Genomic DNA, 144,179 nt, shown 5'->3' with positions numbered 1-144,179 from the left:
TTTTTTGAAACAGAGATCCTGAACAATGTTGCCAAAAGAAACAGCTTTTGTGCTTTCAGACAGCCAACATCTTATAAAACCAGGCAGATGAATGATGTTATGTGTAAGAGATGAATAAAAATATCAAAGACTGACGTTCCAAACAGGCTTTGCGGCCAAGAAAACGGTATTAAAATTCATTCCATCAAAAATAAAAGCAAATAACATTGGGACCAACCTGGGCATTTAGTTCTGCTCCAGAAACTAAAGGCTTGTGAATATTCCTGAGGCAGATCGATCACTCTTTTTGCAGTGAAATTTCCTAAGGATTTAGACTCATTACTACATTGGCTCTGTTCATTGATAATAAAGGTGTGAGCCTATGGTTTATGAAAGTTTTTTGGTAAGTGGGTATCCTTATTGCTCTTTGATAGTATTCAGAGTCATGCTCTTGTATTCTGGCTTTTGAATTTCGGGGGAACCTTTTGCCATCAATGTTAGAAGACTGGGATTTCATTCTGACTAAAATCAGAAGGAAGATTTTGATAAGTCAGGCTGACAGCCTTCACAATTTAATTCATAGAAATGCATTAAAAAAACCCCAATTCAAGCTTGAGTTAGCACCTAATAATTCAACAGCATGAATATATTCCTCTGTGATCTCCAGAGTTATATATCAGTGTGCAATTTAAATAATAAAAAAACCCCCCTGATTTACGTAAATGAAAGAATTGAACCCAACATTAATCAACAACGGCACACACTGCTTTTAAACTTTCTCATGCCAGTAAAATATGCAGGTGAAAATTTCCTCTCTGTTCTTCAAAGCAATTGCCAGTTCAATCTGCTTTCATTGATTTATAAGTAAAACATAAATATTGGTACCGTAACTGAAGACTTCAGAAAGAGTTAGATCTATTTATCAGATATTATACAAATGCACAGGAAAATCCATTCTTTTCCTAGGCTACACCAGATTTTAATCAGAAACTAGCAACTGACCATCAAAGACAATAAGAAGAATGGCACTATACAGACAAACATCCCCTGTGGGTTAGTTATGAGTGAGAGTCACCTCCCCTGACTTGACATATCTGCAGATTAAAGTTCAGACAATGAACTAGTCACCATGCACTGCCTTTGGGGGGCTTCTCCAAAGAAGAAGTCATCTGACCTTTCTAGAGCAGGATCACATATTCTTTGGAGGTGCCTGTTTCCCTTCTTGGACTAATTAGGAGTCTCAGGTGACTGGATCATAATTAATGTCTTACTTTTGGCTTGTACTTGCATGGTTGATCTTTCTGCATGACCAAAGAGTATCCCAAAGAGAGGAACAGAAGAGGTCACAAGCTGAGAAATAGGCAGTGAGGAAACAAAAGTGTACTTTCACCAGTATTTTTAAAAATGCCTTATTTAATGAGAATATTCCTCCTTTATCTTATTTTTGGTCTTCTCTAGAAGAGGGCTGCTGTAACACAGAGGGATTTTGGCAGCACTCCTCAGTGTTACAAGATACATCTTGGAAGAATGTAGGAAGCTGGATCAGCCTCTGTCCCTCGGTCACATAAGCTACAGCTCAGTTATATATCTGAGCTTTTTATGGTCTTGCAGATGCTTCTATTGTGACCAGTCACTTCATTTGTCTCAGTCATTCTATTTCATTTGTGTTTTATTATTTTCTATTGAAATACATTTTTAATCATGGGGGTATTTTTTATTTCTCAACCAAGAGCTTCACAAATAGAACAGTGTGATTCTTTGATCCCTTTTGACATCCAAATATAGAATAGATGTAAGTATTCCCATGTAATTACTCCCAGGTAAACTCTAAAATTATCAGGTATTTTTAGCCTGTTTAGACATAACCCAGAAATCTCTAACATACATCTGGATCTGCTCTGCTTTTCAGTTTTGCCAACAATACATTTATGTCTAGTAAATAGTCTATTGGGTCTCATGTATTCAGAGACCTTCATGTGCCAAAATAATTTGCTGTTGTACCTTTGCCTTCCAAAAATTAGGATGATGAAACATACTGCTACAATGGGATTTGCTCTAACACTACCTAAAATTCAGTTGTCTTGATAATGATCATGGTTGTTAGCTATTGGAATGATTTCTCCAGGGATTTATCTTCTTTCTGGTTACTTGGCTATTTCTCTTCTTCCCAGTTACCTAGCTCAGGACTGGCACTTTTTCTTATGTATCTGTACTAGCTCAGCCCAAGGTTGAAGGTAGAACTCAGAGATCACCCACTAAAATTCCTGAGTCAAGTCAGAGATAAGTGATCAAATCACAGTTTTGGCCTTAAAGTACTTCCCTACATAAATGAAGTCTTCTCATCTAACTGACATTAATGTGTAGCTGCCAAGTAGCTGAGACTGGAATAATTAAAAAATAATAACATATTATGTAAATATTTCTAGTGGTACCAACTAAATATATATAAGTTATTAGCTTAATTTCCCTTTTTTTCTACTTCCAATATAATAAATATGTAACTAGGAAAACATTAATCTGATAATATTTTCCTGTGCTGAACAAAACTGTTGAAAAGTACCAAATTTGTAGAAATTGCATCTTCCTTTTTAATATAAATCTCTGGTTTACTTAAGTTTCTTAGTGACCTGAAAGCACCTGGAGCTTTGCATTGACTTGGTAGATGCAGCACCTTTCCGTATGTAAATACCCTTGGTGTAAATGTCTGTTTTCAAAAGCATTTTGTGAGTGCAGCGACTGCAGGGCCGCTTCTCTTCTATGGCCTCAGGTTCTGCTCTCACTGCAATCAATGTCCCAAGTCTTCATTTACTGAAAGAAGAAAATTTGAAAGAGAAAATGTTAAAATCCAGCACATCAAACCAATGTATGTTCCACATTGCACTTCGTATCTGCAGCTTGCTAGGACAGAAGTTATCTCCCCAAACCAAAGTATCAAATGCTGGCTCTTGAATGCACTGGGATCCTTCCCATTTCGGGTCAAGTTACAATCTTCTCAGCTGATAGAGCCACTGAATATATCAGCATTTTATATAAATGCACATGGTTTCAATGATGCTAAACTTTTTAGATTGTTTTTTTTGTTGTTGTTGTTTTTAAATTTTTTAAGCCCTAGTCCTGAAGACTGAATGGCAGCCAGGCATAGTCACATCTACAAATGTTGCTGATGTGAACTGAATAAAATCTAGTACAAAGCCAAATAAATTATTTAAACTGAAAGTAGAAATATAGAAAATCAATTAACAATCTGCTGGTTTAGTTTGAATAAAATAACTTTCCATCAGACTCTGAAGGTAATTTTGTTCAATGAGGAACACCAACATGTGGCAGCTCTGTTTCCAGGTTGCAGTGCTGAGATGAATAGCACCTTTCATAACAGGGTCCTCAATAACCTCTGGACTTGATCCTGAAAACACTTTGTATGTAATTATGTTGGCTTCAGCTGTACTACTTCAGGGTGGGTTTCACTCATTTAACATTAGACATTTTGAAGCAGACATGGAGACTCCCTCTGCAGTCAAGGGAGAGATATAGAAAACACTAAGGAGCAAGTTGTGTTCCTTGTCTGAAGTATTTTTAATTTTTTCTTTTTAAATGTCAGGGTACCTCATCACAGAGAGAGATTGGCACTGATCTCTGTTGACTGCATAAGGAGCAGCTACAATTCGAAACCTCGGTTTTATGCAATAAGCTTATTTGGAAATTTGAGTGCATTTGTTTTTGTCGAGCAAAGTCTGGGATCCTTACAGCAGTCAGATGAGCTCCTTGTGGAGAGACCAAGTCACTGCAACATTCATCACTTCATTTAGTGCAAAGCATGTATTAGTAATGACTGATGTCTGCTGTGGCTGGAAAGTGGTAGTTTACAGGCCAGGGATGCTGCAGGACAATCAGACCTGGATGCAGTTGTGATGCAAAGGGGAGCAGTGTGCAAGGACTCACTTCATCAAATGAACCAGAACCACATTGATGGGGTGAGGGGCTCATCTACTATAAATCTACATCTGGCCATGTGGGAAGAATGAGTTGTGCTCCTGTAAAAAGTTCTATTGAATTGTAAATAAATTAAAAATAAAAGAGGAAAAAGAAATAGTATTGGTGTTTTCTCAACAGCTCCCCACAAAACATTCATTTAATTCAAAATGTAGCTCGCTGTGGATTGTTGAGATACTCAAAATACGATGATGCAGGGATTTTGCTAAGCTTTTGGGATTTGGCTTCCATTCACTGGGATTCAGATGCCTCCCTAACCTCTTTTGGCTAGGCTAGATTTCTTCTACAGAGAAATGCAAACCTTTGAAGTTCTCTTCTAGAGCTCTCAAAATCCACAACTTGTATAAATATATGCCTGTCTACATTAGAAGGGGTGATCTTCAAGTTAAGAGCTCTTTTCCTTCAAAACTGTTGCACGTATTCAACAGGTAATCAAATCATGAAGAGTTTTAAACAGAATACCAACACAGAACAGAGGAAGCACATAAACAAACCTGCTGTACCAACTTGGTGTTTTCATCCTGCTGAGAGTGCTGAAAACTGCCATCTTCCAGACAAATTTCCTATTGATGTGGCCAGCAGCATACTGTCTTAAGCTACTGACAACAATCTGTTCTCACTGAGGAAGCTACAACAAATTTAAGAGTTTAAGGGAGGTGATCTTATAATACAATCAAAATAGTTATTTATTGAGGACAGTGAACGTGAGCCCACGTAATGTATGCTGTAAATCACTGAGGCATGTGGTTCCATTTAACACTATTTTGCTTGAAAAGTGATCACTTAGAGGTAAGGTTTGCCCTAAGTTGGGTAGGAAACAAAAACATGCAAGAATAAATAATAAATAGGGTGTGTTTTGGACAAAGCTATCTTGTAGAGGCATTTAGAGGAAAGAACATTTCTATCTATAGAATGATTCCTTGGATGTTTGTCTTCTGTTAACCACAAGTACATATTTTCACTGGAAAAATGTGACTTTCAGGCATTCACAAAGATTTGTTCATGCTAAGGATAAACAGAACTAGATATCCTGTGTTCTGAGATAAGAAAATACATGGTATCATTTCATGTAATAGCACTCATGTTTTATTAAAATGAGGGGGTTTTTATTATTTCTACAGCCACCACTGAGGGGAACTGGAGTTCTCTGGACACAGCTCAGAGTTGATTTTATTCTTACCCACCCCTGCTTGGTGCTGAAGCCCATAAATCAATACAGCAGTCATTGCCATTTAGGGAGAGCAGGATGCCTTAAACCAATTAGTTCAATGGTTGATTTAACTGGAAGTAGAAATATAGAAATTTAATTTATACAAAATAGAAAAGTGAGCTTCAGTTAATTTTTCATGGAAATTAATTTCTACTCTGATTCATAAAATACATAGAACTGTGGGCTCTCAGAAGCTGATTTGCTTTCCTATCCCAGACATAAGTGGAAATAAAACAAACTTTTTTTCTTGAGATACTATTTATTTTAAAGAGATTGAATAATATCCCAGATGTGATCTGTAGACAAAATTTTTATTCTTTTCACCATATTTGGGCCAGATCCCACATTCACTGTATGCCTGTCCTGGTCCTGGCCAGGACAGGGTTAATTTTTGCAGCAGCCAGGAGGGACATGGCCAGGACCCTGGGGTTACAGCTGTGCTCAGGGATAGGTGGGGTTTTTTTCCAGTTTTTTTTTTCCAGGGACATAAAATCAGTGTGCACTACTGTGCAGGTGCTGCATTATGATTACCAACACTGGAGTAAAACAGATTCTCCTCTTCCCAAAGTGGTGGGGAGTGTCTTGCTTTGGAGACCCCCAAGGGTCAGCCTAGCTGCATCAGCACAGGGCAATGGACAAACTCTGGCTATTCCCATGCATAAAGAGTGCAAAAAAAGAGTCTTTTTCCTGATGGACTGCAAGGTGGAAATTCCATACCTTACTACTACTATTCTGTTTCTTACTCATCCTCTTTAAAACACCTGACTTCTACTAACTGTCCAATGTGTGTGACTATATATATATACATACATAGAGAAGTATCTTCTCTATACAGTCCTTTAACCACTGTAGGTGCCATTATTGGAAGTGGAAATACGACTTATGTCTTCAGAGAATTTTGACCCAGATTCTTGGACAGTGTTTGATCTGAATTTGACTTCACTGCAAGTGTGGAACTCAGTCTGCCAATGTGCTTGCACAGTAACTGTAGGAATTTAGTGGCCCGAGGAAGCAAATTTGGTGGCTGAGTCACAAACACAGGCACTTGAGGCTGACTGGATGAGGTGGTTTCTGTGCCCAGCTGATTGCTCTCTCCTCATCCTTACAAAGGATTACCTACTTGTGGATCCTTCACTGCTCCAGCTGGCTTTCCAGTACATGACAGTAAATCAGTTCTGGTTTCAGTGGCTTCATTTATCATGTTTAACATTTTCTTGTCTGTTGCTGGAAGCAAACAGGAAGAGATGGCTGGGAACAATCAGTGTAAATCGACACCTTATTTCTTGGGCTTGTCAATAAGGAGTGGGAAGTTCCTTTGAAAATTTTCAGGGTTGGACATGAATCACAGGACCTTCTGATGAAGGACCTCAGAGTCACTAAATGCATAGTAGTTCAACTGGAATCGAATCACTAGGCACAACTTAGCCCAACATCTGGAAGACAATCCCTCTCCTTAAAAGACTTAAGCAACACCATTGCATTGCATCATGCTGCAGGCATTTCTGTCACTGCTTACAGAAGGAATAATAGTGCTCAGCATAAAGATAAACACTTACAGTGTGGCAGCAGGCTGTGTCTCATGTTTCTCCCGAAGTCTTTACTAAAGGACGGTCTATTTTACCATGACAATTAATTTCACATGAAGATAGTTTTGCCTGAAATATGCCACTTTGGCATTACAGTGTCTGCACAGTGTTCAGACTTATGATAAAGCACAAAAGGAAGGGAATGGGAAGTAACAAAAACAGCTGACCTCTCTTCTTCATTTTAGTTATTTGTGAAAGATCTACTTGGTCATTTAATTCATGCTTGTGTTACTGCCCAATGAGAAAAGGAAAATGCACATATCTGATGTTCAACTTCTGCTCTTTCATGAGCCACTCAATTTTACAGGAAATTTGAACAGTTGCTCTGGGCACTGGGTGTGGAATTTGGCCTTAGGGAAGCCTCAAATGAGCTACTAAAGAAAAAAAAAAAAAAGGAGCCCCCCACCCCCTTTTCAAATTCGTGTTTAAAAGGACATGTTGAATACTTCTCCCATCCAATAGTCAGTGACCTTTCAGCATGAAAAATGACGGTATCATCCTCACCATCATTATAATCATCACATCTCTAAAACATGGGAAGGAACCTTTCTCTTCCTCTGAAAACTTTAGACCATTTCTATAAATTTGGCAGAAATTCCTATTTTGGGGGGCATTTCCAACCCCCTGTTAAGAGCAAATGCAGTCCCCACCACAAACGTCACTCAAAAAGGTGGCATTAATGCAGACACTGAGAAAGGTGAACTTCCTTCTGATGTCTCCCTGCAAAGCCGTACTTATCTGCTCTGGGAATTTCTGAACAGTGGTTTAAAATACAGTGCCAAGGAATGCATCCAGTGATCATTTACAACGATACTGTGCAGATAGCGAATGCCTGCTCAGTCTGTGTCCATGGCATGACCTCGTGTAACCTTTTCTGAGATCCAGGCACACAAAAGCGCGTTCGTTCCCTGCTGTCTGCAGAGAAATGTTATTTTACCAGCTTTCCTTTAGCCAACAGCCACAAGAGGGCGGATTTTTTCCTGCTTTCTTCCACTTCATGAAGAGCTTAACTATTTCACAAATTCGGTTTTATAACTCTCGAAAGATAAATATTCTGCTATTTATTCCACCCCCCCCCCCCAAAAAAAAAAAGTGTTGTCATGATTTTCAAGAAGATAAGTACCTGCTAAAATAAAACTATTTCCAAAACTGCCCCCCCCCCCCCCCCATTTCACAGACTCTGTAGGCTTGTTCCACAAATGAGAAAAAGAGACATTCATGCTGATTTCTTTTTCACAGGAGTCTGGAACATCTCCAGAACGTGAAACAAACAGAACTTTCCAGCACATTTTATCAGGATTCATGTTCACAGAGTACCTCAACCCCCTGTTCTGTAGTTCTAATAAATCCTTAAAAAAAACCCACAAGGATTTTTCTGCCATCAACCTGCTCCTCATTTTCTATTTGTTGAGCTTCCTCAGTTGCAGAATGTGGTTAGCAGCAGAGTGCCTGTGATCTTCAGTGACTGGGAACAAAGTAAAATGCAAGAATTATTCTACAGAAATTCAAAACACAAACTGGGCTCACATCTGCATCATACTCATCCCAATTATATTTGTGTTAAGCAGTGCCATGCAGGGATTAAAACAATGGAAAGTTTTATCAGTGATAATAAAGTGAATGTGGAAACTCAGGTATAAAATATCCTTTCTTTTTTTTTGAAGGCCTTAAACAGCAGAAGTCAACAGTCAACCTGTCTCCAAACTCCTCCCTTTGTCTTGTGAGAATATAAAACACATGCAGCTAAGTATAGTCTGTATCTGTGTGTGTAGAATTTATGAAAATGTCAGTTTGGTACTGCAGTAACAAACTGTTAAAAAACCTTAGGTTAAAAAGGTGCAAAGTTGACTTTTGGTGAACTTTAAAAACTTCTCTTATTTAGCTCCTGTCCTGTATACCCAGACCACCCATCTGACTTGTGTGTGAATGGTAGGTGAGGATGAAGTTCTGCTGAGGTGAGTTACATGGTGGAAACTCCAATATATTTCTCTGGACTTCCTTGGTTCTGCTGTTATTTCATGGGAGCAACAGTCGGGGTCTGTTCCACAACTGAGCTGCCAGCTGAAGGCTTTCAATCTGAGCCCTTCACTGAGGGAAACACAGCTCTTGAAAGAACCCCAGTGTGTCTTGTCTGGAAGTGTCTGATACTGTCTGTGCCATGTGTGCAGTGGCTCTCAGCCTGTGGGCAGGAAGGCTCTTCCTCGGGCAGCCACAGAAGGAAATATGTTGGAGAGAATGGTTTGGTGTGGGAGTGGGTTGGTCTAGGAGCGAAATTCTCTCTTAGGAAGTGGTCTGCAGCATGCGAAAGCCGGAGAACCACCAATGCAGCACATTCCGGGGGCAAAACCAAATAAATGCAAAGGCAGATGCGTCCCTGGCATCTATAGTTCCGTACACGGGAAAACTCTAAAATGCGCACCAGCCCCGAGCTCCGGGCTACTTATCAGTGAGTGTGGCCAGCTGGCTTTTTTGTTCTCACTCAGTCTACAAGCCGGTGTCCCGCAGTTCTGTCCCAGTGGGAATGTGTCATGGGAACACCGAGAGCGGACCTGAGGCTGCCTTAGCCATGTGGATGAGGAGCAGCAGCGGCGCACGGCGATCCCAGCGTTAGGTCGGGATGCTCCTGTGAGAGCTCGCAGGTGCGCGATCTGGCAGTGCAGGAGGGGGCTGTGGTCCAGGGAAAGCACACTCAGGATTCCAGGGTGGGCACATCGCTGCCACGGTCGGTGTTGGTGTGCGCACTCCGACACGTCTCAGGAGCCGCCGGGTGCCGTGCCGGGTGCCGGACCTGCGGCGGAGCCCTGGGGGTGTGCCCGCGCCGGCTGACAGACACCCGGACACACAGGCGCACTCTCAGGCGGCAGCCCATTTGCTGGAGGGGTGTGCATGTGCGTGCGAGGGAGTGGAAAGGGGTGGCGGGATGGAGGGAGGGCGGCCGAGGAAAAGTCTGACAGTCGGCGCAGAAGGAGCGAGACCCTCCGCTGCCGCCGCCGCCGCCGGGGAGGAGCCGCCGCGCTCCGCTCGCAGCGCCTCCGACAGCCCGGCCCCGGCCCCGGCCCCGGCCCCGCAGCGCTCCGGCCGCTCTCCAGCCCCGGCAGGTACCGGCCGGCCCCGCGGCTCCGGGCCGCTGGGGCGCTTTCCGCCGCCGTGGAGAAGGGGTGGAGGGCGGTGTGGGAGGGTGCGGGGGTTCCCTCTGCCTGTCCCGGACCCTCCGCTCGCATCTGCCCCGGGCGCCTCCGGGGCTGCCCCGGCAGGAGCGGAGCGGTGCCGGCACCTGGCGGCCCCCGGGCCACCTGCCTCGCTGTCAGCGGGGAGATGGGGCTGGCTTAGGAAAGGATTAGGCTCTACCAGGGGTGGGCTTGGGGGTGAACGGAGAGAAGGAGGCAGTTTTGGGGAGCGGGGATTAAAGGCTGTGAGATGGGAGAGGAGTTCGTGCGCTCAGCCCGGCACCCCTGCGCCTGTTTCTGCTCCGCAGAGGTGGCTCCGGGCTCTGGGAAGGCAGCAGGGCGTGATCTGCCCATGTCCCTCAGCAGAACTGTTGCTTGCTGGACCGGTGGCAGAATTCCTTCCTTTCCATACAGTCCTCCAGCATCGCCGTGAGCGCGACTGCTGAGCGCGTCCATCCCCGGCAGCACAGAGCACCTGGCTGGCCCGGGGCGCTCGCTGAAAGGAGATCATTCGCCTGCTCACAGGGACACCTCCACTTCACTTTGTGAAGGAACTCCCAGGGTGGGAAAGCTCCTTGTTTTGCAGCGAATATTGCAAAATGAAAGTTGTTGCTTGTTGAAGGGAAACATTCCTGAGCGCGTTAGGTAATCGGTGACTGTGCTGCAGAAGCACAAAGCAGCCACCTATGTTTCCTCAGAAAGAGCTTCACTTCTGTTTGAATTGGGACAACTTGTCCAAGAATAATAGAGATAAATGGGACCAGAAGCTGAAAAAGCAGCAGCTCACACTGTGTCTGTGGCTCTGACAGAGGCCGGGAAGATGCAGGCAAGAACTTGAAGAATTGTAGCATGTCACTTCTTTTACTTGCAAATCTGGGGGACAAGTAAAGAGACTTGATTTCGCTGTTCACCATTTGGAGGTGTTTAGTGCTAATGGCACATCACTTCAATACTGTTTTTCAAGTCCTCATTAGTATAATTGATGTGATTTTTCCTTTTTCCTTTTTTGTTAGTTGATTTAGGTTATTATGAGTTTGATCCAGAAAAGTACATAATCTCCTGCAAAGCGTGTAAGGGCCAAGGTCTTTGGTGAAAATTTTGTGTCTAAATAGCTTTCTAAAGAGGAATTGGGGTATTTTAATCCATAATTTTAAACCTACTGTCAAACAGAGATATCCAAATTCTGCAGGTGCCACACCTCTTTTTCTTAAAATTTCCAAGACAAGTCCTGCTCTGAGATATCTCACAAATTGAACCATTGTAGTCTTGATCAGGCTGAGCAGCTTGGCTTCACTTTTAGTTGAACTTTATTTTGGCTTAGATATCCAGACTAGCCTGAGATCCAGGAACTAAATTTGCTTTCCTTCTTCTTACGACTGGATCAATCCAGCAGGGATTCTCAGGGTGTGGGCAACAGAACAGGCTCGCATTAGGTGCAGTGCTGAAGCACTGAGAGTTGTGAATCAAAGTCTCCTACAGTCATTATGTGGGCTCTGCCCAAGGAGTGCTTTAACCAGAAATGGAAATAGCAGCTTCACCAGTCTTTGCTGTGTCTCAAAATACAAGTATGACTTCTATTGCAAGAGCTGGTAGGTGCTTTCAGGATAATAATCCCAAGAAAGGAGAAGTGTCTTTCAGTAGTACTGAGTAAGGTGACTAATATCAGAAAGATATAATTTTGAGTTGTATTCCTGCCTTCATCTTTGTCTTGGTGAGTAGCTACTGTCAGCTCCCCAGAAGATTGATACCTCGTTTGGATCCCAGTCCCAAGTACTGGCATCTGCCTGCTTCTCTCCCAGCTGCAGGTTGTGCCATCACCCAGCCTTCCAAAACACTGTAATTGCTCTGATCTTACTCTGCTTCCCAATTTTTTATGTTTTGTTTGGGTTTTTTTTTTTTGTTGTTTTTTTTTTTTGTTTTCTGAGAGGTGATGTTTTCAGTGCAGACACCACTGTGTTCATTACGCAAATTATGCTGCAGCCTGGACATTCTACTGGGATTTTGCAATTGAATCAAATGAAAAAAGGCCCTGGGGGGGGAGGGGGGAAGTTTTAATTAAGCTAGAATGTTAAGTGGAAATAGATGTTGTTCACTGGGAAAGAGCCCTTTAAAGTGTTTGAGGATAATGCATCTTTATTACTCAGAGATCAAGTAATGATAATTAAGCAGCTAACCATGTAAACAGCAAGGTATTCAAAAGCAAAGGCAGAGGCTGAAACGCTCCCAATAGCACCTGTCCTGATTTTGATCCTCGCAGAAGGGGTATGCTCAGCCTCTCCTCCATGTCACAAAACAAGCAGAGGAGCAAATGTCCCACACAGGCAGGATCTTTACAGTTTAACTGGCAGAAGGCCATAATCACTGGAGTCACCCTGTGAGCCTGCTGTTAGCTCAGGGTGGCCAAAATAATGATGTCTTTCTGGATTCTTTCTTAATCCCTGTTTTGTTTTTCCTCTCATCCTTTTTGCTGTTAAAAACCCAGCAGCTGTAATCTCAGATGTCTCTTCACCATGTGCCACTGCAATGTAGACATGCCAGTCACCTGCGGATCCACAGAGGCTGATTCATCAGCTGGGAATCAGCTGAATTCCCAGCACATGCCAGGATTTCTTTGGCTAAAACCCCTGGTGCTGGAATTGGCCACTGAGCCACCTCTGTGCTCTTTGAGGTTTCCTCCATGAGGGAATCCTTTGGGGCTGGTTAAGCAGGCTTTCCCACCACGCTCTCCTGGCACGGCAGCCTGCGGGATTGCCGGAGCTATATTTGGCCCTTTGTCTTTTTAACCCCTGGAAAGAGCCAAAGGTGTGTGCTAAACGTCATTAAATCAGATAGACGCAGAGAACGTGGGATGTGTTTGTTTTCCTTGCTTTCTGGATTTTCTCCAGCTGCAAACAAGCAACAGAGAAGCTCACAGTAAAGCCATGTGCATGAGATGTGAAGCTGTATTTATGTGTGAAGGAAATTCTGCTCCATGGGTGTGCTATTTTTAACTTCTTCATAATGCTGCACCTCTGTCGCACTTCTTAACACAGTTTCCCCCTGCCCCAACATTTGTCTGGGTTTTATATATTTTATAAACTTAGCAATGGCAGTGAGTCATTATTTAAATAATCCCTGTATAAATCTTTGGCCCTTTTATCTTCTCCTTTCTGTCCTTGTGTATTCAGAAAGGCCCCTCTCTGGTATTGTTGGTTTTTTTCCATGTTCTAGAGACATGCTGCGAGAACACGCACGTGTTATCTGACAGTGGGTGATAGAAAAAGAGAAAAAAGCAAAAAGAAAAAAAATACAGCCCTTCTATTCTGCTCTCTCCAGCTTAGATGGATCCAACGTCACATGGAGGGGATCCAGGATGAGTCAGGAAGCAGCACTGTGGTCCAAAATTCCACTTTGCATTACAGCTGGGAAGCAGCATTTAGCATCATGTGGATTTATTTTCTCTTAACGGGAACTGCAAAATAATTTATGGAAGTCACATAACCTAATGGGCAGAAGAGATAACAGTAAGCCAAGACGAACCTGGATTCCCATCTGTGTTGAATCATTGACTCAATTGACTATCAGTCTGATGGGTGTGGTAGTATAAGCCTGGGACATTAAACTGGCCTTAACTAAGCCATTGCACTTCCCCACAACGTAACTGGAAAATGTGATTAATGTTCAGAGCTCTGCTGGTACCTGAGAGTTTACCTAATAGTTTCCCTGGTCAGACTAAGCACAGGACATTAGAGGCATTTATTTTCAAACTTAATTTTCAGAACAAATCCTAAAGGGCTCAGAATATATATGGCTAAAGACAAATTCATGCTTTAGAGCTTATGGGTACATGGAGACCTGTAACTCGTGAGGACTTTCTGCACTGCATGAATTTCACACTGTGCATATTACTCAGCTTTCAGTAACACTTATCCTTTTTTGTACATCTTTGCATATTTTTCTTCCTGTGCTACTATAAACAGAAGAGTTGTGTGAGCTTTTTCTTATAATGTGGTCAGTTTAAAAGCAAAATAAATAACCATAATTAAACTGTTTCCAATTTAGTTGGTCAGGGAATCAGGAGACTTGCAGGAAGCAGATGTCATGCAGCAGAAGAGAGGCTAAAACCTCTGTAACATCTAAACATACTCCAATGATGTGCTGGGTTGTTGTTGCTTTCTTATTTTCTTTCTCCAAGGGGGTGGGCAGAAGAGAAGTTACCAATTTTCCTGGAACATCCTCTTCCAAAATTCCTGAAGACACTGCAGCACCAAGTCTGATCTCATCTTGTGTCAGCATAACTCACAACTAAATGCACTGGGAACAGAAAGCCTAGGATTAACTAAAATTATACAAAACTAAGGCTGTCATAAAATGAAAGACTTGGGCCTGTTCTCAGTCTGTCTGTCCTTAGTGACTTCAAGAGACTTAAGCACTTGTTTAGAGATAGGCTGCTGTGTAAAATGTTCTCTTGAAAGAGTTACTTTCCTCAAGTCTAAGCCTAGAGTGAGATCAAGCCTTTTAAAAGTTAAGTGCAGTCCTGAGGGCTGATGTAGCCAAATGTTCCAGCTTAATCTTGGCTAGAATGTTAAGATTTTGAACAGCTAGATCTAATGGTATGTGCCTACCTAGCTTGTTGTATTCCCCTGGAATTTATCAATGACACACTCCATATAATTGTGGTTACTTTTTGTCTGTCTAAAATCCTTTTTTGGTTTGCAAGGGAAAGACTGCAAAGAGGGAGTATGTGAAAAATTCTTTCTTAACCAAAAGCAAAAAGTTGATTTTTTTTCCCCTTCCACAATGAAGAAGTAAAACAATGTCTGTTGCTCTCATGCTTAATGTCAGAATCTCTGCTAAAAAATAGTAAGGAGAAATATGATGAATTTTTCATATGAAACTTATTCCCTGTAATTTTATAATGCATATGTGTGAAGTTTTATGAAGGCTTATGCTAAAAGGCTTTAGAACAGTGTAGTAAAGGAAAAATGTTCATAACATCCTTGGGTATCTAGAGAGCTCCACTTGGAGAGAGGGAAATAAAGAGCAATGGCAAGTAGTTATAGGCTGTTGCAAATGCAGTTCATTTTCTCCAAGAGAGCTCTGACTGTAAAGTTCTCTGCACTATCATAATCTGTAGCTTTGCAGGATGTAGCATTCCCATGTCCATTCTCTTGACTTGTGAAAGAAAGGTTCCCCCTGCATATAAATGACCTTTAAATAAATCCTTTACTTAATTTCATGTCTTACTTCACTTTCTTAAGCAGGTGCTTGTAAAACCTTTATTAAGAACATAAATAAATCTTCAAAGCTGTTACTATACTATGTCCTACTAATAGAGCAATTGCATGTTATATCTCTCTGAAGATCCATTTTTGTTCAATAGAAATCAGAGAAGACAGAGGTACAAATTTGCCATTTGTGTTTATATAGTCAGTAGTTACAAGCAGTGAACCTCTTCTCATTAAAAGAAGCTTTCATTAATTTATTAGCTGTGTTTCAGTAACATTGGGAGGGGCCTGTCAGACATCACGGAATCATAAAATGGTTTGGGTTGGAAGGCACCTGGAAGATCATCAAGTTCCAAAGCCCCCTTCCATGGGACTCATTTGGGGAGCCATGAGCTCTCCCAGCACACAGATATGAGTAGAATCAGTAGGTCTGTCCATGACTATGTAGGGTCAGTCTTTTACTTCTGCCAATAATTAAAATAAAAACTAAAATGTAAAAGGAATCTCAAGCGCATATTTCAGTGGCTCAGGTGCTGAGGTGACCTGGAAGGGCAGTTTTCCAGATGTAGGTTGCAGAGCAGTGGTGTTGCTGGTGTTCTGGAGTGTGGCTTTCCCAGCCACCTCAGTTCCACTCTTTTGCAAGTGTTGTGTTGGCAGGCCCAACAGAAAGAGACTGGCATAGTTGCTGCACCATCTGCCAGGGAGAAAACTTCTTTACTGGATCTGCCCCAATTAAGGTTTTGATATCAGTGTTGGTACTTCCTACTTGATACTGAGCTATGCCATTGAATTAATCATGAGGAGACAAATCCTACCTGTTCCTGAAGGAGCGTGCTAACCCTGGGGCAGCTGGATGAAAGGTCTTGGGAGAGGTGGATCTTCTCCTTTCAGTCTGTGGGAGAACTGGGCACACGTGGAGCCCACCCCAGCTTTGCAGGTGAGGTGGGCAGAGCAGTGCCTGGTTCTGAGCACCACGGGCACTGAGCAGGCACAGCTCTCTTGTGGCCCAGGTGCTGTTGGCAGGTTTGGCTACCTGTAAAGCATGGTAAAAGCAGAAGACAGGTTTTATCCTGGTCTTTAAGGCTGAACTTGGCTGACTGAAGAGTCAGTTAATATCATAAATCTCTGTTATTAATCTGATTTTTTCCTAAGACTATTTTAATAGGCAAGGATGCTTTACATAACTACAGCCTGAATCATTGTGGTCAGTTGATCTGATGTCTTATACAATCTGTAATCTTGTCAGAAGTGAGGTTTTCTCAGACCTCATGAAATCCAAGGTGTTTATATTAAGACTCAATTTATTGTTTTGCAAATTGAACTCAAAGCTTTAAAGGCTTTAAGGAAAAGCTGACTTGATGTAATTTTTGGAATGTCACCCCCACCTAACTGAGGAAAAAGTAAGAGAATTGGTGCATCTAAGGGAGTTACTAACACTGTTCAGGTCCAAGGGTCTTTAGGTGCTCTTTCTAGGAAAAAAAAGGTGCATTTAGCTGTGCTGCTCTATGCTGTCTATCTTTTTAAGATGAATGTCCTGGGTAATACTATTTGCAGTGTACTGGTTTGTTTTGGAGTTACGATTCGGTGTTTAGAGTCCTCTAGTGACATCTACAAAAAGCAGATATATTTCATCTCATAAAGCTGCCTTGAAAAAAAGTAAAAAATGGATTTATGCCAAAGAAATATCCTCCCCAGTGTAACATCCCAACAACCTGTGCATCTTTCAGTGAAGTTAAGGGAGTTTACACATGGAAAGATTTTCTGTCCTTAGATAAAATAAACTGAAGGCTGAAGATGGATTAAACTCACATAATAAAATTTATATGAAGGGGGAAATGGGCTGATTTTCTTAAGGTATCTGACTGCAAATTCACATGTCTGTGATTTGGATTTTAGGTGTTTTTTTTTTTCTTTCCCTAAAGAGTTTTACACTCCTAAGTACAGATAAATTACTATGCTGTCCTCAGGAGACCAAAGCTCCTGTGTCCTTTGCTTCTTGTGACTTTGCTACAGCTCATTACTTTCCTAAATGGCAACACAAGCACCATTATGAAACTCGAAACACAGACAGTTATCTCCTCAATGGTACTTAAAATCGAATCCTTCCTACATGGTGAAAGATGAGTTACTGTGCTTTGGCTCTTAAAGTGACGGAATGATGGAAGGATTGGGTTTTTTCTCAATTTGTTGCTGTTGTACATGGATGTGTAAGGATGAAGAATGGATAGTGAGGCACAATACACTACTGAAAGCTGCAATGCCAATTTCTCTAGCTTTTCACAGCCTGACAGACAAGCAGAAGGTGTGTGCAGCAAACAGTGCAGGGAGTTTGTCTCAATCCCAAACATCTGCTTTCAAAGCAAGGGGAAAAAAACCAAAAAGCAGAATGCAGTTGTTGCATTGAGTTTAAAAGCTGAGGCGAGATTCTGCGTGGTTTATCCTTGTTTTTTCCATTGTGCTGGGTCTGTGCTACTGCCAGCATGTCCTGTGGCACAAGGGCTTGGTCTTTCCTAACAGGAATTGACCATCCTCACCTTTTTTCTGCAGCAGTTCTCCATGTGGTTTCAACCTCCTGCTTCCAAACTCCTCTCTGAAATTTCATCTCATACAGTTAAACTCTCTCTTGTGCTTTCGTAAAAGCTTCAGGCATGGTTTTCCTGTATCCTCTCAATTCCCAGAAATGGTCCTGACATGAGAAAAATCTCTCACTCCCCAGGGGTACTCTACTGTAGCAGTCTGACATGTGGAGTGTTAAACTGTTAAAGGGAGAGAATTCAGACAGATTTCAGGTCTTGTGCCAGGTTTTCACAACAATGGTAGAAATGCCTTTGTGATAACATTGATATCACAGGCACAGCTGTTCTGCAGTTGGTCAGTGGTGAAATATGGATAGTTATTTTCTTAGTGAAGACAGGCTTTATTTCTATTTTTATCCTAGGTTACCACCATTATTTATGGGTAATAAAATCTCCTCTAGTAAATGGTGTTAAAAAAAGGTACTTTCCATCCTTCCTGTGCTTTCCTTCCTTCCTTTCCCTACAAACAAGGTAAATGCCACTGGAGTGATGTGAGAAAAGCATTTTGGAATGTGTGTGAATTCATTGTGTTTTATTTTCCATCCAGGAATTCAACATGACACAATGGAAAGTAGGATTTGACATCTCCAAGATAAACTATTAGACAGTGTATAAAGTGCTGCACTCATCTTTATAAGAGAAATAGTGTGTAAGACCAGAATAACTGGGACACAGTGGCTTTGATAACGAGCAGCATTGTTATCTTTGCAAGTATCAGCAGAGATTACAGTGGTCTGTTGTAGTGGCCCTGGGGGAATCTCACAAGGCCTTGCAGTAGGCCGTGTACGATTTGTTTTCATTCTTTTCTCAGCAAAATACTGGTTTGATGCTTGGAAAGCATGACCCTGTTTAAACTGTGCTGACTCTCTTCATTCTGCTTTGAGCCACATGGGAGAAGATGTGTGAGCACAAGCAGTTAGAAAAGTTGAAAAGGTGCTGATGGAGGATGGAGAAATTAGTGATTGACAATGAGGAAACATTTTGTTCTGAAGAGCCACCAAGACTCTGTGGGCATTGTGTTCAGGACTCAGGATCTTCTGTCAGTGGCTCCAGTGTTTTCTCCTAGAAGATCAGTAGCTTTTTTCCAACTTGTTTTACCAAATCTCACCGATGGGGTCTGGTCTGAGCTGCCAGTATATTATGGAAATCTTCCTAGGCTTAGCCTGTGTGTGCCACCACTCAGAAGGAAAACCCAGCTATGCTGTGGAGGCTGCAGCAATTGCTTAGAGCTCTTTCTGGACATCTCCAGTTGAAGGTGTGACCTCAGTCCCATGGGTATCTTTTCTTGTGTAGCTGTCATTTCCACCTCCTGCTTTTCTGTTAGGCTGAGAGAAAGTCCCAAAATAGGCATTTGAGTTTTTGGCAGTGTTTGCTGCCAAAGCACTTATTCTCCATTCCCCTACAGAGATAGGGTGGTGTGTGGGTTTCTCTGGTGTGTGTAAAACTCTGAAGTAATTTGTTCCTCTGGTGGTTTGAAAGACACAAGTTGGAAACCCTGACACAGAACAAACACGTTTCCTTGTTCTGAAGCTGGGTGATTGGGCAGAACTTTCTCATATTGGTGTAAGAGTTTTAACTCTTTCTGTTTCAGAAGATGGGCAAGGCAGTTCCATACAAAGGATGTTGCAGAATCTTGTTTTCTTGATATCCCCAGAAACGGAATTGTATTTGGACAATAAAAGCTAGGCCATAAACAAGCTACTGCATTTAGTATAAGAGTAACAGTGTAAGGTTTTGGTGGTCTAGTTAATACAGGAGATGATCAAATATCCCTCTAATAACCTGAAACTGGAAAAGCTTTTACAATTATTCAACTATCTTTCTTGAAAGATGCATGATACTTTACCTGTATGTTTCCCACAAGCTGTCCATACTCTGTGCTTATTGTTTCTGAAAACAAAACATAGTTAGGCTTTGATGGTAATTCAGGGTTGATACAGGATAGTTTTGATTAGTTAGGGACCAAGGCAGCTATTCTAGAAGGAGAGAACTGCACTTATGTAGTACCAGAAATAATGTTTTTATCTTGTAGTTAGTTTGAGTAGTATGGGGCTGACACCTCTCTCTCTACAGAAACTTGCTTTTCTGTTTCACTTTAATGAGATAATTTCCAAAAAAAAATCTTCCCAGATGAAAGGAACAGAGCCTGTTTTATAAATTGACCCATATTGCAACCCGGATGCAAGTTCCAGGCAAGTCAGAGGACATGCTCAGCATTCAGCAGTTCTCCCCAAGATTATTCTAACAAGCACGTATCATCCAGTGCTGAAGCCTGCTCTGGACTGATAAAGTCTGTCTGCATGTGGGAGTCACCTGCTGTTCAACTGGAATAACAGTGAGCAGAGTGGTATCTTCCTCACACTGACTCTGCATTTGCCTGTCACAGGGTGTCTGCCCTAAGGCTGTTGTTCAAATTAAGTAAGTTGCTTCCAAATTAAGTAAGTTGCTTCCTTCTAATATACACACTTCTGTGTGATGTGATTGCAGAGCAGCCATTGTGCTGCTAATTCACATCTTACTGTGTCTGGACTCTTGTATTGACATGCTCTAAGTATTTAAATTTTAAGGTCTCGGTCAATTACTTGTCTGAGTGCAAGAGACATGATGCCAGTGCACTGTGCTCTGATGCAGAGTGCTCAGATGCTGCATACCAGAGTAGAACTCTGAAGCAAATGTAGTATTTTCACTGATTTTAGTGCAAAATCCAACTTGGTGCTGGTGTTCCTGTGTTTAGTTGTATCACAGTAACACCTGAAAAATTCTGGAATTTTGGCCTCACTGTGCTCTTACTGCTAATTTAAGATCTAAGGATAGCTTAGAGAAGACCAATAAAAGTGAGAAGGGAGGCTTGGAGTCAGGTTTGATTTATGAGGAAGAATGAAAGGCTTGGAGTGTGCATAGCTTGTTAGAGTTTGACAGAGAAGAAGACGTAACTGTAAATACTTCACAAGTTTTATTCAAAAAACAGCAGAGAATTTGCTTGATGTTAAGGACACTCCAAAGGTTAGGGCAGCAGCTCAGGAGACCTGGGGTTAATTCTATGACACACATCCATAGGCAAGTCATTTCTGCTGAGATCCTAGCAAATTCCTAAGGGTACCCAACTGCCACTTCTTTGTCTACATCACTGAGTATTTGTCAGCTGCCTGAAAAATTACTAATTTAGACAATTAACTTGCTAAATGCCTTTGCAGGTCCAGAACTTGGCCTCTACCTCCCTTAGCTGTATGTGTCTGTAAATGAGTAAAAATTAGCATTTATCATAGAAAGAGTGTGAGAATTACAGGTTTGGAAAGTACGGATGTTCAGATATTGTAGCAATGCAAGTACAGTGAGTGGAAAAGCTAATTAAGATGAGATTTATTTCACTTGTCTGAAGTGTAAGATGGTCCCCTAATCTTCCTCTGTTTTCTGTACAGGGATGAGGTGCTCCCAGGGGCAACGCAGTATCTGAGCCAGGGGATGAATTCACCCTGGCAGTGCCTGTCTCCACCCTTTCTGGAGGGAGCCAAGACAATGCCTGAACTTCAGATGGTTGAAATTAGGCAAGATGAATGTTATCTTAAGAATAAAAGGATCAAATAAAATCAACTAAGCTTGATTTTAAGGGGGGGAAAAATGTCTTTTTCAAGAAAGAATTTCAGTATTTGCTGAAATGTTCTTTTAAAAGAATTACAGAAACCACCTCAAAGAACTTGTGTTTTCTTCCTGTTTTTTCTTGTAAAACATTCAGGAAACCTTTTATTAAAATCTAGCTACTTGATAGAGCTCCCACTTCTCCTGTGTGCTTGAAGCAGTCCTTACACAGACTAGCAACATCCCAAGAAGTGCTACTGTCCGATGTATTACTAACAAATTTTGTATCAGGTACAGCATACATGTCCCACGTTACCTGACACTGCACTTGAAAATCCAGACCTTAATAATTAAGTGGGAGCTGAGCTCTTTTGGCAACCTACTTGTGATGTCTCTTGCTTTCATACAACAGCCTAAGTAGTTGGAAATACCGTGTTAGCTCTAGGTGGTAGCTGTCTCCTTAGAAAGGACTGATCCTCAGAGGAAATGCAGTTATGGACATTGTGAATTTAAAGAAAAAAATTGGGAAAATTAAAGTTACTCAGAGAAGAGTTACAAAAATTTTGAGAGTTTCTGTGGATGCTGCTGGAGGTCCACGTGTAAAGCAGCTGTTGGATGCTGGGGATCTGAGGGAAAGTTAAGCAATACAGATCCATGAGGAAGACCAGGATGACTTATCTGAGGTCTCTGCTGACCCATGCAGTGGCACAAGTTTTCACTTCAAAAAAAGAGGAGCTTAATTAGTTTATCCTGTTGTTGGGTGATTCAGTGTCAGAGTCCTTCCCTCCTTGTACCATTACATTCATTACCCTGCAGTGACTTTGTGAGTAGTTTACTCTGTGGTTTGCACTCTTGAAAGAAGAGGGCTGCTTTCAGGCTTGTTTTGATAGCTTCCACTTCCAGCCTCTCCAGAGCTCACCTCCACACGGCTGGAATCTGACTTCCCTCACAATTTCTTGTCACTTGCCTACTTCACTGGCTCTGCAGGGAAGGGGAGAGTCCCTTTGCTTTTCCAGCCCTTGTCTTCTGGCTCATCTAGTGATGAAGAGACAGGGATGTGTGAGCAATCAGTCTCATCAGGGACAGGGACCTGGTGTCAGAGGGTCTGGATTTCCAGTATGATACTGGACTAGACTTGTGCTTGGGAATGTCTAAAATATGCTCAATTCGGAAGTGTTTGCAGAAATTTATTGTTTTTACTTGACCTTGTGGACCCAACACTATTGCTTTGGAAATCAGAGCTGAACAGTCCTGAGAACTCGGAGAATTAGAGTTTGCACAGAGGACCTAAACACAGTGGGGATTTTATCTGTGTGTAAAGCAGTCCTTACTCTGATCAGGATGTGAAATAAGTACTCCCTAATTTAAGACATGTATTTGGGTCACAAGGCAGTGAGCTTAAAAGCCCATCTTCAACCAAAGTGAGACTTAGTGAGTTAGGTGGGAGGTGCACCCATTGCTGGCTCCTGAGAGAGCCTGGGGTTGAATTAAGGCTTGTGTTCCTGGACACCATAAGGACTCTTGGCTGTTCCTGCTGCAGGCAATATTCTGCACTGCCAATGTGTAAGGGAATAAAGACAGAGATGATGTGAATGGCACTGAGATCAGCTGCATTCTGGGCTCCCTTGACACCCCAAAGTCATAATCCTCCCATGGGTCACTGCGAACCAGTGATTTCACATCACCCACTTTGTGCCCTAATTCAGTGGGCAGTGAAAGATGTTTACAAGTGCCTAGAGCTTCAGACTTGCAGAGGACAACTCAGTGTATGAGTGTTTGTCCACAGGTCACTGCAGGTTGTACAACACGATACCGAGGACAGAGACAAAACACAACAGTGACAGGAGCTGTACATTGCCTATATATTGCCAAGTAGCTGTTGTGCTCTGCCTGTTACTAACAGTTGTCTCACTTTTTCCTCCCTCTGACTGTTTTCTCCATCTGCTCTCATTCAGTATGTATTTAGACTACAAGCTGCAAAGAGGAGAGGCCCTTGTATCCTCCTTGATAGTATGTGCAGCACTGTGGGGTCCTGCCCTGGCTAGGGCCTCTAGGCACTGTCCCAGTGTAAATAATACATAAAAATAGATAGCAGTGTAACATCGATCAAGAAAACCATGCAGAGACCTAACGGTGCTTTAGTATTGAATTGCTCTACTGTCTACCATAGGATTCCTGCACTAGCTTGCTATAGTTTTCTGAATTAAATGACAGATCATACAAAGCCTTGTATCTATGGGCAGCATGCATGGAGCTTGGGGGAAAGCTGCAATTGCTAAAATCAGGAAGTGTGCCAAAGATGATCTACAAGTATGTGGAAGAATGCATCTTTTGTGATGTTCAGGATTTTATCATTTTTATTTTGGAGGCTTTCCAAGATTTAATAGCAAAAAAGCAACCAAAAATTTGGAAGTGAAGCAATCAGAGCAAACTTCAGCTGCAGCAATAACTGCAATAGCCTGGGCATTTGCAGAAGTTTCTTCTCTCGTGTCACAGCACTGACTGGTCATGTTGCACCAGGTAGGATTACATTAAGCAAAACAACTAGCTAAGTGATGCAAACAGCTTTTGAGGAGTGCAAGTGCAATACACAACAAAAATAGGTATTGTTATTGCCTGCACCACTAAAGTTCATCTTCACTCAGAGCCTCACTAGAGTACATGCTATGTACAAAGAGCATGAGTTGAAACTTATGAAAGAAATTAGCAAGTATGTTGGAGATGAAAGATAAACCTTGGAAATGAGGTATGACCATTTTCATTCAGCTTGGAGTTATGAAGGTGCAATGATTTGCTCTTGCACAGTTACAGGTAATTAATAGTTCCTTGCAATCAGTTTGATGGGATTGCTGAGGGGGGTTTGGAAGGTGAAAACGGACAAATCCATGCCACTGAGGATACATTTCTTGTGAGAGCAAAGCACTGGACCTGTAGCACCAATTCTCAGATGCTTTTCAAGAGAAATTGAGAGCATTTTCAAACCGTTGATCCACTTCAGTTTTAAAGACCATTCTGTATAAGTCCTTTTCTATTTAAAGCATCCCTGGAGGTGCAAGTACCAAGAACTGTGCAAGTGAGACTCTCTTATTCATTCTGTATCAGACAAACTGGTGGCTCCTGATTTCAGTTTCTTCATGTTAAACAAAGTCTTCCTGTTCTGCAGAAGACTTTATAAATACATGTAGGGACACTGAGTCTTTGGTTTCCACAGACCCAAATAAACCCATGAGAAAGTTTCTACCATTGCTCTCAGGTAGAGTTAGGCAAATAGCAACCAGCAGGAGAAGAGGTAAGCAGTTGTGCAATCTCCATTCATATCATTCACACTCACATGTAGAGGAGAGAATTCCCAGCTCATGAGTGGGCTCAAAATTAGAAGAGAAACATCCCCAAGGCTTCTGGAATGGAAAAAAGAAAAGAAGCTGAAGAAGCTCAACTCTGACAAATTTTTAAAAAAAATCCAACAGCTGATTGGCAGAAGGGCTGTTCTTTGACATAAAATACTTCCTGAAATTCTTTCTTCCAAGATCGATGCTGATTATTTTTTTGTTTTAGTTTTCCTTACACATGAATTAATTAGAAAAAAAATTAGGCACCTCATCTGAATATGATGACGATGCTAGCAATAATTTTGCTGGTTTCTTAACTCATTATTTATTAATCCCTTCTTCTGAGCATGTGGTGGAAGACAACGAGAGACTCATCACTTATCTCCCTTTATCTGTAACCCTGACATCTTAAAAGGTTATTTCCCATTTCCATTCTCATTTCATCATGAGCCTTCTGTCCTCAGTCCTGCAGATCCATTTCAACCAAGCACAGCAGCGCTGAATGTCAGGTGTTTATAATAATTCAGCCAGTGCTGTCTGCAGCTGTGACAGATTCCTTGAATGGGTCCTCTGGCAGAAGGGAAGAGGTGGTGACATGTGGCATGAGGGCTGTGACAAGCACTGGAGATCAGTAGTGTCCTCCTGTCACAGTGCTGTCTGCATGGCTTTTATCCCCTGTCTTTTGTGGTTGGTATCTCGTGGAAGGTGAAATAAGCATGTCTGTGAAGAAGTCTGTGAACTTCTCTAAAACAGCAGTGCCTTGTAGGAGGACACTTGTGTGCACTGCAGTGGATATCATCTCTCTGCTGTTTCATTCCAATTTTGTCAAAGCTTTTCTGAAAATGGCTTCAGTGATCATAAAAAAACAGCTGATATTTTAGCCTAGCACTGCCTTTAAAAAAAAAAAAAACAAACCTGAGTTAAATTCCAAAAGAGTTCACCTATAATTTGTCTGTCCACACACTAATAAAACCTAGAATCCCCTTCCTATTTTGATTTCTACCTGATGGCTGTGTTAGTTTGATTCTGATGTGTATTAACACTATTGGACTATTTTGCAAGGTTTTGCCACGTCTTGTATTTTCCACAGGAATTGCACAATGAAAGGCAGTATTTTTTAAGTGCCAAAACCTGATGGGATGTTTCGCTGGCTCTTTTCACTGGCTGATGGCTTTAGTGGCACATTTCCCTTGTGGGTGCAGGGACTGAAGCCGATCACAGGGGAGACAGATGAGTCACATCTGTATTTGCAAGTTAAACAAGGTCAGAAGACTGTGTTGCCCTGCATGGGCCTGTGATGTTTGTTAGCGTGTTCACTGGACTGGTTTTTGCTCTTGTCAACGAGCACGTTTCCAAACTGCCTGACTGGAAGCTGGGGGGATGCGAGGGCTCCCAGGAGACAATATGGATGAAACCACTTGGTTTTGAAGGGAATGAGTGTTTAGCTGTATAGACAGAAGCTGTTCCAGGCTGCTTTGTCTCAGAGTCTGCAAATAGTGTCTGGCACATTTTATTTATTGCTCCAAACTTAGACTTGGGGTCTGGAAGCTGAAGTCTGAGCAGCTCTAGGGGTGACTGTACCGTATTCCTGTCATTATACAGACTTTTCCTCCACCCATCCTCTGTTTATCTTCCTAGATGTAACCTCATCAGGGAAGGTATTGATACTTGCTCTTTATTTGTAGACTATTTAGTACCATGTGGTCCTGACCTGCCTAGATTTCAGTTCAGATACAGGCGGTTGAATCTGCTCTTGCCTGTTTGCTTTCAGCTTGCAAAGTTTTCCCTGGCTATAATGTACTGTTAAGGAAGGAACAAAGGATAGCCTCTTAAGAACTGTAAAACCTGCTTCACTTCAGTCCTGGCTATTTAATTTTGTAGGCTTATGTCAGACCCGTAAGGTTAAAAATGTTTCTTTTCTTGTCTTGGCTTGAACAGCAAATGGAATGTTTCAAAGGAAAAAAAAAAAACGAGTCCATACGAGGCAGGCCAGAGTGATGCAGCCTTGCCTGTTTTTCTTGATCTGAAACACTGTATTAGCTGGAGCACAAAATGGTCTGGCCACCTCTGTTTCCATCCCATTTTTGGATGGAAAGCTGCTCACCAAACAAGAGCAGAAGCAATCATTTACTTCTGAACGGGCAGATTTTTGCTCGTTTTCTTTGCAGCATTACATTTTCTTGGTTAGACTTCCTTGTTTCTTAGACTCTTCCTCCTCCGTGAACACCCCCAAAGCAGCAGAGTAAATAATTTTGGCTTACAATGAACAAGTCCCTGAGTGAGAAGTGGTGAATAAACTTTCTGTGTCTTACATGGGGCAGACTTGAACTCTGCTGAAGGGGCCGCATGCAGCAAGGTCAGGAGTGTGATGAAGTATAAGTTTGGAAGGGGAATCTGCTGGAAAGATAGTATAACCCACTGAGTGATAAGTGCTGACAGACTGGCACCCTGGTGTTTGAAGTGCTTTTCCTTGCGGGAGAAGTATGTCTCTGATCCTGTTGTGTTATGGCCAGGCTCAGTCTGTTTTGAAAGCCTATACTGTCTTCACATGGAGACTCAAAAAGATTCATGCTGAATGTGTTTAACAGAACCCTGAATTTTGGGCCATGGTTAAAGCTAAATTTTATAAATTCGATATGGCTTTCCCAAAAGGTATTTATAACAATAATCACAAGCATATGTCAGTACATTTACATTATTATTATATGTTTACAGTAATGTTTTTCTAATACTTCACCATTAAGCAACTGTGTTTAGTGTACTAGTTCACAGAGAATAAAAGTATTAAGTTATGATTTCAAAGGAATGATAAAACAATAACACTGGGGAAGTTCAGTCATCTTAACAAATTGGGAGCATTATTCAATCTGTCCAGGCAGGCTCTTGCACAGTTCCTGTTCTTCTCTGTTTCTTTCCTGTGGGTTTATCTTGAGAATGCTCCCAGTATGGCCACACAGGGAGACAAACTGAAATATGTGAGTGAGACCCAGGGTGGGAGGCAGAAGATAAAGTGAAATGTCCTGGGACCTTCCAGGAGAAAGCTGCTCTGCTCTTTACCCAAACCTCAGTGACAGAAGTAGTATCACAAGCTGGTCAGATGGTTTGACTAATATGAGCTTTTAAAAAAACAGTAGTGATATGTTTTCAGTTCCTTGAATCAGTTTATTTCAGTTACATTTGCAAATTTATATATATAAAAAGAACAGAATGACAAATTCTGTAAATGAAAAAGCTTGAGAGAGAAAAAAAAAAGAGAGACCTTTTTTACGTTCAGTTTCTAATCTAGGACTGGGACATGCTCCATTTCCTATATATCAGGACAGCAGTATTCTGCCACTTTTTCAGAAGACTTCTGGTACTTGATGTGGCAATTCTGTTGTCTGGTCTGGTTCTTTGACAACCGCTGCTCAGAACACTTTGATGCTTTGGAAGACGAGTAGGCAGGGGTAGAACCCCCAATAGCACACAGGACGAATCCAGCCTCTTAACTACTTGAATACAGAGGGTATATCTGCATAGACATTTGAATAAAACTGTTTTTATTTTCAATAGTAATTATAAATCACTAGACATATATATCTATCAGGTTTCAGTGATTTGCAGCCATGTTCCCCTCCATTGGAAACAATGATAAATAACTTACAAGTGCTTTCATTATCAGCATCCCAAAAGAACACTGTCTGTACTTCCATCCCTCCACACTCTTTAATGTATATGCACTAGGATGCATTTTTTGATCATGCAGTCATGCAAACCAGAAAGCATGTCTTCCCTCAGGACTCCTGTGTCATTCCTTCAGAGGGTGGACACTGAGAAAGACACCAAGGAAGAAGAAACATTGTCTTGTTATTTTTAAATGAGCTGAGTGAAACATTGCCTTTACTTTTTCTTTGCTTCACAGTTTTACTGTAAGGGGCAGGATCACAGTGTTTTCCATCACATTCATTCCAGCTGTAATTTCTGCAGCTTTTCAGTTCTTGGCCATCTAAAGTTCTCAGTTCATTTGTGATGAAATCCCTGTTGTGCAGACTGACATTTTCATTCATTTCCTCTCAAGTGAGAATACTAGTACAGTAAAGACATGTACACCTAACATCACTGATACACTTTTCTGTCTAAGTAGCAGGAGGATAAGAACCTATTACACAATTTTTGGAGGGATTCTTTACCTGCTACTGGAGAGGACCGTGCTCAGATATGTCAGGGGTGTTCGTGATTGTTCAGCAAAACGCATTACGTAGGGAGTAACTACCTGTAGATTTGGAACTGGAGAAACAAAATAAATTGTTCTGCTAATGTTTTTGCTGGCTTTGGGAGCATTTATTTGGCCTGAGTATAGGGAAATAACATAAACAAGTGTCAGCCTAGACCTACATTTTTCCTCCCGTATAGAATCTGAGCCTTAAGTAGAGTAATGAGAAGGCACTGAGCAGGTCAGGTTGGTAGTTTCACTTCCCGGTGGTTACTGTTCCTCTCTGTTGGTTATGTGTGTATCTTCAAGTGACCAGGCTGCCACCTTCTATTTTTCAGGTACCTGAATTGAATGGAGGTGAGTCTGAGCCTTTGTGATATTATCAAATATTTTTACACTAAAGTAGTTAAAGACAAGCTCTACTTCCATTCCAACTATTGGAATGATTGTGCTCACTAATTGTTCTGTCAAAGGAATTTACAACTGAAACTAAGACAAGAAATCGAGTATTTGTGTACTAGTGACTACAAATGTCACCAATATTATAGGGTCATCATGGTCATGAGCCTTTTCTACCTAATTAGTGCAACTTCAGTACCAGCACACACCATATTGATTCCTCTGTGCATTACTCAGATACAGCTCCATAGGGGAGACTTCATTATCAGTCTTTATTATTAATCACTTCTACTTTCATTAAAAAATATGAAAATATTCACAAGGAAGTTAATTGCTGGGAAAAGAAAGAAGGAAGAAAATGAGAATGAGTAATCAGATAATTGTTATTTGCAGCTGTAAGCTTTTCTAAAGTATTGGACATCATTATTGAGGCAAAATAATTGCATTTTCATTTTACCATGTTTAGAAATTGCATGATATCAAGAGGCTTGAAAACCTTCAAAGATACTGAACACGGAAAATATTATTACCATGGGTAATAGTATTTGTACCAGTTTATATATATATATATGTTCTAAGTAGACATCTGTCGTCTTAGAGAAGACAAATCAGTCTTCATTTTTAGCGTCATGTGTGGGTCTTCAGAAATTTTTTATCTAAATTAGATTCAATACAAAGCTTTCGTGTTTACTTTTGCAACTCTTTTGCTCAGGAGAATCAGTTTACCTGATGCGCACCTCTCGTGTGCTGCCCCAGCTCTGTGCCTTTCTAGAGATCCAGTTCATCTTTGTGAAAACAGAGTGAGGCTGTCAGTGTGCAGTTGTTTGAAATAAGCTCCACACTTCACCGATGTGGTGGGTCAGATCATAGTTTACAGATCTACACAGGATTTTAGAAGGAATTCATAGGGATTCCTGTGGGGCTTGACCTTGGTGACAGTGTTATTGACATAACTCATTTTCTTTGTTGCACAATGGAAATCTAAAATGCAGCCTTATTAAGCAGTCTCACTGAGTTATACAACGGTTACAACTACTTTCAATTTTTTTTTTTTTTAATTTAAAAGTCATTTATTTACAAAATTCCTATTACGGTAATATTCTGTGGAAAGAAATGAACCAACTATCCTGTGCAATTAAGAAGTATTTTTAACTGGAGATTCTGGAATAAATTCCCTACTTTTGCTTGATGAGGAAGATGAAAAGGGAGAAAGTAGTGTGGGGGTAATTCTGTTTTTCATTCAGACACTTCTGCTTTCACGATTGATACAAAAAATTATAAAAAGCTCTACAGAAACTGGAAACTACAATGTGGTTTTGCATTGTGAGTCTATACTTTATATTTTCTCAGTATTAGCACAAATTTAGGCACCACTTAAACAACAAATAGATTGCCAGTTAGTTACACTGCTTTTGTTTTTCTGTTCTTTTGATTCTGAAGAATCACTAACTGTATTATGAAGATTATTTTGCAACAAACTTTGCAGGTCTCTAGTTGATCACTATTTTTCTGATTTCTTCCTTTTATACTGAAAAAAGAACCATGGTCTTGCATTAAAAAAAGAAAAAAATTGCATATCAGATTATACTGGCTTATTGTATTGAATGTGTTCCCAGAGATATGTCCAATAATCTATCTTGTTGTACAGTGATAGTTTGTAATTAAACTTCTTGTTCCCTGGAGGGCCCTAGTTTTGGCTTCCTAGGAGAGAAAATGCAATGTGATAGATGTATCACTTTTTTTCACTTCAGATGAATGGAACAAATGTCCAGATTTGCCTGAATTACTGCCAACATGTAATCTTTAAAAATTCAAAACAAAACAAAACAAAAAACCTAGCAGTTTGTTTATTTGAAGGAATTCTGCCAGTATTTGGAAGCAACATAGATGCAAGAACAAATGGTTATTTAATTTTTTTAAAGCACTAGTATTGTATTTATTGGCCTATTGTTTGTCCTAAATTCAGCTGTTTTCATGATGTTTAGTCTTCTTAATACAAAATATAAATTCACAGTTAATATCCTGAGGATTTTTAAAATAGATGTTGCCTTGTCAGATGTCTTTCAGAAATGACTTTGTTGTGACAGTTGTGTCAGACTTGTCTTTTGTTTGTGTATTGTTCCTTAGTCAGTTCACACAGGGTAATCACCTCAGCCACTTCCAACTCTATTAAACCTACTTTACCAAGCCCAAAGTGTTCCTCCCTTCCTCTCCTTTTGCAGGTGCTTCTCGTGGGGATACTCTGCAAAGTCCAGCCCAGCAGGGCTGAACAGGGCTGTCAGGTGGGTAAATCAAAATCCACAGCTTGGCTGATGGGGTCTCAGAGTGTTTTTGGAGACACATTAGCTCAGTACCTCAGTCATGCAGGAGTTCCCAGCCTTGGCTGTGGCTGATGGCACGTCTCTGTCAGAAAGGCAGCACTGCCTTTTGGTCACCCTTGGAAAGCTCTGCTTTTATTTTGAATGCTCTAATTAGTGGAATTAGTGCATAAGCATTTTACAGGCAACATCCTGCCTGGAACCATATGTTGGACAGCACTGAACTAGAAGATACACTCTGGGTCGGGGTTAGTCTGACACACAGGAAAGAAGAGAAGGGTTCTTGCAGAGTTGCGAAATTTTCTGTCCTCCAACTTGGAGATGAGGCTGGGCCAGATCCCAGTGCATGTACCCATCAGTTCATTACTTGCTTCTAGAACAGGCTTTTCGAGAGTTCAGTTAATTTTTTGTTGTTGTGGGTTTCTTTGTTTGTTTGTTTTCTGTTTTTTGGTTTTTTTTCTCTCTCTCTTTGGATATACCAGGGAGTCATAGCTAGCTATCTAGCATTCTAAATTCAACATCACTTTAGAATTAGGTGCTTAACATGAGCACAGAGGTTTTGGGTCTCCTGTGACTGAGTTTATAGTGTCTTTGGATAAGGCAGTCTGCCCTCTGCAGGTATGCCTATTCCCATTCAATTTCTGCTGTTTAGATACTGAATAATTCCAGTGTAATCTCAGTGTGCCTCCAGTTTTTAAGAAGACTGCCACGGGGGCAATAACCCCTCCCATCCCAATCTCCATGGTGTCCCTGGCATAGTCTTGTGCCAGCTGGGCTGGACACAGCTGAACACAGGTGCAGTGGTGGTTTGGGCCATCACTTGCAGGAACAGGTGCTGGCCTTGGTTGCTAGTTTGGCTCCATCATCCTTCCTTGGTGTCACCTACCCTTCCTCTCCCTGTTCTCAGCCCCAGCCATCCCCCAGACCAGGGCTCATCCTTGCAATGGCTTGTTGCAGCTTCCCAGGCAGTGTCACCTGGTCCCTGTCCTTGCTGCCTTCTTCGCCCTGTCAGGCGTGTCCGTGACAGATAACAGCATTGTTTCCTAGCCTGATTTCTGGGATTTCTGGCCATACTTCCTGCCCCAGAGTTTGGCAATTGCCCTTGCACAGCGTGCTGAACTCTCCATGACCAGCTTGAGGGATTTCTCAACTGCAGCGTGCTGTGGCATGGTACAAGGATCTGCCTCCAGTTAGCTCAGGAGCACAGCTCCAGACACGTGTTTGGTTCAGCAAATGCTATTTGTGTGCTGGGTGATGATGTTTTTCTAAACTTATGCTTTATTCATAGCATGGCTGACATTTCTGCAAGAGGTGATGATGTGTCTTTGGGTCTTAGTTCTTTTCTGGTTTTGGAAATACACTTCAAGCAGCTATAACAGTGCACATTTGATAACCTACGTATGAGTAAAATTACAGTGATAACCGGGGGCTTATGAATTAAATTAAATAAATAAAGTCACTAGGTTTTAAAAACAATATGACTTTACTGTGATGAAAGGAATAATTTTGATTCAAGGATGGAATAGATCTTGCTTTTAAATTTAATTATATGGTACAATTTTGTGATTATCATCATGGGATTACTCATGGGATTAAAATGCACATCTCTTAAAATGAAAAGTAGAAATACAGATTTTTAAACATTTCATTTCAAGATCACTAGGTACATTATTACCTCAGCTACAAGATAATTTCATATTTGGTCTGATCCTCTTTGATCTCTTAACAGATAGGAAACAGCTTTCAGTAGTCTCCCTTCATAATGTTTCTTTTTCAATATTCCCATGTCTTGGACTAAATGCCTTCTATTGAAGATGTGCAATGGCCCAAGTGACCGTATTCGAGCTCTGAATTTGTTGTATCTCTCTTCCTGTTTCTTGGTTTGGCCTCTTTTCAGATTAATAATGTGAGACTAGATAAGCTTCAGGAAAAAAAAAAAGGAAAAAAGCAAGTCTATTTCATCATATTAACCCAATGATAATACTATGCAGCATCAGAATAATAAAGCTGTATGTTTCTCCAGAGCCCTGAGATGAATACTGATTTTTAAACCTGGAGATTTATATTCCTGTAGGAATGTAAGTCATATCAAGGGCAGCAGATTATAAGGGCAGCTGTAGTTATCATTAACAGGCATAAGTATTTGAAGGAATTTTGATATTTCAACCATGGTTTAATATCAAAGGTCTCCTGTGTGAAATATGCCAATCAAAACATAGATGACAATTGACTGCTACTTTTGGCTTCATTAAAAAAAAAAAAACAAGAAAACAAAACCAAACAAACAAACATAAAAAAACCCAACCAAAAAACAACAACCAAAAAAACTTCTTGGGTGTGTTATATTTTTAATATTTAAGAAGTAAGATCATAATAACCTGGAAACTCATATTCAGGAAAACTTCTTGGGTGTGTTATATTTTTAATATTTAAGAAGTAAGATCATAATAACCTGGAAACTCATACTCAGGTGCTGTGAACCACAAGAGTTTCTTGTGGAATAAAGAATACCTATCCATACTGTGTATGTCTGTATCTGAGTGTGGATGGGTTGCTTTTCTGTGAATCTTGCACCTTTTATATCCTTAGATTGTTATGAATAGAAGAACATTAAAACCACTTTAAAATTCCTTTTACACTGACAGAATTTTGGATCAAATACATTGAAAGAAATAGAGAAGTGTGGGCATTTCTGAGATTCTAGAGTTCACATATTACCAAGCAGTAGAGTTCGCAATTGCTGTATTGAACTTTCCTTGTCCAGTAATATGGAATAGAAAAATAAGATTTTGATATAGTGTCTAAAAGCCTAGAAAATTAATAGTTTGAAGTACTGCCTTCAGCTTTCACAAATTTCATGGAGAAGTGAAGACTCACCACAATAAAGGAAGTGTTCAATAGCTATGTGTGATTGACCAAAGCAGTTTCATTAGTGTGTTGGGTTTTTTTGTTGTTGTTGTTGTTTGTCTGTTTGTTTGGTTTTTTTGTTTTTAATATAATTTAAGCTGTGCTTTTGCCAAATACCAGTCTCAGAACTTTGCACCCTACATTCTGACAAGAGGCAACAGTGTAAAAGTGGTGGGAAGAGAGACTTCAGCAATATATTTCCTCCTTTTGCCATTCTCCCAAAGCAAAATTTGGAGTCTCTCTAAAGCCATTTGCCAGCATTTGCTATTAATCTGCAGCCTATATCTACATACTATAAATTTTTTTGAACCGTATTCAGTGGGTCATTTAAATAAGTCTGCTGTCCAGCCATTATTCATGTGAGAAGCAATGCAACCAAACTGTATTGTGATTTTCCTATTGCAAAATATTGTCCTTTTTTTTTATTTATTTACTAATATTTTATTTTTCTGAAGGCAGAGTGGATGCAGACACAGTACCTGCCAAACTCACAGAGAGACTGCAGACAGAGGTTCCAGTTTTTAAGTTTCCAGGGCTTTGTGCATTCAGATTCAGGCATTCTAACTTTGAACATGCCATTTATATCTTATAGCCATTTAATCTGGAAGACAAAAGTCATATTGGCATGGAGGAAAATACAGGAATGCAGTCTCTAAGCCCATGAAAGAATGTCACTGCATTACAGCAGCTTAACAAGTTATCATACATCAGCTGAAGCACTGTAATTGTCTGTCTATGCACTTGAGCTTGCCCAGAGTGAGGTAAACATCCATATGCTCCAGGGATTACTCAGTAAATGAAGCATTATGTTTTAGTACTGAGAAATCTCTGCTGTCCTTCCATTGTTTTCTACTTTAAAGACAAATTTCTTCGGCATAAGACTAATTTTAATTATGTGATTTGCTGTGTGTATATGTTGGATGTTTTTCAAGTGCTCATGCAGACTGTAGACAAACACATACATGTGTGCACACACAACATTTTCCCTACTATAACTTGGTATTTCTGGCACTTTGCAATAGTAGGGTCAAAGCCAAACTGTAGCTACCTCTGGAAAATCTTAAAAGTAGCTGTAATTGAAAAAGGTGCTGTAACTTTTCTGTTTTAAAAGCTAATGAGGACTTTTTTTCCAGAAAGTGTATGCTTTCTGTCATTGTTTCAATGTTAGTTTTTGATAAATCGAGAAACTTTTGAACATGTGTATTTTTTGAAACAATTCTGAAATTCATTAGGCAGTGACAGAAATGCCTTTGCATTATAGTGATCCACTGCAGATACTAACTTAACTTGAAATTTGACTTTTGATAGATATAATGGAAAGAATGAAACTATTCTGAATTCTAAGTAAATAAATAAAACTAATTCGATCCTCTGAAATAATTACAGTTTATAATACTGAATTGAAAACTTTGTTTTTGTTTTAAAATGAAAGGAACTTTTTGATAGGGTTCACTGTTGTATTTCTGTGAGCTGTAACCCCTTTGTACATTTCCTACCCCTCATGATTCACTCTGTTGCTAAAGAAGTTGTGTTCTGACAGGCCTTTAAATTAATGCCTATGCCTGTATGAAGCACAAGTATGGAGTACATGAAGTACAATTGTTCTAAGTATTCATAATTGTCTACTGTTGCACTAAAATCTAACAAACTCAAAGGAGAAATCCCTTTCATGAGCTGTAAATTTCAAGTTCTGACCTATTGACTTCATGAGAGTAAAAATCCTCCAATGGGAGTAAGATGTTCATCATGTCTTAACATAAAGTCCAGTAGTCAAGGAAACCCCTGGCTGAAATAAACAAGCAGCTCATCCAGTCTGCCATTCTGGCAGCAAGAGTGGGTAAGACCAGATGTTTCTACAGAAGGCATAAATCTTCACAATTTTACTGTTCTGTATTGCAAGATGGTATTTCTTACATCACTCACACCTTGAAACATGAAGATTAATAGAGCTTATAACTCTGTTTCTTCATAGTCAATTTGTAGCATAAATCTTAAAACACATTTCTTAAATTATTCAATCATTTTAAGAGCAGAAGATTTTAAAGATACATTACCAGCTGGTGCAAAAGTAAAACCGTTCACCCCCATGCCGCCTTTATTAGAGTAAAAGTTGTGGATATGAGAAAACCTGACCATTTCAGTAAACTAAAAGTGAATTTTACTGCAGTGTGAGAGAGGCAAAGGGTCTTGTCAAGGAGAGATGCGACAGAGCTCCCCAACTGCTGGGTGCTGGGATGCCTTTTTCATCCTACCTGCCTGCAGGTATTCACAAGTTCGTGTGGGAGCCCTTCTGCAACTGGTGTGGAGCCACTGATGACTGAAACCTGAAGGGTTTCTCTTTCACTGATCTCACCTCTGGTTTTGCCCCGCCCATGTATTTGCCAGCCTTGGCAGAAACTTACTTTGTTGAATTGAACTTAACTTTGTTCAAAGCTGGTCCTGGATTCTCACCAAAGATTTAGTTGTGAAATATTGTATCTCATCTTGTGCTGTGACCGTAGCAAGATATTTTTCTTTGGCAGCAAATACTCATTAGAACTGATGACTACTCTCACCTTCTTAACTTTCTCTTGACCAATTTTCACTTAATTTCCCACTCATTCCGTGACACGATTTTATGCAAAATAAAATAATGAGGTAGCATGTGTAATGCCTCTAATGTTGAAACAGTTGGATGATCATCACAACAAAATCAGAATTTTCAGGTTTTTTATTGCCCAGTGGGATCTACTTTCTGGCTAATGTTATGAAGGTGGTGGTGTATGAGGGGAAATTAATACATTATCACATTGCACTGTTGGTATTGGAAGTGGTTCTTCACACATGGGGTAGCAGACATATAAAATTGTTTGCCAGATGGTGTTGCAGATGCAAGAATTTTACAAGGGCTCAAAGGGACGCTGGACAAGTACTTGAATGTGATATCTACTTGGGGTTGCAAAATAGACAGGCCACAATAGGCTCAGGAAATCTCCTGAGCTGAAAATAGATGGAGAGAAGGGGGAGCACTAAGGATGGGGAAATATCATATATAAATGTTCTATAATTATTCTTCTTACTGTTGAAAAGAGACCACTAGACTGGATGAGCCTTCAGTCTTGCCATTACAAACATTTTTATATTCTTACTTAAGTAACGAGCTGTTGTATGAGAGGATTTTTCTGGAACAGGAAATGAATGTTGAAGGTGGAGAAAACCCAGAACTGCTTAAATGTAGAAAATTAGTAATGTGTTTTTTGGTCCATATTGCTAAGGAAAGAAAATTGAGATAAAGCTTTAATGCTGAAAGAAGATCAAATGTGATTACTGACTGCATAGGTTTGCAGCCTTGCCTTTTTAGCTTTTATATTTCACCTGATGTTACTGTGAGGAAGAGATGTTCATTGGTTTTGTGGTGATTTCTACTGGTGGTTCTCCAAGTACATATAGAAGGCATTTTCTGATGTAGCTGCATATCTTGTACATCCTACATGCTTCTTTCTAAACCTGTAGCAGAACTTAAATTCTATAACTTGCGCTACAGTACACATATACTATTGATAAAGAAAAAACCAGCTGTAGCACTATGTCTGCTAAAGATATTCTTTTTCAGAATGGGGATCCTTATGTGGAACAATTAAAAGAGGCATGGTCAAGTTATAGTTCATGAGTCAGTCTAGTGACTCATGATACTGAAATTTATTATGCACATAAGGCATTTATTTTAATCTTGTTTTTTTAAATTTGTCTCATCCTTTGTTAGGGTTGGCCTTGCCTGCTGGATTCTTATCTTCTTATTGTTTTGTGTTTTTTAATGTTTACACATGCATGTCTTAAAAACAAGAATGTGACTGAAGTGCCTCTAAGAAACAGATGCCAAGGCTTGAGTGGGCTTTTTGAATTCACTCACTCTGCACGTCCTGACTACCAGAGCTGGGTTATATTTGTAAATCTCACCGGAAAGAGATGACTTTCTTATCATACATAAAATTTAAATTTGCATCTGGCAGAATTTTTTTCACCAAAAAAGTTAATAGTTATCATTGTTATTATTGCTGTTTTAATATTATTAGGATTAATGATGATGGTGAAAATTATAACTGTCCTTACTCCCAAAATTGCTCTACTTTACATTAAGAAGACCAAAACTGCTGCAGTGCTTTTCTTTGCATATTTTAATGTTTTGACAGACAATATCAGCTACAGACTTTCATCAGTCACCTGAAGTTACTGCTTGCTGATCATTAGCATGACTACAGCCCATGAGGTTATAGATACTCTGAAATCGTTCAAGAAAAAGTGCTGTGTGAAGGTATTTTTCCAGAAAGTCCATCTGTAAGAAAGACTGCTATTTGCGTCCTCCCAGTTTATTAGTGGCGTGAGACAATAGCAATTTAACAATCATTTTCCTTGTAGAAGTTATTAGTCATCTGTGTTCTTTTGAGGTGTTATTTTCAGTGTCCCTTTTTTCTTTTTCTTCTTTTCTTTTTCTTCTTCCACATTAATGGCACTTTTGTCACCATATGGCTTAGTTGTTTACAGATCTCCAGAATACAAAACTCACAGTTTGCATGTATGTTTCTGTTTTTCTCGGGGTGCAGAAAAACATGACTATTTTGTGTTTCCTAGAAAGGGAGTTGTGAGACCTCAGCCCGCATTGCACATTACACAGAAAGAATCAGTAATGAGCTCTTTCTGTGCCTCAGGAGGAGCACAAAGCAGCTGGAGTGGGACTAAGGGTCTAGACAGCTGAGCTCAGTGGGGATGGAGGATGGTCAGCACTACACAGAAAATGTTCGATAGCTTGTCAATTCATGACCCTGAGGTCTGAGAGGCTTCCATTCCCTCAGACAAATGCTGATCCCCATTAATATGAATGGTTGAACTTCATTTGACATCAGTCAGTCCAGGCTCTGAGTGCAAGTACATTATTCCCAGTGCGATTAATGCGAGTCACATACCCCAGCTGAGCAGACAAGGGAAGCAGAGTTTTCAGTAGTCATTGTTGTTTTGCTTTTGCAGGACTGTGTGAAGGTGGTCAATAGGTTTATTCCTCATGACTGATTATCTTCAAGATATATGTTGCATTTTGTGAAGTTCATCTGCAACCTTGTGTTTGCTTCTTAAAACTGATATGCTGTGTCATGTAGCCCATTTGACTGGGTAGAAAGAAGCATGTCATGTTTAAGATAGTGACACTGATAATTAGCTGTTAATATCTAATTTCACTCTTTTTTTTCACTTCAATTCCTCCTAGAATATCTACTGAGTACATTTAGCATCAACTTCCCCAGCTGAAAAAGTAGGCGTGCATTTCCTTTGCAGTGACTCAGTGATGTATGTACTATTTAGTGTATATTTTAATTTGAGTGTTTGAAAGGTATTATGTAATTTTTGAAAACTATATCTTAGTAGCGTTTTCTCTAGGCACAGGAATTTTGATTTTGCATTGTGACTTAAATAGACAATAACTAAAAATCAAGGCTTAAGTTGCTTAATTGGTTGTCACATACCTCATTTTAGAGGTGATTACCATTTAGTTTGCTGAAGGACCCAAGGACTCAGATTCCTTTTGAACAGCCAATATCTATTTTTTCTGATGATTTATTCATAGCAGTTTGGTTTTTCCAGTTCCTTGTGAGGAAATTGCCCTTCATAGGATCTGTCCATGTAAGGTTGTTGTATAATGCATGCTCATTTGCTTAGTTATATTTGTAAGCTCCAGCTGTGCCCATCACTTGCTAAATCTGTCATTGAAGGATTTTGTTTTAAATTCTGCCTGGCTTTGTTTTCAGATGTCTCTGAATTCCTTCCTGTGTTGAGTCACAGCTGTGAAAAGAGAATCTCCCTCTTTAATTCAAGGGTTTGGTGGTTTAAAAGCACTAAAGCCTGGTGGGGAATGGCTTAAGGAAGATAGTTAATCATGGTGATCCCAAGGCTTCATAAACTTACACAGGACTCATCTGACAGGAAGAGTCCTGGATATCTTCAAGTCCTGGCTTCTTTGAGGAGTGGCTGTTTTACCAGGGAGTGGAATCCTCTATGGAACAAGCACCTGTGGTGTGTCTTTGCCACCTGCTCAGCCATGGCTATGGAAACACAATCTTCTCCACTGCATCTCTTTTCCTAGCTAAGCCAGTGTGGAGCGCAAATCCTTTCCAGTAATTTTTTTTTTCCCCACAACCTTGAGAAATATTTAATGTGGTAGCTACAATGGCTTCCACTTGTCGGTGCCACTGGCAGGAAAGAGTTGCTGATTTGGACAGAAAAGAGAGGTCAGCCTGGAACATGCAGATGGTCTTGTCTTCTGGGTGAGCCGAAGTCATTGGCTTGGTTTGGGTGTCAGCAGTTCATCCAGTGGCATTTCTCACCCAGCTTCTTCTAACTCCAGTGGGGGAATCCTGGAAGAAATCCCCTTCTTGTCTCATCAGTGCAGGCAAAAGCCTTATTTCACATACTGTGTTAATAATTTTGACACTCAGTTCTGTGGTTAGTTTTCATGGGATGGGCAAACCAGGACCATGTGGATGAACAGTACCTGGCAGCTGTGAGATACTGAATTAAGTTATACAGATAATGCAGTGCCTGCCCCTATGCTGTGTGTACTTCACTTGTCCTATGTGCACACTGCTGTTCTTGATACCGGGGTTTATGATCTGCCTGTGAATCAGTTCTTGAATTGCTGCAGCTTTTGGACAGTTTTAGAAAAGAAAAGCGATCCTGTTTTCAGTCAGATTTTAGTAGTAAGGTAAGTTGATTCGTAAGCAGATCAGTTAGGCATTGCCCTTATCAGAAGAGTCCTTGGGAAGATAAGATGACTAGAGAGTAGAACAAGTCATTTGATGGCTGTCAGGCATCTAAGTTTAGGTGGAAGGGTGTTGTATGTTGAGCAACATACAGTGTGTGATTCAGTTCATTTATTCATTTGTCCATTAACTGCTAAAGGAAGTAGTAGAAAAATCAAGGTTGAAGGAGACATTAGGAGGGCATACGGTTTTGTTTGTATTTCAAAGAACGGATAACTTCCGCTTTGGATGAGATTGCTCAGCTATGTCCAGTCAAGTTTCAAATGTCTGCAAAGATGGAGAATCCACGACTTCTCTGAGCTCCTGTTACAGTATTGACGCTCCTTGTAGGGAATGAAACCTCAGAACTCCCTCAACATTGAGATTGCCTCATCATCTTAGGGGACAAATGACTGCTGGGGAAAAGGAAATTAGAAGTGGTGTTTTACGTCCTACCTTTTTTATATTGGTCTTCTGGTTAGGGAAACTAACTGGTTAACCATCAAAAAATCTTTCCTTTTTTTCAGTGAAATACTGATTCATCTGTGTACTCTCTGTCCTCACTTTGTCCTCACAAGACAAAGGAAAGTTACTGTGGTTTTAAACCAAAGTGGAGGTATTTCTGTGTTGAATGGAGGAGGTGATACCTGAATTCTAGGTTTCTTTTTCAGTATGGCTGTTTCGGATTCCAGGAAATGTCGTGATAGCACCCTTCTCAAATCAGCTTAAAAAAACTATTGCACCAAATATAAATTGATTTGTGCTGTGACGCAAACAGAAAGTTCTTTGAGGGTCTGATAGTAGCATGTTGTAACCCTTGAAAATAGTAAAACTGATGATCAGGGGACACAGGACTGTTAAAGATTTGATAACCCGCTGTCTGAACTCATGCTGGCAGCATGTTATTCCTTACGCAGCTCTGTGAAGTTCTTTAGAGAAAATGAAACTGTGATTGCTTGTAATTTTCTGCAGTTCACACAAGCACTTAAATCAAGAATAAAACACTGGAAGAAGTGATATTTGAGTCATGGATCTCACTGCAGGAGTCAAAAGTCTGTTGTCCCTGTGGAGAAGTTTGGCTCTGTGACTAAGGGGATGTGGGTACTGGTCCTGACTGCTAGTGTGACCTTACCCAAGGGATGCCATCTCCTATGGTAGCATTAAAAGAAATCCAATTAACTCCTGATGACAAGGATAGAGGATAGAGAGTAGAGCCATTAAAGCTTTTAAACTGCTCGGATGCTGTAATGTTGAGTACCTGAGGGAAACCCATCAAGAGGAATAGGTCTACATTGAGTCAGTGACTTGTATAAGCTCACAAGTGGGATTTTTTTATAGAGGCTCTGCTGATTCCCTGTCACACATACTCCAAATTTAAATGAAATCAAATGTTTAAAAAAACTAGGAAGGAAGCAAATGTGTTCAGCCCAACAATAAAATAACTGGGTTAATGGGCCAACACAGATCACTGCACTGCAGTGTACACGTTCGTATGTGTATCATTTTACATTCTGGCTGCACAAAATGTTGATCCAAAATTAGTTGGACAATGGATTAAAAAAACCCTCCTCCAAAAGAGTTCAAGCATATAGTCATGAATTATTAAATCAATTTGTTGGAAGTGTAAATTAAAATCCTTCTGGCATGTCTTTCCCTATAGCGTGGTTTATGTATTAAACCCTGAAGACTGTGCTGTACAGAGTTCACTGACAGTGCATCAAATAATGAGGCCATACATTAATGAAAGGAATTTTAGGAAAATATGCCATTGGATATATAGCAAACATATTTGATCAAAGCCCAGCTGCCATATGAAGTACACATTTTTTAACCATTGCTAAACTGTTAGCCTGAATTCTTTTGGAAACTATTATTTGACTTTTACACAGCTGACAATAAACTAAGTAGTACTGGCAGTTAAGGAAACATCCTATCAGGATTTGAAAAACAGAAATAATCCAAAAAAAAGTTAAATTATATTAAGATGCCTACTACAACATGCAGTCGCCTCTACTTAACATTTGTAACATTCTGTTTTTCTCTGAGAGTGTCATAGACTTTAGATACAGCTGGGGAATCTGAGAGTGCCTGCAAGCATTTAAAAAAAATTACAAACTATTTGGCAAGACATTAATGCTTACATCAGATAATCTAGCTACAAATTTTAGCACAGTAAAACATTGGCTGTGAAATGAAATGAACGTTATAAATATTTCTGTAAATGTAAATATTTGTTTTCTTTATTTCTTTCTGCTTTGGGGAGGGTTTGTTTTGGGGTTGTTTTGGTTGAGTTTTTGGTTTAGAAGGGTCTTCTGGGTTGTGACTGTGTGCATGGTCTGCAGGTTCAGCCTGCACACAGAGTTGGCTGGCTGGTGGTGCCTCAGATGCGTGTATGGCTGAAATGTGTAATATATTGTTGTATAGTGTACAATTAATGGAGCCATCCAGCACTAGGAGCTGGCTGAGATCTGGATTGCTTGGATCAAGGACAGAAGAGCCCCAACTACTTGCATCTGCAGATGTATCCGTGCAGACACCTTGCTGGCTGTACCCTTTCACTGTTACCCACCTTGGTGCTGTATCGTGCAGAGCAGTAAGTCTGGATTTGATATATGACAGATTTTACCAGAGTGCTACACTACCTTCTCATCAAGCTGGGTTTTTCATAAACGTACAAAAGGCATGGTAGGGCAAGTTCAAGTAACTAATCTGTAAAATACCCCATTGCCACTAGTTACTGGTAACCTCCAAAAATATCAGCCAATTCAGACTTCTGGTCCCTGCTAGAGGACTCGTGCTCCACTTATGCGTATGTTGGAAGGTCTTCTATGACAGGAAATAGAGAGAACAGTTTTTCCATAGCAAAACACTGGCAAGAATTCCTGGAGGTGAAAAAGAGACTAATCCTTCCTTTGTGTTGGCCATTGTAGGTTTATGTTTCTTCCAGCAGAAGAATGGTGGTTGCAGGGTCAGTGGTTTAGCTGGCTTGACAGTGCTGCCTGGGGTTAATTCAGGCTGTGGCAGGACAAATGCAGTCTGCTAGGGTTTAAATGCTCAGGAAAATCTCCCCAAAATGAGCATTTATCTTCTCTGATGGCCATCATGACAATTTTCTGGCTTTTCGGTATTTTCTCAAGAGCAGGCCAAGGCTGTTCCACAGGCTAAGCTTCCTGCAAGTGTTCTCTCCCTGTCTCCTTCACTCAGAGCTGAGCCAAACCACCCCAAGTGCTGCAGGTGGTGACAGACATTTCAGAGGAAAATTCTCTGTCTCTCTTTGAAACCCTTCAGACGTCACAGTACTTGGCAGAAAGTGGTTTCCATCTAGTCTACCTTTTCATTAATGTCTCTAGGAATTTTCATGCTACTGCCTTTTTCTTTTCTTGGATACCAAAGTTACAAAACTCATCTTAGAATTGCTTTTCATAGCTCTAGTGGTTTTTCTGGTCTTCTGGGGAAACATGCTGTATTTAAAATAATGTAACACTGAGGTTTGGCTTAGGGCTCCTTTTGATTCTTATGTGTTGCTAAATCGTGCCTTACACTGCTTTCTTCTTTGGCTTCTGTTTGGGTTTATAAAGAGCCTATGGAAAGCTGTTATTATGGACGTAATACCTGAAGTCATAGTTCCTTCCTCAAAAGAAAACAAGAAAAAACAAGAGGAAAAAGAATCTGTAAGAGATGCATATGTATCTAACTTTAGAGTGAAAGGCATGTTGATATTTCTGTGCAAAGAACCCGGCTGCACATCTGACTGGTGGGACATTTTATTTATGTGCCTACCTCCTCTTGGCAGTATCATTATTACATTATCAGATGACAAGTTGCTTTCCATCCCATCCTTTTTCTAGAACAACAGATACTGTTTGAGAAACAGTCTATAGAATGTAAAAAACCATGAGTAGGATTTTTTTTTTTTTGAGGAGACGCAATATACAAATAATTAGGGTTAGAGAATAGCATTTGTTTTATCCTCGGTCTTGGATTTATGTTATATGTCCAAAAGATTTAATGCCACAGATAAAATTTCTCAGAATCACCATTTGTAATGATACATAACATGTCTGTGTGCATGTCTGTCTATCTGCCACTTTCTGAAAAGATTGCTTCTGTGTCTGTGTGAAATCTTTGGGTGTAATCCTGACCTCACTGACATAGACCTGAAAAATATCCTGGTATCTTCTGAGGATGAAGTGCTCATTTCCTATGTGTATAATTTTAGGTGCCTGACAGTAAATTTCATGGTCAGATAAGCTCTTCAGAGCAGTGTGACACAGATCACTCTGTAAAGATTACCCATTTCTACCAGTGTTTATCTCCAAATAGACTACATGCCTGTTAGAAATGCTTCCACCAGTAGATTCCCTTCAGAAAGATGCAGAAAAGTATGAAAAAGTAAACAAAATAAGAGTTCCTTCCTTCTACTTCTCTCAAGTTTCACTTCCTTAGTCACCATTTTTACTTTAGTTTGAGTTCATCTCAATGTACAAAAAATCCAGCGTAATCCTCAAATGTATTTTCTCTGTCTGTTGGAGAGCTTTATTTATTATCAGATGGTTCTTTGCAATAAAAACAGATTTTTTGCTGTCTTTGTTCCCTCGGTTGCATCCTCATTGTCTCTCGGACCCTTCATTTTTCTTTGCTCTATTTGGTTCTTCTCAAGTGGGAATCAGAGCAGTGATTTTTCTTGCCAAGTTATTGGTGTTGAATGGATAGTGTATAAATCCTGTGAGAAGCTCAGTAAAAGTGAAAGCTTTTAAAGTTTTGTAAAACTCATTGTAAGCTGAGTTATGCTTCTTATGAGTCTTTGCTAATCATTTGGGTATTTAACAATAGCGAAGACTGCTCTATGGCAAAACCTCATCTAAACCAGGTACACTAAACCCAGTGATATAAGCAAAAAAAAATGAAAAAAAGATCACCTACTCTAGGCTCACATCATGTTTTTTGATTGTACCATTGTCTTTTTATTAATTAATTTTTCCTGGTGTTGGGAAGTGAGGCAATGCTGATCTGGGGTTTATGTAAAAAGCAGTATTTTTCTGACTCCTGAAAGAGAACATTTTCTGGACTATAAACAGCACAAACCCTACTTAATAAGTAGGAGAATAGTGATGAAAAATACTGTTTACCAGTTCTTGGATGGAGTTAACTGAGATTTCACAATGAAGAGAAAAGCATCTTCTGCCAAATAATATATCAACAGACCATCTATCTAAGTGGTACAAGAACATAGTTTCATTGTGCTCTGGATGAATGTCATCTTTGTTATTGCAGAACTAAGTTAAGAATATTAAGTAAGTCTAAAGATGCAATTTTATTTTTAGTCTATTTGATTTTATAAGTTACTAATCTGAGTCATGTATGCTTATAGTTTTCTCTCTTATTAACAAAGACAATTCAATATCCAGTTCATGATTATAGTACAGTTTTGAACCACTCAGCAGTCAACCATAGTAATTTTTCTTTTGGAATATGTATGATAATTTCAAGGTGAGACATCTACATAATGCATTGGACACATATTTGTGTATTTGTAGTTAAAGTAACATGCTTTAAATTGGTGTGCATATATGTAAGTACATATACTTAATGAAGAGATCATAAAGAGATAAGGTACCTTTCAATAAATTTGAATTGTGGGGTAATTTTTGTTTCTTCTTGTAGGTGATTAGTTTTAAATCTTTTAAAGCAGTATGTTTGTCTGACAGGCCACTCATGCTATTTTATTGATGTCTAGAAGGGACATCTTTTGCTGGCTTCTGACTCCATAGACAAAATAAAACCTCAAGATCTCAAACAAGGATAGATGAGGAAAAGAAAGAAAAACTCTGGCATCAGTGATAGTAAATTAGATATTGAGGCTACATGGCCTAAGCAACTTACTCATTAAGTTTATAATGAATTTATAAGCTTATAATGACTAGGTTGCTCTAGATTTTCAGTTGTCACAATTTGCAGCATTGCTATTACATTCACTAAAACTGAGCCGTAACTGTTTATTTGAATGTAAAATTCTGAATTTTAAAATGACCTTGGAAACCTAGTGTTGGAAACAGGTTTTTAATTATCCTCCAATTCCATAAAGGTTTTTATTTTACAGAACTAACCAAGAGTTACATGAATACAGTTAAAAAAGTGTGTGTTTGCAGATGTGTCACAGTCCTTTCAGCTCTGGACTTCATGACGCCAGGAGAAGTCGGAAACTACACAGTATTTGTGAATGCAAGATTTTGCATTTAGATAGGTTTGAGCTGAACGATCTGAAAAAGCTCCCATAAGCACAGAACTCCTTACTGTCTGTGTGTTTGAGAAGGCTGAAGAGCTCTGTTTATTGCCACAAAGGGCCTGGAATAAATTATGTTTAGTAAATTGGCTCCAGGTTTTCTTGTTTCAGACAGTAGCTTCAGAGCAATCTGTTTTATAGGCTCCACTAAATCTGACCAATTGCAGGGAGGTGACACCTCATTTCAGAGACGTGACATCACACATGTGCCAGTCAGGTCCAGCCCCTCTCTCTGTCAGGATGGCCGGGCACCAGCAGTTCAACTTTCTGTCTTTTGGCAGTTTAACCTACAGCCTGTTCCGAATTTATGGGCCCCGCAGGGAGGGCCTAGCAGGATGGAGCCAGGCTGCTCAGCCCCTCCTCAGCCTTGTGCCTCCCACCCCTACATGGGGCAAATAAAAGCTTCTTTATTCCACTGGAAATGCCCCTGTTTCAGCGAGGTGTATGCCTGGCTTCCTTCCCTGGTCGGTCTTGCAGGTGATAATTAACACAGTGCAGTGCTATTTCCTAGCTGAAGCCAAGGTGGGAAACCAGCTTTAGCCTCAGCATTTTTCATTTCAGACTCTTTTTCCTCATTTATTTTGGATCTGTTCATGGTGAGGAAGTTTTACAATGTGTTGGTCCTTAGCTGAAGTATCGAAGAACTGAACAAACCAGTAATTTTTCCTTCTCTGACCAAATTCTTCTTACTTTTGAGGGGAGGAAAGAATGGGGGCGTCAAATTTGAGTTTAGGTTTTATGTTTTATTTCTGCTCATGGAACTGTTTGCTACTGAGCTGCGTGACCGTGGGTCTTTTCAGCACAGGACACTGATTGACATTGCATGTGTTACAGAGAGGAAGGGTATTTCCTGAAGATTAATGGCAAGTTAGTTGGCCTGAAGTTCATTAACCTGAGCTAGACTGTTGGAAGGACTCTGTGTGGAAGCTGGAATTGTATTAGAGGATCATCATAAACTAAAAATATATGTGACAATCTGGCCAGATTGCAATGAATCTAAAGACAGGACAGGGTTGGCTCGAGCTCACAGAGCAGCTGCCTCCAGTGTAAACTAACCGCCTTGTGAAAGCAAATGGTTTTTCACAGACATTATTCAAATAAAAGGGGAAAGGGAAAAAAAAACCCAACCAAAAAAAAAGGAAGGTTCCTATTAGCAAAAAAAGCCTACATGAAAAAGTGAGGTTGTGAGCTATGGCCAAAGGCCCGAGTTTGGTGCTGATTCTCAATCAATTCAGCAAATGACAGTGCATTGATGCAACTGTTTTTTTAGTCAAATTTAGTCCTGATTCTTCACAATAATTTGCCTCAAGAAAATGAGCCCCATATCCTTTGGTGAATTCCCTGTTGGCTGAGGCCCAGACCTTCAGGCCGTGACTTCTCAACATACTTGCAGTGAGACTGGCTCCCTCTTAATTGCTTCTTTTTGAAGTATGGTTTGTCACTATCCTGCTGAAGATGAACAGGGCTGGTGTCTCATCTTCATATATTCTTCCCCCTCCTCCCCTCTCCTTCTTTTCCCCTTTTTCACCTTTAAATAAATTTCTTAAAGGCGATTTAACCCTGGGATAGTCTAATCCACTTTAGTCCTTCGTGGTCCACCCTCAAATAGATGTGTTGGCACAGAAGAAGTAAGGGTGTTCTCTTAGGATCTGATACTGTAATAAAGGGAAGAGAAAGATGAAACAGGCATTTCATGTTTGTCTGTTTTCTCTCCATGTCATTTCATGAACATGTACTCACACTTGGCCAAGAGTAGTGCATTCAGACACTGAATATGAGTGTTGAAGAGGGGACTGAGAAGAAAGAAGCTTAGTGTTCTGCAATAGGAATTATGCTTTGGGGATTTTACAAATTGTTTCCCTCTTTTTCACCATCATGCTCTTCTTGCACACTTCCTTGTCTTTTGCTATTGAGCGAAAGTCTGGAGGCTCAGAAAGCCCAAGTTTCATCTGAGAAAGATTTCCTGTGTCAGAGAACTGAAGGGATTCTGTTTCCATCCTTTCATGCCAGGAAGGATGAACTGCCTGTATCAGGAGGTGCTGAATTGGTTCTGGGTGCTGCTGTAGCTCACAGAATTGCAAGACCCAGTGCTGCAGGAGTTCAAATAACAGACCGGTGGAAAGGCTCAGGGGCCACAAGCTGTGCTGCATCTCTCATGGACTTGCAAGGAACCTCTCCTTTGGTGTCTGTGCAAGTGCTGGCTGATGTGGGCACAAGGATTGCTCTTTTAATCAGGCAGCTCCAGTACCTTTCAGAAAAGAATTTTCATGGCACATCATGAGCCATTAATCTCTCGACTAACCATAACATTTCCTTACTCCTTGGTTTTACAGCATTACTCAAACACTGACATTTGTCATTTCACCAGCCATCTCCCTTGACCTCTAGCATCAGGCACTTGCAGGGGGAAGGATCTGGTCTCACAAATATTTTCATACTCTGATCTCTGTGATTTATTAACCATGAAGTTTTGCCTTCAGAACTCAAGATGCCATTTCAAATAATTTCATGTGCAAAATTCGAGTTATTGGGCAAAAGGGATCCTTGATAGCTGGGTACAAAGGACAGCAGGACTGCTGTTGCTGTTTTCTTTTCAACTACTGTGCTTGCTGTGTGACCTTGAGGAAATAGGTTCATTGCAGCTTTATGGTTCCGTTTTTGCATAGAGAAAATAAGGGCAGTGATAATTGCTTTCATTTGTAAAACACTTTAAGATTTATGGAATATGAATGATTCTTACTAAGTGAAAAATGTTGCAAAGCTGGCTTAGTTGCACACTGTGCTAACAAAATCCCATATCAGCCTGTTGACCCCAGCCTGAAACACTCATTAAAAGTTTATAGGACATTTTGGTGGATGAGTTGAGGCAGTTATTCTGCTGGAAATATCATACTGAAAGCACTTTTAAATCCATCATCTGCTTTGACTTTTTTTCTCTATTAAAACTAAACACAACTGCTTGCTCTATCCAGTTTTCTTAGTTTATTTATGAAAAGTTTTTGATGGGTATGTACTCACTGTTAACTCAGCTTGTACCCCCATGGCATCTGAGACATTACAGTTCATTCTAGTCATAGCATAAACATACAATAGCTGTTGTACTGAGACAAAAAGAGTTATAAAACATTAAGATATCCGGTGGACTGGTATTAACTATCAAGTTGCATGGTCACTTTTGAATGGCAAATGTTCTTTTTATGGATACTGCATTAATTTAATTTGTGCTTAAACTTTAGCTAGGCTAGACACTGGTGTTTGAAAAGTTTACATATTTTTCCAATGTCAAAACGTGTAAATTTAGTATTAAAGAAACAAAACATATTTACTTGTACTAGAGGAAAAATACTTTTGTAGCAAAGAAGTTAACTGAGGTGCTCTTTAAAGATAGGTCTGGCTTGCTTACAGAATTGTTACTTACGCAGTAAAGCAGATCTACAGATGTTTTCTTTTTTTCTTCCAGATAAAACTTGGATTGTTTGAAAAGTGGGGAGATATTTCACCATAGTACAAAAGAAGATACAGAAGAGGAGAGCAGAATGAGAGCTTTGCAAGTGCCACATGCCTGCAGCCTTCTGTCTTTAGTGATGCTGTTCCTTCCAGTCACTGGAACGTCAAAACAAAATATCCCAAGACTGAAGCTTTCCTATAAAGGTAAACTTTTCAGTAGTTTTTCTGATGCCACTTTCGTTTTGATGTGATACTGCCAGCAGTTCTTTTTGTATTACTAACCAGGAAATACATAATAGAAGCCTTAAAGATGGATGAATTCTGCCTCGGGACAGTATTGAAATCTGGGTTTTTTGTTGTGTCGGGGCACATGTTTCTGAAGTATAACTGTCTTTTTTAAAAGTATTATTTCTGTTTGCTCCAAGAGGATGTTAACAGACTATACATAACTTAGAGGGGAGTGGTACTTGAAACACTCTGAGGTGCATTGGAGACATTCCTATGTGGCTGGTGGGGATGATGTGAGACATGGAGGACATTCACACCTTCCTACAGCATCAGAGAAAGTTGAGAGCGCTGACTCAAGTGTTTCAAGGGGACTGACATTTATTTTTGTAATAATTCTTTTTCTATCACTAAGTGGGTATGTTAAACTCTTCATATGTGGTTTTCTTTCTCCTTGCCTCTTTGGATCACAAAAGCGTGGTTCTCTGCAGAATTTCTTAGTCTTGTGTGTAGTTCTTGTTAAGAATGGTACCATCTGAGGGATTTCAACACAGACATATTTATGTATTAATGGATAATTTTTTAAAGAAGGTAGATTTCTTTTTGCTTTGAATGTACAGTACACCTCCACAGGCACAGAGATGCGTCACTGATACTTTCTTCTTTAGTGAAAACAAATGCTCTCCAGTTAGTTATGTTTCAGCTGTGTCAGCACCTTGCCCTTATGGGAGCTATTTCTGCTCTGTTTTTCAAACTTAATGTCTTCCTATGCATTGCAGAGTTACACTCAGGATGGTGTGATGGGACAGGCTGTAAAGCCTTCATCGGGGCTTATGATATGTTTATCATGAGTTTAACACCCAGAGAAATTTATTGAGTAAGCAGAATGACATGCTATTTATTTACAAGCTTCTCTTTTGCTAGATTTGCATGCCACTGTGCATGCTATTCCACTGTGTATATAAATGTGTTTGGATGTGTTTGTGTGAGAGAGACAGAGGAAGCAAGATCAAGGGATCTTGACAACATTTTTATAAATTCAGGAAACAGTTGCACTCACTGAAGCCAATGAATACAGAAACTGAAAGACCTGACATGAGTTATGAAAGTTAGCAGTAAAACCCTCCTAACATACAGCCGGCCTTCTCACAGCTAGGCCTTTTGAGATAATTCCCAAAAGCAGCATATACCATATGGCCATGGCATTTACTGTGGATTTGACACTCACGATTAGTGAATTCCTCTCAACTTCAAAAGCAGATAGCCTTTGGCAAAATCCTGATGGATGCCTTTGGCAGGTAAAGAGGGGGAGAAAGAAAAAGTATTGAGGTCAACACCGGGGAAAAAAAAATGGCTGAAATCTTAGTTTAAAATAGTGGCAGAGACCTGCTGGGAACAGTTGGGAAAATGCCTGAGCTCGTTTAAAAAGACAGTGAGCAGATGATTGATATTTAGGCCCTGACCCAAACTTTTATTAGCAACTTTATAAACCTTTCAGTTTGGCTTGAGGGATACCGTTTCCTGTCCAAACTTATTCACCTATATCCCTGTAGGGGGGGAAAATCAACAACAGATACAGATGCAAAATAGCACATAAATCTTAGTTTTGAGAGCTGTGATGGAACTGAAAAGTCAGAAGAAAGAGAATTACCAGAATTTATTGTGCCTTGTCTTACTTTCTTGGGGGGTTGGAAGGTGTATATTTTTCCACATGGAACAAGAAAAAATTTAATGCTGTTTTTTCACACTTCTGTATTGTAAATGATTCCAGTATGGCTTATCATAATTAAACTATATTTTGTGTGTTGACAACAGAATATCAGATGCACTGAATATTTAATATAGTTTTGAGAATTAAGTCTACCTTCCTCCCCCCAAATCTTTCAGACAATTCCAAGATTTCTTAGAATAAGATGTAGGAGAAATGAACTGTTTTGCCAGTTTTCATAAAATTGTTAGTCATGTCACTGACAAGTCCTGGCATCTCTGTTCTTTGGAATTCATACTTGAACTCTCATGAAGAGGAGAATACAGGGCTCTTTTCCTTCTTTATGGAAAACAGATGAGAACTGGCCACATCAGGCAGCTCCAAAACCTGGTCACATGTGTCTTTGAAGGGAAGGTTTCATCTCCTTTCAGGTGCAATGTGTTTATGGCATAGCTCCATCTTCCCAGAAGAGCTGAGCATTTGCTGGGACAGGAGAGCTGGAAGTAAGCAGGACTTTGCTCTGCAGTTACTGAATTTTTCAGTTGCATCAATCAGTGGTGGATGGAGGAAGAGGGAGAGGGTAGGGTGGCTGAAGATGTGTCTATTAACTGCAGGAGTGCTTCAGTGAACCACAGCATATCAAAGCTCCTTTGTGTTCAAATAGCAATTAAAATTTTAGACCTTCTCTGAATGGCAGTTATAGGTTTCCTTCTTCTCAAGGTTGTCATCTTAATGAATGGGAATCTGTGCAGGAAATGTTAAGATATTCCAGTGAGTGATGTTGGGATCAATGTAAAGTCATACAATGGATTTCCTTTGTTTGTCCCAGTCTAAAGATGTGTTCTAAAAAATTGTGCATGTATAAAACTAAAACTACACACAAATCAATTAAAATATGTTGTAATACAGAATCAAAGTCATATATTCTCCACCTGTGTTAATCGAATACACTATGATCTTTAATCACATATCTCATCCTTTCACATTTTCCCTGATCCATTAGTTGAAAAATTCTCTTATTCACTCAGACTTAACATTTAGATACTTGTTCATGTCATTACTATCCCAGAAATTGTCACTCCTCTTGTGATGTTTTTAGGGTGCTCTCACTGCATATACCTTACTTAATCTGTGTATCTTAGATACTTCTACAAGATTGAGGTGCTTTTACTATTACAGCTTTAATATTAGGAGAAGGTAACAAACTGTCTTCTAATAGAAGATTATGATCTTAAGAAAACCAGGGGATGATTTTGAGTAATATTCCATATTTTGACTCTCTTTTTCTAGTACTGCTTTCAGTCTGAGACCGACAGTGTGTATTTATCACTCATTTTCATGTAGCTGGAGATAACCTGTGACCTTCATCCAAACTGCAGAACTCCACAAGCACAGAAGTGATATTCAGCTTCCCTAAGCAGCACATCCTTGTTGTCTGCTGCCTCATTTAACATCCTCATTCCAACCTCTAGAGCAAATGCAGAAGGTTTTCATATACCAGTCTAATTCATTAATGTCATTTTCAGGACAGCATCAGTTCTGTTACTAAAGAATGGAAGGCTCTGTGTCCTAATTCATGTATGTTTAATTCATACAGTGTAGACAGTCTTGTTTCTGTTTTATCTTCTGAGTAATAATTTTTCCTAATTCAATGGGAGGTCCTTCCATAAATATTGTGTGTGTGTCTTTTTAGATTTTACTTCATAGGGAGAAGTAAAGAATAGCCAGACCAGAAGGTTGATTGCCTTGAGAAAAAGAAGAAAAAAAATCAAATTTTTCTCAATTTGTGGCTATCCTAAACTTTTCCTGCAGAAAGAGAGAATCCTAATTGCAAATTTAACCCTATTGATTTGATTTACTTTGCTGCTTTTCATGGACATTTTAGTAAGTGTAGTCTGTGTTCTCAGTGAATGCATTTATATTACAAAAGTGTGCACCCTAGTTTCTTGGCTGGGGGGCATGCCCCAGCCCAGATTTGGACATTGTCACCAGTGACATCCACAAACATCTATCATTCCCGTGTGGGAATGTGGCCATTCCCCAGAGCAAGCCATGCTTACTGTGACAGCGGTGACTTGGTCAGAGGACCAGGAATCCTGCATTGTGACACAGTATAGAGGAATAAGCAGGACTGAAGGCAACGTTTGGCTTTTAAAGCAGGATTTACTTAGCACTGTTAAAAACGACTGTGGTAGTAATTTAAATCTAATAAAAGCATTATTCTCAGCTGATTTGTTTTTCTCCATATAGAATGAATTAAGATGTAGTCTCACTCTCACTGAAGTCATGGCAAGAGTTTTTCCACTGAAGTAAATTGAAGCAAGATCAAATTCACACTCCTCACTTTTTTCATCTTACCTAAGTAAACTAAAGACAGGCAGTTCTTTCTCCTCTGCTGAAGGATGACAGTGCTAAATCAACCGCTCCACATGGAAATTAGCCATGTTTAAGGATTGTTTAGTTTCACACAGTGTTTTGCACACAGGATTTTCTTCCCCCTAAGAGTGATCCATTCTTAAAACATGGTGAAAAAGCAAACAGAGAACATTTTGGTGCAGGAATTCTTTTGAAGATTTGACTGGGTGAGTACATTTCCTTAATGTTCAAAAACTATCCTTTGAACATGCTATTTTACAGTGTCAAGCATTCTGTTCTCTATATTGTTCTTGCTTTAAACCTGTTTCATTTTATAACTGATGAGATGCTTAACTGTTGCATCAGAGCAGTTAGTTTGTTCAGTTTCAGTACAGCTGGCTTATTTCCATGTCATGCATCATTTAATTATACATATAAAGCATAGTTAAAATTGTACAGCTCCATGAGCCTCACTTAAACTGTCTGTGACACTGCAGTAATCCCAGTACCCTGACGGGGTGTTGCACAACTATGACTGGTTGGAATGTGGTAAACTGGTGATGTGTAAGAGAGCCTAGAAATGAGCTTGCATTTTGCAGCTGTCCTTGCTCTACTGGAAGAGGAAGTAAAACCAGAAAAAAACTGCTCTTGTGGCAATATCAGCATCTGTAAATATGAATGCTTAATGAAAATCAAGGAGAATGTGCTGAGTGAGGAAGTGGTGCTTTTCCCTTGTTTGTCGTTTTAATTAATTTTTGGTGGTTTGTTATTTCTCAGAAAAATCTATCTCAGATTCCTCTGTGGAAAAACATGAAGTGTTTATGTGAGAGTGAAGATCCTAGTATTGGATGACTGTCTAGATATGCAAAAGACTTTGCCTGTTTTGTCTCAAAAATGCTTTCTGGAGGCAGTGATCATTGAGACTTAAAATGTACTCTAGCTTGAAGATGGATGGGCACTGCTGTCCATGTGTATATGCTGTCGACTGAGTATAAACTTGAAGGCATTTATTACATCTTAGTAATGGGAAAAGCAGCAAATTTCTTACAGACATTTTTTTCCTTTTTTAAGCTTGTGAACTTGAAGGTCAGATTCAACTATATGTTGCATTTTCTGTCATATAATTATCATATATATAATGTCCTGAAGAACAGCCTCCAGTCAGTGACATCAACAGTTTACATAGCAGTTGAACTAAGAATAACCTTGGAGAACTGACCCATGTCAACCTCTTATGAGTGTAAACTGTAGTTCACAACAGTATCTGTTTTTTCATGATCACAGAAGGGCCTCGATTGGATAAAAGAAGAATTGTGTTCAAAAAATACAAAACTATTCTGCTGAATGTTCACTTTACTATATCTCAGAAGATGAGAGGAAACAAAACTGAAAGAGTAATACTTAACAAAGGATTTTTGCTCCCGTATAAAAAGAAGGACGGGACAACATCAAAAACAGCTTCCCTAGAAGAATGCAGGGAAGATACATGATAAGTGGCATCAGCTTGGAAGAGGGATCAAAACTCTTTCTTTGATTACTTTTACTAATGACATCTGTTTAAGCAAATCCAATTCAGAGCAGTTTCAGAAATCCCAAACTTGTTCTCTTTCTGAGCACTATTTGGAGGGCATGATCTGCCTGACGTCAGTGTCTGTCTAGCAGTGGACATCTGTGGTCACTATGCAGGTGCTCGATTCACATCCTGTTTCCTTTTCCTCCCTCCCCGTTTATGCAGTTCCATTTATAGGTGAGTTCCCCAAAGAAGAGCTGAGGAACATAGGGGATGACTCTTCCGTACTCACAGTCCTTTGGAGATAAATACACAGAGATAGCAGAAAGAGACAGAATTTCCTTTAATAAACCAGCACATTATCAGACAAGTCAGAGAGACTGGTTAACTCTGTTTAAGGCAGACAATTTTGAAGATGGTGGGAGTGACAGATGTACATCTTTGCTACAAATTTGAAAAAGGAGACATTCTACTTTCTGAACAAAATCCTGGCTATCCAGGAATTTTGCACTGTGTTGAACCATAGAGTTTTAAGAGCTGAGAGGTTGTTGAAGACACCAAAATTTTGTAATTAACTTACTGGGCCTCTTTAAGGAGGGTGTTACGTCTTCCTGTGCATCATTCAAGAAGCCTGGATTTCTTTCAGAAAGATTTCTCACTAAATCTGTAACAAAACATTAGCCTATATGACATCCTGCCCCAAAAGTAATAAATATAAATATTATTAATAAAAAATGATCCCCTCCAAGATTAAATAAAAGCTTACACCTATGTACCAAGAGCATCCATGGATCATGTCACACAAATTTATATTTGACAAGGGTTTGTGTGGGAGGGCGCTTGTGCCTGCTTTGTACAGGGAAGCTCTAGGGTTCACGACTGATGGGTCTGCACTTTGTGTCTCTTGAGGCTCTGGGTGCCCAGGGCCATGATGAGTTCCCGGGCTGGTGATGGCGGGTGGGGCTGGCCTGTGATGCGCTCTGGGGCCTGTGACAGCACAGGGGCCGTGTCACAATGGGGGCAGCTATAAAAGGCCCCATTGGTTGACGCTGCCCCCAGTAGAGCCTGGGCAAGCGGTGAGTGCCCACAGGCGGTGGGGAGGCAGGGCTGGGGGAGGGCTGGGGCAGAAGCGCTGGCACCCGGGGCGTGTGTTCTGTCCCTGCGTCCAGGGCCCAGCCCCTGGCGGGAGCGCCTTGCTCAGGCTCGGTGCTTGCTGGGGCAGCGGTGCAGGCCTTGCCTCCTGCCAGCTGCCGGGGCCTCTCCTTCCTGCTGCCACATCCCCGTGGCTCCTGCCCTGCACTGGCTGCTTCCATTCCGGCCCTACTGAACCCCTTCTGTGTGTCCTCTTGCAGACCATGGCTTTCTTGTCATTGCTCTTCGTGCTCGTGCAAAGCCTGATCCAGTACCCCCAGCCAGCTGGGGATGGGCTGGATGAGGCCACGCACCGGCGAATGCAGGAGCGTGAGGAGCTGCTCGACCGCGAGATGGCTCGGCTGCTGCAGGAGCTGGAGCAAGGGCCCCCGGAGCAGCAGGACGAGGGCTGGGGAGCCCTGCTCTTTGGTGCCCTGCAGCAGTGGCCATTCTGGGCTCTTGCTGGACTCCTGCTCCTCTTGGGCCTGTGGTTTAGCTGCAGGAAAAGGAGCCATGAAGCCAACAGCAGCGGCAAGGACCAGAGCTCCTGCAAGACCCTAGGAGATGAGAGAGGAAAAGAACAGCAAGAAGACGCTATTGATTCAAAGGAAGATGGAGAAAACAATAATATGACTGTGGAGGCAGACGACAGCGGTAATGAAAATGAAGGAGAAGGCAGTCCTGTGGCTGCAAATGAAGGAGAGGAAGATGATGCCAGTGAAGGAAATGAAGATGTGAAGGTGAAGGAAGACCAAAATGTGAAGAATGAAGATGCCTGTGACTTAAGGAAAGATGAAGGACGGAGTGATGGGAATGTGCCAGGAGGCAACACTGCTGAAGGGAATGAAGAAGAACCTGGCAATGTTGCTCGAGATAAAGAAGGCCATGCTGAAGCAAATGAAGGAGAAAACAAGGATGTGCAGGTGGAACAAGACCATGATGCTGAAAAGAAAGGAGGAGGAGATGGAAATGAAGAAAAAACCAATGATGCAAATACGAAGGCAGGCAACAATGATGATGTAAAAGAAGGTCAATACGAGGGAGATGGAAAGAGAGAAAACGTGGATCTGAAGGTGGAGGAAAGCAGTGATGCCAGTGAACAGAGAAGCAGTGATTGGACAGGACAGGAAGACAACAGTGATGGTGGGAATGCAGTAGACCATTGTGGTTTTGCTGCAACTGAGGAAGAAAAGAATGACGTTGGAAACGAAGAAGGCAATGTTGGAGACAAAGATGAGAAAGCCAGTGCTGCCGATATGAAGGGAGAAAAGAATGAAGATGGAAATGGAGAGGAGCACGGCAATGTTGCTTCAACTGAAGAAGGTGCTGATAAAGCAAGTGAAGGAGACAGCAACAATGTGAAAGTGAAGGAAGACAGGCATTCCAGTGAACACAGAACCAGTGATCGGAATGGGAAGGATGAAGAACACAGGGATGCGAATGTGAAAGGCAAGAAGAATGAAGATGGAAAAGAAGAAGAAAGTAGAAATGTGGCTGCCAGTGAAAAAGAAGGCAGTGGTGCTGGCGAGGACAAAGGCAGCCGTGGTGGAATTGAAGAGGAAGAAGACGCCCGTGACGTTGGGAATAAGCGAGGGATCCTTTTAGTGGATCGCATACAGTGTCCTGTTGAGGACGTGGAGAGAGGTCGCTCAGTGGCAGCTGAGCTGATGGAGAGCTTCACGCGTGTCTTTATTGACAGCGTGAGCAATAGTTTCTACCCAGTGCCTCAAGAAGCCATCGGGGTGGGCAGTGCCTTTGAGGGTTGGAGTCCCCGTGAGCAGGACGTGGTGTACCGCGTGCTGGTCCCACTGAATCCCCCGCCGGGACACGCCTTCCACCTGGAGCTGAACAGTGCAGGGCAGATGGCAGCAAGGACCTTCTGCGTCCGTGTGGAGCTGGTGTGCACGTGCGAGAGGGAGCAGCTGGGCGAGAAGCTGTTGTGCTTCCTGCACCACTCACAGGAGGAGCTGTGGCAGAAGCAGAAGCCCAGCCTCCTAGAGACACTGTGCACTGGCTCCTACCTGGACGTGGAGAAAACCTCCCGCTGGTTCTACCAGCTGGTGAGATGCTCGTGGCTGCATTTGCCTCAGTCATACTCATGGCACTTGGTGTTTCAGCCCTGCAGCCGGTCCTGCCAATTCCGGCTGAGCAAAGGCAAGAAGAGCCTGATGGTGGAGATGCTGTTTGGGGTGCGCCACGGGGACTCCGACATCTTTGTGGTCAGCCAGCCCACAGAGGCCCAGAAAGGCGGCTCCAGCATCTTTGTGAGCAGCCAGCCCGCCGAGGCCGACTCCATCGCAAGCACAGCGTGGCCTGAGATGTACGCTGTGGCAGAGGCAAAATTCTTCCAGCACATCGCCAGGCAGGTGCCGTGTGAGAGCTTGCACCTGAAATGCCTGCAGCTCTTCACCTGCATCCTGAGGGGCACAGGTTTTTCCAGCTCGACCTGGAAGACTGTGGTCATGCACGTGCTGACCACCGTACCGCTGTCCCAGTGGCGCAGGAGGGAATTTGCGCGGCGGCTGTGGGACATCATGGCATACCTGCACCGCTGCCTGCAGCTGAAACGCCTGGAGCACTTTGTCCTGGGCAACCAGAGGCTTCCTGCAGAGATCAGCTTGCCGCCGGCAATGCGAACGGTCGAGCCGCTCAACCTCTTTGAGCACCTGGCCCGAGATCCGGCCGCCCACGCAGAGGCGATGAGAGCTTACGGTCAGCTGCGATTCCGCCTCTGGATGCTGCTCTCCAGCCACTGAGAGGAATTCCCTGCACAGAGCTGTGCTGGGGGGGCTCACACCCGATGGCAGCCACGTGAGCACTGCATAATTCTTGCTTTTTTCACTGGCAATCCTGAAGCTGCTTTCCTGCTCCCGTGGATGGAAGATGATGCTGCACACAGATTTACTGTGCAGACACACATCTCTGCGTTGCCTTGCCCTTCACCTTCCAGTTTACCACGGTGCTGTTGCAATGTTCCTACGTCTACGAGGCAGAAACTGGCTCCACCTGCACATCCTTACAGAAGACTATGAACTGAGAGAGGTTGCTTGGCATACCTCAAAGACATGAAACTGGCATGTTAGGGACTTAGTGTAGTTGTTCAGTGACCTGTAGCTCCCTTTACTATAGGAGAATAGGTAGTCCAAGTTTTTATAATAGGAATTCTTTATTAGCATTGCTTCCAGAGGTCCTTTATTATTATCAGTGTATAACTATTTCGCAAAGTTGCTCTTAGTTTAGGAAATTGAGCTACCCTACTATAGTAGATTGTCTGCTTTTCAGTAATATCTGGATAGCTATGTTTGGAAAATTAATAAAAGTAGAGAAGTGTCTCAAATTGCCTGAAACATGACATTCTTTATATTTAAGCCTCTGTATCTTAGAGAACGTCGTTCCTATATACCTGCCTGAAATAATGACATTTTGCAAACAGAGATGTTGGATATGTTACATATGCTCTCTCTTGAGCAAACCCATAGAGATGTTTGAAGGTTGATGTGAAAATGCCCTGAAATGCCTGAAAATCTACAGCAGAGTTCTCCTGAATTTTTTAGGAATCTTTGGAAAAGTGTTCTTTTCACAGTCACTTTTATAACTGTAATACCCTCCTGGGGAACAATTCAGTCCTGAAAGATGAACAGAGAATTCCCTAACTGCAAAACATGTGGTTTAGTACATAATTCTTTTTTGGGCTTCTCATAACCATGGTTTTAACACAAAACTGTGAACACAGAAAGTCATGTTTTCTCTATTCCCAGTTGTCTGTATCCTTTCGGAGACGCCCTGCTGTTTTATGAATACTACGTTTTTCACCAGGTCTAATAGTATTGTATATCAGTGAGAGCCACTTCACATGCACAGCTTTGTCCATGGTGACATGCAGCTAAACAAAATGTAATTTACTTCTTGCACTACATTGTAGAGATTGGTAGTAGTCTGGAAGTATTTATTCTCTTTGCCTTCATACCAATATATCTGGGGTCAACTGGTCAATTTTAAACTCAGCATACCTTAGGAATTGGATAAATTGCTGCAGTCGTGCTATAAATACTTCTCTTTATCCCAGAAATTTGCTTGAGTTTCTACAATGCCCATGTAAACCTTCATGTGTATTCTCCAACATGAGAAAGGACTTGCTCCTACCTAAATGAAAGTGATGCAACCTTTGTTCTTTCCCGTATATGAAAGTTATACAGCCTTTAGTTTCAGAGTCCTTCAAAGTTGTCTGTAACTGTTTTGAAAATGTCTGAGATGTTCCCTTTCTGCTAATTTAGGCATGGCTTGTCACTAAAAAAAAGTCTGTAACTAGTCACAAAGGGCATTCTGATTCTGAACCAAGTGGTTCTACATTGCTGCATTGTGACAGCATGCTGGAGTTGAGGAATGGCAACATGGTCACCACACATGTGACTTGATGCTAACAAGTGTAAATATGTTTTATAAATGCAAATACATATTATCAGAACAGAATGAAATTTTTACTTTTGAAGTCTCTTTGCTGTGGCTCTGCTGCAGGAGATTTTATAAGTAAGCAATGATCATGCTGTTTTGAGCCAAGTCCACTGAGATACTGTGTGAAATGAATAAACCCAGTCACTATTCCAGCTTCTATCACTCAGCAGTGAAATATTAACCCAGAAGGGGAGATAGCTGGATACTTATTTAATCACCAGGCTGGAAAAAAGTATTTAATTTTGAGGAAAACAGCAAATAGAGACCATAAACTGAGTGCTGAACACGTGCTCATGAAAGACCATCCCTGTAACTTTGTTACTGTACCTTGTGAGAATGCTGGTTCTGTGTTAGCCAGGCTACAGAGATGCAGTGATTCAAATCAACAGCTTGCTCTAAGCTTGAAAATCATTGGGAAATGTGCTTTTCACAGTAAATTTTTCCAGTGTAGTATCCTTGGTGATAGTAAATATGTCTCGCTGTGAAGGGAAATTTCAATGCGTAAGATTAAAATGTGTTGTTTTATAGACTGAGAACAATTATTAATTTAGCTGAAATTTAATCAACCCTCTGTTAATGTTTACTTGTAAAGTTTTATTAGGTCATATTACAGTTATAATCTTATCAGTGGCTGTGCTCAGAGTCTTATTTCCAAGCTGTTTTCAATAGTAAATACCAAACCTAATTCTTCACCACTTTGCAGCTTGTGTTGTCATTTGCACCAGTAAGAAAGGAGTGTGCAGTGTTGTCATTTCAATCTGGAATATTCTACAGATGTTTTCCTTATGATGCAGTGAAATAAATGATTGTACAAGTCATCAGGCAGGGCTCATTCCCACTTGGGCATTTCAGTCATGAAGCAGCATTTTCCCTCACTGTTGTAGCTGTTCTAGGTGGGTTTTTTTTTACTGAGAAATTCTAGAACTGTTAAACAACAGATGACAAATGTCCACTTGGGATGGTCTCTTCAGAGATCATTCCTTTCAAATAAGGAAACTGGAAGTAGATAGCAGTCTCAGTCATCATCCTTCATGTATGTGGAGAAGAATCAAATCCACATATTTTTGCAATTGACACTCTTGCAAAGGCCCATGCTTTGCATGGCTTTAAGTGCTGAAAGTGCTTTAGAGCATTTGCACAAGCATGTAATTTATCCTTCCCCAGATCAAATTCCTGTGGCTGCAGATGAGAAGGAATTTTTCCTCATATTCTGTATGCTAGTTACCTGTGTCCTGCAGGTGAGGACTGAGGTTTTTATAGTACCATGTTAACCATAAGCTGCTTCTAAAGTGATCTTGCTGGCAATTAATAAACATCTTTTAAAGTGTTACTAGTTTAGAAAACAAATCCTGACATCTTTGCCTTCACAAAAGATATGTGGGAAAGGACAGTGCTGGTGTATAGTGATGTAGTGCTCAGCATCAGATAAAATTTTTCAGCAAGATTTTTTCCCAAAGTACTGCCAAATAAATCTAAAAAATAATCATCATAATTATATACCAGGTAGTCAGATTAATAATGATAAAATATTTTTCTCCCACGGTTCTGTTCATTAGCCAGCACTAGAACTTAATGTTTTCTTGCCTGTGACTTGGTTTGTGTGAGACCTTGGAGAAAAATGTTTGGGTGGGTTTTTTTCCCTTTATTTAATTCAGGACTTTTTCTCCAAAACACTGGCCCTAATTTTCATCATGATCAGGATATGCCAATAAATTGTGCAGTAAGTCTGGGTTTTCTAGCAGGAATGCTACATTGTCCATCCAGTGCCAGGAAGGTGGAAATACCCTTAATTTTATGTTCCCGTTAAATACAGGATTTGCCTTTCTGTCTGAAGATTTCCAAATAGTTTAGCTTGGAGAGTTTGCTTGTGGAAGAACTGATTCACATGTTTATTTTCTTTTTCCCAAAGTAATGACTACCCAACAAGACTTAAATATCCTTGTGCTCTTTTCTATATGTTGTTTGTGTCCTTGTCCAGAATTATGTCCACAGAGTATTCATTAGGCAAAATGCTACAGAATTTTTATTTTACAGCCTTTTAGCTTTTTTGCAACAGTATAGGTTCTTTCATTAGTTTCATAGAGCATCTTTTTTTTTTTTTTTTTTTTTTTTTCTTAATTTCCTACAGTCCTACATTCAGTTCTGGGGCACCAAGTTCAAGAAAGACATGGACCTTGGAAGGAGGAGCCCTGAAAATGATCAGAGGGCTGTAACACCTTCCATATGAAGACAGGCTGAGAGGTTTGGGGTTGTTCAGCCTGGAGAAAAGAAAGCTCTGAGGAGACCTTATTGCAGCTTTTCAATATATAAAAGGGGCTTGTAAAAAAGATGTGGAAGGACTTTTTAACCAAAGCCTTTAGTGACAGGACAAGGGGCAATAGTTTTAAACTAAAAGAGAGTGGATAGAAACTGGATATAAGAAAGACTTTTATTATGATGAGAATGGTGAGAAACAGGTTGCCCAGAGAAGTTGCAGATGCCCCATCCCTGGAAGTGTTCAAGGCTGTATTAGGTGGGACTTTGAGCGAGCTGATCTAGTGAAAGATGTTCCTCCTCATAATGAGGGAGTTGAACTGGATGATCTTCAAATGTTCCTACCCACTGTTTCCTGCTCCTAATTATTCTTGGCTGGCATTGACCTTCTTTGCTGCTTTATATCTGGAGCACCAAATACGGTGAGGTATTGATCCTTGATCATGTGTATCCATGAGTATGGTGATGTAAATAGAATTAGTTTTCTTAGAATGAAGGAAAGATATAGCACACATTTTGCAAAGATATGTCTTTCTTGGTTTCTAATTTCTGTTGAATTTCTCATTCCTTTATGCCATACAGATAATTTATTAAGAAAATTTAATATAGAAAAGTATTTTGTGAAAGTAAATATTACCCAATTTGGAAGTAAGAAAAACCCCAGAGAAACCCGAAGTTAACAGGAATTGTATTATGACTCTGAAAAGACATGCTCCAAGACTGCAGTTATTTCCCTGGTACACTCCATGCTGGTTGCATATATTTATAAAAGACACTGATGAGTCATATATAAACATGTTAATTATAAAGATTTTCTTCGTTTTCCCACAGACTTGCTGCTTTCAAACAGCTGCATCCCATTTCTGGGCTCAACAGAGGGGCTTGATTTTCGAACCTTGCTGCTAGATGAGGAGAGGGGCCGGCTACTAGTTGGGGCAAAGGACCACATCTTCCTGCTCAACTTGGTTGATGTAAACAAAAATGTAAAAAAGGTCAGTGCCTTTTCCATGGAGTTTATTTCCTAAGTTAAATTTTGTTAAGTTCTTTCTGTTTGGTTGGTTTTGTGTTTTTATTTATTTATTTCTTCTCTGGGTAACTGCAGATTCGTTGTGCAATGAAATTTACCAAGATTTGATAATCTCACCTCCCATAGTTATACAGATTATCTTTAATCAATTGAGTTTCTTGTGCTGTATGATCTCCTTTGTGACTGATGAGCTGCAAGAGATCAGCTGTGTGGAAGAGCCCTGCAGTGCATGAAAATAGCATCAAAATATCAGCAGACAGGAAAAATGCAGCTCAGAGTGTTCACTTCTCAATTCCTCTGGTCACGGTTACCCTCCTCATTTAAAAGCATTTGGAAGGAAATAACTGAAGACAGCTCTTTCATTGCTTCCTGGCATCCCTGGGATTACTTTACTCTAATACTGAACAGAGCAGAGGCAATTTGGATGGTTTAAATCACAGTAAAATGTAAGTGGCAATTTTAACATTTTGGTTAATATCTAGAATTACTAGTTTTAGGAAAAGCTTCCACTGGGATCTGCTGTAGTCCCTTCCCTGTGCCCAGTGACAGTGTGTTAACTTGAGATAATAAGATGACAATTTAGCCTTCAATATTTCTAGCAGACATGGTGAACTGGAGCTTTTGTAAGCACAGTTGACTGCTATGAGTGAAAACCAGATGCTTGCAACGGGAACACATGAAAACTGGTTTCCTGCTTCTCCCAGATATGAAGAAAATTTGAATTCTCAGCTGTGTTTGGTATTTTCTTTAGGCACCAGAGGGTGGTTTTAAATTACTGCGTACTGCTGCCAGCTCCGAAGAGGTAACTGACCCTGAATTAATGTGATTGCAGGCAGGAGCTGAACAGGTGGAACAAGAGACTATTTTGCCCTCATGTTTGAGAGCAACACTTGCTGTCATTGTATAGAAGAGATACAGTACCAGTCTGAATATCTTGTTCCTTATCTGGACTTCAGCAATGCTGCACATGCCAGTTTTTGTAAAACTCAGATTCTGGGTATTTCAGGAAATTTCTTCCTGGCATGCTTTATCAAGCATTTACCTTGCTTCTGTCATCTCAGTAATTGACTCAAAATCCTCTACCCCTCCCAGGATATTGCATTAATAACAGCACTACTCATAATTGCAAATTTTCAGACTACAAATTGATTTTTGGTGTAGGCTTTCTGTAGAAGACAAATTTTGTTTGTGTGAAAAGCAGACTTCTGTTTCTGTGGGCTTCTGCTTGCCTCCTGAGAGATGCTGAGTGCTGTCACCTCCCATTATGTTCAGTGGGGCTTTCTGAGCCCAGACCTTTCTGGAGGTGGCAGCACTGCATGAGCCACCCCTCAGTCCAAGCTGGTGACATTTTCCCTTTGGCCAAACCACCGCTGTTCATTATGGACCTTGTGCTTTCCAAGAAGAGCAGAACACCGATGGAGCCAGGAGAACTAATGTGCAGTCAGACAGTGCCATTTGGTATAGATGTTGTAGAGAAAAAACTCACTTTGTATTGGAAAGAAAATTTGCATTTCCTAAGATGAATAGAGAATGCATGCTTACATATCTGTGGTAACCAGAAAGGAGGGAATAAAATTCCTAACCACTTGCATATCTGGACTAAATATGTGTGCAGGTTCAAATACTTCTTTTAGTGGTAAACTAATAGTTTAACTATTCAGATAATTAACTTTTCACAAAAAAGCACTGAGGCAAAATATATTTAAATGGGTAGAACTGACTGAGAAGCCTTGCAGAGCATCCTGGTGTGCTGATTTCCCAGGTCTCCATGGGCATTCAATAACTTTACAAATGTATCTTCTTGCATAAATGCCCAGGTAACACAAGACAATGTCACATGAGTGTTTCTCTTTAATTCCACTGTGCTTGGCTGGTAGAATCTTGCAGTGGAGGGAAGGGATGAGATGAAGGAAGTTGCGTGAGGAGCTGTGTATAAATCTCAGCCCCTGAGGAGGATGCTAAAGGATACTCTGCAGTAGCAGTGAAGTGTCAGAAAGTAGCATTTGCCGGTGCTGTGTTTAGACTGACCGTGGTTTGGGTTGGCGCTGGGCCAGGCGGCTCACTTCCAGGCCTTCCCAGTGTGAGGAAACCACACATGTTGGGACTACAAGGGTCTGAAGTGTGTCCTTTGTACTCCTCTGGAGTACGAGTCATCTGGAAAAAATAATCTGCTTAATACAGCTACTAAAATGAGTAGAAATTGATTAGAATATTAAGTTTCCACCTATAAATGATGTGTTTATTAATGACTTTGAGGAAGGAGTGTTAAAAGCACGCTGATGGGGCGAGAGAGGTATAACAACTTTGAGACTGCAGTTCAAGATTGTGCATAGTTTGGGGTTTCCGTTCTGTAAAACAAAGCTGAATATGAACTTTAGAATGCTCTATGCTGGGTAGATTCATCTTACTTTAATAAAGCTCTCAATTTCAGATATTTGTTTTGTTATGAGCTACTGATACCTGCAAAAGCTAAGTCAGGATCCCAAACAATTTGTTCTCATGTGTGGATATAATTACTTGGCAAGATTATATTTTAGAGTCTAATGCTCTATATTAAGACATTCTGGCAAAGAAGGATCCAAAGCATTGTAACCTGCTCCCTTTTCTAATGTATACATATATATAATTTAATAACTTCCTTTTTAAAACCTATTAATTTACCTAAATTAGTTAATTTGACTTACACATATTAAGTTATAGCTTTATTTCCTGCTGTATTTTTCCTGATGAAATAAATCAGTAGTTCTGCTGGAGTCACAATTTCTTAAATCATTGTAGTTTTTATTCAATTTATTGTGTAATAGGTTGAAAACTTCCTTAGCTGGCAGCTTGAAAAAAAATCTGTCTGGTTTCCAATGCTTGTAAACCTCATTATAAAACAACAGTAAGTACCACAGTGTAATAAGCAAGTCCTCCAGAATGACAGACGAATGCAGAAAGTGAAAGTGATTATAGTCAATAAATATATAAAATATAGCAATGGATAATCATCTTTCTGTAGCAGGGATGTATTTTCTCTGAAGTTTTCCCGTACAGAAGCCATTAGCTCCTATTGCAGGAATGGCATTTTTTAAGTGCCATAGTCTTTTTCTGAAAGATCCTCACGTCCCTGACAAATTCTGCAAGCTATTTGCAAACTGGAAAAATTGTGATTTCTTCCTGTGAGTAAAATAAAGATGGTCAGCAAAGGAAAGTAGTTCTGCTGAAGGCCTCTGTGCCATTACCACCAGAAATGCAGTGTAAAACAGAGAGATGTTTAACAGCATGAGAGGCTGGAAAGCTGGCGAAGAAATTCTATAGGAACCCCAACCTCTGGGATCCTGCTGGAAACATTACGTCAGTACATCGAAGTTTCTTGTGAGTTTGCGTAAAGCCTTTTCTGTTTTACTCCTTGTGCTAAATAAATACGAAATACAAAATGTTGTCAGCTGGGTAAACAGTGGGTAAATAGCTGCAAAGCAATGGTGCCCCTTTCTGTGGCTGTGCTAACAGTGTGCGCGGGGTTACAAGTCAGCGCGGTTATCACGGTGTGATCTGCAGCACGACCCGCCCAGCTCCACAGGAATAGGAATGCTATCAAGGCCTGACAAGCTTTTGAAAAGCTGCCAACCTGCAGGAGCTGTCAGTGCTAGAAGACACAGCCCCATGTGGGCCAAATAGATAAACATGTCAGATCCCCAACAGCAGCTTTGGAACAAGTTGTTTTCATCTGTCCCAGTGTGCACTGGCTCAGGGTCACAAATCATCATCGCTTGGAGCATCCTCAGTTTGTAGTTGCTACTATTTTTCTGGCATGTGCAGCTGTCTTGTGACATCCTTGAATGCCCTTTTGTATTGACTATTATCTGTATTTCACAGGGAGAAATATACATATGCATAAATACGTATTTATCTGCTGGGTAAATGCTTATGAAATAGCTGCACATAATTTTTTCTGTAACTGCAGTGCTTTCCAACAGTTAAAGTGGGCTTGTATTTCAGCACTGTTATCATTATGCACTGTTTGCAGTGTGACCCACCCACCTCTGCAGGAGGGGGAACATATATGCAAATACATATGCATATTTATGTAAAATAGCACCCTCAAGATACAGGAGCAGAATTTTACATTCATTGCTCTGAGAAACTTTCTGTCAGTCTGTATAAGCGTGGTCTCAATTAGGAATGAACCCAGTGGGAATTTAGCCAGTACTGAAGGGAGGCTTTGGTTCTTGCCTTCAGGCCTGAGCCTCCGGAATGTGTACAGAGTCTGAGGTGTTTATTGCAGCTTTGAAACACAGTAATACCAAGATTGGTCCTTCCTAAAAAATATGTGTGGCTTATTCTATAACTCAAAGGAAGTTAGCCTCCTGCCTGTCAGCAAAACTGCAGACAGCCTGAGAGTGAAGCTTTCTTGACCTGTCAGAAGAAAAAGTTTGCCAGGAAACATAATTGAAGGCCAAAGAGTCATGTGGAAACCACTGGAGATATTTAAACTTATGAAAGTGGGACATGAGGACTGAGATAATCTAGGATAAACGCAGTGAAACTTCGGATTAGGGACTTCCAGAGGCAGAGGTGATATCTTTGTGCTTACTAGCCCTTGAAGGGGTCTTACCACTGAGCTATTTACTCTATAAAGTTGTTTGGCAGACTTAAATTTAGGCACCTGTGTAGACAAAGTGAAAGCTTTTGAAAAGTGTTTACAGACACAAAGCAACAGATGGAGCAAGACGCGAAGAAAGCAATATGAATCCAGCATTACCACAGTCCTAGGTGGAAGAGAGTGTCTCTGTTATTTCCTTTTGCATTGTTGCTGTAAATTATGTTTCCATAAACATCCGCTGTCATTTTTATATTTTACCTGTGTGTTTAGCTATAAAGAATGGCCAGTATCCTGCTCTCTGAAAACATTTGCTCATATTGGCCATTGGCTTTTTCAAAGGTAGGGTTTGTTTTTAGTCTGAAGTGATAAACATGTCAGGAGCAATGCCATTTACCCTAAAAATCCTGGTGTACAGTTTCCTTTTAGGAGAAAGAGGCAGTAGTCAGAAGTTTGCTGTGGTTACGCTGTGGAAAATGAAGTGTAGAAGCACTGAAGCCTTTCAAGATTTAATCCATTGTAAATGAAATCAGCATCTGGTGTATTTTCTTTAAGCTTTCACATGTGCTCATATACACATGAAAATGCACTTTTCAGAAAACCCTTGAGGCTGGAAGTATTGGCTGCTACTTAAGTTGTGTTGGAGATCACAGTTTAAGAGGAGTACTGGGGCATGTGGAGATGTAGCTTTGTCCCAGACAGATGCAATATTAAATCCCATTTGGTTCTAATATGAGGTTTCAGTCTGACAGCCACCTGCCAAATTTAAGCTTCCAAAAGTTCGTGAATGCGTCATCCAAATACACAACTTTTATTTCCCTCTGACTTCCAGTGCATTTTACTCAGTTCAATGGCATCATGAAAATAAAGAATGCCATACACTGACACTGGCATTCCTGCTGTGTTGTAAATCACTTTGAAACAAGCCTCATATTCTCTCTTTCCCCCTTCCTGTTATATCAGATTATATCTTTCAGAGATCCAATTTTCTGTTACTATGAAATAATTGGAGGTGGAATTTCTGGTCAGTTAATTTCCTAGATGTGTATTGCAGGTACACATAATGATACCACAGGTGGAGGTCTGTGGCAAGATATAAACAAGATTTAAAGATAAATTCTTGGCTTTTAACAATCTCTTAAGTATTTCTGAGAGTTAGCTGAACCTTGATGAAACTGCTGTAAAGAAAGCTGGATGAAAATCTCTAAAGACAGCCTGGTTAGTTTTCAAATACAGGGAGAAATTCAAATGAGGAATTCAAATGTATCAGCTTCCTTTGTTTGCTGATGACTTTAAAATACTGAATTCCAGAGTACAGCTATTACAGTGGGAGTCGGTTACAAGACCTACTCGGGGTAACCTTCCTGTTGGGATTTGTATATGAGAAAAATCTGTCCAGTTCCCCAAGCTGTGGACTTCCATACTGCACACATTGATGCAGCAGATGTGAGGTTTTTAGAGAACAACTGGTATACCAATATGGTGTGCTAAAATCAGATCATTTTCTCCTTAATTAGCGCAGTTGTTTAGAGCATGGTGCTAATAATGTCAAGGTCATGGGTTCAGTCCCTGTACAGGCCATTCATTTAAGAGTTGGACTCAATGATCCTTGTGGGTCCCTTCCAACTCAGAATATTCTGTGATTCTGTGGTAATTGTAACACTCTATGTTTTCCACAAAATGATACTGAGAATGCATTAAATTCTTTCCAGTGTTTTCTGGGAAATTCAGTAAATTTTTAGTGCTTGCAGTAATTTTTAGTGAAGTGACCTGGGGTCAGTATACAGCAGTGACAAATGTCCTAGTTCTCAAGATGCAGTCCATGAACACCCACTCTTATGCCATTGGGGCATGACATTCATGATACTGTCTTATGCATCAGGGTGACATTCTTATTGGATCACTGTCGTGTGTTTGCTCAGTGCTCCTTGCTCTTACTGTTTTTCTTTGCTTTTAATTTTTGAGCTGTGAATTACAAAGTTCTTCAGAAAATCAAGAAAAAAAAATTTAAAAAAAGGAAGTCACATTATTGTCATTTTACTGGTGGGAAAATTGAGACCTGACTGTCACATATAGTAAGACAATAACAAAGCTAGGATTAGACTGTCTCCTGGTTTACTTCAGTCTGTTTGGATCATGTTGCCTTCTTTACTGTACTCGTTTTATGGTCCCGTTGAGCTAAGTCATGAATCCTTTTTTTTTTTCACACAGGGGGGTAGTTTTTCATGGAGAAGAGTTTGTCAGGGGGGAATATATTGCATATCCCAGTGTGACAAACAGTTTACAACTCAATCTGGCTTTGTTCTTTGGGAACTGCAGTTGGGACTGTCATATGGGGAATTTACCCATACCAGTGATGAGCCTAAGCTTCTGAATTACAGTGTACATGCTTCACAAAGCCTTAATAAGACATTTTGATGCCCAGAAAGCTGTAATTTTATTGCATACCTTCCCTCAAGCATCAATATGATGAATATCTAGTCCTCAGAATAAAACAAGGGAAGAAAGCTGGCCTTCTCTTGCTGCATCAAGCAGCTGTTTAAAATCAATGTATTTTCATCTTAGTGCTTCTAGCACCTCTTACTCCTTTTAAATAGGAAGGGAGCAATCCCTTTCTTCACAGGCCTCAAATTCAGTGTGTGAGTGTTTTGAGACGTGCTGATTAGCTGATGTCCTTCACTCCTGGTAGGGACACACCCTGCTGGTGCTCCATGCACCTCTAGTAAAGCACTTTGGGGTGTCCTGTACCAGAGGCTGCACTGATAGAGAAGTGCTGAAGCATCAGGCATGGGAGAGGCTCCAGTGAAAGCCCCAGGGCTGCTGAAAGCCGACAGCCTCAATGGCACACTCAAGTGCTTGCTGCTGGCGTGAGCGTGGCTATCTTGGGGATGTGAAACTGGAAGGAGTCACGTTGGTCAATTGGTCTCACTCCCTGCTATCAGCATCAGCTACCTCATGGAGCAGTTATTCGTCTCATAACCCAGTCCAAAGCTGTTGTAAGTGGCCCTTTGGGATACTTCATGCAACTTCTTTAGGAATGTTGTTGCTGTGGAACAGATCCTTGTTACTACTCCGATGTTTCAGATTGGATTTTTGTTAAAATCTACAATCTATTATTTATATTTACTTATTAGCAGTTTATACCCATTTCCTCTGGCTGTTTATAATTCTGGTCTTCAGAGCCCTTTGATTGATTATTCCTGCATAATTTAACTTCTTTTGTTTTAGTGGTGCTTCCCAACTTCGTGTCATCTGCAGGGGTTGTTGGAGAGTTCTGGGATTTTACCAAAGCTACTGAAGGGTGCATGAAATAGGATGAGCTCCGACATTGTTTCTTGAGGAACCTCATGAGTAACTTTGTACCTCAAGTTCTTTACTTATCAGACCATTTTTTTTTCTTGTACTTCTGCCTGTTTTTGGCAGCTGAGCTAATCAGTTTCCATGTGACAATATAGTGAATACTTAAATGGAGCCCTGACGAAGAGCAGCTCTACCACCTTAATGTAATTCAGCTAGGTTATTAAAGAAAAGTACAATATTGAGCGGGATAATGGCTATTTACCAAATTATATTGTCTTCTCTACCACACTCCATTTTCATTGGAAACTTGTATTATTTCTTCCCTAACTAAAAACTTGTTTTGAAACCTTAAAAACAGATGAAAAAAGACCAGTGGGCTTTTAAATTGTTTAGATAGCTTGTGATCTTCCTCTTTTGTATTGTGACAATATATAGCATTTTCCACTCATTTTGTAAAGTCCTGCACCATCCTAGATTTAGTAGCCTAATTAGAAGTGATTCTTGAAAAAGCTGTACTTTCACACATTTTTTTTGTAATCAGATTTCACTGTTTTATTTTTGAGCACCCCTTCTCCTAAAGATTTATAATATTAAGTGTTAGGCTAGGAACAAAATCTGATAGAGAAAGATGCATACATAAAAATGAGTAAAATACCAGTATTATTAATTCATGACAGATGGCAGCTGAAATTTGGCTCTTAATGTTGGATCCAGATATTATTTATATATATATATATATATATACACATATATATAGCATCCACATATCAATTTATTTATGTATAAATAATGTATTAAAAAAAGTTACTCCCTTTTTCATTCCTTTCTTATAGTAAAAATGCATATTTAGAGGAAGGGAAAATGTTACTTTTAGAAATTTACTGCTCCTGATCTGGAAAAGACCTTTGTGGTTTTAAATGTTTTGTTTTAATCAGAAATCAATTTCCAGCTACCCTTTAAAGTGATACCTTATCTGTCCTACACTTATGTACTGCTTAATTTTGTACTCCTGGGAGGTTTTCTTTCTCTCTGATAAAAAAGAGCTTATTAACTTTTCATTTATTAGGAGAATTTAATTTCTTTCCCATTCCAAAATTTAAGAAAATATTTGAGGAATGATTTAAAAGTAATGGTAAGATTGTTTTTTTTCTTTTAATTGGGCAGTAGAAGATAAAATCTGGAAATCATGACAGTAGCTGACCTTTGGAATTTTGATATGGTTATTTTAAAAGGAAAATAAACTGAAGATTAAGAAAAGAAAAGAATCCTATTTAAGTATATAGTTCACATATTCCAACTAGTTGCATTCTTGCCTTAAATTCAGTAACTCCACTTAGCTATTCTAAGATTTCTCCAGACATTTCAGATACATACAACTATAAAGTATATTAAATATATAATTTGTACTGATGGTAACACAAAATGATTATGACTTTACAAGTCAATGTCGTTGTCACCTTTAGTATATAGGGCCTGGCTATCTGGGGTTTTTTTCCATTCCTTGAGGTTTTTACTTATTGAGAAATTTGGGAATAAAAGAGAATTTGTTAATAAGATGTTACCATTGTGAATAAAACATATAAATAGAAAAAAAAAAAAAAAAGAAAAAATGACCAACGTCAAAGCTTCAAACCATTTACAAGCTCAATGATTTTAAATCTGAAAGAAACTACAGGAATCTCCAGTCTTACTTTTTTGGCATATTGTGAAACTAAGTAACACATTGGAATAAAATATAATGGTAAAATTTAATTTCACCCCCTACAGAAAAGTCAGTACACATGTATAATGTTGCTTGTGCCAGTGTTTGAGGGAACCAGACTTGTGGCACTGTTACACAGCATGTCCTGTAATAAAAAAATGAAGTTCATGCTTTTTTGCTCAGCACATCAACTCATTATTTTATGCAATTTTGATGATGCAACTCATCAAATTATGCAATTTTCTTGATCTATTACAATTTAGAACTGACAGTTTCTGGGAATCTCTCATTTCTCATATGGTAAGCTAATAAATATCACTTTTACTCCCCCATATATAATTGCAAATTGATTTTCAAGTTAGATCACTTAGCTTCACTTTTCATTGTCTAATGTGGCCTTATATAATGCTAAATACTGAGGCTGTTGAGTAACTAGAGAGTAAAACAATTGATTTTTTTAATAATAATTGTCTGTGGTCAATTATCATAGAAGGGGGGTTGTGTGTATTTCAGCCTCGTAGGACAAACACTGATTCCCATGAAGGAATCTGTAGAAGAATTGAGGGTAAGTCAAGTCCATTAACACTTCTGAAGCCTTGAAGCAGATGTGTCTGTTTTTAACTCCTCCAGTTCTTCTGTGTAGTTGGCGAGGACAGCTGGGCATTTTCAAAAGCCTACAAAGGCACATCTTGTCTACCTCATTGGATTACTAAACTTTGGCCAAAAATCTCTCAAACCCCTTGAAGACCTCGAGGCTTTCCTGTAACTGATTCAGGGATCTTGGGCATAAAGTTTATGTACAAGAAAACTGAGGATCATATCTCAGCTCAGACAGATCTCCATGGCCAAATGTATTTGGAGATCCATGATCTTACATTCCTCTATCTGTTCCTTTTCATCAGCTTTTCTTCACTGGTAGCTTTTCATCAGCTTTTCTTAAACTTATCTGTGTTGCAGTGGAGACCAGACTGGACCTACCTTCAGCCCTTCATGATGTTTCCAGTACTTTCCTGTGTGCTTCCTGGCACTGTGCTCTGTGCCATCCACACACCCCTGGGATGGCTGATTGCATTTTCATACCTGGGTGCTTTGACCAGATCTTTCTGAGAAAATGCTCTGGGAAAGCGAATTTGTGCTCCAGTGCTGCAGTGCTGTTACACTGTCTTATCTCTGACTCCGTGTAAATATTGTTGCAGAGGGTTAAGGTTTAAGTAACTTAAACTACATTGTCTCTGCTAAGAGGTTTTTATCAGAAAGGTAACTGAGTTCACTTGAGAGGAAATTAATTTCCTTGCAGAAATCCAACATATCCATTTTCATTGAGAAGGGAAGAGAAAGAAGTAAAATCCAGACTGTTTCCAGATTGAGAGAAACAGTGACTGTAGGTTTTGGAAAATGATAAAGGTACTTGAGGGAGGCCACTTGCTTTTTGTTTTCCTTACCCATGTGGGACTGAGCCTGTGTTTGTCAAGCCACATCCTGCAAGGTGCCAACAGCTGGGTGAAGGGGAATATGACAGCAGTCAACTCCTCTTGCATGCCATTGAGTTGTGTGTCCTTCCTTGATGATGTTTTTATTTGTAATGCATATTATAATAATTCTTCATTCCTACACATTTGCTATTTAAGATTTTGTAAAGCATGACTGGAGACTACTCTAAAGCATTTGTGACTACTAATGACCTGCTGACTGGTGCCTGGGACTTCAGGCAATTTACTAATCAATATTTGCTTAAAAAGTAGTGTGATTTGTTGTGTTTTTATTATTAGTCATGAGAAATAACAATTGCTTTTTCTTGTCAAAATTAGAAGTACAAAATACCCGTATTTAACATGGGGATTCAAGAAGAATCTGTATTTAGCTTCTATTTTAAATTTAATAGAATCAGATGTACTCAGTCATATCCAGTTTTGACTGCTTAATTGAAATCAGTGAGGCAGAACCTGAACTGTTGTTCATTGACATTTCTTCACTAACACAATTTGGATTACAGTAACTGATAGTATTTTGTCATCTGGATTTATGTACATCAAAACCTATGTTGTAGAATTCTGCAGGGCAGATTAAAAAAGAAAGAGAAACAGTATCAGTATATACTGGAAATTATCTAAGGTCCACAGTTCTTCTCTAAACTTCTGTGTCATTTTCTCAGTAAACTCAGTTAATGTTGATGAGTGATGTTTTTAAACCATGCACTGTTGATTACTGTCAAATGTACTTTTTGTTCTACAATTTTCCCTTAAGCTGTCCTTAGTTTTTTGAACCTAATTATTTTCATTTGAAAATTGGCAGAAAGAGCTAAGTGTTTTTTTATAACAGTTATGCCAAGTCCACTGGACCAAATTCTTACAAATGTAATTTGCCTGGCTTTGCAATCAGTTTAGTTTCCAGATGATTTGGCTCATCATAACTTTGAGAGAAACACATAATGGTGACAAGGTGCCCTGGCCAGATTAACTGAATGCTTTTTAAAAGTACATGTAGCCAATGAAGAAATAAACAAGGATCAGCGGGGTAGATTTAAAGCCTCTTAACTTTTTGTAATGGGATCTTGTATTTGAAGTCATGTTCATTTCAATTTACATGCAAGGTCCTTCAACATGCATAAATCTCTTTAAACTGTTTATTCCTGGAATAATCTACAGTCACAGGACAGTGTATAATCTTCATAATCTTTGTCTTGTTTTAACTATGTTACAGATTTACTGGCCTGCAGCAAAAGAAAAGGTGGAATTATGCAAATTAGCTGGGAAAGATGCCCATGTAAGTATGATGTATGTTTTTTATTATTGCTGAGGATTATGCATATCTGTATATTTTTTATTAAATGCAAAAAATGCTTTAGTAAGCTCTTGTTACACTTCTTCTGAACTAATGTCCTAAGTGTTTCTTCTTAATTAAAAAACAAAGTTACAATTCTATTGGTTTTTAAATATTAATACTTAAAAAAATTCAATATTGCAGGCGTCAATCATGATATGTTGTTCTTTTATGTAATAAATGCAGCTGAGAGATGAATGGAGTTTCCTCAAAAATGTATACCAGGCAGTATTTCCCTGGAATCCTCTTTTCTCACATTAAAATGCTTCTTTTTTTCTTGGGTATATCCTGAATGTAACTTCATTATAATTCATTAAAGAAACAGTAGTAGAGCAGTGTACAAATCAACTTAATTTGCAGACAGCTGCAGTTGGGGTTAAAAAAAAATCTCAGACTCAATGGCTTTTGCCAGAAACCACAAATCTTCTTTAGGAAGTATATTTAAGGTACATACGTGTATACAATACAACTTTTATATGTTTTGTGCAGCACAGATTACGTCATATGTCTAGAGCCCACTATAAATGTAAACATTTCCTGGCTGTAAAATAAAATTTCTTCCTTTTCTCTCCAAAAAAAATCTCCAGCATGTCGGTTACCAAGGTATATTCCAGCTCAAAATGCTCTCAGCTCTCTGCCTGAAGAGTTTAGCTTTTTATTCTAACTTGTTACTACCCTTACCTTTACAGCAGCCAGAACCTAAACAATGCTGAGCATTGGAAATATTCTGATACTGGTGTATGTGGAAGATTTGTGCTGATCTATTTCTACACTAAGAGAAAAAGGAGAGGGTCCTGAGAGGGAAATAGTTGTTTCGGACTCTCACTTAGATGCAGGGTGATAGCTTGAACATATGAACACATCCTGTGTGTTCCCTCTGAAGTATCTGTTATGTGTTTTTGTATTAATTTCATTCTGGGGAAGGCTAAATCAAGGCTTTTCCACCAGCCCCATGTATCATCCTTGCAAGCATGCCTGTGCTACTTACCAACAACAGCATGGAGCAAGCCCAGCTAGAGCCAGGACGTCCCACTGGACTCAGAAATGACCAAATAAAAGTCACCAGTAAGATGTGGTTGGTGCAGAGACAAAGCATACCCTTGGAAGTGTGTTGAAGCCTTTCAGCCCACCACAGTTGCTTTAATCATGTGATCTTTGGTATTAAAGCATGTTCAGTACCCTGAGCTGGGAGCAAAGGCAGGAAGAGTGGTAGCCAGACAAACGCAGTGGCTCTGTGACCTCTGCCCAATTGTTGACAGGTGTTGTTTGCTACAGCACTGGCTGAACAGATACCCTCCAAACCGTGCTGTGAGCAGACAGCTTCTCGTGGCTGTAAGAATACAGCAGAATTAGGTTTGCAAGTCTGATTGATGAACTGCCTGGTAGATAGCCACTGTCAAGTTATAGTCCTAACAGGTTTGAACTACTTGTAAACAGTTTCTGCTACAGTAGTTTTGAGTTTAAATACACCAATGCTATGGCTGTAACTTATATAAGCTTATATGGCTGTAACTTATATTATATGTATAATGTGAAAGAGAAGAATAAACATTAAAAGTTACCTTTATCTTTCTTTTCCCAACAGACAGAATGTGCCAATTTTATCCGAGTTCTTCAGCCGTACAACCGGACCCATGTTTATGTCTGTGGCACAGGAGCGTTTCACCCTCTCTGTGGATACATTGAGCTTGGAACTCACAAAGAGGTAATTTAACTTTCTCACTAGTCTGACATGTCAAGGAATAGCCCTCATCTTGTGTAGCATTCATCATAGATTGGAAAATACTATGTGAGTGTGTAAAAAATGACCTGACAGCAGCTTGCATAAATAACAGGGTAAGTGGTGGATTCTGTGGGTCAGACGGGAACTCTTGTTCTCACATTTGGTATGTGCATATCACTTTTGAACAAAGCACTTTCCTCAGGCTTAATACACAAAGTTCTTCAGAATGACACTTCCATGTGATTAACTAAGTGAAGAGAACATCTAATCCAGATGTCTTCCTTTCTAGTAAGTCATTTCTGCACATACTTTCCTTATGCACATGCATTCAGAGTTCAAGATGAAACTTGTTCTATCTTTTAATGTACGTATACCTCAGAGGGTTTCCTATGCCTTGTGCATGAGAGTAATAAACACTTTGAAAAGGTTCTCTAAGCCTGAGTCCAGGGACAACATCTCAGAACTTTGCAGTGTGTTGCAGTCTGGTCACCAAGCAGGTCTTGGGTGTCCTCCATCACTAGTGGCATATTCCCGAGCCGAAGTTAGCAGCTGACTGGTCTTCATTTACTGGTGACAAAGAAATCACTATCCTAAGTGGTAAATGTTTGAGACCTAACCCCCACAACAGAAGAATTTTAGTGTTGTGTCAAGCAGCCACTTAGTACACAAGTCTCTTTTTAACTCCTATATGTATCACACCTTGGCTATATTTATCCCACTGATACTGTTCTCAGACAGTGTTGAGATGTGTGTGACCTGTCCGTCTGCTTGCCTGTGGTGCAGGCTTCCTATGCTGCTATAGAAATAGCTTTCTCTTTTCTTCAGGGCTTGGTGAAATTCTAGAATATAGGAAATGAGGTTTAAAGTTAATAAATGCAATAACCTGAAACAGAATAATAGAATTATAGAATGGTTTGGGTTGAAAGGGCCCTTAAAAATTATCTAGTTTCAACCTCCCTACCATGGGCAGGGATGCCTTCCACTAGACCAGGTTACTCAAAGCCCCATCTAGCCTGGCCTTGAACACTTCCAGGGATGGGGCATCCACAGCTTCTTTGGGAAATCTGTGCTGGGGCCTCACCACCTTCAAAGGAAACAATTTTCTTCCTGCTATCTTATCTGAACCTACCATATTTCATTAAAAGCCATTCCCCCTTGTTCTGTCACTGATACATGGAATCAAGGGAAGGTCCTCACGGAAAAAAAAGTGATTAAGCTTGCCCAGACTGAGACCCATAATTATGTACCCCACAATCTGTGGGTTGGATAACCAACCCAGAGGGGCTGCCTCTGCAACAGAAAACTGAAGCTATGAGAAATCTACTTGGTGGTGTTCTTTCCCTAATAAACCATTAATGCTCCTGGTATTGTCTGGTATATCCTGTATAATTTGGCTTACAATGAAATAATTTGTTGGCTTCTTTGCTTTGCTACTTTAAATATTCCAGTTGAAGCAACTGAAATTTTAGATCCCTTGTATCATGCTGGTTTCTTAGCTGAATGATCAAATACACAGCTGAATGGAACAGAACAGCTCTCAGCAAGAGTAGAAGTAAGGCTCTGGTTTACCTCTGGCTCATTAGCAAGATTCCGTATTCACTCTACCATTGCCCTACTTCATTTCAACTACTTCATTTGTGAAGGTTGTTTTCACCAGACCTTATGAAATTATGGATTTGGTCTGACTGTTCAGTCCGGCAGCCAGTCTAGACAAGGGGTCTGTCTCAGTTAGACAGGACCAATTACCTTAGAAAGGAAATGGAAGAAGAATCCTGGTATCGTGTTTCCTAATCCCCTCACTGTCTCCCAGTCCTGCCTCTCCCACATTCCTCCTGGTTGCTCAGCTGCAGTGGTAGGTTAGGCAGTGTTCAGCACTGCTTCTGCCTCTTCTGACAGAGAAGCTCTTCTACAGCCTCCTACTGAGTTATCAGCCTTGAATGGCATCAGGCATATTTTCCCTTTCCTTCTTGGAGCCCCAATCACCCTTCAGCCACCATCCTTCCACCACCTCTCCATATAAATGTGACAAGGCTGGAGGGTGCTGAGGATAGGCACAGTGATGTGAATTTGACAGGCAGTTGAAAATGTCTCCTTGTAGGAACTGAAGCCAGGAGTCCTACAGGATAAGTCAAAGCACTTTTAATGCAGATCCATTCTCTTAGTGTTTTTTCATTCTTCCGTCCCTCCCCTTTTTAATTTTTTTTTTTTTTTTAATTTAAATCTCTGGGTTATAAGAACAGATAATGGATGTCTGGTAATTAGCAACCTCTCTGGGTAGCTGTGGGATGCTTGGGAGAGCCAGGCCCTGAGATAGCCTCTCGGAGGCTGTGAAACCAGGCAATGCTCTGCTGACCTTTGAAAGCTGCTCGTGGATCTGCACAGTGCTCTCCTGGCCAGTGCCAGAGCTGTGAAAACAGAGGGGAAAACAGTGTGGATCAGGTGACTCAAAACCACAGCAGACACTGCTTTTGAAGCAGTACAAATCCCCAACAGAATCACACAATTAAAGGGGATTAAAGTCCTTGTCTTGTTATTGCTCGAGTCGCTGCCAAAACTTCTCTTGGCTGGTGAAGAAGAGGCTTGGCCCGGTTGGTGCTGTTAGCCACAGCTCTCTAAGGGATGCTCTTTTCTTTGAAAGCTTTGCCCAAAGTGAAAGCAGGAGGTTAATTCTGTGTGAATGCTTGGTAGTGTCCATTAGTTTGTCTGGGTGAAGTCTGAAATATTTGATGTTGATCTATAACTCCCTTGGTCCCCTGAGTATTGCTGGGCTTGCAGACAGCCTCTTCACATGTGATAAGGCAAGGGTTCCCTGAGCAGCTCAGGGTTGCATATCCTAGAACTAAGGACAATTGGACACCAGTGTAGCATTGTAAGGAAAAAAAAAAAATTAGTTTAGTTCTGTCCTTGCTCTGCTCACTGTAGGAGCCTGAGAATTTGGTTTGCTTGATATTCCACAGGTTTGGGAAGGTAACGAGTTTTTTGCTGGTTAAATTCTGCTTTGTATGAGCTAGGACGGCTGGAGGAAATTGAATTTATGTTCATAGATTGGAATTGATTTTTCTTTTCTCTTAAGGAGCTTAATTATTCAATATCCTGGGCTTTTGTCTTCTGAGCCTAGAGAGTTTAGGAGGCACCTCAATAACATAGAAAGGTTTGGTCATTTATAATCTGATGTGCATTAAGGATGAATTGAATTAATGTATTGTGAAGTCTAATCCTATGTGGCCATCTTTGGACATACTTGCTTGTCATTTGTACTCTCCAGGCCTCTTGCAAGTCAGAGGTATGGAAACAAATAATTAAAATCACTTTACCTATTTTAAATTGTTTAAACCATGGAGGTGTTTTGATTTTTTTTTAAACTAGCTTCTAAAGTTTTTTCTCTACAATAGACATTAAATCCACATTGAATGGATTTCTGAGTACTAGAGGGATTTTAAATATCACAGTAGATAGAAAAGCATGTTAAATGAAAATATGTTAAAAGCAATTCTCTAGGCAATCTCCCTTCTCTTAATGGCAGGACAATTCTGAAGATCAAGTCTCTATACCTGCAGAGAGTTCACTTTACTCCTCTGAGCTATCAATTTGCCTTCAGCAGGACTCACAATGGATTTCAGCTTAAGTGTGCTTTCAGGAAACCACTGAAAGGGGCAAGTAAAAGAGCCCTTGTTGGCAATTCAAAACTATAATAAAGCTTCAAATGGATGCTTACAGGAATTGACTTGTTGCTTACCCACTGAAAACATAGGCAATAATTTTTAAATAATTTATTTTCTTTATCTTCCTCTATGCCCTTGTTCTGTGGCCCAGGAATTAATCACATGGTATTTGGAAACCACAAGGAAAAATCTATTCTGATATCTCTTGTATCATTAGCCTTGTTAAAAATAATAAGAGAGAGCATATGCTCTTTCATTTTAAAAGAGTCTGAACTGTGTCTGCTGTGAACATTATTCAGCAGTCCCTGGAGAAATTTCTGAGTCAGCCAGAATCCCTTCAGGGTCTCCTGTTGCAACACAGTCTATCAGCACTTGCCCAAATAGAAGCCAGTGCCTTTTAAGTACAATCCAGCTTTTAATTGGAGTAGAAATGAACAATGCATCTCCTTTTTTCTGAAAATAATTGTATTTTTTTACAATTTGTGTTTCACTATAGAGTGACCAGGATACAGTAAAACACTGAATGAAAATATACAGATGTAAAACAGACACAGACTGTAAACATCAATGCTGAGATGACAGCTGCACGGTCTAACACATCTTTACTTTGTACATTAGCAGAACAGGCTGTCTAAGTGAGTTTTTCTCTGTAGCCACACCAGGATAATGAATTTGTGTTTATTCTCAGGAAATGGTATTCCGTTTGGATACCCAGAACCTGGAGTCTGGCAGGTTGAAATGCCCGTTCGATCCTCAGCAGCCGTTTGCTTCAGTGATGGCAGGTAAGGAGCCACCAGAGCCGGGTGCTTCCCTCAGACCTGTGATGGCTCAGGATGTGAGCCGGGGGGCTCAGCACATGTCACCACTGGAGCTCCTCTGGCACTGGTTGTGTTTCCAGTGCTGGTCCGTGCTCTCAGAGCTGGGGAAGCCTTCAGGCTGCAGACAGCACAGAGCTGGAAGGGCAGCAGTGCAAACAGAGGCATTAGAACGGCTGTAAAGCCTCTGTTAGCTGGGCAGGGAAGCAGTTTCATCTTCACCCAGTCATTGCTCCTTTAAGAGGACAACAAAAAAACCCGCATAGACAGAGAGTGTTTGAAGCCCTTTTGGGCCTCTTTCTGCAATTATCAATATGTTCTGCCCTTTGAAGTCTGCTGACATGCACTATTTCCATAAATACGTTTCTGAGGTTTCTATTTACTCGAGTAGCCACTTCTGAAGCTGGGAGCCGAGGAACAGATAGTGCACTCTGCCTGCTGCGTGCATCGCAGCACTGTGTGGTCTGACATTTGGGGCCGAGGAATGTCAGCTTGACCTCCGGATTTCAAATCACTCTAAGAGCTACTTTTGTCATGGTTTGGTTCATAGCTTTGGACAATTTTCATTTAACTTGTCTGTCAAGCATATGAATACAAGATAAGAGTGAAGCACCATGACGTTTTCATTTACAGCCAAAGAGCAGTGGTGACAATGCTTTGAAGTATCGGTCACTCTGTGTTATAAAAAGAATATGACTAATGTTCAGTCTTTATTCTCGGATAATAAGATAGATGATTTGTGATTCTGACCCTACAGATGGGGCAGGACTTCCTTTATTAAAAACAATAGATTAAAGCCTGTGCTTATTCTTCTCAGAGACCCCTAGTACTCTTTAATGACTGTGAAGTCTATTTTTAAAATGGGAATCCAGAAACTTTAACTTTTTTTTTTACTTTTTTTTTTAATGCAAGCAGTAGAACTCTGTGATTTATTACAGCATTTCCTAATTTCAGTAGCATTCTAGTGCTTTGACTGTTCTATTAAATCTTGTGAAATGAAGAAGCTGCTGTCCTTTAGCTACCTAAGACATGAACTTTGCTACGTAACAATTTTTTGCTCTAGATAAAATTAATGGTCAGGGTATTCTAGTATCCCTTTTTTGATTGTGCCTGGTGTCAAGTGCTTCACAATAATGTACAAGGAGTACTGTAAAGAGTTACAGGCCTGACCAGAGAATGTGTTTCTGCTCTATCTTTGGATGCTTACCTTATTCCCAAATGAACGAGGAGAGCAGTACAGTTCATGCATAAGATGCTGCCCTGGAGCTCAGGTGAGATCATTTCCCATCTCTGCCACTGATGAGCAGAGTAACCTTGGTGTGTCACTTCTCTCTGTCTACTGCCAAATGGCAGTAAAGATTACTTGTATCCTTCAGAGAACACTTTTTATTCAGTTATACATTTATGAGCTAAGTAATATCTAACTGTATTTTCACTCATATATGTAAGTTAATGCAACTGAGTAATTTTCATTCTTTGTAGAAATAGGTAATCTGAGTACTACATGACATATCACTTCGAGTAAATCCCACAGATAAATTGGAAAAACTAACCCTTTTGACTGAAGAATCACCTGCTGATCATCCATCCTCTATTACAAATTACCACTCACCAAAACTGTTCAGGACATAGCAGGAACTTGGAATGGGAGATACCAAACACTGAGAGAAGTGCTGAAAATGCCTTGTCAGCAGAGCCTAAGCAAGGATGGAGAATTTCTGTTGGCCCTTCAGATGTATCGATCACCGAGTGCCTGTCAGTTAGCAAACACCAATTACCCTGCCCATTCCTCATTATGACAAATACCTTTCAGAATGCACTATTGTTTCTTTACAAAGGCAACATGCTGTCTGAAAGATGTGCTTTCCACAACTGTCATGGAAATAATACAGAAGTAACAATAATAATGAGGTAAAAAGAAAGATGATTGATCTTTTTTGGACAAATAAAGTGCTTGTGGATCATGGGTTGTGGGTTGGTTTGTTGATTTTTTTTCCTCCTTGATCTTACTTTTTAAGTGCATTTACATCTTTCGCAAATGAAAGCACAAACATCAGTGTTGAATGGTATTTATTCAGCATTCACTCTCAACAAAGGCTTCTCTCTATAAGATCTTGTGAAATGTTTCAACCCAGGAGTATCAGAAACCTTGGAGAAGGAACTTTTGGGAGGGGATTTTTATGTATCATGTAGCTTTTTATAAGATTATCATTTGCGAACATGAACTTTTTTGTTTTTATGAACCCTAGGGATTTATTTCTGCAAGTCATGAAACAAAAAAACCCCTCTTGCAACCAATAAAGCTATCTGGTTATTTTACAGAAAAAATGGAGTGTTTTAAAATGCACTATGTGGTAAAAAAAAAAGTTCACAATGATACTGTTTCTTTGCTTTTTTTTGAAAAGTACTGAGATCTGAAGGGAAACAGAAAAGATGGTGCATTTCTTTGCGTTTTCATTGCCCACAAAAGTGGCAGAAGAGCAAATAGTGACTGCAGTTGCACTGTTACAGATGTAGTGTCCTTGTGAGGCAAATTTTGTCTGCTTTATTCAAGCAAGATGTGTCAGTTATTTTAGTAGACCACTGAGACCACTCAGTGTTAAAATGATGATGATTTGTGTCTGTAGCCATATTCCTGGCATGAACACAAATTCCCTGCATTTGTGCCTGAATTCCACTTCGTGAATTAAGTGTTGGATGGAGATCCTTGCACCAGGAGTGGGCCAAGCTGCAACATTCCGGTGGGGAAGCATCCATCCCATTTTTCTAGCTCAGGAGCAGCAAAGCCATTGGGGCTGTGGCAGCTGTGGGGCACAAGAGATAGCTGGAGTTGATAGATGGCCATGTCCTCACCGTGGCTCCCAGGTACATGGGACAGGGTGTTCAGATTAAATAGACCTTTTTACCCTTAAGAGCCCAGTACCCATTAAAGCCTGGAAAATTTACTTTTCTGAATGCCTAAAAGATCTGAAAATTAGTCTTTGACTATGCTATTTCTCAGACATATAATTACAAATACCACTCTGATTTAAGTGTAAGTAAATTCCCAGAACCAAAAAACCCATTAAAATGGGACCCAATAATGTTTTAAAGCATTAAATTAGTTCATAGACCAATTAAACACAGGTGTTGTTCACCCAACAAAATGTAAATAGTTTTAAATTTTTTGTGCCACAGTTGTAGGAAACCTATTTCTTTTTCATTTGCAGATGAGTATCTTTATGCTGGAACAGCTTCTGATTTCCTTGGCAAAGACACTGCTCTGACACGTTCTCTGGGCCCTTCTCACGACCACCATTACATCAGAACTGACATTTCTGAACATTACTGGCTTACTGGTAAGATCCCAAACATATGCTGTTGTCATTTGCATTGTTCCTGCCTCTCTGAAGTTAATAGCTCTGTCCTTGTATAAATATATGTCCAGTAACTATAAATATAGATATTGTATCATGGAGTCTTTCGATTATGTAGGCTTTTTTTAAAAAGCTCAGTGGAACAGAAATACACTTGAGAAAAGTCACAGAGGTGAAAATGCTAATTAAGGGAAGAGTAGGAGCATAAGACCTAATCATAGTTTCCGTCTTTGATCTGTATATTGGTGTATAATCCTACAATTGCAATAATACCATGACTTAAGTGCTTCTATATCCAGTCTTGTTGGAATAATTTTTTTAACTGTTTTTTTTCCAATCATTTGTTAAAAGCTGTCCCATGTAGCATGTTGAAACAACAGACTAGAAATTCCACATTTTTTGGTAGGAGGTGTTTTTTTCTTTTCTTTTCCTTTTTTTAAGGGAAAAATACCCTTTGTTGCTGTGAGGATCATTTTAAAACCACTAAGGGCACACTAAAATAGCTTCCCAAGCAAAACACTGCTTTTTCTTGCCCGTTTAAAAACATTGTGAGCTAGTAAACCCTCTAAAAAACTGGCTGCCTTTGCACCCAGCCAGTCTCAAACCACACACAGAGTAACATGGAAAACTTCACTCATAAGCTAACCCTGCTCAATTAAAGCATCCCCCTTTTAGCTGTCAACTGTCTTTAAAGATGTGGCAACACTGGCCCTGGCTCAGGATGCCTGTGTAACTATTATGGGTACAGTGTAAAGCCAGGGCCTGCTGACCACAGGGTTAAGTTGTCTTCCCAGCAGACAACTTCCAAAAAGGATAATTTTGCCTCTTAACTCTTTGAGACTTCAACAAGAGGAAATGTTCTTTTTTTCCTAATACATTTTCCCTACACCTTCTCTTCTTCTGTATTATTGCCTTAAATTTCTAGTTAGATATAATGCCATAACCCCAGGATTTCTGCTATGAGATGAGGAGGAAAAGGAAAAGCCACTTAAAAGTAATTTTTACCTTTCCAAATAGGCGACAGAAGAATGTCCCATCTGACTCTGCTGACCTATCCCACTTCCATTTCCTGTGCTCAAAATCTTTCTTGTCCCATCCTCCTGTCTCCTCTCTCTCGTTTCCACACACCCCTTGTGCCCTGCAGACCAGAATTGGACTGTGATATGGACCAGGATGGGTCCTTCCAGCAGTCAGTTCTTTAAATCTAATTACCCATGCAAGTGCATATCCAGTTTTATCACTGGTGGCCTGCAGATGCTCAGCATGGAGAGGTGGCTGGGTAGCTGCTTTCCTAAGGGATGCAATAATAAGCTAAAAAGAAAGATTTACTGTGGTTTGGCCCTAAGGAGCATCTGGTGTTACCATTAGAATAGATCCACCTTGATGAGTATTACAGGGTTCAGTTCCTAGTCCAAAAGAACTTGTAGCTTAAAAATCCAGTTCCAAACATTTCTTTCTCTTGTTATTGTTTCTTCATGAGCAGTTTGAGGCAAGGGAAGAGTACAAGCAAACAGAATAAACTGTAAGTTTGAGAAATGTTTAGATGTTTTAGTTTGGAGACTGGGTGGGGGGTGTCTGCCTTTCCTCACTCTTTTAGATTGATTCATGAATTACTCTGTTTTCACTTAGAGCATCTGTATTTGTGAAAGTTTTCTAAGGAGAAGTATATTAATATGTCTGGGTCTGAAAAACAGCTTTAGTGTGCTAGACTGTGAGGTGAAAATTGCCTCACACTGTATAAACACTGAAGACCCCATATATTCTTCAGGTTTACCTCGTTTCCAGCCATATAAAACCCTACAGCCACAATTCTGTCTAAGACTTCACAAACACAATCCATTCAGTGTTATACTAAGAGGTATAGACATAAACTAGGTGCTTTTAATATTTTGACACAGTGCTTTTAAGGCTGGAGAAAATTTTAAGTGCAACTTCAAATGACAGCATCATTTCTGCAATAAGCCATAGGGTGGCCAATATATTTCCAGTTTATTATGTAATGTTACCAATTACATACTTTGTGCTTTCAGCCAATATTGGTATAAAGAAAATATTTACTTGATTTCAGGTTTAAAACTCCCATCTCATCTAAATCCCCTCTTCCCTAAATCTACCATCCATTTACCAAGCATGTGTTAGACCTCCAGGAAAAGTTGTACATGCTTGAATAATTATACAATTGAAAATAAATTATTACCATGCATGACTCATGTTTTACTTAGGATAAGCATAAAACGTACAGCTTGTTTTCTTCCAGAAGGCCAAGGAAGTTTTGCTGTAATGCACCTCAGTATTTTTAAAGTTCAGTCTTATTCTGTTTCTGGAAACAGAATTATCCTTCCCTGAGGAAAGGGAGGTAAAGACAAAGCATGAGGGAAAAATGCGTGGGATACCTTCCAGTTCCTTGCAGGGCATCTCTATCTTGACTAATTAAGACATGTCCTAATCTCAATGACTGAATAGCAGCTCCACAAAGGGGAAAAGGAGGAAGGCAGCTAATCTTTCCCATGACTCAGGCTCACACGTGCTCATACTCCCGCAAGGGTGGCACTGGAGCAGAGGGGAGCAGGGCTGGGGAATCAGGCGTTCCCACAGCTGCTCACCGGAGCTGCCTCGCCTGGGGATGGGGCACGTGGGGCTGGTGGCCCCTCTCCGGATGGCAAAGCCGCCTACTGGAACCGAGTCTGCCCCGTGCCAGCCCCGTGGGCAGGGGAGAGCATCCCGCCAGCCCTGCACACAGGCATCCACTGAACAGCTGCACATTCCTCCCTCCCTCTGAGGAAGAGAAGGCCATAGCTGGAACGAGGGCTTCCTTGAATTTCATTCAACTCTTTTTTTTTTTCCTTTTCACTTTTTTCATAGCAATTTAGCCGTCTTTTCCAGGGCAAAGTCTTGCAGGCAATGAGTTCTTTATATCCTGCGAGCTTTGGATGGGATTCAGCTCCCTTAGCTCTAAAAGGCAAAAGCTAGCATCCTGTCTGAGCTCAGTCCTTTTGCTTGCCTCTGTAATTTACTGAGAGAGGTGGCACTTCCAGAGGGTGACACACCCCACCTATTGTAGGAATCTGTCTTAAAATAGGATTATTCATTGCCACTTTTTCCCTCCCTGAGAGAAAACCTGGCTGAGAATGGCTTAGGAGCTTGACTTCTAGGTGGTTATGGTAAATAAGGTAAGCGCTGTCCTTTGCATTCTGTCATGCCACATATTTCTGGCAGTCCAACTACACAGAAGTGCTGCCTCCCACTGCTTCCAGGTTGCTTTTTCGTTTCTTCATGTACTGGGACAGCCACTCCTTTGTTGTCCCCTTTTTCTGAGTCTTAACTTCTGCGTAGGATGCACTGCCTAAAATAACTGCTGGTTTCAGAAGGAGGTGATGGCCAGCAGGTGACCAACACAAACCCTGCAGTGAAGGACCAGCTGTATCAGCTTTTCCCACCAGGCCACATGAGCATGTTAAAAAAAGCACAAGCAACACCTGTACCATCTATTGCCAGAGCTCATGATGCCCTTAATCCCCACTGTGGTTACATACAATCTAGCTGTGAACTTAATATGTGGGAAAATCTTCTGCTGAAGCAAATAGTGCGGGGGATAGCCTTGTCTATGAGAAAACAAACGGTGGTTTAAAATCATCATCATTAGTTTTTTCTCCCATGCAAAGAATCCAAAAGCCTAATTCACAGTTAGTTGCAATGTTCTTCTGTATGTTGGATAGATGGGTTAGAAAAGATGAGACCAAGATCTCACTCGCAGAACATAAGGTGCTTTTCATATCATAATCTCTTCCATTTAATTGTTTTCACTTTGTATCTTTTACAATGTATTTTTGTTTGGATCTAACTTTCAACTACAGTGTTTTCAGCTGTGATTTAAAACTGTTAAATATTAGTGTTTCTTTAATTTGTTAGAGATTCTTCTAAATCTGTTCCAGGAATTGGTATTGAGACATTTATTTTTGCATTTGGCTTGCCAAGTAAAGCACTGAAGTTTAATCTTAATACCCCCATATATTCAGTGTTTTGTTTGGTGAATGTGGATTAAAAAAAAAAAGGATGTGAATTTCAAAAACGTGGTATAGAAGTATTTCACAGGTTTCTTCTTAAATGGCTATTTAACTAACCACATGTGTAAGAAACAGTACTGGAAGCATATTTATGTATTTATTCATGCTTAGAGATCTAATCTTCAAAGTAGCCTTACAGGCCCTGAGGGGTAATTGAATATTTTCCTCAAGATCATTTTGAAATCCTGACTTAAATTTATAGATCTTGATGACTGCATCATTTCATTTTTTCTGCTGACACCATTCTCTAGTGTCAAAAGGTTTAAAATGGAAGCAGCACTGGCTGTTTTCACCCATAAATTTCGTCTTCTGTCACAAAGGTGCACACTGAGCACTTAAACACATCCCATTTTGTCTCAGGCCCTTTGTCTCAGACTGCAAACTTTTGAATCAAGCACTCTCTTTTTCTTCTTTGTATACTGTAGAGTTCATGGTGAAAATTCCTCAAGGCTAATATAAAGTAACAATCATTATGAAAAGGACAAAGGCATGAAGATGTATTGAAAGCTGATAATAGTATTCCCCCATATAAACAGTGTGCTCTGTTTGCTCTGCATTCTTACACCACCCTCCTTATTGCTTTCTACTGCAGCCTACCTGATAATGGGGGACAAAGACTGTGTATTTTATTGCTGAAAGAATGTATTTTAGAGTCAAGGGTCTCTTTGCACTATATTTGTATAGCCACTTCTGTTTAAAGAAAAACATCATTGATCCAAGTGCCCTCAGAAGAGCTCATCTATTGTAGCACACTGGGGAATGTCTCAAAAATCACTGCCCAAGTAGCTGGTTCACTTGTGCAAGGCAGTGTTGTTGCCTGCTCTGCTCCAATCAGGGACCCTTGGATTGCTTCAATTTCTGATTTTAGTGCAAAATTTAAAGGCAAAAAACCAAAAAATCCCAACACTGGAAACAAAAGCCCTCAACTGGTGAGCAGGTAGAGCAGGATTAGAGACCATGGATGAGGGAGCTTGGGAAGACGGTGAAGAACATCTTGGCCCAGTAAGCATGCCTGAAAGATGCAGGCAGATACCCAAGCTTGCCTTGGAAGAGACCAGGAATAATATAATGGCCCAGCATGGCAAGACAAGGCATTTCTTGCAAAAGCAGATTTAAATAACCGAAACAAACTATTACACTGATATAGCCAGTTTGTTTTCAAGCACAGGGAACTGTGTCTGTAAGACTGACCAGCCAGTTTTGGAGTTGCTGTGCTAACTGGGGAATCCCAGCATGGCACTGTGTTGGATTTGGTAGATGTAGTCAGATTGCTGTATCAGAGATACATAGGAAACATTCCTTTGCAAGCTCTCTCTAGTAAACAGTAGTGTGTTTCTGTATTCATAACTTCTGCAATGAGTAATTAATTTAAATTCTACCAGGTGATTTCAGAAAATCTACTTAGCTTCATTTTGGTGGCAAGAGCAGTAAGGTAGATTCATGTAGGCTATACTTTGTACTGAGAGTTACCCTATTTTCAGACAGAGAATGATAACCAGTGCTGCATACTTTTGAAAGTATATATATATATATATATACACAAAAACATCAGCCTAAGAGTAAATACTTCAGACTTCATGGCGGTTTTCACTTGGAGTTAGTAAGAAACTTGCTACTACGTATCTATATAATGATATTTTCATTTCACTGGAAGATGCAACTAAATGCAGAGATTTAAAAGCAAGCTCTAAGGCTTTTCTTCAGATTTTTAAACCCCCCCCCCTTTTTTTTTTTTTTTTAATTTCTAGGAGCAAAATTCATTGGAACTTTTCCTATCCCAGATACCTACAACCCAGATGATGATAAAATCTACTTCTTTTTTCGAGAAATATCACAAGATAGTGGCACATCTGACAAGACAATCCTTTCCAGAGTTGGGAGAGTTTGTAAGGTGAGGACTGTATCTTTTTATTTTATTTAAATATAGAAACTAAACAAGTTTGGTTTATTTCTGTGAGAACTGTGTTTTCCACTTTGTTACCCAAATGAGCCTACATATTAATTTTTCTGGACACAGAGTAGTAATGCTATCTGAAATTTACTCGTAGAAAACATAAACTTGATATTGACTGTGTACCTATTTTGAAAAAGGTACTATGTTTATAAATTATAATGCTGTATCCAAAAGATGAAGTATTGACCTTCAGAAATGCAATGATGTCCTGCTTTGTTTCATGAGCTTTCAGTAAGGACTGGTGTGTCAAAGTGTACACAGTGGCAAGGTATTTGGAGTTTTATGGAAAGCACCCTCTGAATGTGTGGATATGCAAACCTATCCCTTCAGCCTGGCTCTGTACATCATTCCTGGGCATTACTGAGAGCTGGGGTCAGTCATTTGTTTCTGCACATTCCTGATAACCAGCTGGGGTGAAGGGAGGCTAAGAAAGTATACAGTTTCTGAGTTACATCCACATCTGCCTGGAGGTTTCCTCCCTTGGGAAGAAGAGCAATCCTTGACCCATTGACCAGGAGGAACCAGACCTCGGGTCTGCTGCAGTGTAAAAAGTTCATTTGGCTGGTGCCTGACCTCCTTTAAATGATTGCTCCTTCACATTCTCCTTCATTATGCTTGGGTTTGCCCCCTGTGGAAGGTTTGTGCCCCGATGGTATATACAGACTTGGGCTTTTATGAACTGTGCTCTTCTTGGAGAAGCATCTTTGTCAAGGGCAGAAGCCTCCTCAAAAGGTAATGAAAAGAAAAAACAGTTCCTGCACATGAAGACAGCAGTCAGTGTAGTTTGCTGTTTAACAGCCTGATGGATTTACTGAGGTCTCTAGCCACAGTGGCAGAAGTGTCTGTATACTTTTGTGTCAAACACACCCTCTGTCCACTCCCCTGTTCCCTAGGACATTCTGTTCCTGTCTTCTGTAGGAACAGAAGCAGTCAGTATAAGTGCTTCCGCCCTGTCCTGAGATCCTCAGGAATCGCTGGTAAAAGTCATGAAAATTGAATTTGAAAGCTGCCTTCATATTAGTAACATAGTAAACATAAGCTTTGAGCAATGTTCTTTCAGGTATCAGCAACACCACAGCAGTCACACAAGTAGGTACATTTCTATGATCTTTTGTTCAGAAGCTTTATCTGACTTCCATTTTCTGGGCAGTGTGACTCTGCTGGCAGTGAAAATTATGTTCTCGAGAAATTTGAAAATTAGTAAATGAACAAAAGCATTCGTGTTCTGAAATAAGATGTGTGTGGGAGAAGAGCGCTCATTTAGCTGTGGCTACACTCTGAAAAACAAAGAGTGACAAGTGTATGGATGTGTAAATCTACAACTGCTCTGCAGTCCAGCTAACGCCCAGCTCCAGCTGAGATTTCAGTGGCCACAGCCATTTCACACTTCTGTCCTTGACCTAAAGTGTTAAGAAAACAAAACATTCGTCCATAAATCAGTTCTCTAGTAGGTTTTTAGCTAGACGAAAGAATGGATAATCTTTAGTTGGGTATTTCACAGCAGTGTGATTAATGGCAGAATGGAAATGCAAACATACATGATTTGCTGCTAGACATGGCATTTGCTGATTATGAGAAAGCACTTAATGCATTAGGAGAAATTGATAGACAACATTTTCAAGCCAAGGTACATGAGAGAGTATAGTAAACTAAGATATATTGGCTACACATCCCCAGCATCCTTTACCTAGAGAAAAAAGGAGATAAGCTATCATAATAAAAGCAAATGTATTGTAAGGAAATCCTAATGACTGTGTATAATCATACCTCAAATGAGAATGAAATCGTAGAGTAATCATGTTAACAGGAAAAATGTCATGAATTTTATTTTTAGTAGTCAAAGCAAAACAATGAAAACCGATAAGCACGGTGATTATTATTAATAGTTCTGCACTGTCTTCTGTATTTACTGAGCACTTCCCACTGGTTGCAGAATTATTTTGATAATCCAGACTCTTGGGGTTTTTTATATTTGTCTTAATTATCAACAAATTAAAAAAATACTGCTAATTATTATAATAAATATAGAACTATTATGAGTATTTAATACAAATTAAAATCTGCAAATAGCCTTGTCTGTTTATGGACTGAAATATTTTGTATCTGTGCTGTGGTATGAAACATCTGCTGTGCTTAATTGTCTCTGACACGGGAGCAATGCCTTTGATTGCAACACCTGATAACAATTTCTACTTACACTGTCTCATTAATGGGACCTGTACTGCACAAAGTTAAGCCTTTGCCCCCTTTCCCTGTTTAGCAGAGAATAACAGTGAATGGGAGGAGCTCAGCAACTTCTGAAATAATTTGCTTGGTGTAAACACAGTTTTTTCCTACTAGAACTCAATTGCTCCCTACCTCACAGTGCCTTAGGGCTCATGTCCATTAATGCCAGAAACACATGCTGAAATTAGAATAGGCTTTGTTTTTAATAAGAAGCTTAGTCAATGCAGCCTATTTGGCTAATTTTCAAGGGTTCAACAATATGGTCTCTCAGTGATCCTCTCCCTTAGGGAAAATCTTCTCTGGAAAGCATTCCCCTTTCCCAGCTACTTTCAGACCCAGAAGACTGCAATGCTCCTGCTGGCAGCTCTTTGCCCAGAGTCAAACAGCTGTCACTTGTCCTGTTCATCAGACCATTCGTGTCCTGCAGCCTGTGGTGCAAGAACGCAGACGCTGCAGCTCTGCACACCACTCACCCGGGTTTACGTCATCTGCTCTGTGTCACTGAGGGATATCACTGGCACTGGGGAGGAAGTGCTTTTTCAACAGTCACTTTCAGAACCAGTTGTGTCATTTATCATGGCAAATGGCATTTCCTGGTTTTGGTTTGAGTGAGGCAGAAAAAGTATCATTGCCCTGTCTGCAATACCTGATATTACTTATGGTACGTTCATACTTACATAAATTGCAATGTTTGGGGTTATTTGCTTTCTTTTCATGTAAGGGCATAACCAAAAAGAAAAACTACTACTGAAGATTAGCTGGCAAAGTTTATTTCTTTTTTAAAATTCATTCAGTTACACACGTATATTAAATGATCATGCAGACCTTAACTTCTTAAGGTCATGGATCCATTTATTTCTACTTCTAGAAATGCAGGCCTAAGCTTTTACAGCTACGCTGTCTTCAAGCCCACAATGCTGAACTGCTTTGCATCAGGTAAAGACAGGACACAGTAATTACACATTAAGCAAGATTTTGGAAAAAAAATACAGTTGCAGCATCCATGCACTGTGCCCTGTGCAGTCCAGTAACAAGTCAGCTACATTTTTGTACATATCCACCACTAAATGATGGCAGAATTGTAATTCTATTTATCGACAACCTCATATATGTACAAGTATAGCCCTAGAAAAGATCAAATTTTCCCTCCTATTTTCCCCTCTCAAATAAAGTGAGAAGTAAAAATCTAACCTGGAGGAGTCACAGAAAAGGTTTCGAAGAGGGAGGAAAGTTGTTGGAGCTTTTGTTTGTGTGTTATCTATATAGAAACACATCTTTTCATAGTTACAACCTCATCCTATTGGAATGGAGTGGAAATTAGCCAAAAGCAGTAGTCTCTCTGCTGCAATATGAAAATCCTGTTTATTATTACAGTGGTTTGCATTTGCTGTGTTACAAGCTTCTCTTTAATGATTTGGGTGATGTATTGCAAAAGTTATAGCATGCAGTCTTAGAGCCTGGTTTCTGAGACCTCAACTGCCAAGAAATCAGACTTCAGCCCCTGATGTTTTCCCATATTTCCCAAAGTGTTCGGTATCCAGAAGCAGCTTTTGTTCTAGTGGGAACAAGCGAGCTCTTTGTCTTTTTTTCCTTTTTTTTTTTCTTTTTTGAATACCATTCCACCCCTATATATACCAAGCTGTACCTGGGGAAAAGAATACTGCAATTAGGCACAGCCCTCTTGGTTAAACTGTACTTTCTAAGCACACTGGAATGTAATCATTTTAAGAGCTCTTGAGTCGAGAGCCCTGGACACACCCTGCATTCCACCTTTGGGTAATGTAATTTATTTCCAAAGCCATGAACATCAGCAGAGTTCAAGGCTATGACCTTGCCTCCTGTCTGGTGCTTTAAGCGATTTGTATTCCCAGAATGGCAGGAGGGAGCTATTCCTCTGCGGCTGCAAGCCCAGAGTCTCCGGTGGGCTTTGCCATGCGGCTGCTTGAATGTAAAAGTTAAGAGGTGTTTTTCTTGTCCTGGAAATAGTCTAGCCATGCCTTTGCTGTGACTAGGGATAACTGGCCCATTATCATTATTGGTATTTCTATATTGTGTAGATAATTGATCTCTCTCCAAAGCTGTTGGAGCTGTCCTGGCAATGTCCTGCTTTCCCGTTTAGCCACACTAGCCGGGTCCCGGAAGCCAAATAGCCATGTTAACATGTTCTCAGCAGAGCTAATTAGTCTGGGCTCAGAGCCATGCTCGTGCAGCTATCCTGCTTCCAGTTCTGGAGGCAACTCATTCCAGACAAGGTTTAACTTACTGTGTGTAACATGCTTACATACCTCCTTTGTCACTATAATATTATCTAGCCACAATGTCAACCATGGCAAATACTTTTTTCCTTGATTTCTCCATGATAATGATTAAAAGCCCTCTGAAAAGGTTATCCCTAGAAGAACAATGGCCCTCATCTGCCCACTGGCTGTCTCTGCAGCTGTGAGTCTTTCAGCAGGCGACTCCTCTTGGACTTTGAAATTTGATATTTGCATATTATGTGCCATTTGGAAGTTTTCAAATTATTTATAAAAGCAGATGCTCATCATGATGATTTCATTTTTAAGGGCTGATGTGTTGGAGACAAGCCAATTCCATAGAGTATCTGCTTCTAACTGTGATGGATTAAGAGATGTAACATCAGGATTTGTCAGGTCTTTTGGGCCAACTTTCCTCATTGGCAAGGGTTATATAAGTATAGGAAGTTTTGTACATTTCTGTCCCTCATGGGTGTGTTTCAATAATTGGTGTTTTGAGGGGGGAAATCATGATTTACAGATGAAGCAAAAATATGTAAGATATGCTTATGTGTAAAGAGGTGTGACTGAACTTTACTGAGCCTCAGGGAAAGTGAAAAAGAAGTTGCAGTGTCAACACAGATCTTTAAACACTGGACTATGGAAATGCAGCTGCACAACCTCTGAAGCAAACTCTGGAAGTCATTCTAGTTGCCAGAGATACTCATTGCATAAGACACTGTCAGTACACCCTGGCTCAGAAGTGTAAACCTGCAGAGTTAATTGGAGTGAAGTTCCTATGGCTAATCCAAAGTTCCTGACTTGTGAGTGCTTTGACTCAGGTGTTCAAATATCTGTAAGAGTGGCAAATAATGACTTTCTGATTTGGAAGTTTCCCCATGTGATTAAATTATCTTCCTGTCTTTTTTTCCCCCGTCAGTACATTTACTATAAAAATGTGCCATGGTTTGCAGTTTTGCTATTGTTGATCAAGTACACTGTTGTAAATGCAGATGTTTCAGGATTCCAAATTCTAAAGGACTCTCTGAGGTGATGACCTACCTTTGTTCTTTGGTCTCATGCCCTTCCCAGCTCTCAACCTGTGGTTATCAATGCTGTGGTCACAATATGTCATGCTACTGACTTCAGGTACTTGTATATATCCAAGTGAGGAAACTAATTATCAGGCATTCCCTTCCTTCAGTAAAGGCAGATGACTAGTTTTTGGAAGAAGACTCCTTCCATCTTCAGCCCAGATCACTCTCTGAAGGACATATTTTCCACTGTCTGTAAAGGGAGCTCTGCTCTACTGGGTCCCTGGAATCTGAAATTCAAGACATTCTGATTGAAGAATGTGAAATTCTGAATGGCAAATTCAAGCCTATTTGTTCAGAAAGAAGACGATTTATCCCAGTGCTGGGTCTCACACTGCTCCAGTTTCACAGAGCTCTCAGTCTGTTCAAGTCATATAAATTTTGATCTCCTGTTTGATGTTGTGCATGTTCCATCTAATTACTTGACTTGCCTGTAGCTTCGTTATCAAGAATGCTGCCTTTCATGACCTGAAGGTTTTGTTCTCTGTCTTTTTATATCCTTCCTATGTATGTATATCATATAATTTATATTATGTAGATATGAAAATTTAGATGAGACAGGTAAAGGCAAGTCAAACACACTGGAATAAGCCATGGACAGTTTATACTCAAAATTTTAAGTAGATTTTCCTGAGAGTCCCATAACATATTTTATTAGTTCAGCCGTAAGTCTTTGGTAACTTCAGGTTTTTACTGAAACTGGAATGAACAGGTGGATATAGCAGAGTTCATCTAGTTTGTGGCAGTCTTTGAACAGTTTGGGGGAATATTCCTAATACTAGCTCACCTGTTGGAGATAGTCTTAGCAGGATTGCTGTTTGGCCTTAAGGTAAAATGGTGCTAAATTTTATTCTTTCATTTGTCCCAAACCACATCTCCTTGTCTTTACCTGAGCCTATTAGTTTCTGGATTTTGGGGATTTTTTCATGGTATGTTTGATGACAGTCCAGAATTTTTCTTTGCTGTGTAGTTAGATTTTCCAGTCTGGATCCCATCCGAAGATATAATTTGGTAGAAACTTCTGGGTGTGATGTTAAAATACTTTCCAGAATAAAAATCAACATTTTCCATAGTGAGCCAAACAGTTATGCATGCTCAGTGTGAGTACATTGTCTTTCTGAATAAAATAAACCTGTTTGAGGAGCAGGAACTGAACAGAGTCATCACCTCGTTGGCAGATTGGAACTGCAGACACAGAGGAGAAGTAAATTCCCCAAGTTTACTCAGTGTATCCATCGGAGAGCAGTTGAAGTTCTAAAGTCTCATGTGCCTTCTTTCTCTTGCTTATATTGCAAGTGTGCTTTTGTTCTCTCTCAACATGTGTAGCTTGACGGTTTTGGATGTAACCCATAGCCTGATGAAATCAGAGGAGGATTCTTTCATCTACATCAGTATGGTTTGGGCAAGGAATTTTGCACCTGAATTCCTGAAGGAGCAAATTTAACTTCCCTGTGGTAGGTTGGCGCCTGACAGAGTTGAGCGGGGACAGAATATGCAAAGTAAAAAAAAAATTACACAAGAACTGTGAACCTGAAGACAGAAGTTGAAAGGAGACTGTAGGCTATTTCTCTATTTATAAAGTCAGCTACAAGGTTGGGGGCTTTTTCTCTCCATAGGATAAAGCTTTGCTGCAGGGGATGCCATTTGTTTCTGGTAGCTTTGTCACATAGTTAGGCTTCAATAAGAGAAGGGCTTCAGGGCCTTTTGCAGTTTCAGCACTTTTCCTCTCTGTTCTCCAACATTTCCTTTTATTCAGGCCAGGAATTCTCTTTGGATAGTCCTTTTGCACATCTTGCCACTGGCTGTAATTAATAACCTGCTCCTAGAAATTCCACTCATTGTCTTTTTTCTTTTTCTTTCCCCTTTTTTTTTTCCCTTTAAGAGGCTGTTCAGAATAATTACTGTCTTTAAAGTTTTATGAATCACACTGTTTGACATCTTTGATGTAGACTGATTTTTCAGATAACTGCACTTTTTGTTTTAATGTTCAATTTGTCACTGTTACTTACAAGCAAATAAGAGATTTAAAATCCCTAAAGATGCAGATGTTCTTTAGCTTCGTTGCCATCTGTTTTCATGCCTACTGGATTCCAAGACTAACATTTGTTCATTTTAATGAAGCTACGTTTATATAGTATATAAGACAAAATAGAATAGAAAATAGATACAACAAAGCTTTTAATATAAGTTGATTTTTAAATCACTTGATCATAGAGCAGTATTTTTTCTGATGGTTTTTATTTTCATATTAGCTTATATTTAGCTAGATGGTTAGAAAAGTACATTGTTTTGCTTAATTGCACATAAATTGCAGATCAGAAAACTGAAACTTCCATGGAAGTCTTCCAGGAGAGGTGTATGATATGACCTTAAATTACTTCACAAAATTTACTCTGTGCATTTAAACAGCATTCTTCCTGTATGTCAGAAAGCCATACAATTACCTATTCTCACTGAAGTGGGACATCCAGTATTTGAATTCTTAATGTAATTTGGTAGAAGCCTGATTTCTCACTCCAACAAATTGTTTTTTGCAACCACCTCATTTAAAAGGGATTAAATTTTCGGATTTCTGTAAATAAGAGTCTGCCTGATTTATTAAAGTCATATTGGATTACTTCCCCATTTATCTAAGTAATTTCTGGTTTTAAATCTTTGTGATATTTTGGGATAATATTTCCTCAACAGGTGACAGATTGAACAGCCCCCCTTCTAGTTGGCAATTATCTACATTTCTAGCTCAGGCAAACACAAGTAACCAAGATTTTACAGGCACTTCTTCCTGTTAAAAAGAAGGTATTTCAGGCAGAAGTGTTGGTATTTGTTACAGCTTGTGAGATTACAAAGCAGTAAGTGCTAATTAAAGAGTTATTTATATTCAAAATGAAATATGCAGTCCTAAGTGCCTTCATCTGTCCGGTAACAAAGTTTATAGTCAACACAGCTAATCCAGTGTGCTTAGAAGTGATATTTTGGGAGATAAGATTTCAGATACTTGAGGCTGGTTGGCTGTTACAAGATTAGCCATATTATTGGAATGAAAGGCTTGCTCATGCTGCCTTCCCCTTCTCTCAGCACTCAAATTTATCTTGTCTCCTTGTCCAATCTCCCTGAAATATTTAGAGTTCTTTGTATTCAGACCATATCTCTTGACAAAAATAATTTCAGTACATCCAGTTAATTACTTAAACTGGCTTGAGGCAAACCTTTGCTAAATCAGCTCAATGGGCTTCTTAGGATTCTATGACTTTGTGTTTAATCCTTATTTCTGTTCACCTGTGCACTAACTGGACTTTACTGTGGTGATTTTCACTCTTCCATGCATTTCTTCTAATCCACTGACTACCCAGCCTGTACATCCTATTGTATTTATGTCCTGCCCTACAAACAGTTCAAAATATTGGAGCACATCAGTAATTCATTCCAGACTGAGACTATTAAATAATGTCTTTGACAAAAGAGACTGTCTTCTTTCTGTAGCAGCCCAGTCTCAAAAATAACTTGGGCCAGTATTTCCTTTGGGCAGCCTCTCAGAGGCCAATAATCAGGAATGATGAGGGTCCAAGGAATCTACACCAGAGTGGAGATTGCAAAGTGAATGAGTCCACGTCAACATGGTCTGAAGGAAAGGAGAGCAACTGCATGTTCTTCAGCACCTGAAGCCTCAAGATGGGTCAAAGACTGACCTAATATGCACCAAAAAATAGTATGAGGAAGGGAGGAGTGCTCTTTCTTAAAAAAATAGACATTTACAGAAATTAGTAAGATAGTACTACTTGAGACTCCAGGAGCAAAGACATGCCTGTACTATTTATAGTTTCTAAACCTCCTTGGTCTGAGCTGAACTAATTCTGTGTGTAGATAAAATCATCATGGCCTTTCTTTGTTCCTGCACTTTCTCAGTCAATCTCAATGAATCGTGGGCACATTGTAGGAAAGACAAGACATTGTTTTAATCAGAGATGACTTATAGAATTGAAGAGTACTATATGGCTATTCATCACAAAAATCCCCCAAAAGTCCCAAAACCACAAACAAAAATATCTTCCTAGTAAAATGTGCTTATTATTTTGCTCAGCCATGGCAGTAGGAAGAAGCATGTTGAAGGATATGTCAGCGTATTATATGTGCAACTGGCTAAATCAGTGAAAGGTCTTTTCAGTCTATCTGCACCATAAATTTGTCACTCTCTGGCTTCAGAAGGACTTGGTAGCTCTTGGAATGCTGACTGGTCACTGAATCCCCCCAGCTCCATTATAAACTGTACAGTGTTACTTCAGCAGCTTTTGGATATGTAGAACACACCGAGTGAATGCCTGTTATAATGTCTCTTAAATTCAAATAACATGGTTAACATCATGTCCTGGCTTGAGAGCAAGGAAATATGGATACATCTTAAATCCAATGGAATTTTATACTTTACAGCACATAGCACTTGCTAGGATTGCTTTCTTTGAGCACAGTGTTTTTTGGTTCATAATGCTCTAACTCACTGGAACTACTGATACGTTTAAAATAAGCATTTGTGAGAGTGCTATGTGGGATCACAACTTAAGGTTGGTAAAACACAAGTACATATCTTCCCATCTCTTGCAGAAGCTGAATGCCTGTAGTGACAGGAGTAGGACCTAGATAAGGATCGTTTTTCCATTCCAGCCCCATCACTTGCTCCATGCTTTCTTCCTATTTGCTGGTCAGATAGTTCGACAGCTCATCTCCTGTGACGCTGCATTGCACCCACCAGAAATCAAAGTGGAAGCTCTGCAATGTGAGATTTGCTTAGCTAGTCCCAATTGTGAGAGGAAGAAAAAGCTTTATACTCCTTGCTTTTTAAGATTCTTTGTTCCATCTTTTTAATTGTTTGGTTTTAACTGCACTGCAAAGTTTGTTTGCTCCTCCTTTGAACAGAACACACACATGCAGAGGTTTTTTTGGCTATTGGCTTCAGGCTGCTAATTTTGACACCTTTGTAATAAATCTGCTGGGTAGATGCAAAGCTTCAGGCTTGGCAGAACCTCAGGAAATCAAGAGAGGAGGCAGCAATTCTTGTAAGAGCAGGAGTTCCAAAGGCCTTATATTAACAGGAATCATTTCCAACTGAGCTAATCTATTTGAAAGTAGCAGGTACATGAAAAGGAAAGGCAGTTAGAGTGCATTACAAGAGAAGTGTTAGTCCTTCTGAAGTGATTTCAGCACTTAAAGCCAACTTTCTGAATGCCTGTAGTATGTATGATACAGCCCTGAAGGGCCAAAACACAGTCTGTGGTGATGACATGTAATTTCCACCACCCGATGTTTCCTACTGAGGCTGGTTCTATACCTTCAGATTGCAAACTGAATTAACAAAATAGTGATTTCTCCAAATGAACCTGAGGGGGCTGAATATTTATGGCTGAATTTGAGGTCCTTAAACGTACAGCACAGATCCCCTAAGCTTCAGAGTTTATAACTGAAAGGCACAGGCACCTTCCTGGGCTAATTCAGAACCTACAGCTGGGAGACTACTGCTGGTGATAACATTTCTTTTAAGTGTTTCAATTCTTGGTTCCTGCTGGTATATCATTGCCCTTACCGTTTTGAGGATGAAGAATTTTGGGGCCTAAATAACTCTGCAGAACCTAAATAGTTCTGCTGTTTGGAACCAGCAGGATCCTTCATGTAGTCACTGGAAGAAGTACATGAGCAAACTCCTAGTTTGGCTTCTTAAAACTTAAATCATCTACCATCCATTCCTATCTACTGATCCAAGTCAGTAGAAGGACACTTACCCTTCAGAAAGATAATTCCAATTTCAAGTTACCCTTTATGGATTTTTTCTTTCTCCAGTGACTAAAGGAAACTTGGGCAAGTATGCTTATGTTTGGGAAGCCCATAGTAAAAGAAATTAAAAAAAAAAATCCCTGTTGTTGGAGTATAGACTGATATTTCCATAATGACAATTATTAAAATAATATAACTGGTTTTGCCTGGAATGCATTTTGATATGTACTATGTACACAAAGTGCAGTATTTACATTGTAAGCTGCTGATGAATATAGGGGTTTTTTTTGAGAAATCTATCCAAAACGTTCTGTTCTATTATTTGGTTTGTAAAGAATTTTGAAGAACAACTGATTGTAAAAAATAGCTTCACAAGGAGCAAGAAATCATGTGATATATCCATGTTTTCACACAGCATTCCAGTTAAAAAGGTGGTGAAGGAACTTTGCAATCAGATTTGGGTATAATTAGGAAATTTGAGTCGCCCACTCTTGGAGCAGATAAGTGACTACAGAAGCTACTAAGAGAAAGTGTCCTACACTCTCTTAGGAAGAAGAAAATGAAAAATATTTTGATGTTTGTGGTAAGAGCAAACTGTAGAATCAGACAGAAGAAGCACAGTCCATACTGTGCTGTTACATTTTAAAGCTCTTATTTGTTTAATATTCAAGTATTTAATTTTATTTTTGTTAGAATGATATGGGAGGGCAAAGAAGCCTAATAAACAAGTGGACAACTTTTCTGAAAGCCAGGCTTGTGTGTTCCATACCTGGTCCTGAAGGGGCAGACACACATTTCGATGAGCTGCGTAAGTTGATTTATTTTTAATGGTCTATTTTAACTTTAGTAATGCCTGCTTTTGTTGGGTTTTTTTTCCCTGTCTGGTTTGTAGAAGTATAGTGTCTTGTTCTGATTCTACTCCTCTTCCAAACAGGGCTAGTAATGCCTCTGACTTTTATCAGAAGTCCCTGATGATAATTGATATTGGTCTGATCAGAATTATGGTGTTTTTCCCTTTCCCTCCAAAAGCTGGGAAGTGAAAATCTGATTCTGTATAAAACCCAGAATATCTGTGAATGAACACATTTCGGAATATTAGCACAAATTCATGTGGCAGAAATTAAAATTCAAACAAAACTAAAGCCTTGTTATAATTTTACAAATTTCCAAATTATAAAGGATAAATGCAGAAATAGTCCATGGATGTTTAACTAAAAAAAAAAAAACCCAAGTATATTTTTCTCATTGCAGAAGATATCTTCTTACTTTCTACAAGAGATGAGAGGAACCCTCTTGTGTACGGAGTCTTCACTACAACAAGGTATGTGTTAGGATCATGTTTGCCTGTGGAAACAAAGGATGAAGATCTTACTCAGGACTTTTACACTTTTGTATATACTGAGGTCTTCTAGACTAGATCCTGATTCAGAGCAGTTAGGAATTGCTGGAATAAGGCATCCAATGTCAGGGCTGTGGTCACTAAGGACAATATTTTTCAGAACTGGAAATAATGAATTATGTCCCTAAACTTTCCTGTGCCTAGCTTTTGAAAATGATTGTAAAAAGTAATGAAAATGTAACAATCAAAAACATGCTAGATTATTTCAGCCTCATCCAGTTGAATTTATAAATTTCTATCATATTTATTGAGCAACCAGTAGTTGCTATTTTAGGCAAATTGTTGTCATGAAGCCTCATTTCTGTAAGCAACACCTTGACATCTGCTGTTTCCTGATACAAAATTACTCTCTAAACTGATAGTTAAGTGATTTTATAGTCCAGAGTTAATGAAAGAATAACCCAACTTTATCTCAAGGGGATGCACTAATTAATTAATGACCTTTCAGATCAATAGTGAGGTACTCTATAGAATTGTCGGAAGAAAATTAATAATCTTTTCTTTTGTCTCCCAAACCTTTGAATTAGGTGTAAATAATGACTAGCCAAATGCTGACCGGTATGAGTGCAATGAGGAATTGCCAAGGCACTCCTTAATTCAGAAACAGTTACCACAGTAGCTCCCTAGAATATATAACCACAGAAAATACTTAAAATTGAAGTAAATATTGCACAATAAATGAAGTGGTTTGGAAGTAACTAAAGTACATGCTACACAGCAACCTGGCATGGTGTTCTTTTGAAAACTGAAATATTTTGGATTTTTTTAGAAAAATACATTAAAAAAAAGGAAAAATTAATAAAAAATAAGTGTTTATTTTTATGTCTTGTTTTGTTGTCTTTCCAATGCAATTTTTAATTCTCAGGGACCTCACCAATAATACCACTAATATTTGGACTTCCAGATGTGAACACAATGTCCTTCATTTGGATAAACTTCTAATCAAAAGAGATAGTAAATGATAGCTGGAAACTGTCAGCCACTAGAAAAAAATGACACTCTATCAAGTAATCCCAAAGGCCAATCCAGGTTTCAACTGAGCAAAGTTTAAAACTGTTAACAAGAGTGACATTAAATATCTGTAGTTATCAGACCTGTACACATCGTTGCTTAGCAGCACTTGCATCAACCGCCAGGTGTAGGATTGATCCAAACCCCATCAGACTCTGTAATTCATTAATTCCCTGGCTGAAGCACCAAGGAGGTGTTTGCAGCGTGCACATCAGTGAATCTTCTGTTGCAGCTCCGTGTTTAAGGGCTCTGCAGTGTGTGTGTACAGCATGGCCGAGATCAGGGCCGTGTTCAACGGCCCCTACGCCCACAAGGAGAGCGCGGATCACCGCTGGGTGCAGTACGAAGGTCGCATCCCCTACCCCAGGCCTGGCACAGTAAGTGTCTCCTTAATTACAGACCTCTATTTTTACTCAAAAGCAATCATGCTTCACACCCCTCCCCGGGCTGGTAATTTATATTTTCCGCTCAGGATGTTTCAAATTATCCTCTCAACTCTTCCCCTTCTGTTGACAGCCCAGACTTCTACCTACCTTGTAGGTATATAAATATACATTTTTCCATGTCTCTGAGATAACATTGTGTCCAGACTAGTTCCTGATTGTCTCTCATATTGTGGTCTCCTACTGTACAGCTATATTTCTGTCTGTTGGAATCACCTCTAAGGCATCAATACTTCATAAAAAGCCAAAGGCGTTTCTTTATACAGTGTTATCATGAGGTTTTTTATTTGTATTTCTTGTTGTCTTCGTGTCTGTTAAAATCATTGAGATACTGTCATTGGTTCTCTTATGTGTGCTTGTGCATGTGTTGTGTGTAAAGTAAAATAAGGAGGTAATTGCTGGACATTTTATGTGATAAAAAATAAGTGACAGGAAGAAAAGAGAAATTTTGTATCTGGAAGTACTTTTAATCCCAGTCTCTTAGACCTCAACTGTAAAAGGCCAAAATAAGGAGGAAAACTTAGAAATTATTGAAGTTTTTTTCCCACTTCTGTCTCAGTATTTGGAAAAGCACAGGCCGACATTACAGGCAAGGAAGAAATGGTATTTTCAAAAAATACATCAACTTTAAAAACATCATCACAACTTTAAGCAACTCTTTGTACGTAGAATGTAAAAGCAACAATTTTATCTGGAATAGCTCTACAGTCTCTTGGTCAGGTATTCAATGAACAAGTATCAGGCAGCCAGCAGGGAGCTGTCAACGTCAGATGTGGCCTAGAGGCCATCTGGCCATTTCTGCACTATTTCTCTGACCTCAGCGCTGGTGTAACCTTTGCCTCAAGCCACATTATCTGGTTAATTTAGTCCATCTTTTCACACATTTCCTTGTATCTCTGTGTTTTCTTCGTCTTTCCATTGGACTCAACAAGCTCATGATGTTTGTTGAACGTGGTGGTCCCAGGGTTCTGCAGGTCAGGCCCCAAGTGCTGATTCCCTTCTCTCAGCTGAGGATGAGCCTCAGAGCTGCTCTCTCTCCAAAGGCCAGGACAGCTCAGAGACTGATTTGGCCTGCCCAGGATATCAGCCCTGATGGAGCAAGTCAAAGCTTATTGGGGCAATTTAGGCATTGCAGGCTTACGCATCTCTCTGTCATGCAAAATACATACTGCACCCCAAAAGAAGATGCTTTTTTTTTCTTTTTTAAATTGTGTGTAACTCTGCAGCTGGTAAGGAAGTTCAGATGAATTTAATTTTAGCTACAAAAATGGTGCCAGCAAGAACAATAGCTGGTCCCATGGCATCTAAAGAGATTAAAATAACTCTCTCGAAAAACTCAGAGTGCCCCATAAGGATGAACACTCTGCACAGATAGACGGCTCATAAGCTCATAGCATTTTTGAGTGTATTAGCCATCACATGGTTGAGCTGGGATTCACAAGGAAGGAAACATGCCATGCTGAAGCATGTCAGTGCTGATCTTTAGCATTGATTTGAATATCCATGGTTGCAAGTATTGTAAAGGTTGGAAAGCTGAAAGAGTAACAAATGTTTTCCATAAGCCAACCCTTAGCTCTCCAAGGCTTCCTTTAAGCACCCGGTAACTGCTGTGAGAAAATAGTTTCTTTAAAGTTCTCCAAACCTTCATGGTCAGTGGATTTCTGTAGGAGTTTGTCTGACCAAGGACTGAAGGGAAGTGGATTTACTGAAGAAAATTGTCAGAAGAAAGGTGTCTATAATACTTGCTATCTGGATTAGGTAAACGTATTGCTGCATAGCTTTTTATCTGTTCTCTTAGGGAGCTGGACTGAAAAATACTTCAGGCTCAGTAGTTTAATGTAGGGTATCCAAATAAGTAGATTTATTCCATGCTCTTGGCTTGTGATGGGCTATGCCAAACTTGGATATGATCAGTTTTAGGGTGGGATCTGGAAAAGCAGAACAGTGGTAAAAGGCAAGGAAAAGAAGCAGCACGAACCTTGAAGAACACTGTAGTGTGAATGCTGAAATGCTCTTCCTTAAAGATTAATTTCATCGTTTCTTGGCCACTGTGAGGTGGTTTAGGAATGCTCAGAACAAAGCCAAAGAGGGATAATCTACCCTTTTCTAAGTTACCAGAACATTTTTGAAATTTAAGCTCCTCGTAAGTGTTGCCTACAGTTGGCATAGCCAACACTGCTCTGATTCTATACTTCCTGTATTTTAAGTTACTGGCAAAGTATAAAAATGTCTATTCTAGGAAATACATTTCTTTTGGTGGTTGGCTTTGAGAGATGCATTGACTTTCTTTCAGCATTTATACAGAAGCAGGAGACTACATACCCTAATTTAACTTTCTGCTCTGCTGCCTTTATCTCTTAAGTAAATAAAGCTGCTCACTATAGAGACTGTGACTACTTTGATTTTGAAATTTTGACAAAATGCTTCCTGTGGCAATTTGTGTGTGAGATAAACTCCCAACAAGACCATGATATCATGCCTTCACAATGTTGAGTGGGGAGCAGGCAGCAGCAGCCCCTGCCTGCTCATGTCCCTGAGCTGTGGCAGGCTCTGGCTGCCCTCTGCCGTCTTGATCAAAACACCCCTGGACACAGTGACAGGGGACCTCTGGCACACTCCACAGCACTGACACTGCAGAACACACAGCTCTTTAACTTCTCTCAGTGGTATTAAAGTGCAAGTGGAAATAACGGGAATTTAACAGAGGCAAGGCTTCTAATCCATTTCCATGTGGAAGCCGAAAATAAAAAGAGACAGAAAAAAAGCATGAAGCAGGCAGCCCCGACACAAAGGATGAGTTGAAAACCAAGGGAGCTTTTGCTCTATCTGCTTTAGCTGTTTAAAAATTGGACTTGTATATCTGCTGCTGTCCCCAGATAAAAATTTAGTTTTCTTCCAGTCTCTCAGGGTTTCACTCAGGAAATTATCCATTAATAAGGAAACCATGGAGAACTTTCTTTGAAGTTCTGCTTTCTGAAGCAGAGTTTTCGTAATGCCCTCCCAGTAATCACAGAAGGCATTTGAGCAAGATTTTCAGTAAATTAGGAGGAAGAAACCTTTTCTAGTTTATTTATTGAGCTGTAACCATTGCAGTATCACAGCAAGTCATAGTGCTTCAATCCCTTTAGAAATTCTGATGGGATACAAGGGAGTCATCCTCATTTCACTGATGGTGAATAAATGTCATTAAGATTTTTAGAGGAATGACAGTGTTTAAACCTGCAGATTAACACTCCGTCTGATCTACTGCAGAATATAGGACTGTTAAATGCTAGCCAAGGCAACAGCAAATGTTTTTGATGGGTCTACATATCTTATTGATCTGATATGTGAAAAGATCAAAACAAAGCTCTGAATGAGCAAATTAAGGATCTGGCAGCCTGAGTCACTGAGCTACAAGAAGAAGCAGCCCAGCACATTGCTCATGTCCATTTGAAGAGTTTAATGTCTCACCTCTTTCTGCTCCAGATCTGAACACAGTCCTAGGCTCTTGAATTCTTTATGTTTTCTTTTTATTAAACAAGTTACTTTACAACCCCTCAGATTCTCCTGTAATCATGGAATCTTAGAATCATAGAATTGACTGAGTTGGAAGAGACCCATCTGGATCATTGAGTCTAACTCCTGGCCCTATGCAGGACACACAAGAGTCCCACCATGTACCTGAGAGCATTGTCCAAATGCTTCGTGAGCTCTGTCAGGCTTGGTGCTCTGACCACTTCTCTGGGGAACCTGTGCCCAACCACCCTCTGGATGAAGAACCTTTTTCTGATATCCGACTTAAACCTCCCCTGACTCAGCTTCATCCTTCTTCATCCTTTTCTCTCTCAATTGCTTTCTCTCCCTTCCTTCAGGGAAACCCCTTCCTTTATTTCTTCTGGTAATCCAGTGTGCAGGCTGATTAAGATGTGGTGTCCATCCCACTGGGACTTGGCTGTGCCACAGAGAAATACTGCCTGCCAAAATGCCTCCCCTGTCCTCCCTTCTGGTTAGTTTTGCTGCTTTAATGAGCTTGTTCATAAACATTGAGGGTCGCACAGGTTTCCCTTCTATTTTTAGACTTACCTTCCCCTTTTGCCTATTTTTTATGGGACAGACTGCATTCTTTTCTCCTCCAATTCCTCTCTCCTTTGATCTCCCTACTGTAAAATGGGGCTGCTTAATTAGGTGAAATGTTTCACTTTACGGGTTTATTTTCCTCGGAAAGCCTCCTACACCTCCTGTTATTCACCAACCTGTTCTCCCCTACATGAATCACCTTCCAGTTCATAACAGCCTTTCAAAATGCTGCACACCTTGTCACCTTTCCTCATGGGAGAGGTCAGCTGCCTGCAAAGTCAAGTTCACTCACCCAGCTGGTCTCGGCTCAGTTAGCCTCAGATTAATGCTCAATTTTCTCAGCTTTTTCTATCAAAAACACAGGTGCGTTAAATGGAAAAGCAATACAAAGTGCTCAAGACAAACACAAAAACAAATCCTGCACAAGCAGGGATACAAACCATTAAATAAAATAATAGGGGACTTAAATTTTTTGTTTGTTTTGTTTGTGCTTTTTATTGCAGGGGAAGAGTGAGTTTAAATGTGCACTGTTTTGCATTTTTCATTTTACATTTAAAATTTGCTCTGTTTGTTTGTCTCCTACACACCTGATTTGTTCCCTTCACCCCTGCCCTCTTCCAGGCTCACTGAGTAGCTGCAAGGTTGCTATGAAAGTCTCCCTACTGAGTGTTCAGTCCATCTGGCACGACTCACTCAACTTGTAGAGGAGCATTAAGGGTTTTTGCAAGTATGTCCAAATACAAAATTAATTGTGCAGCTCTGATCAGTCTACAGAAAAGAAGCCACACAGTATTTAGGCCTCTCAGGATCCGAAGTTTCACCTTCAGAATGGCTTATGGTTGAACCTCCAGTGGCACATAAGTGCCTGTGCCCTGAAAATCATCTCTCAGCTGTCATCTAATCCACAGAATATCATAAATCTATGAGTACCCCATTTTTAAAGTCTTTCTGGGCATCTTGGCAGCTTGCACCAGTCCTCAGTGGTGGATCTGGAACCCTCAGGATGCAGCTTATGCATTTCTTTATAAACTTTACAAAGTTCAGTGCATTGGCTGTGTTGGAGGTCCCCATTTAACACAGAAGTGAGAGATTGAAAGTAGTTCCTGTATAAGGCAAATTATTAGGAGCCTGGAAGACTTTACACTTACAAGTTTTGGCTAAGATGAGATGTAATTACCTTTGAAAAATAAAACACCTTCAGCAGGAAGGAGCAAGGAGTTCCTGGGATGAGGGACACCTCCTCAAGGAGGGTAGCCCAGACTAAGACATCTAATTCCCTGATATGGGAGAGCCTTAAGAAATATCTCACTCTTTCATGTTTCATGCTGGATACTTCCAATGCTCACAAGAGTGACTTGCTGGCATGGTTGTCAGTTCTCCTTGTGAAATGCATAAAGATTCCCAGCCTGGACATTATAAAACAAGGAGATACCTACTGCACTCAGTATGAATAATCTGACCTACCCTGTGGGTGCTTTTGAGTCTCGGTGTTAAGTGGGTCTAAGGATACACGTGACAAGACACTTTTAAACTGGGATTTTCAACACACTTGTAAATAGGAACCCTTTTGAAGTTCCCAGGGAGCAACATTCTCTTTTTAGTTTGTCAGTAGACATCAGCACTGCTGTGAACTACAGATGCATCATTAATGAAAAAGATATGTGTTTACATACCTTAATAGCTAGATTCCCAAATAATTGCCACAGTTTTTAATAGGTGTTAGATCCAGCAGCTCTTACTGAGTTCCCTGGATGGTGTGAAGCACTATCCAGTTTGGCAAATTGGAGGTTTATTTAGGAGCCCAACTTCTGGCACCAGCCTTTGACAATCTTGGCCGTGTTTCCCACATAATGTTAACACAGTCACACTGTATGTCTCAGCATTGTGTGAGATCCACACATCCAGCACTCTGCTAAGCTGCAAATTTAATAAGACAAGCAAAAAAAGGAGAGAAGCTTGCATATCTGTGGTGGTGTTAATTTAGTGTGTATTTGCTTTTATTTGAGAAAGATTAGCCTTAACTTACCACCTTCTGACCACATTTGGATACAAATAACAGGTGAGGGAATAGAAGGCATCTTAGTAAATCACCTGGGATCAGGACTTAGTCCAGAGTGATTATTGTCAAACTGAGCTCCCACAGAAGGCATTTCAATAACTTTAAGTAACTATTGATTCTTCAAAAGATTTGTGCCACAGAGTTTATACAGCAGTTGCATAGAGAGGCCCTTAGTACTTCCAACTCTGTTTCTGTTGGGTTTGGGGGTGTTCATTTGTTTGTTTTGTTGTTTTGTTTTATCTTTCTTTTCTTGACACATATATTTTTATCAAGTTATCATTCATGGCAGCAAAGGCAACCTCAGAAGAATCGATTATATGGTGAACAAGTGTCTTGGAAAATTCTTATCTAGTAGTACTAATTTAACTGATTTAATATAATTAATTTTTTTTATATGAGCTATCTAGAAGAGGAGCATCAAATCTGAGCTGGTTGTCCGGAATTCTCTGTCAGAAAGAGAAAGATAGGCACCCCCTCTATGCAGTTTACATGCAGCCAGGGTAAGAATCTAGGTTGGGTGAGATGAATCCCACCCTATAGCAGAAGCTGAAGGTGCTGAGAGAGCACATTGATAGTGTTATGAGAACTTTCATGAAGCCAGATTCTCTTGTAGTCCACATGAAACAACTCTGCCAACCTACTCCTGTGACATTTGGTATAAAAGCCAGTATCTTACTGTCCCCAGGGGGAGATGTCACGTATCTGAGACAGCATCTGGTGCTGATGACGTGAATAAATGAGCTATGAACTGGGCAGAGAACACCAGTATCACTATCATGAGACCTGCAACAGAATGTGAACTCATATTTTCAGACATGAAAGGTTGTTTCACTCATCCACTTGACCATCCTACATCCTATTGATTGCTAGGAAAGGAAGCACAAGCCTACAGGAATTGTTCTGCTATGATGGGTGGACACAGCTTTAAACAACTGCCTGAGAACTTTGCCAAAGGGTGGCCAAAATGACTTTTTCATTCCCCTGTTCCATCCATCATGCCACAGTGAGTGATGCCTCTGGAAATAGCTCCCTTGGCCAAGCATAACAGGGTCACACCTGCCCAGCTGTTCTTGGTGGTCATGCTGTCTTAGGATAGGATCCAAAGCCCACTGAAATAATTGGAAAAGGCCCTGTTGACTCAAGCAGATCTCTGGATCAAACCCTTAGTTTTTGTTTCTACTAAATTAGCTATGCAAGCTTGCAGAAGATTTCCCTGTATTGTGCATGGTAGGGTTTGGGCCTTTGGGATTGCTGTAGCAGCTCTTTAGTTCCATACTACCAGAAATTTTATCCCCGTGGTTTTTACTAAGTGGTGTCACTGCTCTCATCTTCCTCTGTTGATGCATTTTTGGCAAAAATCTAGGAGAGCTTTAAGACTGAAGGTGCTACTCCCATTTTTGGCATAGAAATGGGCTTCTGCAATTGAGTTGTTAATAGGTGAGCAGTCAACAAATTTCCAGTAGATGCAGATGGTGACTCTGAGCAGTGAGCGGGAACATGAACCACAGAAAAGGGACATACAGGGGAAAATCAACCTCTAGTCCACCGTGAGGGAGAAGAGAGTTATTGCATGGTTGGGAAGTTGAAGAAGGGAATTTGTTTCTCATCCTGTAAAGAATAAATTAATGCAAAACTTTGGTCAAAAGACAATTAAAGTTACTACATGTTTCTCTCTATTTATCCCAACAAACTTTTGTTCAACACCTCTAAAGGTACACATCCTTTTTTTTATCCCAAAGTCTATTTTTTGTCCCAAAGTCATATTTCTTTGTGAAATTATTCTACTCATATTGTTACCTTCAAAAGCCAAGCTGAATACAGCCCACCTCAAGGATGTAACTTTGCAAAGACTTTGGAAAACACAGCAGAAAACACAATGTAGGAGATGATACCCAGCAAGCCAGAGGGTGAAGTTCTTACAGGACTTCTGGCACAAACCCCCTAGGTTTGTGCATTGGCTCACTGCAGTATGTGTTTCCAGTGGAACTGGTTTTTCCAAGAGGACTTTCCTTTTCTTCTTTCTTACTTGTGTTCGACTGTATCTTCAAGGAATGTCTTTCAAGTGGTTATCACAGGACAATAGAACCCTTTTGTTTTTCTTGTCGCTTCTTTCACAGCCATAAATGGAATTGTACAGTGAAACAAAAATGACTACGTGATGGAATTTATCTTAATTCAAATTGGCACAGGTTTACTGTCCATGGGGAAATTGTCAAAAGCTATTAGGTGATCCAGGGGCTTAAGATGTTTTTCAATAAACTATTTCAAATCCTTTATGAAGATGGGGTTGCAGAGGCTTAACTCTCACAGATTGAAACAACACTAAACAAGTGGACACTTGAACAAAGTCTGTTAGCTCTCTAGATAGCCATAAAATTCAGTTCAAGCAAGGAGTGGAAGTAGGCTGCAGACTCTTAAATCACTGGGGCTACAGCTCAGTTAACTAAAACCAGAGGTCAGGTTCAAGTGCAGGCCCCTAGTCAATCTTTTGTTTGATGTTAAGATGGGCTTTGCCGTAGTTTAAGCACACTCCAAGTGGCACCTTCCCTGTGGCAATGCTGTGGCAGTGTTTGGGGTCCAAGGTAGACCAGGAATTGACCACAACAGACATTTCAGATGTGGCGATAGATGTGGATGTACAACATCAGCTGGTCTGTGCTTCCCTGGCCTGTCTTGTTTCTGAATATACAGGTAGGCTCAGATACTTTTGTGAAGCTTTTCCTCAGTCAGAAATCTGTGTTTAATTGCTGCTCTGCCTTACATAGTGGAAGAAATCCTAACCACAAGCCCTTAACTAGCACCATAGATTCAACACGTCAAATTGGATAGTTGGGAATATGAGCTAAAGTCTTCTCTGTCAAATACTGCTATGAAGGAGGATTGTAGAGCGACTTCACTGCGAATCTTTCTCTTCATGGAGTACAGAGGCATTAACTGAGCGCATCTTTCTTCACAGGCTGTGTTAGAGCTCCACCTGCCAGTAAACACAGGGATTACGTAGTTAAAAGTAGTGTTAGAAAAGAAGCAATCTGTAGTTTATGTGTGAAAGTTTGTCACCAACTGGAATAATGTGCCCAGTTCATCTTATCCAGGACTGTAGTTCCCCAGTAACACATCTAGATGTCTCCAGGTTCAAAACAGACATTTTCTTAGACTTGAATTTGAGACTTAATTGTGAAAGAACGGGTATAAAAGAGATGCAAACAGCTGTGGGAAGGAAAGCAGAGATAGGTGAGCATTAGAGATCATGGGTCACCAAAATTAAACACCTTGCAGATATGTACTTGGGCTTACCCCGAAAGGCACGGAAGGAAAAATCTGATGGAGGTTGAAGAGTTAGGTTTGTGGGTAGTCTTCAGGCAAGATGTGTTAGAAACAGCTTTGTGTAAGCCAAAGAAACCACTGGAGTGACCAATTTGTCAGTATAGGTCTAAATAGGGGTGGGAGTGAACCCCAGCACGGGGAAGTGCCTGAAGTACCAAATTCTTGAGCAGTTACCTGGACAAGAAGAGGATGAGACTGTGCTGATAAAAACTAGAGAAAAGGACACTGCAGCATCTGAGCCCTGGCCCTGGTCGAGAGTTTCAGCTCTGTGAATGAGTAAGGAAGTCAGTTTTGAGAAATAATGAGCCAAAGGGGTTGTCTGACATCTAGAGGATACACCTTTTCTTAGAAAAAAATATATGTGATGTGTAGGAGGTACAGTTCACTGAAAATGAATTGATTTAAGGCCATATGCAGGGAAAAGTTATGGCCTCTGATTTCAGGCCAAAGGCAGACACTCAGCTTTGTAAAGAGGAACAGAAATACTAGAAGCAGAAGAACCTTGAGATGCTGAACTTACAGTGCGTGAGCTCCTCCCGCAGCAGCCACAGGAGGGCAGCCCAGGCTTGCTGTTGGCAGCCCCTGCTCCCGTACCTGCTCTGCTCCAGGCAGCCTGCAGCAAATTCAACTGTGCTGCTACCTGCGCCCAGAAGTGAATCCTACAGAGCATGACAGGACTCCTTTCCTCGGGTCTCACTCTCCGTGTTTGTGTAAAAAGCCAAACGTGATATTTTGCCTGTGAGTGGGTCAGGGAACAAGGAAGTGGAATTCACTGCACCCATACTGAGCCCATCATGAGAATTTCTCTGGTTTTAAAGCAATTCTTTCAAAAAGTGAGGTGGTGACCAAGTGCTGCTTTGGGATGAGACGAATCACTGAAAAATAGGATTATTACTGCCTTTACAAATGTTATGGTGGAAAACTTGATTTCTACTTGTGCTTCTTTACTAAAACTCCTCTCATCTTCTTGTTCTCTCTGGTTTAGTGTCCAAGCAAAACGTACGACCCGCTCATAAAGTCTACCAGAGACTTTCCTGATGAAGTCATTAGCTTCATTAGACGGCACCCTCTGATGTACAAATCAGTTTACCCCGTGACAGGAGCCCCGGTGTTCACGCAGATCAACGCGGACTATCGTCTCACCCAGATTGTGGTGGACCACGTCATGGCAGAGGACGGGCAATATGATGTCATTTTCCTGGGAACGGGTATGAGAGAGAACTTCCACTATCATTGTGCACAAACCACATCCTTTTAGAACACCTTTAGTCCAGGAGGTCCTGAATAAACCTGAATAAACCTCTAGACTAAGATCTTTTTCCTATGCATGCAGCTTCAGGAAGCATATAAGCGCTTCTGATTCGGTTCCAGGTTTTCAAGCAAGTGCTGAAATTAAATTAATTTTTCAGTTCAAGGTTGTACTACTGTTGGGATGTTAATGCCTCCTGCTGCCTAGGTGATAAACCATTTAGGGATCAGAGTACCTGAACTTTCTTGACCCTCCAAGTACCACTCAGTACCTGTCTTTACAGACTACCATGGTAGTGTGGCTTCCTGCTGGAATCACATCAATGAAACTATTAAAAGAAAAAAAAAATTACCTTAATAGCTTCAAGGAGTACTTCATATTATCAGTAGTGACATGGTAGTGCATCAGTATTTTATCTCATGAGATGCTGAACAGTTAAGAAGTATTTCAAATCGAGCCCAAGGCAACAATTCCACTCAACTAATTTTAAAGATATAAATTAGCAACATGATAGCTCCGAACGTGACAACCAGGATTGAACAGAGAGAGGTTAAGCTACCCTTGTCAGGGAAAAAACTGCTTTGCCATTTTTCTATGGATAATTATTTATCTATTTACATTTTTATAATAGATTAATGCCTAAAGGAAAAGGTCTAGTTTTAGCATAGTAATTAAATTTAGAATCACTGGATGAATCACTGAAGAGAAAGGTTTGCTAAGGAATATCAGTATACCTGTTCATAAGATTTTTGAAGCAGTAATCCACCACATTATTCCATTGGTGGTTTTGTTCTTATTCCATAATTCAGCATGCTCTCACTCTTGTTCTATGTAGGTCTTACAAAGCACTTTTCACTGGTAGATCTGAGTGCTTTAGTAAGGAGGTCACTGCCATTATCCCCATCTCAGAGAAGGTGGAACATGTACATGGAGGTGACAAGGTTTATCCAAGTGCAGCAGATGAGCTACTGCTGTGAGCTGTAGGGAAATTAAGGTTTCATTTTGAATCCTACCCCAGTGCTGTTGGGTTGCACATTTTATCTGGCCTATGAGCAAATTTTGTGTCTATAGCACCACTTGATATGTATGGCTATTCTGAAGTAATTTGAGGAAAGGAGTGAATTGTCACAGAGCATTGTCTCTTATGAAGTGTGGGTTGTCTCAGCCTTCAAGAGTTTTCTATCTGTGTTACCCCACACAGGAGTCTAGAGATGGCCTCTCTCTCAGAACTCTTAGGTCTTTCGGCAAAATCCATTTCACAACTTGTATCTTCCAGAAAAAGACAATGTCACAGACCCTCTATGATCCCAGGCTAGTACAGTGGTGTCAGATAAAAAAGCAGTTACATAAAAAAAGACCATTAAAAGTGCTCTTTTCTCCCCTGCTGGCTGAGAAGGCTGGGGATGACCTTTGGACATGATTGAAAATCTGTGTTGCTTTCTGAGAGCAATATTAATATAGTCAACAAAGGAACAGAAACCCATTCCCAAACTGTGTGATGCCTAGGATTTCAGAGTGCTCACTACAACTTACTTTTCTTCTGATAAGAATGAAAAAAAGTAATTTGAAATGTGACTGTCTGAGAAGATGAGTTCAATTGTAAAAATGTACAAAATATTCTTTTAGTGGATGTAGAGGTTGCTTTCAGATGTTTTCTGTCCTTCATTTTAAAGTTTTTAGTAGAAATTAAATTATATTGAGAGACCAGCAACTTGAATACTCCCAGGTTAACTGTTCCTACCTGGCACTAAGACATCTCTACAAGTGTAAGTAGTCAGGTTTAGAGGTGTCAAGACCAGCAAGCACCATGCAGTCACTAGATGGCACTCCATAATATGCAGACATTTATTTTTCTGCAATGCCTTCCTTAAAAGTGCGTTTTCTTTTCTGTAAGTGCATGGTTTTGTTCTTTTTTATCCTCCAAACTCATTGTAAGGAGAAAAATGAACTCAAAGATAAAATTTCAATTATATAGAGAGACTGAATATAGATATAACAAATAACCCAGGAGATTTTGAGCAGCAGAAGATCAGTAGCTTATTATATGTTTGAATGTACACAGCCGACTTGTGCATGTGCAGGCTTTGGCAATTATGTCAAACAAACTCTGAAAAAAGCTCTAATACATGAGGCAAACTGCAATAATTTGGCTTTGATTGGTAATACAAACTTCAGTAGTTTTGGAAAAGAAGAATGAAAATCTCATTCTTTCCCTTATAATGTATTATTTTTCATTATTTCAATACTATGTGTAGAGCTTAGACTAAGCTGCACTGTGTCACTTCCACATCCCAGCACCCAGCCCACTCCCCTGAGCAATTCCTGAGTTCTGAACCATTCAAGCTTCACTAATATGTAATGGTCTGACATGATATGAGCAGCTATTTTTTACACCAAGCAGGAATTCAGGTTAAAATTGATGAATAGATTTAACTTTAAAAAAATCTCTAGATGATTCTAAATAAGTAATGACTAAATTAAGATTTTGATGCTGAATGGAGGTCTTTTTTTAAAGATTTCCTTAAGTGAAGAAATAAATTTTAAAAGGGCATTGCTTAACTCATTGCATTAAAATGAATCTTACTTCTGATTAAGGACCTATACTGGAAATAAATTAATTCTATAAAAAAGAGGAAGTAATTTTCTGCCAATTTAGCCCCCTGAGCTGGCTCTCTTTGAGGTCAGTTGGGCCCCAGTTCTGTCTCAGGGAAATGTGCAGAAACTCGTAGCTGGCAGCATGGATGTGCTTGTCTGTGTTTGTGTGTTTATGTAGCAGGAGAGTTGGACCATCCCTGCCAGGAGCAGCCTGCGACTGTGTTGGCTCAGCCATACAGTAAAACCATAAATGCACTGTATGGAGAGAGCTCTGCAGGCAGCAGGAGATGCAGTGGGCATAGATGTGGTTGGAAAGCAACATCCCTGATGGATTAGCTTTATCTACAGGGCAGGAAATGGAATGGCCCATGCATATTGAGACATACCTGTGGGTTTTACATGAGGCATATTTGTTTCAGACGTAGGCACGGTTCTGAAGGTTGTGAGTATCACAAAGGAGAAGTGGACTAAGGAAGAGGTGGTCCTGGAAGAGCTGCAGATATTCAAGGTAAGCATTAATAGCCACAACATAAATTAAATATTATTCAGGGGACTTCATGGCCCAAACTGGCTTTGTCTGTCTGGTTGTTTGTTTACTGGAACTAGTTCAAGTTTCCAGAGGGACACTATGTAAATTTTTAAATGCTTTGGTATTCTTTGGGCAAGTCGATTGAAAAATGTCCAAAACCAAACAGACCATGATTTTTCAAACCCATAGAACGTCTCATTTATCCTGCTTTGTTCTAGTTTGAAATTATGAGCCCACATTTTTTATTATTTATACATATTAAAATAGTAATATTATATTTTTAATGTGAAATTTTCTATGGCCCAATTGGTATTGGGAGTATCCTAGGTACAATTATATTTTTTAAAAACAAACACACAAAATTCCTTGGGTGCACAGAAATGCTTTAAAATAGCAACATCAGGAATTGAAAACATAAGGAAAATAAGCAAGAAGTTAGCTTTGATTATCCGTGTGCTTTAATTTATTGGTGAAGGCTGACTCTGTATTTTTGACCATTTTGATTTGGTTATTCTGTAACTGGAGCCCTGCTAACACCAATGACTTCTTCATAAATACAGCTTGTAAAAAGCCCAAGATTCTTTTGTTGCACAAGCACAATTTTTGATTAACTTCAGTGCTGGGTAGGGAGCTGACATCAACATACTTTTACATCAGAAAAATGGAAATCTTTGTCTTCCCTACTGATTTTCTTTTCCATTTATTAGTTTCTTCTTCGTTTGCATTCTCACTTTGCTTTCTTCTTATGCTGCTTAGCTCTTCTTCAGTTTTCACTTTGCTTTTCCATCAAAGTTTGTCTGCATCCATGGCATTTTGATTACTTTCTCACACATCCTCTCTCCTATGGGCTATACAGCCCAAATTGTTGTCCATACTGAATAAATCAATTTGGGACTTTTCCAAGTGTAAGCACAGGATCATTAACAATTATTTCAAAGAGTTCATTTCTCCATATGCCTTTTGATATGTCATGTGTATGACGAAACTTTGATTTAAAGGATCTCTATGTCTTCTTCCCACTGTCTTGGACACCAATTATAAATATCACTCAGAAAATACTGAGATTACTCAGTGGCCTGCCAAATAATGAGCAGTTCCAGTATGTGCACCAATTTGCTGCATTCTTAAAACATAACGTCAAGGGAAAATGTGCCATATCATATTTAAAACAAAAAAGAGGTCATTTTTTTTCTACTCAGCAGACATTCCTTCACATTTTTATTGGTAACATTTATAACTGCTACCTCTATGTTTTTGAATCCAGAAAATTGAAGGGGGTAGTGGCTGAAAAAACATGCCTTATTTCCTCAAACTGCATTAATATTAAACAATAGGCTTAGATAAATCTTCTGTTGGGTGATAGATAATTCCCTGAGCTTTGTGCTGTTCTTACATCAGTCACGGGCAAAAATTTCACTGTCTTTCATAGCCATGAAATACATCCTGGTGCAGAGATCTGCCTATGTATCCCTTAAATGGCAACTAAGCCTTTCAAATAGTGCTTAATATGAACTAAAGTTGATGAGAAGGTTCATTGCCCAGGATGGGGTAGATATTAAACTCTCAGAATTAAAGCTAATTCCCTCCTTCCAGCTGGGGAAATTTATGGGATTTCTTTTTGGAAGCATGAATTTTGTTATTTTCTGTTGGGGTTTGTTTTCTTCATATTAGTTAAAACCAAGCAAATAAGCCTGTAGTTTTATTTGCTTATTGTATGTTAAGTTCTGCTCTCTTTTTCACTAAGAACAGGGAATTTGTAAACTAATACACGTTGCTAATTTATTTTTCAGCACCCTTCGTTTATCTCAACCATGGAGATTTCTCAGAAACAGGTAATCATAAGCTTGTTTAATTACTGGAGGATATGGGGTACACTGAACACCTATTTTCAGGTGACTCCTGTTGCTTAGTGGCCAAGCGTTCCATGGGTGGCTCTTAAAGTGTAACTGGAAGGAAAGAGATATGTTTGAAATTGTTTGCCTGCCTAATTCCTGTTTGCTTACAAACAGTAATTTGTCTACCCAAGCTGGTAATTATTCAGGGAAACAAACCTTTAGTCATATGGTAGTGAGATTTGTAAGTGAAGCCAATGCACATTCTTTTTCCGGCCTCCAGAAATACTTGTCCCTTTACAATCTAGTAATAAATTATTATTACTATTATTGTTTTTATTTTTATTAGTAGTCAGGAGAGATCAGGGCCTCACTGTGCTAAAACTTGTATGCACACAACCAGTCCCCCTCCTCTGAAATTGCAGCCTGAGTCTGGGTGGTCCAACCCTGGCAGTGCAGGGGCCATTCGTAGCGCGGTATCTCCTGATAGGAAACGGTTTTATGGCAGCTCCAAGCTCTGTGATGGCTCCATGCATGTTCAGGAGGCAGCGTGACACCAGAGCCACCCCTCCCTGAGCCGCAGAAGTGACCAGAGCAGCTCTGGCACAACAGGGCTCCCTCACACGGGAAGAGGTACTTTGCCTTTCAGGCACGCACAGCACAGCTGGGTCCCATCTCCCATGAAAAAAGGTGGCAGGCCAGATGGAAGTGTTGCATGAGCCAGCTCCAGCTTGGACCACCCTTGGCTCCTCAGGCTATCCACACACGCGCTGGGGAGAGGGGAGAAACATTATCCCCATCCTACTTCGGGATCAGAAGCAGAACATGAAGTTTATTCACACAAGGTCACCCCTAGTTCCCACATAGTTAACATTGTGACTATCCAGCCCCTTGTTTTCAAATGTGTTATTAAGCCATTTTTTCCGTGGTTTGCTTCTGACTTTTTACTATAGCACAAGGGTGCTGTAGTAAAACACAAGGGTGTTGAGTGCTGGTGTCTTTCCAGGACTGCAGTCCCCTTTCCTCTCTGCTGTGTTGTTGGGATGGATGGGCACTGGCCAGTTCACACTGGGCCCTGAGGAACATTTTACACTGAAGGAGGAATTTTCCCTTGTTTTATAAAATCTGGGATAAGGTTAAAAGTCTGCAACTGTGGCACTGAAGAAGGGAACTTTTTACACTGGCTACTTGGAGAACACTCTTAATTAATTTGCTTTGCCTGATTTGCAGCAACAATTGTACATTGGTTCCAGGGATGGATTGGTTCAGCTCTCTCTGCACAGATGTCACACGTATGGGAAGGCTTGTGCAGACTGCTGCCTTGCCAGAGACCCATACTGTGCCTGGGATGGAAACTCTTGTTCCAGATATGCCCCCAGTTCTAAAAGGTAAGAAAAAACCATGACATGCTGTAGAAGATCTTGCTGCTTGCAAGAATTTTAGATGTTCCAATTCATAACTTGTTGCCTTTTTACTTAGCATATCATTTGCCTCAAAATGTGCTCGTACTCTGGCCATGTTTCACATTTCTGCTCAAAGAGCTGTGAAGACAACATAGCTTTGTTTAAGTGTGTGTGACAGTAACTTGGCTACTGCAGCTAACATCATAAATCCATCACTTTCCTTTTTTATGCTGAATGCTTTAAGACACAAGGTGCTCAGATGGAGGTCCAGGTTGTGGCTAACTCTGCCCAAGATGCAAGAGCCTCTCTTAAGCTTCTGACTTTTTCATAGTAGTTAAAAAGCAGAGCTTAACATAGTATCCCAGAGTGGTCAATAATATATTAAATTCCCTGACCTAACCCAACAATTTTATTTGTGGTCTAGCCATGAGAGGGAGACAGAGATTTAAGTACCATGATTTGACCATACTGGCAGCAGTCTTTCCACAGTGAAAGAAGCTTCATCTGAATTTTCTGTACCCACCAGCTAGGACAGTACCTTGGATGTGGATGGAGGGAGAGCATGCTGCAGGGTCTAGCAGTGCACTGTCTCAGCTGCTGGATGTGTCTCCTGAAGTTTTTGGCTGATTTAGCTGATGCCAGAGTCTTTCACAGCCTCTTCATTCCCCTTTGGACAAAGTCCTCCTGACAGCAATTCTTGCAGTGAGGTTTCAGTCTGAGCTCAGGCTCTGGAATGACACTTTCCACCTTAGGGGTCACAGGGCTGGGTCCTGAGCCATTGAAGTTAATGACTCATAAGTTATCATGTCATGGTGTCAGGGAACTTTATGTGTTCTCCCTCATAGCCAAAGCAAACTAAATTCAGAGAAGCATAAATGAAAGGAGAAAAGCAAGTGTTCAGGCTCACTGCAAAGTTAGTGACACATGAGGCTTGCTGAAGTCTGGGGTGGGCTGGGACACGGAGATCGATGGGCCATGCTTTTTAACAGATGTGCAGTTTGGAGGGAAGGCCAAAAGTCCGTGCTTCCAAAACAAAGGATGGGTGACTGGCCCTGGGAATCCTGCAGTAGATCAGTTACTTGAATGTTTTCCTTCTGTGCTGAAGTCTGTGCTTCCAGCATGTCTACAGCTTTTGCTCAGTGGACAGACAGGCCTTGGCAACCTGCTCTCCTTCAGAGGCGTTGCTCTGCACATGGGAGGTCCCACTGCTGCTGCTTGTGAGGAAAGAACCAGTTCTTTCCTGGGTCTCCAATTCTTCTACTGAAAAATTGAAAAAGTTTCCATTTTTGTCATCGCTGTTGGGAGATAAATGCAGTTATACACAGAGGAAGAGTTTATTTTTAGCGCTATCACACTGAAATGACAGTAAATCACGGTGAGTTCATGTAACACACCCAGTGATTGGCAGGCAAGTTAGATCATCTCAGACCATTGTCTTATGTTTTTTCTGTCCATAAAGATGAAAGATAACCAGATTTGTCAATTGTTTGTTAACAAACTAAAATACACTATTTTCTCTTTATTTTAATAATTGGTTTACTAGTCAATATTACCTTGGGTTAATACTGAGCTCAGTTTTGAATATCACCTGTTGAACTTCAGATTTTTTTCATGGTCTACAGCATGAAATGTTTCTAGGTATTTGCAACACAGTGTACCCTGCCAGGAGAGACATGCTGGTCTAAGCAAGTTTAGACACTCTTTCTGTCACTGTATTACACACTCCTTATTTTAGGCAGATATTTTTCTCTTGCTTTTTCTCTTTCTCCTCCCAGTGGTTTTCCCAAATCACAGGCTCTTCTCTTGATGTCAATTGTACAAATCTCTCTAGGCCACATGCTGCTTTGAGGGTGAGGCTGGTTTTAGTTAAGACCGTAATTGTCAGCAGTAGGGTGGGAGCAGTGCAAGTCCACATCTGCTGAGCTCTTCTGTATTTTGTTGTTGCATTCCAGCAATTATGTCTGAAGTGTTACAAGTTTGCATGCTCTTCCCATAGGCGAGCCAGAAGGCAGGATGTCAAGTATGGAGACCCAGTTGCACAGTGCTGGGATGTGGAAGACAGTGAGTATTCTTCACCTTTCTTGCTCTTTTTGTCACTTAGGCAGCAGATTTTGCTGTGAGGGTCTCTGTCTCCAAAAACTTGCTAAGCTCAACAGAACAGCTGCCTTTCCCACCCTTTATATCCATCACCCCTCCCACAGTTAAAATTTCAGAGCTGGAGCTGGAAAGGAACAGCCAGCATGGGATATCACCCTTGCATCCATTATGGGCAACACTCCCCAGCACTCACACAGGGCAGGGAGACGTGCCCCTGGCACCAAAACATCACACACATCCCTGAAACTAGCTAATGGGATGTGCATGATGTTCCATCCAGAAACAGGGCAGCAAATCCCACAAGGAGGCTTGCAGGGGGGAGTGGGGAACATGCCATCTCTCCTCTGCCACTTGACACAGGTCCCAAGGCTGAGCTGCAGCTGCCAAACCAGCCCCTTCCCCTTCCCACAGCTACTTAAATGCTCCTGTTATTAACAATAACCTACCCCCTTCTCCCTACCCTCTCCCTTTCCCACACCCTCTTTTCAGATGCCAAAGGGTCTGGCTGCTCCTCTGGCATCTGCAGCCCTTCTCTCTCAGCGAGCACTGTCAGTATGAAGCCCTGCGGTTACACAGCAATCTCTGTGGTAGCGTAAAATAAATGAATAGCATTCAAACCCAACCATGGCTTTGTCTGGGGTTCTTCTAGCTGCTTATTAAAGTGAACAATCCAGACAAAACAGTATTGATTGTATCACCACGTTGAACGCTGGCTTTGGGACAAGCCATCCCTTCCCATTGATCTCCAGTTATTCCGTGCCGCTGCGGTGCTCGGTGCCTGCTGCAGACCTCAGTGGGAGGCAGTGCAGAAATCAGAGCTGCTTGCCACGGGATCAAAGCCTGACGTCTGTTGCACAGTCTAGAGGGCTCTGACTGTACATGTGTGCTTGCAGACATAGTTGAAAAGTCAGGGTAAGATTTCCATCAAAGTCAACGACAAAACTCCTGTTCATCCCAAGGGCCAGAATTTCCTTGCTTGCTGCTTGCCATGACTCTCCAAACACTGATATCTGAGACTGTGCAAAGCTCAAGGTTATAGAAACCCTAGCAGAAAGGCTGACAGTGTCACATTTTCCTGGAAGGATAAAGAGATACTGGAAGAGTTAGCTTTATTAGACAAATCTAAAGTCTTGTAGCACAGAAATTGGTATTAATTCTTTGCCCTGACATAGTGCCACCAATAGCAGTTTTATCCACTTGGGGTGACTCCTATGTGCCATAAACCCTTTAAACTGACCTGTGTCACTCCAGGCTTTTGGCTTATTCAGGCCATTTTTGTTAATTAGTAATATTGTGGTCCTTAAACTTATTTAAAGTCAGGGCTCTGCTGTGTGAGGTTCTCTCCCAGACACTTCATTGGCTGCATGAAGTTGTTTGGCTCTCCTGAAATCTTAGTGACACAGGGAAATAATGCAGAGAGCTTGAATTTCTATAGAACTCATATAGGTACTTGTTATATTGAAAGCATGATCCAAAATTGTTTTAATTTTGACATGGAGCTAACTTTTGATTCAGGAGACACTACTGCTTTCACCTTCCTTTCTGTTATTCAGAGGGCATAAGAAGCATCTTTAGTCTCTTGCTAAGGTAGATAAGATGCAGATAAAACAGACTAGAAAGAGAAATGAAGATGCAGAGATTAGAAATTATTTGCTCAGATTTACAGAAGACCAAGAAAGGATTTCAGATCTCCTCATGGCTCCTTCCATGTTTGGTCTGAAACATACTACAGAGCATTTCAAATTACACTGAAGGGAGGCAAACTTTAGTACTTTATCCCTGTGACTCCTTTAAAGTGCTTGGGATGAACAAACCAGACCATACAATCTAACTTCACCAGGTTTAGCTCAGGTTTAGTAGGTGCATTACTTAAAGGAAAAATATGGGTCAGATTTTAAATTCCTCAAAGGTGAAAGCCCCAACTTTAAAATGGAGCAAGCTCATGATACAGATTTTATTGACCTCCTTAAAAACCGGTTGCACTGAAGGAAGGTTAGCAGCCGCCTCTAAATCCTCATAGTTATAGTTTAAGCTAAAAGTTAAGTTTCCTTTTGCTTTTTTATAATTCACTCACTCTTATAGCATCTGTTCTGAATCAGGCTATTTTCCCATTGCTTTAAAAAGCAGGTCAGGGTTAATCTCCTGTACCATGTTTGCTTTCCAGGCATTAGTCATGAAACTGCTGATGAAAAGGTGATTTTTGGCATTGAATTTAATTCAACTTTTCTGGAATGTACTCCTAAGTCCCAGCAAGCCTCTATTAGGTGGTATGTTCAGCGCTCTGGAGAAGAACATCGAGAAGAGGTAAGTTATAGTCATCAAGGCAGGTTTCCTCCACAGAGAATTCAGCTGAGCATTGAGAGGCAGGAGTTATTGGGATTAGTCGATGTTTTACTTTTCCCTGCCTCACCTTAGGTATCACATAGCATTCTGCAATCACCATTTGGGTCATGCAGTCAGGAAGAGAGAAAACCATTTGCACTGTATCATAAGCAGATTTTGGTATTTATTTTGACTTACCTGCTCATCCTATTAGACATAAAAAATTAAAAAGGGAGATAATATAAATCAGTGATAAGAAGTCAAAGCTGTTTTGTCCGATAATTAACGCATCTACTTCTGTAGGTAAAAGTATGTTCAAAACCCTATGTTTCAATAAAATCTCAGCTCTATTTAGTGTCTGATTGCTTTCCCTTACTATGTTAAGCAGTGTAGCTAAGAATTGCATGTATGGTTTGCTGCTTCTCTCCATCTCTCCCCAGAGAAGGAATGGTCTGCATGGTTAAAAGGCTTTTTATTTGCTTTTTTTCTTGTTAGTGGAGTCTGAGATTTTTTCTTAAATGGGACACTGCTCTGATGCAGAGATGTCAGGTTAAGGATTGCTCCTTGCATCTGGTGTAGAAAGCAGTGAGACTTGTGGTGGCCCTTAATTCCTTTGGAGTGCAGCTTTGGGGTCCTCACTGATGGAGAGGCCCTGGAGAAGCCTCCAGGTCGCTGCAAACCTCCTGCACAATTTCCTGATGATTTCTTTCTGTGCTAGTGACAAAGGGCCTCTCCAACATGCCTGGAAGGTCAGTATCCTGGGACTGGTTTGGACTGGGTCTGTGAGTGAGTTTCAAACCTCGGGAGTTTTCATAGCCTTTCTCTTACATGAGTGATTTTGTGTCTGATGCCAAGTCCTGCTGTGATGGCAACCATGGCAACGGGGAAGGAGAAGGGAAATGAACTGCCCTTTCAAAGGAGCTGGTCCCAGGTGCTAGATATGCTTATTTGTTGTATGTTCTTCCAGGACAAAAATTAGTTTAAATGACAGGAGCTATCAAACATACAACTGGTCTTCCACTGTCAGTGATAATTCATCCTATGAGACTTCCTGAGTGCAGAAAATGTGCTGGTCCTTTCCAAAGGCTGGGGAGATGCAGACCAGGGCAGGTGTCCATGAGAGAATCACTTCTGGGTGAGATGTGACTCATGGCAGTCACCCCAAAGTTGCAATCCCAGTTGTGTCTTGGCCCAGAAAGCCAGAGTTAGGGGATACCAGACACTTCTGATTTTCTACCAGGTAAGACAAAATCTTTTCCACAAGGTTGTAAATTGACTGTAACACTGCAGTACTTTTAATTTACTCCCCTTCTCTTGCATATGTTTTGGATTGACAAAACTTTTTTCCTCTGCTGGGAAAAAAAAAGCTTGATTAATTTTTAGACAGGTGCTTGAACACCAAAAGAAAGAGACTACTGGTTTGAAATACTACCTCTAATGTCCATTATAGCCCATATGTGGAAAAAAAATAATTTGCCTTCTGATCAGGTGGCCAAGCACCCTCTCAGCCACAGGAGGTTGAAGTGCACACCCAGCTGAAAGTGTATTGGCATTTAACAGCCTACAGTCATTCATTTTACTGAAATGGAGTTACCTTTACTGTCCCGTACATGACACTCTGTGATCACCTTCCCTATGGCAGCAGTTTGTAAATGCACTCACATATTTGATCAGGGAAACAAGTAAAGTACTTTCTTAATTTTAACCATGTGTTTAAGACTAATTTTAAAGTAAATTTAAGCAGATAGTTAACAGGTTTTTGACTGGGGTGGAGGGGTGATTGTTCTTGTTGATTTCCTTTTCTTTTGTGTGGGTTTTTTTTCTTTTTTTTTTTCTAAATGGGAAGTTATGTCAAGTTTTGAGATGACTCAACCTTTTTAAAAACAATGTATTGCAACTATACCATGAACTACAAACTTTGCACAAAGGAGCTGGTTCCCTGTGAAGAACGTAATATTCCTATATCATAAGAAATCATACTTTCAAGACTTAAAAGCCTCTTTTGAAGGTCTGCTTTTGAGTCTTATCTGTGTCAATTTAGGGAAAATGATATTATCAGTTGATTTTCTCATAAATCACAGGTTCAGATAGGCCTCTGAAGGTCATGGAACCAAGCTCAAGCTGTCTTTCTTGTTTGATCGTAGAACAAACTGCAGGTCAAACAAACTTTGAGCAAAGTTACGGCATGCTTATATATATAGCATAGCCTAAATTAAGGCTATACTCTTTTTTGACACACTTTGTATTTCCAAAAGGTTTGTTGTGGCAGTGACTTGGCCCTTCCTTCTTGTTCTGAGCCAAATACCAGTTACCCAGGCCTGGTGATGTCCAGTACAGCAGGACTGCCCTGCATGCCAAGGATGTGCACATTGGGAGGGAGTTAGGGAATGTGTGCACATGTGTGGTGTCATTAGAAGCCCCAGCAAGCACACAAAATTCATCTTTGCACATTAACAGCACTGTTTACTGGGCTTGCTCTGTGTAAACAGTCTGACATCTGCTTGCATGAGAAAAGTAAATCTTCTCTAAAAGGCCAGATTAACCTCTGAGCAAATTTAGTAGAAAATTTGAAGGAGAACTCTGTGCAGATTTTCTACTACATGAATGTTAAAAGTAGGCAAATAGCTTTTCACCACATGTTGTGCCTAAAGCCACAGCAGTGCCTCTGTGATCTAGTTTTGGCAAAACAGAAGTTGAAGCACATGCTCCTCAGCTCCCAGGGTGGTTTTGTTAGTTGTGGGGTTTTTGGGGGGCTTTTTGTTTTTTGGGTTTTTTTTTCCATCTGAAGATAATAGCCTATGGAAATGCATAAGCAGACACTGATGATTAGAGGATTGGGTTGCTTAAAGACAGTGTATAGCTATTAGTTTTGTTTGAATCTTGCCAGAAAATTCTAATAATAACAATTTCTAGTATTTTGACCCAGGTTAGTTTCATGATCCTAAGGATTTGAACTCCTGAACAGACTCAGTTTGCATATATCATATTGGTTGATATCATTTTTAGAAGAAAATTTTTTAAAAGAAGCTTTTTTGTTTACTTTTTAAGATAACTATATTAATCTAGAAATTACATGTTTTCAAGTACCTGAAGTTAAATTCCTAATTTCAGGTATGAATCCCTAAATGAATGACAAGGTCTATAGAGATGCTGAATGATCACTCCTCCTATTTGAGCAATAAGGGTTAACTGGTTAAAATATTAATCCCTTGATAATTTGCAGATCCAGAAATTGAGGTTTTCAGGTTTTCTAACTTGACTTACCAGTGAAAATGAGTTCATCAGTATAAAAAGCTAATTGGAGACCTTCATAGAAAATCCAAAGATCAGAGTAATTGACTTTCATTTCAAAGTACTTCAATTTGACAAAAATACCATATGTGATAGAAACAGTGAGGTCATGTTTAATATATAGCTTGATCTTTACTTAACCAGTGTCTTACCATAACTTCTCCCATTACAATTATATTTTCTGCTCGCTCTCTCTCTCCCTTCCTGCAGCAGATTTCTCAAATAACACTGTACATTCTTTTAGTGCATGTCTTAGCAGTGTAACTTATTGTGATGACGATACCATGCTTTGCAAATGACTCCATGCACCTGGAACTTAGGTTACGGACTTTTAGTTCCAGGGCTGGAACTGTAATGTCTCAGCAAGTCTTTAAACTTGGCTTTACAAATAGATGGCTTTGCACTGTCCCAGACATGCACTGCAGCTTCCTGAGGGAAGGGAAAGGGCAAAATCCAGACTAGATGGGAAGCATTTGGCCCAGCAGGATGTCCCCGACATTTGACCTTTAAGGTCATGGTTCAGAATGTGACTTCCAGGCAGAGCAACCTGTGGGGAGGGACAGGATCTCCTGTGGTACAGAAGCTGTCACCAGGTCATTTTGCTGCCAGTGGGAGTACATTTCCCTGTAGTTTAGGACTGTTTTAAGGTCAGGAGTCAAATATCTAGTGCTTTTGTGGTTAGTGTTGCTCACGCAATTGATCATGTTTGTTCCTGTGCGTGCAGCGTTAGTCACTGGGATGACGGAGAGTGCTTCAGTGCCTGGAGTTCATAGAAAACTCTGGGGATGTCATCTGTTCATAGTGTCTTAAACTGCTGAAGCTCTCTGAGGCTTAAAACAGATACTAGTTATTTCTCAAAAATGTCCTGGCTTATTTTATGTATGTAATAAGTGTCAGGACTGCAAAAAGCAAATGTGTGGCTCCCGACAAAGGCATTAGTTTTGGTACCTTGTTGCTCTGAAAAGCATCAGCCCCTCTGCTCTAGACTGCACTTCACCCTGAATCTCCTGTGGCTCCAGATCTGCCAAGCTGCCCCCTCAGCTGCAGGGGACAGAACAAACCATGTGGTCTAAAGTGACAGAATAGGTGCAGATCACTTTTAACTTTCTTCTTTCTGCTCTGCTTGTACCTGGTGGTGAAAATAAATCCACCAAAATGCATGGGGACATTCCAGTTTCTCCTTCAGCAGTTCTCACCCTTTCCATATTCCTGCCCCACAGCCCATACTGTTCTCCTGATGGACCAAACTTAATCTGATATTTTGGTAGATACAAGAGCTGGATCTACTTTTGGGCAGGACATTTTGCAAGGCACTACATTGTGACCTAGCTCCCCCATCAGAGCAAAGAGATGTTGTTTCATTCCACATTTTAGGCATTTTTTCAATTTATCCAAGACATAAGTTTCCATATATTTTTGCATCTGGAGGTTTTTGCATCGTGATGGCAACTTTCTTTGTTAGAAACATCTGGTCAAGCAGAATCTTACGAAGAAAGGCCACAGATTCAGTGCCAGCCCTGAAATCTAAGAGTTGGGTGATGGCTGAGTAAGGCAGAGGACACACAGCAAGGACTGAATTTCCCTCTTCTGTCAGGGCTGTGTAATTCAGTGTTTGAATCTTTAGGTCAATGAGAAAGAGGTCAAGAGAGTTGGGAAAAAGAAAAAAAAGATTAATTCTGCAGCCTAAGGACTACTTATAGTTCTTTCACTCTTTTATTTTATTATATTGCTCATTGCCTTTTTTTTTTTCTTTAGTACCTTGAGTTTCTTAAGTAACACTAATATTTTTGACAGTTTTATGGGGAAAGAAGAGAAATAACTCTAAACTGAATGACATTTCTGGTTTGATTTGGATATATTGGAGGGGTGATAGGAATGGAGGAGTTTAAAGTTTAGTCTCAGAATAAGAAGTAAACTTCACCTTGAAACGAATTGGAATCATGAGTTTCCATAATGACATTGTACCAGCAACACATTCTTCATTTTTCCTGAGGCTGTTGATAAACAAAAAAAGATGTTAAAAAAAAAAAATTAACTCTACAGCTGTGTTGGAGCTAAATGATTATTTTCCCACACAAGAGAAACAAAGTCATGTGTAACAATAATGTCAGAAAAACCCTAGAGTGATCTTTATTTCCAGTCAAATGATGAGGATGAAAAAGAGAACAATAGAAAAACAAAGATGAATGTGAATTCGCAGCAAATGTTCCTCATTTTCTTTTCTCCCTCTCTCAGTTTGTTCAGGGGTTGCAGCTAACCCATGATTAGTCCAGCTTTACCTTTAACATTTTTTCACATGTTGATTAATGAGGGAAGGCAGGCTTTGAAGCCAGTTTCTTCTCCCAGACAGGTGCAGTGTTTTAACTGTGAAAGAGTTGACATGTGAATTATTTGTAAAGAGGGAGCTATCTAAACACATCATTAGCAAGGGACAAAAAGCATTGACCTAACCTGGTGCCACAGCACTTTCAAATCCTTGGTTGTTTTCCAACTTACTGATTGTGTAAAGGTTTGCCATCATTATTGGCAATACTTATTTTTTTCTCCATTATTAAATTCCAGTTGTGAAAATCAAGGGTTAGATTTGCATGGGATCTTTTCCCTTTGTCAAATATTGCCAGTATCTATGGCATGTGTCATAATTCAGGTAATGTAATTTTTGGAAAACTTAGGTGCTTATCATGAAGGATTAAAGTACAATTTGTTGATGCAATATTGTCAAAAACCCACTCCCACTTCACTAAGAAAAGAAAGCTATTGGTAATCAATTGCTTCATTTATTGTGGTTTATAAATTGTTTCCTGTGGAACAAAACTATGTCTCTCATGTTTAAGTTTTATTGTATGCTCAAATTTGAGCACATGTCAGCAAGCTTTTTACGAATTTAAGCCTGTGTACTTCTGAATTGTTAAATCCTATTCAGAAATATTTTAGAAGAATTACTGATTTTGACATGGTGGGGGGTTGAAACAGTGAATCCACAGTTGACCAAAACAAAATTTCTTTTATCTAAGTAGTCTTTTTACTTTCCTCAGAATTTAATAAAATACATTTTACATCTATAGGTCAGGAACCAAAGACCACATTAAACATTCAAGTGAAAGGTTAAAGATCTACTGCCAAGTAATGAAATGCCAGGTGTTTATGAAACTCCAGAGCCCTGTGGGGAGGAAAGTAGAGGAGAAAGACAGGAGGAGTTCTGAACCTATGGGTAAAACAACATAAACAGGATACCAAAAAGAGAAGTGGGGGGGGGGGGAGGGAAGCAGTAATGAAGTGTTGCTCAATATGTGTGAAATCGGAGCCATAATTTTATGTAGAGGAGTAGAAAGAAATGAACAATGAAGGCACAGAGGAGGAGGTGACAGTCAGCCTAAGTCAATGTCCAAGGTTAACACAGGACATTGTGTAGGAACATTGCTTCATTAAAAATAGGAGTTATGGTGGGCTGGGATTAAGGGACACAACCAGTTTAGACTTCTACCTTCCTCTGCAGTATCCCAAGGCGGGGGGGGACAGCTCCATCAGTTAACACATTTATGGCTGTTACACAAATGGCAAATAGTTATGAGTAGCAGGGTGCTGGACTTGGGCGTCCAGAGATCTTTTCAAGTCTAGATATGCCATTATTCTGCCTTTCTTTCACTGAAAAGAGGCGAAGCCCTAGTGAGGGCACTTTGGACTGGCACCCAGCCAGCCAGAACAGCCAACTGGAGCCCTTCCAAGTGTGGGAGGTGCACAGCTGTCAAGACGCTCTAGACTACAATACTGGCAGAGCCACCGGCAGGCAGATGCTACTGCTGCGATTGCATCAAGCCCCGAGCTCAAAGACATCAGTGCTGTTTTCACTCAGACAATGTGGGAACTTGGTCTTTGCACAGTGCCTTATGAAACCCAAATGTCTGGAAGTTAGCTGCTTCTTCCCATGCTTTTCCCTCAATTTTGCAAACTTGGACCTTCATGCTGACACGAAGTCTGGGCAGAAGAAAGGGATTTCCTTGTCGTGTTGCAGCAGCCGGGCCTCCAAACACTTCCACCTGGCCCCTGCTCCAGCTTCTCTCTGTGGAGCACAGCACCACAAGGAAACACCTGCCCTAGACATTTTTCTTCCTACAGCTCCTTATTTGTGGACTCTTTTATAAATTCTATGCTCCTGTTTTTACTATAAAAAAAGGAACTTTTACTTGGAGTGAAGTGTCACTAGCTGATCCAACTGAGGACTAGTGCCCTGTGGTGTGGGTTCTGTGAAACAAGAGTGGCCTTTTCTGCTTTGTCTCCCTGTTATCTTCTGTGCATGTGCTCGTGGCTTGACCATAATTTCTCTGATTTAAGCTCAGTGTGGTAAATCAGAAGTAGCTTGTGCTCTTGTAGCACCTGTTGTCAGGACAATCGATTTTCCAGGAACTTCCTGAAATTTGTATCATTTCACCCTCTGGGTACTGAGTAGACATGCTTATATACAGTTTACAAACAATGAAGCTAAAGTTTCCAACACCAACAACTGGGGGGCAGGAGCCAAAAAATACTTGACCAGAGAAAAAGGCAACCAGAGCTATAATCTGACCTGCTTTTGTAGCAGCTGATTTCTTGTCTCTGCTGCTCTCATACCATTGGAAGTACACAGGCCTATATCCATCCATCCATATTGACTTGCCTACATACCTGTCTAATCCATATGTAACTGAAGGCTGTTACAGCTGAAACAGTAGGAAACAAAAGTCTCTCTGTGGTTGTATTATATTTATGTGTATTGTTTTTTCTGGTGATCTCAGTATGGTCTCTCAAGCTTTTTTAATGATTTCAGGGTCATTGTCATAGAAACTTAGAAAAGAGTAAAGCTAAAAGCCCTGGAAGGTCATCTCATCCATCTCTTTGCTCCAAGAGACTTTATTATGATAAAGTACTAGTGAGTTAGAATCATAACAGATGGAGAATCATATGTATGTATAAATTTTTTCCCATGAAGTAGCAGAGGGAATCGTGTGCAGATTTTTTACATAAAGAAACAGTGTGTAGCTTACCCACTGTGAATAAATCTAATTTAGTCATCTTTATGCCTCCCTGATCTTCATCTTCTGAAGTTTGCTGGAGGGTCAGATGTGCACTCTGGGAAATTTTCCAGATTCTGTGTTGGTTCTTTCTGCCCACAGACCCCCCTTCTCAAACCCCCTACCCAGCCCTGAGCTGAAGTTTTCCCCCATGGTATTGATGCCACCAGCAGGGCCGAGGCAGCCTCCAGCAGCAATCCAGGTCTGTAGTGCCAGCTGTGCTGCAGCCTCTGCGTGGCAGCAGAACACAGCATGCCCGGGAGGGAACAGCTTGGGACACGCTGGTGTCATTTTTGAAGGAAGTGCTGGTGTTGGACATCGGGAGTTAGGGCTCTGCTTTCTACTTCCACCTCTGCTACTCATCTTTATATGGTCTTTGGCAAATCACTTACCTTCTGTGTTTCCCAGCTGCAGAAATACTTGGGTGCCCAGTGCCCCATCCTGGTTTTTTGTTTGTTTTTGGTTTTCTTTTTCTTTTGAGGGGGGATGCTATTTTTTGACTTAGGTTATTTTGGAAATAATTTTCAGATTACCAGATAGTAACTTACCTGACAGTGTTACTAGTCTTAAGGTACACCTTCTTTTAACATGTAAGACCCATATTTTTTTAAATATTTCTATTTGTAAATGAAATTACAGCTCCACACTTGCAGACTTCAGCTCCCACTTGCAATCTTGCTGTTTTGTTCAGAGTTTTGGTTTTTTTTGTTCTTATTTTTCTCTTAGTTATTCTTCACAGATCTTAGCAATAAAAGAACCATACTTTGTTTTATCCATCCAGCCTTACTCTGCCTGCTTTTAATCACATCTCAGTGAGTCAAAGTCAGGATCAACTTCCTTTTGTAAAACTTGGTTGAAGAAGATCAAAACCACAGCATTTCTCTTTAAAAATCAATAGTAGTTTTCATATCCATTGTAACAGGGCCTCAGCACTGCAGATATATACAAGCACTCTGGTATTTTGGGTGTATTACAGATACCTCAAAAAGAGCAGTTAAAAAATGAATGGGATTTGTGGTAGTAAATAGCTCCCCTTCCTTGGAGAATGCATCTTCCCTCACTGCACTGTGGTGTGATGAGTGTTGCTGTCTGTCCTGTCAGCTGTACAGCATGTGTCTTTTGCTACTGCATGCTGAGTGTCCATGATCCAGATGTTGCAGTCAGGAACAGGACTCAGACCCCGAAGGAACTGCTGGTATCTGTCCCAGCTGCACCTTAGGGATGGGACACGCCATGTGCCAGCCAGGCCTTGTCTCCACCAGCATAGCACTGACACACATCTCATTTTGACCATGAGACTCACCTCCTGTGTTCTTTTTTTGTCCAACCCCACAGCTGAAGGCTGATGAAAGGATCATTAAAACGGAGCATGGGCTGCTGATCCGCAGCTTGCAGAGAAGGGACGCAGGAGCCTATTTCTGCAAAGCCCAGGAGCACACCTTTGTCCACACCATCGTGAAGCTGAATTTAAATGTCATCGAGAATGGACAGATGGAAAGCACTCAGAAAACTGAGGACGAGGAGGGCCGGGTGAGGGATTTGCTGACGGAGTCCCGGCTGAGGTACAAGGACTACATCCAGCTGGTCAGCAGCCCCAGCTTTAGCCTGGATGAGTACTGTGAACAGATGTGGCACCGGGAGAAGCGGCGGCAGCGGAACAAAGGTGGTGCCAAATGGAAGCATGTGCAGGAGATGAAAAAAAAGCGAAACCGAAGGCACCACGAGCCAGCCAGGCCACCATCGACGTAGTTTGTAAATGCTATTTAAAGAAAGGACATTTTCTGTGAAAAAAAAAATACTGTGTTCTGGTTTTGTGCATCTTGCCTATGAATTAGTACTGCTTCTTATTGAAATCAGAAAACTTACCATCACTATTAATCTGTGTGAGACTGTACAGTGGGATTCAATGCCAAATGAGATGTTTCTTATTGGAGTGCCACACACCAGGCAGTAATTTCAAATGCATTCATTAAAAAAGAAAAGATGTACACTGTTAGCTAATTTCTGGGTAGCCTTAGACTTCGTGAGCTGTGTTCTTTACTTCCTGCATACTTTTCACATAGGATTTAGTGTCTGTGTTCCCGTGTTAACATTTGCTGCCACATTCCACCCCAGAGGTGGCTACGTTTCAGGGGAAGCCAGATGTACTTCCAGTTCTTTGGCATCTTTCTGAGTAAGAAGCATGGTAGAAATGTGTGACAGATCTGCAAAAATACCCACTAATTTACCCACTGGGCCTGTATACAGGCACATGGGTGAGGTTTGCTAGCACAGAGAGGCACAGCAAAAAATCAAATTAAGTTTTGGCTTAGGGACAGCATTCATTCTCCCCATAAAAAAGAGAAAGCATAATCATAGTTTAAGAGAGGGGAATTACCGAGCATTACTCAAACTCGTTAGTGTTTGAGTAGCCACCAGTTTGCAGTCCATGTGCTGAAATGAAATGTTGACTCTAATTGAAATTGCCACCTAGATGTTTGGGAGTAAATTTCCTAAGTGGTCCATGGGAGGTATGTGCACAAATCCTATTAACAAATAATGGGATTCCTGCCTGCACCTCTCCTATGTCTCTAAAGGTTTGACGCTGACTGTTTCTCTGGCCCTTTGCTGGGTTTGTTTTATGCAGAGGAAAAGAAAATTAAAAGACAACAACAAGGCTAAATGAAAGACGATGAGGGAAAATATTTAGTGGCTGAGACCAGTGCTCTTGACACAGAGCTGACATTCCTCAGATGTGTGTATCCTTTGGGATTTTTTTCTCAAAGTTCTTCTGTATTTTTAAGTTGAAAATTTGCATTGTTGGAATTAATACTTTTATTATAATTAAATAAGAGATGTCCACATGTAAATAAAACTTGAAAGTTAGAAATTTGCTGTATACCATAATTTCATTTGTAAAGTATTCCTTTTTCCTTGATTTATATTTTGAGTTTAATAATGTAAATTTTTCCACAGAAACAAATACTGGCCTCATCCTTGTCTATTTTACATTGATATTATTCATCTGATTTTATTCCTGATATGCAGCAACAAACACAAGCTCAAAATCAGGCCTACTGTCTCCTCTCATGAGTCACAGGCCCCCTCTCCTCTCTTCCATCTAACCTCCCTCCCTTTTGCCTTTCACGCCTTTTTGAGTGTGAAATGACAAATTAGCCACTTCCTCACATGGAAGAGAGCTTTGATGGATACCAAAATGACAGACTTTGCTTGTTTCTCATGCATTCTACAGATCTTGAGAGCAAAGTCTGTGGGAAACCCGTGCAATTGATGTACACCTCATTAAGGGACCAAAACTGTTGGCTCTGAAGCACTTGCCCGTGCTGGTGTTTGTGTGCGCATTCAGTCACAGATCTAAAATTGTGCAGGTCCAATTTGCATCTTTGTTCATTTCCTCTCTGTTGAAAGTCGGATATGGTAAAGTGTTTGTCAGATTTCAGAAAGGAATCTCAGCTTACCCACGTTTCTTGTAAAACCCGAAAGCTGCGTTTGCATGTGTTGTACAAAAGCCAGCGATACCATATGTCATTAATTTTAGATGCTTTTTTAATAGGAGATATATGAGTTAATTAGGAGATATTAGATAGCATGCATACAATGCTTTGATAGTGTAAAGCACTGAGTGCTAAATATTATAAAATACATCTGTGGAGAGAAGGGAATTTCTCAGCACAGGACCTTTAATCAGCAGAAGGACTGATGCTGAAGATACTAACCAGTCATACAGTACTTTGAGAACATGCAGAGAACTTCTTGGCATTTTTGCTGCAAAAGAATGTAGACCAGGCATTTCACAAGAGGCTCATCAATTTGGATACCTTGATTTGAAGGCCAATTAAGACTACTTAGAGAAGGTATGGGGATTTATTAAACTACTACATGTAAAGTGCAGGGATACTTAATATTGTTGGCTGGAAGATTATGCTGTCACCATATAGAACCTGCCTAGTAATTCCTTATTAGATTTTTATCAGTCCACAAAGTCCCATTTCTCTAGCTTGGACATTAAGGAAATGAGTGGAACCACACCAAAGCTATGGAATGGCAGGTGGGCTGCATTCACATGCACTGGTAAAGGATCCACTCTTCTCATCAGTGGTGACATGGTACTTCAATTATTGAATGTCAGACTACTCTCATCACATGATGCCTACTTCATAAAAAAGCAAACCAGGGTCATCTTTTGTACTTTTTCTCCTCCATGAAAGATAAATCATCTGATTTATGTTTAGGTGTGATTGGAGTTTGCATTCTACAAATGAACCCCCCCCCAACTGACTTTAGGAGATATCTGGGATAAGGTTCTCCGTACTGGGAACATTAGATTTAAATGGTTGAATTAAAATGTTACTGCTCTTAAAAACTACTTCAATTTCTTTTATTTCAAATGTTCTTGCAATGAGATTCTTTTTAAAGAGATGACCTCATAAGTCTGGGGTATAGTGGTAGCATAAAACCCCAAGTGAGATATAAGGCCTCTTCCATCATGGGAAATAAATTCAATATCCTCCAAACCAGTGTGTTACATTGGGTTCATGCCACCCCAGGGAACATATTTAATAATCCTGCATAGATAAAAGTCTCTTATTTTGGTATACTGGGTGAGATGAATGCTGTAGCTGGCAGGGGTAGCACGTCTCATATAGTGCAGGTAATACACATGCAAGGAAGCCAGGGGACCTTGGAGACCAAGGAATGAGGGGGATAGATTGCAAATCACTACTGGAGGTAAGGCAGGGTTTTGTTAGGCAGGACTCAACAATGCAAACACAAGAACAGGAACAGGAGGAGCAGTGGGTCTTTCCCACAACCTGCAGTCCCAGAGGGAGGTTCAGAAGATGAGCTCGACCAGAAACTGTAAAAGAGGAGTATCCCCCTCTTTTCAAAAAGATTTCATCTTTTGTATAATTTAGAGGCTCAACTTGAAGTCTGCTTAAATTTCAGTTCAATGATTTGGGGATCACCTGGGCTGCTGTAAGCTATACTATGAGCCACAACAGGCCCGTAGTTAAAGTGAAACTGAGCCCTGCCTTTTTCAAGAGCTCCATAAAAATTTAAGTTGAATGAGTTTTTGGTACAGAATGGAAAAAAGTTGCCTCCACATTAATAACTGTAGCTTTTAAACAGATCCCCTAGTGCATTGATCCAAATATCATGAGGTTCAACAAGGCCAAGTGTCAGGTCCTGCATTTTGGCCACAAAGAAACCCCTGCACTGCTACAGGCTGGGACAGGAGTTGGAAAGTGGCCCAGTGGAAGAGGAACTGGTGGTGCTGGTCCTCTGTGGCTGATCGTGAGCCAGCATATCCCCAGCTGGCCAAGAAGGTCAGTGGCACCTGGGCTGTATCAGGACTAGCGTGGCCATCAGGACCAGGGAAGAGATTCTTCCTCTCTGCTCAGCACTGGTGAGGCCACACCTCGAGTGTTGTGTCCACCTCTGAGCCCTTCCAATTTGAAAAGGATGAGGAGATACTGGAGTGTGTCCAGAAAAGGGCAGGGCTTGTGAAATGACCAGAAAACATCTTCTGGGGAATGACTGAGGGAGCTGGGGGTGCTTAGTCTTGAGGAGACTCAGTTGGGACCTCATCATTCTCTACAACTTCTGAAAGGAGGGTGTAGTGAGGTGTGGGCCAGCCTTTTCTGCTGTGCCTGCAGTGAGAGGACCAGAGGAAATTGCTTCAAGCTGAGATAGGGGAGATTCAAATTAGATATTAGAAAAAAATCTTTTTCTGCCTGGGTGGTCAGGCAATGGAATGGGCTGCCCAGAGAGGTGGTGGAGTCACCCTCCTTGGAGGTGTTTAAGAGGCAGCTGGATCTGGTGCTGGGTGATGTGGTTTAGTGGTTCAAGGGTTACAGGGGCAATGCTGGGCTGACAGTTGTACTAAATGGTCTAAAAGGCCTCTTCCAGTTTTATGGTTCTATGATTCTAATCTCTGTTTCTATATGATACAAGATATTTATTTGAATATGCATTCAACAGGGATTACAGTTTTTAATACATTGTCTTTTTCTTCAACAAAACCTTCTATTGACCGTACTTCAGCAACAGGTCAGTGCTGGACTGAACCAAAGTGGTTTCAAGCAGATTCTTAGAATAACCAACACAATGTGAGCTGTAGTTATAAAAATGCTGAAAACTGATATAAGGTTTAAAGCCCAACAGGGCTCTAAACTTTGCAGCCATCTTGCAGTCAGTTAAAATAAAACAGAAAATGGGATTAGCAGAAAAAGGAATAAAGTATTAACACTTACTCTGACAAACTTGTTCTGTTACTGGAAACCATTCCAACAACAGGTGTGAATGTGTGCTCATGCCATAAGCAAATACTTTTCCCTCTAAGCAGTTAAGCTTATATTGCTTGAGGTATCTAAGAGCCTGAGTACTTTCCAGCTCATATGTAGATTTTGAACCCAGTTCTTATATCATTCATAATGAAGTAATTAGGCTAAATGCAACAGATATCCCCTGGTTTATGTGCTTTTGAGATCAGAAGATCCCTACAGTTCGAATGCTATGAACCTCTTATTCAAACCATTATGGATATTGATGTTCATTTAACATTTCAGATAATGAATAATTATTTGTTATCATTACTCACTGATCATGTAATGAGCCTGTGTCCCATAATAACGTCT

The 144,179-nt window shown here is 40.3% G+C and overlaps 2 protein-coding genes across 2 annotated transcripts; both read left to right on the top strand.

Annotated features, from left to right (window-relative positions):
• Positions 1 to 50,975: 50,975 nt before the first annotated feature.
• On the top strand, positions 50,976 to 139,293 carry SEMA3D (semaphorin 3D; the record flags this gene model as incomplete). The annotated part of the gene is made up of 17 exons (XM_082280618.1): positions 50,976 to 51,134; positions 65,396 to 65,556; positions 77,876 to 77,938; positions 79,581 to 79,700; positions 84,069 to 84,162; positions 87,405 to 87,533; positions 93,364 to 93,506; positions 105,577 to 105,691; positions 106,135 to 106,204; positions 107,526 to 107,670; positions 118,164 to 118,386; positions 121,442 to 121,530; positions 123,342 to 123,383; positions 124,614 to 124,771; positions 126,783 to 126,847; positions 129,048 to 129,187; positions 138,880 to 139,293. The coding sequence occupies exons 1-17, from the start codon at positions 51,020 to 51,022 to the stop codon at positions 139,291 to 139,293; spliced, it is 2,286 nt and encodes a 761-aa protein (XP_082136744.1). The 5' UTR covers positions 50,976 to 51,019.
• Positions 58,084 to 60,615, top strand: LOC309572690 (uncharacterized protein; the record flags this gene model as incomplete). Its single annotated transcript, XM_082281130.1, is given in 3 exon segments — positions 58,084 to 59,051; positions 59,053 to 59,058; positions 59,247 to 60,615. Coding segments are annotated over 3 exon segments (2,343 nt in total).
• Positions 139,294 to 144,179: the final 4,886 nt, after the last annotated feature.

The sequence above is a fragment of the Coloeus monedula genome (assembly GCF_965178545.1).
Source record: "Coloeus monedula genome assembly, chromosome: 4".
Lineage (NCBI taxonomy): Eukaryota > Metazoa > Chordata > Aves > Passeriformes > Corvidae > Coloeus > Coloeus monedula.
The sequence above is the reverse complement of the archived record's forward strand: the minus strand, read 5'-3'. Positions and strand labels throughout refer to the sequence as shown.